Source organism: Eptesicus fuscus, chromosome 17, assembly GCF_027574615.1.
Source record: "Eptesicus fuscus isolate TK198812 chromosome 17, DD_ASM_mEF_20220401, whole genome shotgun sequence".
Lineage (NCBI taxonomy): Eukaryota > Metazoa > Chordata > Mammalia > Chiroptera > Vespertilionidae > Eptesicus > Eptesicus fuscus.
Genome location: NC_072489.1, coordinates 39,498,865 through 39,637,368, shown reverse-complemented (window position 1 = coordinate 39,637,368; position 138,504 = coordinate 39,498,865). Strand labels below are relative to the sequence as shown.

At 43.0% G+C, this 138,504-nt stretch overlaps 3 protein-coding genes and 1 non-coding gene across 4 annotated transcripts; 3 read left to right on the top strand and 1 right to left on the bottom strand.

The window, feature by feature from the left end:
- Window positions 1-22,234: 22,234 nt before the first annotated feature.
- LOC103288429 (sodium-dependent serotonin transporter-like) lies at window positions 22,235-38,241 on the top strand. Its single transcript, XM_054728956.1, has 14 exons — window positions 22,235-22,788; window positions 24,902-25,036; window positions 25,488-25,707; window positions 26,478-26,616; window positions 27,160-27,294; window positions 27,768-27,871; window positions 29,080-29,207; window positions 29,431-29,543; window positions 30,231-30,362; window positions 31,401-31,500; window positions 32,948-33,048; window positions 34,932-35,099; window positions 36,718-36,779; window positions 38,178-38,241. The coding sequence occupies exons 1-14, from the start codon at window positions 22,446-22,448 to the stop codon at window positions 38,239-38,241; spliced, it is 1,944 nt and encodes a 647-aa protein (XP_054584931.1). The 5' UTR covers window positions 22,235-22,445.
- A 7,715-nt stretch (window positions 38,242-45,956) lies between these two features.
- On the top strand, window positions 45,957-115,625 carry BLNK (B cell linker). The gene is made up of 17 exons (XM_028149122.2): window positions 45,957-46,121; window positions 67,106-67,171; window positions 70,681-70,730; window positions 77,172-77,212; window positions 81,613-81,769; window positions 85,900-86,060; window positions 88,451-88,532; window positions 89,715-89,786; window positions 98,853-98,925; window positions 99,780-99,807; window positions 100,624-100,666; window positions 102,815-102,899; window positions 103,384-103,415; window positions 106,387-106,463; window positions 107,624-107,707; window positions 109,843-109,998; window positions 115,208-115,625. The coding sequence occupies exons 1-17, from the start codon at window positions 46,075-46,077 to the stop codon at window positions 115,325-115,327; spliced, it is 1,374 nt and encodes a 457-aa protein (XP_028004923.1). The 5' UTR covers window positions 45,957-46,074; the 3' UTR covers window positions 115,328-115,625.
- Window positions 79,420-79,523, top strand: LOC114232555 (U6 spliceosomal RNA). The gene has a single exon (XR_003618628.2). It is a non-coding gene; the product is annotated as a U6 spliceosomal RNA (small nuclear RNA).
- Window positions 115,626-120,933: 5,308 nt separating the features above from the next.
- On the bottom strand, window positions 120,934-125,629 carry ZNF518A (zinc finger protein 518A). Its single transcript, XM_008144114.3, has one exon. The coding sequence runs from the start codon at window positions 125,627-125,629 to the stop codon at window positions 121,181-121,183; it is 4,449 nt and encodes a 1,482-aa protein (XP_008142336.2). The 3' UTR covers window positions 120,934-121,180.
- Window positions 125,630-138,504: the final 12,875 nt, after the last annotated feature.

Here is a 138,504-nt window from a genome sequence, read left to right as displayed (position 1 = left end):
GCTAACGATGCTTTGTCTTCCTTTATAAAAGCTAAAAGGATATGGAGACACAGGCTCCTTCCTACTCCCTTTGACATTTGGGTTTGCTAAATGAAATCACTGCTTTTAAGCCGGGCATCATGAGAAGGCATCAGTCCCCCTGTAAGTACAAACTCCCCTCCATCGTCACCCCGTGAGACAGGTGAGACAGTGTTCCTCAATGCCACAAGCACAGATGGCCACAGGCTTCTTCCATGTCCCCAGGCGCCATCTGGAGGGGGTTGTAGTGCCTGGAATTATCCAAGAAGATGGACTGAAATTGACAGATGAAACTAAACTTTAACCCCCACCCCCCACATTCCAGCAAGAAGAAAGAAACTCGGCTCTTCTCTAGACACAGTAACAAAGTTCACATTTTCTCTGTACACAAAAGGTAAAGTAAGTGGCCTTGCACCCTGACACATGAGCTTTTAAATAAATTTGCATGTGCTTATGTATATTCAGGGGTGGGAAAAAGTAGGTTAAATTAGGAGCCATCCTTACCCAAAAGATAGATCACCCAAAAGTAAGTTTATGAAACAATAACAATAAGAAGACAAATAATACAAGTAAATAACACAATATTTAAGAACTAAACAATACAAGAATAAACTCTGTTTTGCACATTCACAACTGTAAACCTACTTTTGCCCCCCCTGGCATATATAGCCACACACTGAAGACCAAGGCAGGGTGGGTGGTAACTTCGAAGTGCAGGTCCGCCGTGGGCCGCACCCCTGGCCTCCTCTGGGATTCTGGTGGCAAAGAAGAAATGCTAGCTTCGTGGGGGCGAATCCTGGCACACACATGTAGGAGATGCTGCACAACGGACCAGCCAGCGGTGCTGGTCACAAGTGGTGCGATTTCAGTCCTTGAGTGAGCTGGCCAGACAATGTCGCGCTTCAGTTCCAACGAAGCTGTGGCCCGGTGCAGGCACAGAAGTTCTCATTGTCACCATGTGGTGTCAGTATTTTCTATCTTAAAAGGTCTCTGGGTTGTAAAGCGAAATTCCTGTTGGAGACCAAGTCCGGAGCATTTGGCTGTGAATACATTACTTTATTTAATTAGATCTTTCTCCTGCCTTTCCTGCTGTGTGTTTCTTTCCCCGCATCAGGCAGAAAAAGGGCAGCGTCCTCTTTATCTGCAAAGGCCAGCATTGGATGATATCGTTCATTCCTTCAAACAACAAATTTTGAGGATCAGCATTGTGTCATACAGGTGCCTCCCCCCACGGAGCTTTTGGGGTTCCAGGTGTCAGCATAAACGGGGCAGCAGCTCTGTACGAAAGGTGGTTGTCTCTGCCTTTGCCATTTAGCAGCGGTGTGGGCTTGAGCAGGAAATGTAACCTCTCTGAGCCATTCTGCCAGGCATAATAAGCCCTTTTCTTTCAGTTTATCATGAAAATTAAAGTTGTTGTTTGCACTTGCAGCTACTTATGGAATGTCTGTTGAACGCATAGGTAGGTGCTGCTCTGGCCTCGTGGTCCTGCAGCTCTGGGACTGCAATAAAAAACTAGGTGTACCGGTTAATAATGCGGATTTTCTTCAATAGATGGAGTTACACATATGTTGATATATATATGCAATTTGATATGTATGCTATTTTGTTGTATTGACAACAAGCTTCAAAACTTCATATGTCAAATTTTCTGAAGGTGTTAACATCATAGAAATTTTTACACTTAAAAATGTTGAATTTCATGCCCCCAAAAAAGAGCATTTGTGAGAAGTTTTAATTCATCATTTTATTTTGAAGAAAAGTGCTGCTGAAAGTTATCGTATACTTCAGGAAGCTTATGGTGAACAAACTCCATCTCAAGATACTGTGAACGCTGGTTTAAATGCTTTAAAAGTGATGATTTCGATGTGAAAGACAAAGAACGTCCAGGGCAACGAAAAAAGTTTGAAGACCAACAATTACAAGCATTATTGGATGAAGATGCGTGTCAAACTCAAAAACAACTTGCAGAAAGATTAAACGTTGCTCAGCAAACAATTTCCGATAGTTTACAAGCAATGGGAAAGATTTTAAAAGGAAGGAAAAAGGGTGAAATATGTAGCTAGTGATGGACATTACTTTGAATAAAGCACTTTTGATGTTTCTCTTGAAATTGTCATGTTTTCTTTGATTACAAAATCTGCATTTTTAACCGGTTCATGGTTAATCCGCATTTTTAAAAAATATTTTTATTGATTTCAGAGAGGAAGAGAGAGGGAGAGAGAGATAGAAACATCAATGAGAGAGAATCATTGATTGGCTGCCTCCTGCACGCCCCCTACTGGGGATCAAGCCCACAACCCAGGCATGTGCCCTTGACTGGAATCGAACCTGGGACCCTTCAGTCCGCAGGCCTACGCTCTATCCACTGAGCCAAACCCACCAGGGCTAATCCGCATTTTTAACGGGTTATCAATTAATCCACATTATTAACTGGTTACCAATTAATCTGCATTATTAACTGGTAACCAGTTAATGTGTATTAACCATTAACCCGTTAAAAATGCGGATTTCGTAATCAGAGAAAACACGATAATTTCAAGAGAAACATCAAAAATGCTTTATTCAAAGTAATGTCCATCACTAGCTACACATTTCACCCATTTTCCTTCCTTTAAAATCTTTCCCATTGCTTGTAAACGATCGGAAATTGTTTGCTGAGCAACGTTTAATCTTTCTGCAAGTTGTTTTTGAGTTTGACACGCATCTTCATCCAATAATGCTTGTAATTGTTTTTTTCAAACTTTTTCGGTTGCCCTGGACGTTCTTTGTCTTTCACATCGAAATCATCACTTTTAAAGCGTTTAAACCAGCATTCACAAGTATCTGGAGATGGAGCATGTTCACCATAAGCTTCCTGAAGTATACGATGACTTTCAGCAGCACTTTTCTTCAAAATAAAGTAATGAATTAAAACTTCCCACAAATGCTCTTTTTGGGGGGCATGAAATTTGACATTTTTAAGCGTAAAAATTTCTATGATATTAACATCTTCAGAAAATTTGACATATGAAGTTCTGAAGCTTGTTGTCAATACAACAAAATAGTATACATATCAAATCGCATATACATAAACATTTGTGTAACTCCATCTATTGAAAAAAAATCATTAGTAACCGGTACAACTAGTAGCGTGGAGTTCGGAGCCAAGTCTAGGTCCCATCATTTACACTTGATGACAAGGTAACTGGCTTAAATCCTTGAAATGTGCATTTACAGTTTTATAGATATTTCCCACCTGCAAATTGTTCTCCGTTGAGGGTGTAACAATTTACACTCAGATTATACACCAGGGAGGTGGGAATGGACCCATTTCCTCGTACTCTTAATGCACAGTGTGTTGTTATAAACTGTGGGATCTTTGCCAATCAGATGTTGGAAAAGGTATCTCAGTGGAGTTTTCATTTACATTTCCTTTCATACGACCCAGTTTGTGCATTTTTTAAATCTGTCTAGGGGCTGTCTCTATTTCTATAAACCAGGGGTGGGGAGCCTCTGGCCCTCCAGCCGTATAAGGCCCACAAAATCACTTGGTCTGGCCCTGCCAAGGGATTAGGGGTGAGTTAATTAAATGTTTGGCCAAATACAGCAGGCTAATTTTTACGTTGATAATTTTGTATGGCCCACGAATGATGTCATAAATATCCAAATGGCCCTTGGCAGAAAACAGGTTCCCCACCCCTGCACATCATTTGTATCTTTTGCCTAGTTTCTGTGGAATGTATGTATTTTTCTTGTCAATTTGTGAAATTTGTTTACATGTTACAAAATTAGCCCTTTTCTTGCATATAGGTTGCAAATACCTGGTACAATTTTTCCTCTGACTTTTTATCTTGTAAAGGGTGGTGTTTTCTTGAACACAGACTTTTTTTTTTTAAATGTAGTCTATATATCAATTTTAGCTTTTGTAACTTCTATGTTTTGTGTCATACTTAGAAAGTCATCTCCCACTCTGAGATTCTAAAACAAGGGGGAAAAATTCCCCAAGTTCTCTTTTATGTTTTAAAAATGGTTTTATTTTCAGGTTTAAGTCTTTAATCTTCATGGAATTGATTTTTGTGTACAAAGTGAGGTATTGGACCTATATTTTCTCCACTGATTTGAAACCTACTGGAGTGTTGAAAGAAGGTGAGTGACTTCTAAATTTGGCAGCAGGAGGATGTCAAGCTGCGGAACTTTAGGCCCTTAGCTCTTTCTGAATTGTATCTCTTGTCAATTGGAAAAAGAAGAAATATGTACGCATTGAAATAAAAATAGTTCAACAACTAGCTGCGTGGGAGAGTGGAAAGAACATGAGCTTCCAAGTTAGAAAACATGATTTCCCTTTTCCTATTGAGTAACTGTGGGAAAGTCATTCCATTGCTCTGTGCCTCAGTTTTCTCCTCTGTACAATGGACCTAATAATAGCATCTATGTTAGACTGCATTGTGAAGTTAAACTGCATTGATACAGGTGAAAGAGTTTTATGCACTTAAAGGTCTATAGACACATTAGTTATTTTAACTTTTACAAGTTGGTACAGCATTGCCAGTTAACTTAGGCAACACAATTCTAGATTTTGAAATTTATTAACTTTCTTGAAATCCTTCCAACTTCTTTGGAGATGGCTAGCTTCTTTCTCCCTGCTGGTGAGTATTCTGAGTTCGCTGATTTTTGTTTATTTGTTTTCTGACATCTGAGTGGGAGGAGGTGGTGATAGGAAGAGAAGGGAAGATTAGGAAGTTAAAATCACCCACTAGGCTTTGAGGGAGAGGGAGGGGAATCAGCATTGGGGAGAGAGAGAGTGATTTGGTGGAGAGAGAAAACAGGGAAACCCAGAGGGAGCCTGAATGAACTTATTTGCAATCTTGTAAATATAATCATTTCCCAGAAAATCTTAGACTTTGGCTGTTTTATAATTTAACTGACAGTACGTTTTGTGGGCAGTACAGAATAAAGGCTAAGGGTCAGGTAGTGCAGTGGTTGGATCAGAGTCCCTCCTTTTTTTTTTAGTAGCCCCGGTTTTCTCCTCTCTGAAGCAGAGAGCGATATGTATATGCATTCCTCATGCTCACATGAGACTAGATTGGGGATTGGAGTGGGTAATCAAGAAAATATCTCATGACGGTGGCTTGTGTTTGCCTTTGGAAAACGCAGTAACCAATCCTGCTGGAGACAGGTGCAACTGGAATCCAGGCAATGGCCCCTCCCCATCGCACAGACAAATGCCCCTCCCCACTTGGAAGCTAGCAGAAGTCTAGGCAGAGGGAGATGCTACTGACACCCCGCCAAATTTGCAAGAAATGACACGGGACAATGACTCCGTTATCACAAGGGGAATATAGAGTGTCCAGGAGGTGGGGGATGGCAGTCATGAGACCAGCAGAAGGACTAGGAGACAAGAAAGCCACCATTCAGGTTGCACAGTCGGAAGAAAATTCTGACTGTGATTTACTTTGTTGGAACCAGAGAGACCTGTTCATAATTCTCTTGGCTGTATACCTGGCTTTGTCAGCTCTTCTGCCAACCCATTACCTGATGGCTAAGGTCAATCATGACTCCCAACACACAGGGCTCATCCATATACGTCATTCCAAAGGTTCCCAGCCCCAGGGGAGAAGTGACTTCCAAGTTCCTTCTCTGTTTAGCACATTCTGAGTGATTGAGTTCTAAAAGTTTGACAACAGGTCACCCCAAACACTCTGTTCATCAGTAGGCCCAGGTGCTGTTATGAGTTACAATATTTTCTCCGAGTCAGTTATTGTAAATAAGTGAATTCTCAGGAAGCGTATTGGAAACCACCACAGGATGTGTGCGCTTTTTGTGAGGTTATTAAGTTTTCAGCATGGATTTCTGATGAATTCTATACCCGCCGAGAGCATTGTGCTTCTGTCTATGTGTGTGTGCTCCTGTTAAGAGAAATTCACCAGCAGGGCCAGCTCCGTGGGTGCATGACCCATGAAGCCACATAGGACCCCACACTCAGAAGAGCCTCACACTTGATTTAATGCTCTACTAACACCACCCTGAAATTCTTAATAATATTTGAACAAGGGTCCTCACATTTTCATTTTTGCATTGGATTCCACAAAATATGTAGCCAGTCTTGGTCACGATGAAATACCAGGCTTGGTTCAAAAGGGCAAACAAGTTTTTTTTTTAAAAAAAAATGTTTAATTTGATAGTTACCAGTATTTTATTTTTTTTTAAATGCCTACCATTTAGGTACATAGAAAATACATACCATTGCTTATAGGGAATAATGTATACATCTTATGCTAATGCATATACAAAAGGTCTGAATCTTGAACGAACAGCAGTAAATTAATGGTTTTGGAAGCGGGGGAAACTATACTGTAGTTGAAGTAGTTTCTTTGGTTCAAGAGCATTAATGACCACGTCATCACCTACAGTTAGAGGAAGTGAAAAAGAAATAAGACTAAATAGAGAAGATCAGTCAACAGTGTAGAAAAGAGAGAGGGGGGGGGATCTGGGGTGGGAGAGTGAAATTAATCAAGTATTGAGCCCAATGTCCTCTTTTGAGGCAAAGAAAACCATTTGCATGGCCACCCCTTCTGATGTCTGCGTTATCTGATGGCATTGACTTATTAGGAGACAGACTGTGTGCTCTCTTCACTGTGTGGTTTTTCATTTTTCTAGGTCTGAACTTGTTTTGCAACACACGAGAAACATCTCAACAATCTCTCTTGACGATCTCTTTGGGTGACTGGGCTCAAAATAACACCAACATGTACAGGTGGCTTTGATCCCTCTCTCTCCTTCTACTTGGAATCATTTTACTATTTTGCCTTAACCTGTAATAATACAGTTTAAAAATAAGTTAACCTCTTTTCTTACTCTGTGCAAGTATATATTTTTTCTCCCTACCTATTTAGCACTGCTATTTCCTTTTTTGGTCCCAGCCATTTCTTTCGCCAAGTTTTCTCTTAAACAGATATGTGTTCACCAAAGAAATGATTCTGTTGCTTTAAGAGAGAGAAAAAAAATGTTACACTTGGTCAGTCTGAAAATGGAACACCTGGCATCCATATTTAGAAATTTTAAACACACACACACACTCACACACGCACACACGCACACACACACACACACACACACACCAGCCTTTAGCACTGAAGTGTGCAAAACATTACAGGAAGCTCATTGCTTAAAAGCAGTTGAGTCCAATCATTTATTTGTAACTTGGTTGTTTGGAACTTGAAAGCACTTTTCCCCATAGAAGCAAAGCTATAAATGGTGCTATGGTCCCCAGGCTCAAAAGACTGTTGCAGAAACGTCTGGTGATGAAAATATAAAACAATTCTGTGGCAATCCAGCAACTGAGCCAAAGAGAAAAGCCAACCAAAGCAAGAATGTGTTTGCTTTGAGTGCTATGCTTGAAGAGGAAAGGATTTCATCTGAGAAGGTGGCAGAGGCCGCTGGAGATTTCCGAGGTGCCGTGGGTCATTGCAGAGACCCAGCCTGCCTCTTTGTCCCCTCACGCAAGGCTACCCCACACTGTGCTGGTGTGAGGCCTATGTTTGAGTTCTGTTTTTGGCTCAGAATGCAAAGGAGAGCAAGCAAGGAAGGGACTTTTCCTGAGGCGTCTAGAGTTTGGGGGAAAGGCGAGGAGGGGTCAATTAAGCTGGGTGAACTGTGGTATCACAGCCCACATTGTTCCCTTGGAATAGAAACTCCCCTTTGAGCTCCTCTTGCCGCCTTCCTATGTGCATGTAAAGCTCCAGCGCACAAGTCCTCTTCTCTGGGGAGCTGCCGCGTTTTCCTAACTCCCCACTAGCTACCAGCCCAGTTACATCTCTCTCTGTGGAAGCACACTTACATGGCTTTGTAATTATTTATGTGTCTTCTCCACTTGACTAGAACCACTCACAGGAAAAAATACTAGAAATTATTTTTTTCTTTCTTTCTTGATTAAGGTATTACATATGTGTCCTTATCCCTCCATTGCCCCCCCTCCCCCGCTCATACCCTTACGCCCCTGGTGTCTGTGTCCATTGGTTATGCTTATATGCATGCAAACAAGTCCTTTGGTTGATCTCTCCCCCTTACCCCCACCCTCCCCTATCTTCCCTCTGAGGTTTGACGGTCTGATAATGCTTCTCTGTCTCTGTTTTTGTTCATCAGTTTATGTTGTTCATTATAATCCACAAATGAGTGAGATCATGTGATATGTATCTTTCTCTGACTGACTTATTTCGCTTAGCATAATGCTCTCAGGCCCATCCATGCTGTTGCAAATGGTAAGAGTTCCTTCCTTTTGACAGCAGCGTAGTATTCCACTGTGTAGATGTACCACAGTTTTCTAATCCACTCATCTGCTGATGGGCACTTAGGCTGTTTCCAAATCTTAGCTATTGTAAATTGTGCTGCTATGAACATAGGGGTGCATATATCCTTTCTGACTGGTATTTCTAGTTTCTTGGGATATATTCCTAGAAGTGGGATCACTGGGTCAAATGGGAGCTCCATTTTTAGTTTTTTGAGGAAACTCCATACTGTTATCCATAGTGGCTGCACCAGTTTGCATTTCTACCAGCAGTGCACGAGGGTTCCTTTATAAAATTTTTTTAAAAAAATATCTCAAGAAATTACAAACACAGGAATGCAGGTTTCAATTGTCTACGTTGGAAGCAAGCTATGAGCAGTAAAAAACAGGAGCAGGGGAAGGTAGTGGGGACATCATCTTACCAAAGGGGAACATTGGAGACTGTAGGAAAGAGGTCTCAGACCACAGCCTCCCCGCCTCTCCCTTGGTTGGTCCGGACCCTCTTGCCTCTTATCCAAGATGAATGGAAGAAGGACTCTTGAGGTGGGTTAGGGGAGATTGAAACTAAGTATAAGTTACTGCTTTACAAGCTGTGGTGGTTATAAAGTCAGTGACAGCCGATTTCCATGTGGGGAACACCCCAAATCCATGGGCTTGGGTGGGCCTCTAATCCAACTCCAGGTGCACAGCGGGGCATCACTTTCTTCTTGGCCTTGGTGCTTGGTTTAGCGACGGAGATGTAACAAAAATATCTAATCAGGGTGGATCTCACTGCTCTTGAGGGTGCTGTCACCATCCTGTTATACTTGAACCTGAGGCTGGAGGAGCAAGAGAGGTGGTATGTTGGTGAATATTTAATAATTGGCTCTCAAAAAAAAAAAAAAGCCCCAATTTATAGTGCTTTTCAATTCCTGTGGTGTAAATATATATATTTGCATTTACATCATACACACACACATACATACACACACACACACACACACACACACACACATTATATAGCATTTATCCTGCTTGGTGTTCTCTGAGCTTCCTGGATGTATGACTTGGTGTCTGAAATTAATTTGGGGAACATTTCAGTCAGAATGGTTTCCAATATTTATTCTGTTCCTTTCTTCTCATTCTGGTATTTCCATTGTATGTATACTAGAGGCCTGGTGCACGAGATTCATGCACTCGGGGCAGCAGGGGGAACCCCTCAGCCCGGCCTGCGCCCTCTCACATTCCGGGAGCCCTTGGGAGATGTCTGACTGACGGCTTAGGCCCAGTTGGACATCCTTAGCACTGCCACAGAGGCAGGAGAAGCTCCTGCCACCGCTGCTGTGCTCACCAACCATGAGCCTGGCTTCTGGCTGAGCAGCATCTGCCCCCTGGTGGTCAGTGCGCATCATAGCAACCGGTCGAATAGCATATTAGCCTTTTATTATATAGGATTATATCTTTTTAGTGTTCCCACAGTCCTTGTATACTCTGTTTGGGAAATGTATTTTCCATCTTCGTTCTTTCTGATTTTTGAATATTCTATTAATATATCATCTAGCTTTGAGATTTGTTTCCTAGTCTACTAATAAGCCTATCAAAGGCGCTCTTCATTTCTGTTATAGTGTGTTTTTGTTTTTTTAATCTCTTGCATTTCTTTTTGGTTCTTTCTTAGGATTTCCATCACATTGCTTACCTTGCCTATCTGCTCTTGCATGCTGCCTACTTTATCCATTACAACAACCCTTAGTACATTAATCATAGATGCTTTAAATTCCCAGTCTGGTAATTCCAACATCCCTGTCATGTCTGGTCTGATGCTTGCTCTGTCTCTTCGAATTGTGTTTCATTTTGTTTTTATTTTTGGTATGCCTTGTAATTTTTTCTTGGTAGACTGACATGATATACTGGGTAAAAGGAACTGCTATAAACAGGTCTTTAGTTTATGTGGTGGTGCAGTGTAGGGGGAGGTGAGGCATTCTATGGTCCTATGATTAGGTCTCGGTTTTTCAGTGATCTTATGCCCCTGGACTGTGAACTTCACGAGCGTTTTTCTTTTTTATTCTTTCCCCTTAGGTAGGACAGGATGGCTAGAGTGAGCTGCAGTGGGTCTCTCCCTTTCCCAGGTCACTCGGGCTCTGATAAAACCCCAGCAGGTTAGGATTTGGTTACCTAGTTTCCCTGGAGGGCAGGCGTTGTTAGAAGTGAAGGAGTGCTCTGGTGTCCGAAAAGTAGCTTCTTTTCTCCCTGCTGGAGGCCCAAGGGGGTTTTTTCTGATATTTACTGTGGAACCTGGTTAAGCTTCTAGAGGTAAATCTCACAATATAGTTGGGTTCCCTTGTGGCTGGTTCTCCCTGTAATATATATATTTTTAATCCTCACCTGAGGATATTTCCCATTGATTTTTAGAGAGAGTGGAAGAGAGAGGGAAAGACAGAGAGAAACATCCATGTGAGAGAAACACATCAATTGGTTGCCTCCTGCACATCCCCTGACCAGGGCCTGGGCTGGGGAGGAGCCTGCAACTGAGGTATGTACCCTTGACCAGAATAGATGTGCCCTTGACCAGAATTGAACCCAGGACCCTTCAGTCCACAGGCCAAAGCTCTATCCACTGAGCCAAACAGGCTAGGGCCCCCTGTAATTTTTAATTCTCAAAGTTGTCCCCATTGAGCTTCCAGCAATTTGTCAATTCCAGTTCGGGTTTTTCTACACCCTCTCTCGTTTCCTCCTGAGCCTGCTCCAGTAAGCCGCAATGACCTGTATTCACCTGTCTCTCCAAGCCTGTGGGCAGCGGTTTGCACTGTGTCCTCTCCTCTCCGACAGGTCAAACAAGATGTGTTGATTGTTCACTCTGTTCAGCTTTTTACTTGTTGTTAGAATAGAGTTGCAACTTCCAAGCACCTTATATGTGGGAAACTAGCAACCTCAATGTTTTTTAGCATTAATTCAGTTCCTGAGTTTAAATTGTAGGTACATCTCACAACTACTTTTTACTTTATTTATTTTCAGGTGTCTTTTAATAACTGCCAGATCTAATTCAGAAAGTATTTTGTATGTGTATACACACACGCGCGCGCGCGCGCGCGCGCACACACACACACACACACACACACACACACACACACACACATATATATATATATATATATATATATATATATATCCTACCTAGTAATAGACAAATATGCAAATTGACCATACCTCCGACACACCCACAAGCCATGCCCACAAGCCACGCCCACCATCCAATCAGAGCGAGCATGCAAATTAACCCAAACCAAGATGGCTACAGCCACAGAGAGCAAGGTTTCCTAGGTAACAGAGGAAGCCAAGCTTTCCCCCTGCCCTTGCCAGGCCTAAGCCTCCACTCAAGCTACAAAGTTTCAATTATAGAAAGTAAACAAATTCAAACTAATGAGGGCAGAATGGAGCTTGAGAGAGCAAGCCAGGGTTGCCACCGGCAACAGGGGAAACAAAGCTTCCCGCACACCCTAGGCGGCCAGGACTCAGCTTAAGGCAACAAAGTTTCCATTATAACCCCAACACAAATGTCTGTGGGCCTTGGAGGGAGCCCCAGGCTTGGCTCCGCTCCAGGCTACAAAGTTTCAATTGTAGAAGGAAAATAAATTCCAGATACCAGGGCCTCCGCTTGGGTTGCCACGGGGTGTGGCCGGCCTGCAAACCACCACAGGCCCCTGACTCAGGCCGACCCACGCCCCAAGGGAACCCCCACCTGATCCGGGACACCCTTCAGGGCAAACCAGCTGGCCCCCACCCCTGTACCAGGCCTCTATCTATCTAATAAAAGAGTAATATACAGATTACTGATATATATTAATATATATCACTGCAACACACAATATAGCTGCCCCCATGTGGTCAAAGATCCTGCCCCCATGTGGACACAAGATGGCCACCACAAGATGGCCAGCAGGAGAGGGCAGTTGGGAGGCACCTGGCCTGCAAGGGAGGGCAGTTGAGAAGGACCAGGCCTGCAAGGGAGGGCAGTTGGAGGTGATCAACCCTGCAGGAGAGGGCAGTTAGGGGTGACCAGGCCGGCAGAGGAGGGAAGTTGGGGGCAAACAGGCTGGCAGCAGAGTGGTTAGGGGGTGATCAGGCTGGCAGGCAGAAGCGGTTAGGGGCAATCAGGAAGGCAGGCAGGCAAGCAGTTGGGAGCCAGCAGTCCTGGATTGTGAGAGGGATGTCCAACTGCCCGTTTAGGCCCGATCCCACCGGGCAGTCGGACATCCCTTGAGGGGTCCCATATTGGAGAGGGTACAGGCTGGGCTGAGGGACAACCCCCCCTTCGTGCATGAATTTCGTGCACCGGGCCTCTAGTGTGTGTGTGTGTGTGTGTGTGTGTGTGTGTATGAAAGCCTAATATGCAAATTGTCTCCCTCCGGAGTTCAACTGGGAGACCACGAGTTCGATTGCTCGCTATGACATGCGCTGGCCACTAGGGGGTGGCGTAGAACGAAGGAAGGCCCTGGCTGTCAGCTGGAAGGTCCCAATCAGCCATGATTGCCGGCCAGGCCTAGGGACCCTACCTGTGCACAAATTTCATACACCAGGCCTCTAGTACATAAATAATATTCTAGTTTGTGTTTGCTATAAAGACTAAAGAAGTAGGATATAGTCCTTTTGCTGCAATGTTTATGATATGATATGCACCAGAAAAAAATATTAGATTTGGCATATGGCTAACAGCCAAAACTGTGGTCCATGTACCAAGAGATAGAGGAAGTCAGAGTAGAGGTTGTGAACCAAAAGAGGCCACATGCTAACCTGACTAACTTAGGGAAGGCCTGCATGGCGGCCTTGCAAACTCAGAGACCTCAAGTAACCACAAAGGTTGGTCTGAAATTAAAACTTTTAAAATTACGTTAAAAAGCAGTCTATGGTGGGTAGTCATGTCCTAGGCCAGTATCTTCCCTGACAAAGATCAACTTTGATCTTAACTGAGCTTATTGTCTTTTTGCATCTATGATAACATACCTTTGGAATGTCAGAGTAACTTGTAACTTCCCTTTTTCTGGACCCCTCAGGGCACAACCAATGTGTCAGGGTGCCAGGGCTAAGACCATAAATTCCCTCATTGTTATTGCTATTTGTTATCTGTATATGGTTACTTGTTAGTGTTAATTGTTGACTGTTAACTAGCCTGTACCCACCTATGTAAAAGAAACATGTCTATCATTTTACTTTTTATCCAACCACAGAGGTTTTCACGCTTTGCTTTCTCCCACCTCCCTAATCCATCGCCAATGGATTTTATGTAACCCACTTACATCTCCTCCTTCAATGGTAATTTATAAAAATAGCTGAAAAGCTGCCATTCTCCAGAGCATTATCTCAATGGACCGTACAATCAATGGGTCCAGGCTGCCTGTCACTACCTGAGCCAATTAAGTAGAGACATGAGCGTTTATTCCAATAATGCAGGCAGTATGGGAGAGCAGCAGCTCATCCACAAAATCTGCTCTGCACCCCACCATAAGCCAGCTGCTTATATTGGGTAGGAGGATAAAGATTACATGGGGAAGTAGGCAAAGAGGATATGCCAAATAGCCAGTTTACAGGTATGCAAAGGGCTGGGGGTCTTCAAAGGGCTGGTGATTCTGGTTTCTGCAACGAAGTTGTTAATCTTTTCAAGATAATCTGCATTTCCAGGTGCAACTCCCAGCCAGGTCAGAATGTGCCTTCTTTAATTAAAACAATCACAGTTAACAGAGCATGATTAGTATTTCTACAATTATAGCCGGTCCCCAATATTCTATTTCTGTCCCTGTCATTTCCCCACTGCTATTTTTATCATCTTTTATCTATGAGATTAGTTTTAGATGAAAAATCCATTCTGCTGGACTGCATTTTCTTCTGCCTTGAAAGCAGTTCTTGGGGATGGAATACAGTGAATGCAGGATCTAAAAAGAGGAATACATTAAATACAGCAGCAAGCTATCAGACTACAAAAAATAAACAGGAGAAAATTAAAAAGAATTCCTGCAACCCAATTAGGTTGGATAAGTCAAATCTAAAAAACCCTTCTCATTGTTTTACCTTGGAGATGGATTCCCTAATTTGTTGACTGTTGCTTTCTATGAATTGAGAATTGTCAGAAAGATTAAAACAGCACATTCCTTCAAATCCCTCACAACCATGATTATGCCACAACAACAAATAATCTATTGCTGCCCAATTCTCTAGAACTGCCTCCCTGACCTGGCTTAGCTCTTGACTTATCCCCCGGATAGTCCCTGGAAGTGGCATTCAGGGCTTTTACCATGCCACATGCCAGCCGGGTCACTTCTACATTAAGGGAGCCTACCATTACCAGCATTAAAAACATGGCTAAAGCAATATATTCACAGGGCTCCACAGGGGGAGCTCATCTTTGCAGTCCGATGCCATGGCTGGGAGAAGGTCTCTTTTGGTTTGTACCCTGAGATGTTTTTGGGGGCATAAAGACTGTCAGTCATCCTAAGGAGCAAGGCCCCCTGTTCCTCCTGTTGGCAGGGATATCCTATCTAATAAAGAGGGAATATGCTAATTGACCCTCACGCCATCACAAAGATGATGGTGCCCACAGCCACAAGATGGTGGCGCCCAGTCCCCTCAGCCCTGCCGGAGTGGCAGGCATGTGGAACCTGCCTCCAGAGTCCCCCAGTTCCCTCAGCCTCCCAGCTGCCCAGGGCCGGCCTGAGGTGCAGGCAAGCCTCGGATGGTGGCTGCCCAGCCGCCCAGGGCTGCCCGAGGCTCAGGTAACCAGGGCTGGCCAAGGCTTGCGCTGCCAGCAGTGGCAGCAGCAGAGGTGTGATGGGGCGTCGCCTTCCTCTGATTGCTGGGTTGCCTCCCGCCCCTGAAGGCTCCCATACTGTGAGAGGAGGCAGGCCAGGCTGAGGGACGTCCCCCACTCCAGTGCATGAATTTTCATGTACCGGGCCTCTAGTATATGAATAAACAGTTATCCCACATTTCAGAAACCCATCAGCCTGCAGCTTAGTATGTCCATTACTATAAGGGAAGGAGAAATGATCAGAACAATTCATATTGTAGTTATTAGATACTTAAAGACAATAAATAGAACACCCGGTAAAAAGTCATTCACCACAGAAAGTTACTGCGGCAACCTTTAGAGAAAACCTCCCTGCCCAAAATGAATAGAATAATTCTATAAATTAGCAATCAGTGTCCCGACTCCTGTTAGGCAAAATGTAAAGGTCCATCTGCATAGGTTCCTCCATTGCCAGCTTCAGAGCTGTTGGGGTGGTGAGATGCATGTCTCAGCATCTCATCCATTTTTCCGCTGGTTGGCCCATTGTCCTTGCTCTGCTTATGTCTGTCTAACTGCCTACCACACCCCCCGTCAAGGATCTTGACTCTGAATTCTTTCATGGAAAAGGGGGATAGGCTCCCTTTTGAAACTACTTCATGCTGAGGAGGGACAGAAGTTTTCTTTCAGAGTCAAGAGGTCCTTGCTCTCTGTCAGAGGGACGATGAGGCCTGGACATGGGAGGAGGTGGCAATGGTGTCTAGAGGTGATATTCTCGTGTGAGTAGGGCTTGTAACCTGGTGGAGACAAACTGTGTTATAAAATTTGGTATTATTGGGTAAAAGTTAGGACAGCAAGAATTACGACAAATGGTCTGGTGGAAGGAAAAAACATTTCAGTTCTAATAACTCCCCATTGAAACACCATCCCTCCACCCCCTAAAACTACCCTCATTTTTATTAAAGAGCCAAATTAAGACCAATTTATTTACAATTTAGCTTGATTGTTTGCATGAACACAATAAGAAAAACAGCTGATCATATAGGTGTGTGTTGTTTTTTAATATGCTTTGCTGGAATCTCATGATCAAGCTTTAATTAGCCCCACGGGGCAAAGCAGCGGAACCACGTAGCTGCCATCAGGTTTGCCTGCAGTACCCATAGACTTAGGTGACTTCCTCAAGTTGAGGTCCCCGATGATGTCTTGAGGTTCTTCCTTGCCATCTCTCAGGAAGCAACCTTCGTTCCTTACCTGGAAAGACTGCCATGAACCACATGACCAAGCAAGGGACCAGGCTTTCTCCAAGGCGCTCTTATTGGCTTCATTCCTTAAAATCATGTTTAGGCATTTAATTATGACTGAAAAGCTTTATCATAAACCCTTCAGGTTGATAGGGGCAGAAATAGAATATTGGGGACCAGCTACAATGATAAGAAATAGTAATCATGATGGTTCTGTTCTGATTAGAGAAAGCATATTCTAACTTGGCTGGGAGTTGTACATCCTGGGACATGGGAGCTGACATCGGAATGCAGTCATCCTCCTTTCCCAAGAACAGCTTATCATTATGAAAAGATTTACAATCTTGTGGCTGAAACCACCTAGTCCTGGAGGCACCCGCTCTTTACCACCCCTAGCCCCTATTGCCTGTAATCTGGGCCTGGGGCACCTGGAGGCGCCAGCCTTCTGCGACCAGCCCCCCCTGCCCGCATGATTTGTAACCTGCAATGATAATACCATGCCTACTTTCCCATGCCTGTAATTCCTACTTTCCCACGTAATCTTTGTCCTTCTACCCAATATAAGCAGCTGGCTTATAGGGAGGGGAGAGCAGATTTTTGTGGATGACCTGCTGCTCTCCCAATCTGCCGGCGTTATTGGGATAAACGCTCATATATTATTCAACCCTGACTCTGCTCAATTGGCTGAAGTAGTGACACGCAGCCCGGACCCCTTGGTTGTCCGGTTACATCACCTGGCGACTCGATGGGATGTAAGCGAGGAACCACTCTGGGGTGAGTACCAGGGATCTCACTTGCTGCCTGGACTGGGGTCCTGGGGCTGAGGCCTGGACTCTTTTATTCAAAGCACGGTCCGGAATTTTTTAATTAATGGGACTAATTAAAGCTTGATCATGAAACCCAGCCACAGCCTCGGCAATCCCCATCATCTCACCTAAGATGTAAGTTGAATCAAGCGTTTCTGTATGATAGAAGGAGGAAGCAGGTGAGCCTGATCAGGTCCTGGTGGCAAGAGACCTCCAGCAGTCCTTGCCTGGCCTCCGAGCCCTTAGTCTGATCCACTCTGGGACGAGAGACATTGCTCTGCTTCGGTGGTTTTATGAACACAGGGCATTCTGAGGTTCCTGTGGCTGGACAGACAAGGAGCATGGTGTGAAGCTCTTGTCTGTGGGTTGTGCGCACCTGTAAATGTTGTACATAGGGTGTCTCTGTTGATTGTTGTTTTGTGTCTCTTTGTTGTTTGGTTTAATTTATTTAAAGATGGGGGCACATCCCACTTTGCTGTGGGGCCCCAGCTGCTTGTGGCAGACTGAACCCGTGGCAGGGATTGCAGGAACTTCCCAGCAGCTGCTGAGTTCTAAATCTTGGGGACCCTCCTTGCTCTCCCTCTCAAGGCATCAGCCACCTGAAATCCTTAGCTAGTGAGAGTTTAGTCTGTCTGTAATGTAAATTGGTTAAGGATGTTCCTTGCTTGCTTTCTAATCTTTTGAGGGCTTGGTTTACTCTTCACTGTTTTATGAACACAGGGAATCCTCTGTTTCTGCTGTTTGGGCTTTGGGCCTCTCAGAACGAAAGGTCACTTGCTGTTCTGGGTTAGTGTAAAATAAGATTCTAAGGCTAATGTCCCAGTCCCTCCTTCTGGGAGTACTCACCTCTTTACTTTAGGGGTTGTTTTTGTTCCTATTTTGAAATAGGATAAGATCTCTTCTTATATGCAAGGTTTCATGTCGTTACAGTCTACTCAGAAGGACAATTATGGGAAATAAACCTTCTAAACCTCCAGTTTTTCTCCTAGAAGGGCCTGGTCTGCAGGAGTGCCCTCAGGCAGGGGCCACTCCCACTTTGTAAAGAAAAGTCTTCCTTAACAAAACATTGGAGTTATGCTAGTTTAAATGGTGAAATTATTAAATATCTAGGCATTTTGAAATAAATTGATACTGAAATATTAATTAACCTGAGTTTGCCTAGTTTTGATCTCTTATTACAGAAAGGCCCAGTGTGAGTGGCTGTGAACAAGGTTTTGTGTGTTGGCCTATAAGAGGGTGCCTGTGTCTCTAGTGGACTCTGTCTCTCCCTGCCAGACAGGATCCCTGCTGAATTTCACAGCCAGATGTTAATTGTGCGCTTCTTCCCAGCTCTGGTGCGCCGGGCCTGGGATCCTGGTTTGAAGATGAGACCCCACACTTCTTGGGGGGAAATTTTGCAGCTGAGATATCTCTCCAGAATCCCAGCCACCAGCGTCTCTGCCCTTCCTACGAGTCTTTCTGTAAATCCTTGCTTATAAGACTTCTCTTCAGCTAGTCTTCAGTTGGTTATTCTGGTTGGCTGCTCTATCTTTTAGTTATAAGTCCAGTTTGATCCTGGGAGGAGGTGAGTATAACATCCAACTACTCTGCAACCATCCTGGATAAAAATACCTTTTAAAAAAAAAAATGCTTTCAAGGGAGCATCTCAGAACCAACCTTAACAACCCTTAGTTCTATATTCCTGGGCCAGCTTGCTCTACTCATTGCTATCTGCTGGTCTCAGTAGAAATAGCTCGTCAGTGCTCTGTAAAGTCAAGAACAAGGGAAAGGAGTTGGGATTCACAGGCAGCACCCTGCAGGCAGAAGGGGGCCTAGGCCAAGCCATCTGCTCCTGGCCAACCCAATTAGTAAGCGGGAGGGATTTTCTTCTCATTGGGAGAGGCCTAGCAGTGAGTTAAAGAAAGTATGTGCATCTTTATCAATTTGGGGTTTCAAGTAGTTGTAACATATGTGTTTGTACCCGAGTTCATATGTTCGGGGTGGGAGCACAATAGCAGAACCTCAGAAAGCAGAGCTGGATGGAGAGACCAACCTCTGGGAAGACCAACCTCTGAGTCGGCTAAGGGACGCTCTTAACATGTTTTCTTATGACTTGGGCCATTTCAGCCTGTTGTTCATTTTTTTAAGTGCTGGGGATATTTCAGGAAACAATGTAATGCTCAGGACAAAAATACAGAGTCGTGTGTATTCTTTTAGGAGCTGCTCCTGACAGTTGCCAAGAAATCAAGATCAGATAGCCCAGAGGCGTGATTCAGTGGTTGAGTATCAACTTATGAACCCGGAGGTCACGGTTCGATTCCCGGTCAGGGCACATGCTCAGGTTATGGGCTCAATCCCCAGTGTGTGGTGTGCAAGAGGTAGCCAATCAATGATTCTCTCTCATCATTGCTGTTTCTATCTCTCGCCCTCACCCTTCCTCTCTGAAATCAATAAAAATACATTTAAAAAAAAAGATCAGATAAATGCCTTGGGGGCTGAGGCCCTGAGGACCCTGAAGACACATGGCCCTCAAAAAGTCCACCAACACATACATTTTGCACCAACGGAGAAAGCCAATGAAATCTAGAACAAATCACTCGACTGCTGCAGCAGGAAGGTGATGAGTCTAGCTAATATGGATAAATATTTTTCCCCCACCAATGTATTCTCAGAAAGGGATGAAGTTTCCCTCCCATTGACCAGGGTGGACATGCTGGAGAAAGGTTGGGTGATACTCTTTAAAGTTCTTTTTAAATGAGAGGAATGTTGCAGTTCTAAAGAAGAAGAATATTTTGAGTAAAATTTTGAAGGTGGAGAAAGAAAGATCAGGCTAGGAGGGCCTCAGTCACAGGCAGGTTCCATCACTGGGTACTATCTCATTGCATGTCGTAAAGCTCCTTATTTCTGCCACCTGATCTTCCAGTTCTTCAGTGTTTAATGTGGAAAGCATGTTGTTGATATAGAATGGAGGGGAGTACAGAGGCTTTCTTCAAACAACACAGCTCTGCAGAGACTACCAAGTTCAGGTTGAATTTAGCTGTCTACTTAAATATATTGACATTCCATCCTTTCTCTCTCTCTAAAAGAGAGAGGGAGGAGAAAAGGGGAGAGGGAGAGGGAGAGGGAGAGGGAGAGGGAGAGGGAGAGGGAGAGGGAGAGGGAGAGAGAACTTTTTTGGCCTCATAGTTATTTATGGTGGATGAGAGAATGTGTAGTTATTTCAAAAGTTCATCAAGTTTAGTTGAGGTCCCAGGGAGCAGGGAGAGGCTGGACAGCAGCGTAAACATAATAAGAATGAGGTTTTATTTAGATTACTCTGTCAGAAATTTGTATTCTTCTATGAGTGGTATTTGTGCCCTTGAGCCCAGGATAAGGTCAGGGGTGGGACCAAACAGCTAGATAAGGTAGAAACCAATACACCTACCCCACCCCTTACGTACATACGCCCTCTACCTCCATAGAACTGGTTTCTCTTTTGTTGCTATATTTTTGGCAACAATCAATCTCTTCAAAATTTTTATTTTCTACTGTACAGAAAAAAAGAACCCAACAAACTTAAAACTCCAATTACTTGTGTCTCTTGGTGTTCATGTCTAATTCTTGCCATGATATTTGTGTATATAGTCATCAGTGTGAGTCCACTACATTGGATTCGAGTTTTTCACTCATTATGTTTTGTCTTTACATTCCCATGTGTGATAGTTATATTCACTAAAAGTCCCAGATATGTAGGCCACATACACTGCCACTTTTATTAGCTACCAATGCCTAGCCATCCTCCAGCTGTTGGATTTGCAAAGTTAGGATAAATCTTTGCAGTTTTGAATAGGGGTGGCAGGCATGCCTAGATGTCTTTTCCTAGAAAGGTACGCAATTTGAACTCAACAGAAACATGTTTCAACTCCCACCGTGTTTCCAGTGTTTGAAAAGTTCAGGCCCAGAAGAAATGAAATTAGCTGGAAGGTTTTGGTTGCTTACTATTTTATAACAGGTTATAGGTTTAAAGTCCAAAAGGGCTCGAATTTCTACCCCATGTTTGACGTCTCAGACCTCAATCCAGAGGAGAGTGAGCTGAGCTGACTTTTCCTACACCCGATACACGACAGTGATATGAAGGCTCAGGGGGCCTGGCCCAGCCCTCTCCACCACGGTGTGTAGGGACAGAGGTACCAGCCATACCTGCATCTGTAGCTGCCAACCTACTTTCTCTGGATCTTCTGGCGTGGATCAGAGGTGCCCCCTCCGCCCACTATTGCAGAATAACAAGTGGGTTAGCCACAGGAGTTGCTGGGAGTGGCAAGAAGAATGAATGGTGAGCAGCAGTGCTGTGTAAGGCCCAGCAGGACCTTAGGGAACATAGAAAGGAGAAGCACAGATGGACGGGACACAGCCAGGAGCCAGCTAGAAGCTGCCCAAAGGCTTCTAAGAGCTGGGCGACAGGGAGAGTGGAAAAGTCCAAAGCTCAGGAGCTGCGGATGCCTCATAAAGGGCGGCCTTTTCACCTCTGTCCTTTCCTATTTTCCTCTTCATGTGCACACCTGTAGTTTACATAAAATATGCTTGGAGTGTTCAGCTTAAATGGAAGGACTGTCCTTATCTACTTGCAGGCCAAAACTGCCTCTTTATTTGTTATTCGTTTCCCAGCACAACATCCAGGACCAAGTGAGTACTCCGGGGAGCTTTGTTGAAGCGAGCCCTCTTCTTACATTCTTCTGAGTTACTGGTAAACTCCAGCATGAGATTCCAGTCCCAAGAAAAGTCAATACTTTGTTCTTAAATAGAGCCTGGGAAGGATCTTGGTGATTTGCTGTGTGTTTTGTTTGTTTTTTTTTTTAAAAAACCCTTTTTTTTAAAAAAAAATGTTTTTTCATTGATATTAGAGAGAGAGAAGAAGGGAAAGGGAGAGATAGAGAAACATCGAACGTCTGCCCCCACATGCACACTGACTGGGAATCAAACCCGCAACCTGGGCGTGTGCCCTGACCCGGAATAGAAACGGCGACCCGCTTTGGTACACGGGTCGTCACCCAATCAATTGAACCAAACTGGCCAGGGCTGCTGCATATTTTTGTTTTGTTTTTTCCTTTCAAATTACTTCGTTGTGGTTTGATATCTTGTATAGGTTGGAAAATGTAGTTGACTTTATTGACTCTCACAGCAAATAGAATGTCTCACATATAACAGATGCACTTGTAATCCCATTAACCAGTGTAGTTTAAGATGGATGATGCGTTAATACCAAAGCCAAGTAACATGCTTAATTCTCTTCTCCTTTCTCTGTGTGCCTTTCCAGCAGAGCTCTCAATCCCGGTGACATAGGTCGTGCATCAAGAATTCAGTTCAGGTTCTTGGCAGATGGGCATCAGCATCATCTATTAGCCAACAGGATGGAGATCACATCCTTAAATCCCCAGAAGCAGCCATCACTGCGCAAGGATGGAGAAGACTGTCAAGAAAATGGAATTCTACAGAAGGGTGTCCCCACCCCTGGGGGTAAGGTGGAGTCCGGCCAGATCTCCAATGGGTACTCAGGGGTTCTGAGCCCCGGTGCAGGAGATGACACTCAGTACTCCATCCCAGCTGCCACCACCGCCCTAGTGGCTGAGGTTCACCAAGAGGAACGGGAGACCTGGGGCAAGAAGATGGATTTCCTCCTGTCGGTCATTGGCTACGCCGTGGACCTGGGCAACGTCTGGCGATTTCCCTACATATGTTACCAGAATGGAGGGGGTCAGTATCATGGGCCACGGGCAATCTTTTCTGTCTTGCTTAACCAATATGGGTCTGGGAACATGATTGCTTAGACGTAGAAACTTATCTAAAAGATAAATCTCCAGACGAAGTCTGCATGTCTGAGGCTCTCTGGGCTGTGACGCTAGGTGAAACCTCCCAAACCTGACCTCAGCAGATCTTCAGCATCATCCACTACCATTAGTGCTCCCTTCTCATCCCTGCATTATCCAAGCTCCACTTCCACCCAGCGAGATGCGGGGGATCACCAGCTGTACTGTGCTGAGCTCCTTCACTCCTGCTGGCAGGTTCTGCTCAGAGAAGTCCAGAGAGAGGAGATCTGTGGCAGGAAAAAATAGGTGGTAGCTCGAGGGTCCAGACCCTCCTGGGCCTTTGGACCTGTGTGAGATCAGAGAAGGGTGTCAGCTCAGTCCAGAGTCTTAAGTCACAGCCTAGGCATGATCCAGAGCTGAAACCAGACAAACATGATATTAATACCAACCCCTAGCCATGCATGGATATGTCTCGTGTCTCCAACAAAAGGGTTAGGTTTTTGAGGCCAGCGACTATTTCTTGTTCCTCCTTCTACCCCTAACACCTTCAGAGTAGTGAACTTGTAGATTATGAAAAATAGTAGGCATGATAAAAAAAAAAAATAGTAGGCATGGATATGGGAGCCCCAAAGAGGGGAGTGAGTAGGTATGGGGCTGACATTGGACTTGCTATCAGCATAGGAAAAGGACAGGAGATGGGAGTCAAATCAGTCGATATTTATTTTGACAGGAGCTCTGGCAACAGATTTGGGAGGGCAGCTAAAATGAGGTTGTGGGAGGGGGCGGGGAAGGACGGCAGGGGCGGGGGAGGGGTGTAACTCATTTGTGTCCATCGCTTAACACAGAACTGCCTGTCTTTGCTGCTTTTAAGGGCCATGGTCCATGCAGCTGCAAAAGCAGTTCCTGCTGAGGGGAGGGGAGCCCAGCACTCCCTGCCTGGAGGGAGCAGAACCTTATCTCCAGCTTGGGAGGACTCGCCTTTAGCCTGAGTGTTACTTAAGGTGCTGGGTCACCAGTGAGACACTCATTCCCTACAGTGAAGTCAGGCAAGCAAAAACCCTTTGGACAAATGCCACCGAGAGAACACAACATGGTTCTTATTCTCAATCCAGATGTCCCCAGATTGTAAATTAGGTGGGACCTTTCTGAGCGACACCGACTTCAGGCTTCTTGGTTCAAAGCACTTAATGGGAGGGCAAGTTGTCAGGGAAAATCACAGCTCATCCATCCTTTGGGCTAAAACTCAGGCTGCAGGCGAGCAGCCTTAACTTGGCATTTCCACATCCTGCCTGGACCAGGCGAGACCAGCATCACCACACACGCAGCAGCTCTGCTCTTTCTCCGTCTGTGACAAACCACCCTGTTCAGCCACATCTGCCAAAGTGGCTCGGGGGGAGTGTTCTGGCTCAGTGGAATTAAAGGCAATAGCTCGCTACCGATAATCAATAGTGAACCAAGTTCTAATTCAGTGACTCGTAGATTACCGCACCTGTTTGTCACAGGAGATCTGATCCAAGGTTCCCAAACACTGATCCATGACTGGCTGCATCAGAATCCCCTGCGGAGCTTAAACGTTTTTTTTTGTGAGACCCAGACCTGGAGCTTCTGCTTCAGGAAGTCTGGGTAGCTGTATATGTTTAAGCCCACCAGTGAGTAGGATGGATGGCTGGGTTTGGGAACCTCAGCTCCCCTCAACCCAGTCATTTGATAGGGGAGCCAATACTCAGAGAGGAGACGTGGCCCCGGGACCTCCAGGCAGTTCGAAGTGGAACTGGTCCCAGTGCCTGGTCTGTTGACTCCCAAGCCCAGCTTTCTTTCCGTTTGCTCGCTGCCTCCTCCAAAACCTCACTTTCGCCGTGCAGCTCTGTCTGCTGCTACTCCTGGCAAAGCACCAAGACCAGGGAGCGCAGTGCGGCGTCACTCAGCACAAGGGCCATGGTCCATGATGCTGAGCGGCAGATGGCTCTGTGGTTCCCGGTGTGGACCCTGGTGTGCAGGTCAGTTGGGCCTTCCTGGGACAGATGAGGGCAGGGAGTAAAATTGTCTTTCATCTGCCTCAGGGGCGTTCCTTATCCCGTACACCATCATGGCCATTTTTGGGGGGATCCCACTCTTCTACATGGAGCTTGTGCTGGGCCAGTACCACCGAAATGGGTGCATTTCAGTATGGAGGAAAATCTGCCCGATTTTCAAAGGTAACGGAAAGGCTTGAGTGGGTGGGTTTTCCAAGAAGTGGTGATTTCCACCATTGGGCGGGAGCTGGGGACCTTCTGGAGTTAGGCCTTCGGTAACCCTGGGAGATAACTTGAGTACAATAATTAAGTTTTGACTGCTCAAGTGGTAGGAGACTATTAAAGGGAAACAGAATAAATGACCATCAAAAGTAAACTGAATAGAAAAACTTAAAAGCATTAACAGCACACACACACACACACACAATTTCTGAAACATGTAACCTTGCAAATCCATGTAAGTCATTTTACCACATTGCCATTTTCCAACGGCCTGTCGGAGTCTTCGGGGAATGAAATGAGTGGCAGCCCCCATCCTCCCCCTCCCCCACTGCAGTGCCCTCCAATGCCCTGTTTCCGTCTTTTCACTGTTGGGCTGCCTTTTACACTTGGCCTCCCTCACCCTCTGTCCCAGGGATTGGTTACACCACCTGCATCATTGCCCTTTACACCGCCTTCTACTACAACACCATCATGGCCTGGGCACTCTACTACCTCATCTCCTCCTTCACCGCCCAGCTGCCCTGGACCAACTGCAAGAACTCCTGGAACACTGGCAACTGCACCAACTACTTCTCGGAGGACAACATCACCTGGACGCTCCACTCCACGTCCCCGGCAGAGGAATTTTACACGTAAGTGCCTGTAAGTGAGGGGGTGGTCTGTTGAGGGTAGGCCACACCCCTGGGGTTTGGCCCAGGCTGGATCTGGAGTTAGGGGGACTCTACCTTGAGTGCTCCATAACCTCGCTCTCTGTGCCATCTGGTCCTTTCCTACGTGCCACGCCAGGCATCTCTAACATGCCCAGGACGATCCCTACTATCACATTCCAAAATTCCTCCCCTGCTCCAAACCTCCCTTCTTCCTGGACCCTCCCCTCAGCCGGTATCACGGAAGCCAAGCCTCTGACCACTTCAATAGTTTGAATATAGTCACATAGTGTCTAGTTTCGTGTGTTCAGTTCCTAAGTGGGATCTCCCCTTTGGCAGGAGATACCCGGAGTGGGGAGTATTCTTTAATGCTGCCTTTTGGCAATGGCAGCCCAAAGAGAGTGCTCGTTTGGGGTGGGGAAGGGGCCTTCTACCCACACATACAAATCCTCACGGCCCTGAAGCCAGTCACGTTGGTCACGTCTCCTGGTTGGTCAGGCCCGAGCCAGGCAAGGAGAGACCGGAAGACTGCCTTTGGGCTGAGCGTGTCCCCCAGGGTTGGTCGGCTGAATGTGTTGGTCTCTCCTTCAGGCTGGGCAGAGCCAATCCCAGCTCTTGTTGAGGCTTAGTGACCACTTGCTGCTTGCAGTGCCGTGTCCATTCCTTCTCTTGGCACCTCCTGCAGGTGTCACCAGCTGTGTGCTCAGGTCACCGCTCGTACCATCTCCTGGGCCTTTCTGTCTCTTTCACTCCAGGCGCCACATCCTGCAGATCCACCGGTCTACGGGACTCCAGGACCTGGGCAGCATCAGCTGGCAGCTGGTCCTCTGCATCATGCTGATCTTCGCTGTTATCTACTTCAGCATCTGGAAAGGCGTCAAAACATCTGGCAAGGTGAGGAGACTCTGACTGCTGGCCCAGGCCTGCCAAGCAGCCCCAGAAGCTCTCAAATTCAGAACTCGGTAGCCCGGACAGCCACAGACAGGGGGACATTTCCTTCTACACCAGACACCTCCCATGATGCTCAATCTCTCTCCACCAAATCTATTAGAAAGTTCTAGAAATGGGCCAATCCCAAGAACGATTACATGATTTCTAAAAAATTTCTTTACCCCTCTGTTCGTGTCACAATTAATAATAGTGGCAATAACTTATTGAAACCCCTCGTGGACCATGTCCAGTGCTTTACACACACTGGCTATTGATTGTTTCCTGCTAGATACTTCACCCACTTACAGGTGGGGAGTGCGTTTGGGCGTAGTTAGTACCAGCAAGCGGTGGATCAGGTCTCTGGCTGATTCCAAAAGCTGTGATCTCTCTGCCACACCACCCTGCCTCCTAAAAGTACAGGGGAAAAGGAAAAGAACGGTAGACCTCCTTTCTTCGGGGTTTTTAAGAATAAAAGACACCAGTAGCCATGTGTCTCCTTCCTCACAGGTGGTGTGGGTGACAGCCACCTTCCCTTACATCGTCCTTTTGGTCCTGCTGGTGCGGGGGGCCACCCTCCCCGGAGCCTGGAGGGGTGTTCTCTTCTACTTGGAACCGAACTGGCAGAAACTCCTGGAGACAGAGGTAAGATGATGAGGAAACAGTGTGCACTTATTTGTCATTTTACTAAGTGAAGCTAGTCCTCCAAATAGGATAGTAGCAACAAGTAAAATTTGGGTTCAATGGCAAGTGTGCAACGATGCTTTAAATCAGAAATACAAGCATTAAATGAATTTACATACAACCCAAGAGATAATGGCCTTGCGTTAGGACACCAGCCGGAAGTCGGATGATGCGCTCTTCTATGAAAAGTGTCAGGATATCACTGTGGCAGTCTTATAACCTACAGTTGAGGGCCCTGGATTGGTTTAAGCCTACGTGATAAGAAGAGAAATCGCATTTGTTTGCATCTGAGATGTGGCCATCCCTGGAACGAGCCTTGAGAGCTGCTTCTTTGTGTGGGCACACAGCCGCACGGAGGCCCGAGGGCGCTGGCCCTGCTGGAACCCAGTGGTGGCCCAGGGCTCAGCCCTTACCCCTCCTCTGCTGTGTTCCAGGTGTGGGTAGCTGCTGCCTCTCAAATCTTCTTCTCTCTTGGTCCTGGCTTTGGGGTCCTACTGGCTTTTGCCAGCTACAACAAATTCAGCAACAACTGTTACCAGTGAGTATCAAGGGCCCTCCAAGCAAAGCTGAAAAGTGGGATGAGTGTAAGTCAGCTGGTCGGGAGGAAGGTGATTGAACCAATGGCCTCCAACCTGGCTGGGGCCATGTTGACACTCTGACCCTCCGAGGTGCCACAGGTCCCTGACCAGTTCGCCCAGGCCACTCAGGGGTTGAGAGAGGCCTCAGGCCACTTCCACTTGGTGAGAGTCTCTGTATACTAAAACATGAATTCAGAAATGCTAAAGCAGGTTTACAAAAATTACAACAGACGCTAAATGTTTATATTTGACTTATTGTATTTAACAACACAATGATAATGTGATAATTTGTTTATGTATATAGGATGTCCCCCCCAAATGTATACATACTTTGAATAATTATTAATTCCAATCAGTTAAATCTGAAAAGAAAAAAAACATTAATTGAGCTATCAACAATGTATGTGTATACATTTTGGGGGACATCCTGTATATACACAAAAAATATGATTGAACTATGTTGACCAACGCAAAATGCCATGATTTTTGTGGCAAATCTTATTTCAGAAATGTTGACAAAACAGAGAGCATTGCACCAATTATGATGTAAATATCGCTCATCATCTTTAGAGTGGGCTTTGTTTTAATGTTCTATCACAGATGGCAAGGTGCAGCAATCAAATTATGCTATTCATAAGATAATTACAGGACTTCTTTTTGTGTGTGTATGTGTGTTTTTAAATGAATTTACATACAACCCAGGAGATATGGCCTTGCGTTGGGACACCAGCCGGAAGTCCGATGATGAGCTCTTCTTTTAAAAGTGTCAGGATATCACTGTGGCAGTCTTGTAACCTCATTTGCCCACAGTGTCAAAAGTCTAAATCTGAGGACTTAATAAATGTGAGGCCAAGGTCCCCTTCTGGCTCCCACTCCAGCCCAGGCCCCACTTCAGAGCAGCTGTGTTTGAAACCGAGAGGTGGGTGCTGTGCTGGTTCACAACAGGACTGAAACCCACACTAACCTGCGGTCCTCCCCGCCATGTGAGCCCACAATGGCAGCTTGTGCTTCGAGCCTGATCCAAGCGTTGGGAGGAGGGGAGGGGACACCAGGCCAGGCTTGAAGTCCCTGTGAGCTCAGCCTGCTCACCCTTGCCCCAGCTGGAGGCAGACGCTCCTCAGACTCCTGATTTGGAAATGTCTCAGCCCCCTTGGGTTTTCTGCTCCAGAGACGCCCTGGTGACCAGTGCGGTGAACTGCATGACGAGCTTGCTCTCGGGGTTTGTCATTTTCACGGTGCTTGGATATATGGCTGAGATGAGGAAGGAAGATGTGTCCGAGGTGGCCAAGGATGCGGGTAGGACCTTTGTTCTGTTTAGCTCCCTTACTCCCAATGAATTGCTTTGCTGCTCGCTGGATCTGTTCAGTTTCTTTTAAAATTTTCCAAGATTTTAGAGAAATGTAATGCCTTGGAGAGCTCAGCCCTCTCCAGGCCATGGTAGGAATGGGGCGGCTCCCTTGTACCCAGTACCGGGGCCTGGACTACACTGTGGGCTTCTCCTCTCTCCCCTCTGTTTCAGGCCCCACTCTTCTGTTCATCGCATATGCAGAAGCCATCGCCAACATGCCGGCGTCCACATTCTTTGCCATCATCTTCTTCTTGATGTTAATCACACTGGGCTTAGATAGCACAGTGAGTGAATGGGGAGGGAAATCTGGCTTTGGGGAGGCAGAAGAGGAGGGGGGATAGGAGGGGAAGAGGAAGGGGAGGGGAAGGAGGAAGTTATACCCATTCCCTCCCATCCTGGCCTGCCCCACCCCCTGGCCCCAGGGGCTCCCCAGCCCATTGTTCAATCCTCATCAACTGCGCTTATCATCCTCCAGTATCCTAGAGAGTCATTAATGGGGTGACTGTGTGTATGTACACAAGCACAGGCCAAGGGCTCAGCATATGTAAACTGTTATTACTGTCCACTGTCCCTTGACCAGATGGCAGCAGCTAAAGGCCAGAGCAAGGTCCCTCTGTGTCTCAGTGCCTTGCCACCCAACATTCAGCTCGACGCTTTGCACTTGGTGTGGAATGAGTCTTGGCTTTGAGTTGGCTTTTCTGGTGCAACTAAAGGCTCCCCAAGAGACCTCACATGAAAAGTTCTGTCCACATGCTATATTTTCTTTCCTTCATGTTCCTTGGGATGGGTTCTAAATGACAGTGTAGACAGAAAAAACATATTTCCAGTGCGGGCTGGCGAATAGGGGGAACTGGTCATGATCAGCTTGACTGCTCACGCAGCAGTCTTAATCTCTCCTTCCTGTTCGAAGTCCTAGAAGGTAACAGATTTGTCCCAAAGCCTCCCTGTGACCATTTGTGTGTGTCTCTCAGTTTGCAGGCTTGGAGGCGGTGGTCACAGGTGTGCTGGATGAGTTTCCCCACATCTGGTCCAAGCGCCGGGAGTTGTTTGTGCTTGGTGTGGTCATTACCTGCTTCTTTGGGTCCCTGGTCACCCTGACCTTTGTGAGTACCACGACCCTCAGCCTTTGAGTCAGCCTCCCCGGAGGCAAGAGAACACTACATGAAGCCGTTCCTTTCCTTCCATCCCACATGGTGCCCTGGCTTTGGGGCCCAAAGAAGGGCGTATAAAAGGTTGTGGCTGCTTATAAAAAGCTTGCCATCAAGGATAAAAAGAAAAGTTGGTTCTGGTGGCCCCTGTTTGTAGAATCTGTGCTAGTGATCCGGAGGCTCTTCACATTTTACAGAAGATCCAACTAGATTTCAGGGTTGGCAGGATATCTGGAGAAAAACTAAGAGTTGCTTTTCCAGTTTATTTCCAGTCCTTAGAGCTGCTTTCATGGCAATAGTGCCCTCATGTCTTGATATGCGGAACATCTGGAGGCTGGTAATGTCACCTTGTCTCCTCCAGAGAATTCATAATGGTGAAGAAGTTAGACCCTCTCCAGTATTTGTTTGTTTGTTTGTTTTGTTGCTAGATGAAGCAAATACTGTAAAACGGGCATTAGATAGTACCCACAGGCATCCCGGGCTTGTGTCCTGACTCAAGACAGATTTTGCAGATAAGCATCTTCAAGCCATGACTCCAATGTCTGTGGAGCTTCAGTGGATGGTGACATCCGGAGGAGGACCCAAGGGATTTGTGAGTTAGGACAGAAGGCAGAAGTGTGACCAGTGTGCTCGGTGGGTCTGGTATTGTGGACTCTCTCAGATTCAGTCTTTAGGGACCGGGATTCTCCAAGGTAGAGTACACAGTAGGTGTTTGGTAAATTGAAGAAAGTTGACCAAGGCCCTTTTGAGTTAGTCTCTTAGAACTTAGTGGGGAGAGGAGACAAGAAGAGAGTGCTCCCTAGGGAGGAAGAGGTGTCTGATGGGGTGACATCTGGCCCACCCTGAGAAGGCCAGTCCGAGAGATACTTATAATTAGGTCCAAGGTGGCATTTTCAGAATTATCCTTAGTTAAGAAGCTTCTTTTGGCCCCTATGGTAAAGAGGAAGAAATGCCTCAGAGGGCCCCTAACCAGGGTCCCGCTCTCCTTTCCAGGGCGGGGCCTACGTGGTGAAGCTGCTGGAGGAGTACGCCACGGGTCCCGCGGTGCTCACCGTGGCCCTGTTGGAAGCCATTGCTGTGTATTGGTTCTACGGTAAGATGCTTCCTTCCACCAGCCACTGTCCTTTCTACATCGGCCTGAAGCCCCCAGAATAGAGAAGGGCTGATTTCACTAAAGGGCAGGGCAGTGTGCAAGATGTCACCTCCTGGTGGACCTGTAAGATAAGCTCAGTTGAGCGTCTTCTTCCGAAACAGGTCACCATCTCCTCCACACTCTCTACAGCAGGCTGCTCATACCCTTGGGAGGACATTTTTTCCTTTCTGGGTTTAAATGTCTACCCAGTGGAGACAGGCTAAAGCGGTTCCCTAATAGCTCACCCACAGCGGATGCTTGAGATCCTGGCTGGCTCTAAGAGTTGGACCCAACACAAGGAACTAGCACACAGTGAATGCATTTGCAGAGTGGACTGTTGTACAGAGTGGCCCTCAATTTAAATTTCGCAAGAGCTCCCTCCAAGCCCTGAGGCAGAGTTTAGGAGCTTAGTTTCTAGGGAAGAGGCAAGAATGTTCCTATTTGGATTGTCCGCCTTAAAAAACAAAACAAAACAAAACAAAAAAACCCTCCCCTGGTCCTGAGATGGAATCTGATAAGGATGAAACCGACAGGGGCAGAGATAGTGAGCTGACACAGGTCCAGTGGCAGGAGTCCCAAGAGCCTCTGGGTGGGATGGGGAGGGCACTGGCAATTGAAGTGCAAGTTCAGAGATGCCTGTCTTCATCTTTGAAATCAAGAAGTGATTACTTCATTCTGAAATGCAGTCATTTTCCTAGTTCCTATGATAGTAAATCAGCATTAGCTGTTCATCATTCTGCATAGTATGAGGAAGGGGTCCCCATATTTTGAGTTGCATATGAGTTCAGTTTTTTAAAAGAAGTCCTCCCCACCTCCTCAGTAGTTCAGACAACAAAGTGTGTGCATCCCTATAGACCTGCCCGAGGTATTGCTGGGTGCTCTCAGGGACGTAAACACAGAGCTACCTTCCTTCCCCGTCTCAATTTCTCACCAGTCGGAGTCTCACTTCTACTTCCATGCCAGTTACCTTTATAGAGGAGCCTTGGTTGTGACCTGCCACGGGAATGGACCGTGGTGTGGTTAAAACTTTCTCTTGGAAGTTTCCGCTACATGGTTAACATGGTCAAAGTCAGTCTCTGTTGAGCAGGCTCATCATTCCTAGGCAAAATTTAACTCTCTTTTGTACAGTAACAATAAAATAAAATATATGCTGAGACCTTAGAAAAGCAGTGTGGGCACCAAGAGTTTAGGTTTCTCCCCGCATGTCCACCTCCTCTCTCACTCTGTGTTGCTTGCTGTGAAACGAAGTTCTGTGACAAGTCCCCCCGTCCCACTCTCAGACCAGATTGGTGCCCTGAGCGCCTCCCATGAGAAATTTCAGAGCTGCTGCTTCTCTGAGAATCAAGGGATCAGACAGCCCATGCCCTCTCCCTGTCGATCAATCTCTCTCTCTTTCGGATGACTGTAGGCATCACTCAGTTCTGCAGCGATGTGAAGGAAATGCTGGGCTTCAGCCCTGGGTGGTTTTGGAGGATCTGCTGGGTGGCCATCAGCCCTCTGTTTCTCCTGGTGAGTAGTCATTTTCCTCCTTCTGGCCCTGGAGAAAGGTCCACGTAAACACTTACAAAAAAATAAATTTTATTGAAGTGTAACATCTATAATAATAAAAGCGTAATATGCTAATTAGACCGGACATCCTTCCAGACGACCTTCCAGATGAAGCCAGGGCTGCGAGGGCCAAGGCGGCCCCCCCAGCGGGCAGGGGCCAAGGCAGAGGAGGCGGCCACAGCGGTGGCAGGGGCTGAGCCCCTTGCACGAATTTCGTGCGTTGGGCCTCTAGTATATACAGAAAAGGGTACAAATCCTAAGGGTACATCCCAATGAAATTTTATAAATTGAGCACACTTTTGTAGCCAAGACCATACCCAGAAACAAAAACAGAGCCAACACTTCGGAAGCCCCTCTTGTGTCCCCTCCCAGTCGCCGTGACCCCCATGGTTAACCACTCTTCTGACACCACAGAGTCATCTGGGCCTCAGTCACCTTATTGCTTCACTCCCCTGTTCACTGATAACGATAAATAACATTTATTGAACATTAAGGACCCAGGCCTTAGTGCAAAACTTACACCCATTGTTCTTTTAATCCTCACAATAATTCTATGAAGTAGTGTAGTTCTAATACCCTGTTGTACATGTAAGGAAAATAAGGCATTAAGTAAAGGATCCAAAGTTACATGACAAGTAAGAGCTGCTCAAGACCAGGGAAGGATTTATTGTGCCACTCCTCAGGCCCTGGGAAGGATTCTAGTAATATTGTGACCATTTTAAAATATATATATATCTCAGAGAGGAAGGGAGAGGGAGAGAGAGATAGAAACATCAATGAGAATCATGGATTGGCTGCTTCCTGCACGCCCCCTGCTGGGGATCGAGCCCAAAACCCAGGCATGTGTCCTGACTGGGAATCAAACCATGACCTCCTGGTTCATAGGTTGATGCTCAACCACTGAGCCACACTGGCCGGGCAACCACACAAATAATTTGCACTACTATCTTCTTTATGACTATAAAATGATTAAAATAAATCAAGAGCAATGATGATTTCAGCATAGTGGATACCAGGTAAAAACTGATATTTATGCCATCGGTTTCTCTAAAAACCAAACTGAAATAAGAAAACTCAGAACCTGAGTGTTGGAAGCATGACATGGAGTTTTTCTTGGTCAAAATTTTCACTGAATTTTCAAGTAAAGAGTGTATTAAGCTGCGTTTTCCCCCCATTATTGCTTTCATTAAGAGGGCCTACGGCAGGCAGTCATTCATTGTTGAGACGCCTCAGGGCGCAGCCAGCCTTGTTGAAACCCCAGGCTTAATGCAGAAAGCAGAGAGTCCCAGACACAGACCCAGGAGGCCAAATCCTCTTCAGGTCTTGAGAACCTTATTATCACCCCTGGACATAGGCACCTTCCATCTGACCAAAACCAATCACAGCCGAGGAATGCAGGAGGAAATGAAAGCAAAGCAAAGAGGACTAGGAAGCCCGAAGCCTGGCAGGGGCCGTGGAGGGGCGGCCCAGCTAATTGCTCCACCGTCTGATCAGAGGGGCCCAAACACTTCTGATGGATGCCCGTCTCTTCCCCTTTGCCCCGAATAGGGAGCTGTAATTCCCTTAAATAACATTCTGAGGCCTTGGCATCCCCACGGTGGCGGTTGAGGTGGGGGGTGGGTTGGGGAGGGGGAGAATCAAGATAAGCACCTGGCTGTTTTATTTTCGCAGAAAATTAGGCACAGAAATCAGTGAATTTTGTGTATGAGAGTTCAATCTAAGATATATCATATTTGGGGAATTTCCCAAAAGTATCTTAGCTTTACACTTGGTGTTCGTGGTATCAGAACTATCTCTAGCTGCACAGATGCTATTTTTAATGTTTCTTGGAATTTCTGTTTTAGTTTGTCATTTGCAGTTTTTTGATGAGCCCGCCACAGTTACGACTTTTCCAGTATAATTATCCTCACTGGAGTACCATCCTGGGTTACTGCATAGGAACCTCGTCTTTCATCTGCATCCCCACATATATGATTTACCGGCTGATCATCACTCCAGGGACACTGAAGGAGGTGTGTGCGTGCGTGCGTGTGTGTGCGTGCGTGTGTGCGTGTGTGTGTGTGTGTGTGTGTGTTCAGACTGGTAACTGAGGAGAAAAGGGTTCGCATGTTATGCTCTATTCACAGGAGGTAAGTCCCCCACATACATCATGCAGACCTCTGATGGCTGCCACTGTCAGGCAATCCCCATAAACCTCAGATACAATAGCAAAGGAGCAAGCTGGACACTCGAGAGCACCACAGTGCGCCGTGCGGGGTGTGAGCAGCACCCTAAACTTACCAGATAACTACTTTGCCTCCGGCTTGCCATTGGCCTGGACATCAAATTGGTGGTGTCTGGGTCAATATACACATTTTGATTTAAGTGGAGATTATGGTGGGAAATGTCCATGGCCATTTTTCTAATAGCAATGTAACAAGGGCTACTTTGAAACCCATCACTAAATAAGGATGTTGCAATAACATCATAGTTTTAGCTTAAGTCATTGGAGTTTTAAAAAGTTGCCATTATAGCAAGGTTCATTTCTTTAATTAATAATGGGCTGTAAAATATTTAATAACAGAACCTGACAATTTGTATAAGATTGTGTCTTTTTCCAAGCATCTTCATGTAGATGATCCCATTTTGTCATCAAAATACCTTGTGAGGTGGGTGGGCAAGTATTATTAGGAGGCAAAGATACCGAGGCTAAGAATAATTCTGCTCAAAATCTCCTTACTTCAGTGCCTTGTCCAAGGACACACAGTACAGGGAGGCTCAGAATCCAGGCCTTCTATGCCTGGGCCAACGCCCTTTCACTTTAGGTGCAGTTTCTCTTGTGTCCTCAGTTTGCCATTAAGAGTTTGCTAAATGCAGACATTGGTGCTAGAGGTTAGGGAGAGATGAGTTGCCATTTTTCATCCTGTGTTGCTCAAGTTAGTAGTCTAGGTCACCTACGAGTCTGTGGGTGGATGCTTTCGCAGGAGATAAGCTCAAAGGGGAAGAGTGGTACTTGGGGAAAGCTAGGAGGGATGGTACTCTATAATGACCTGAGAACTGAGATCATTATAGAGTACCATCCCTCCTAGCTTTCCCCAAGTACCACTCTTCGTGGGCTCTTAGAGGCCAATACACTCATCTTCCTAAAACATTTATTATTATTATTATTATTTTAAAAAAATATATTTTATTGATTTTTTTCAGAGAGGAAGAGAGAGGGAAAGAGAGCTAGAAACATCGATGAGAGAGAAACATCGACCAGCTGCCTCTTGCACACCTCCTACTGGGGATGTGCCCGCAACCAATGTAAATGCCCTTGACCGGAATTGAACCTGGGACCTTTCAGTCCGCAGACCGACGCTCTATCCACTGAGCCAAACCAGTTTCGGCTTCCTAAAACATTTTAAAAGAAACAGGAAGCAAGAGAACACGAGCCAATTAAACACCAGCTCTTCTTGAGAACTGAGTTCATTTATTTTTACAGACAGGAAAACTGAATTCTAGGTGAACAGAACTCTGCAAGGAATGACTAAATTCCTGCATTCAAATCCGTCCTGTCACCACCTCATTTCTCCCAAAGGGCCTTGGGCTCTGGTGTTGCTTGAAATACATGCTCAGACCTACCTAGGGTCACTACATTTGTTTCTTCAGGTTGTCCTTTATGGCAGTCATCTTGGTCCACTGGTTCTATGCACTCAAACCAAGAGGCCAAGGTCAGGGGTGGGAACTCAGGTTAATAAATGTCAGTATCCTTTGGTCACAGACTGCACCTCGAATATTTGTCATCTTTCTTGCAAACCTCCCCCCGCTCCCCGCCCCCCGTTGGTCATAAGGAAATGCCACCCAAAGGTATACAATTAACAGAGCTCAGATCCATTAATAATAAAGGTGAGGCTGATTGTAGGGCTATTAGTAATAGATCAAGGCAAATTGCCATAGGTCACCAGAGAGGGAACGGTGGGTTATCAGTAAGTATCATGATACAGCCAATCAAGGAGGACTGGGAGGGACAAGACCTAATCAGCTATAGCAAGTTATGCACCTTCTCTGAGCCTGAGTTTCTTCATCTTTAAAATGTGCTCATTGGACTGGATTAACATTGGCCAAATGTTAGTGTATTTTAAGGAGCAGTAGTTCCATGGGATATCAATAGGCCTGATGCTTGGGGAAAAGATTTAGTTTCAAAAGTTTTGGCAAATGCTGGATTAAGGCAAGTGAAATAGGTTTCTTTATTGCGGGACTTCGCAGAAGCCTTAACATGCTGCATGTTTGGTCTCTGAGAGGGATAAAGCATGCCATGTTTTTTGGTGTGTTTTTTTTGCCAAGAATACCAAGGGACTATAATTCTTCATGAACACCATACTCAATGGTTTGTAACATTTTATCTATGAGGGAGGGAGACTTCATATGAAATATTGGTATGGGTAAAAAAGAAATGACTAAGAAAGGTAAATTGTTTAACTCGTTTGGGCCCTAGCCATACACAAGGTTGGAGTTTGTGGAGTGAGCCACCAACTTGCTCACCTATAATTTGGAGAATATCACATGCACCTGCAGCCTGCAAGTCTCAAGGTTGGAAAATCAGCTTGATTAGGTCATTGACAGAAGCCCTCCCTGGTGACTTACACAATGATGCTGGTCCCTCATAAGTAAGCGTCCAACAGCGACCCATTGCTTAGATTAACACCTTGCAGAAGGCCAGGATCCAGCACTCACTCTTTTCCCCAAGACCTGTGTGGCCACAGGAAACCTCCTCCTTCCAGAAAAAAAAAAAAAAAAGAAGAAGATGCATTTTCCCAGGTTGTCAAAGGCATGTTATAAGCCTGCAGAGGTTCCATTGAAGGCTTATCATTTTCTCCCATTAGTGATATAATCACTTTCATAATTAGTTTACAGATGCTTACAGTTCCTGAATATTCCATTTTAATTCCTACCTGAGAATGAATAAATTGGAAATTCCTTTCTTAAGGAAAGTCAAAGAGACTGTTCCAGTTTACTATTAAATGCCGTTAAATGCTATTCAAAGTCTGTTTTAATATTAATGTTGAAATATTTTTTCAGAACTGTTAAGTGACAAGAATGTTTGTAACATCATATTTTCTTCCCAACAGCGTATTATTAAAAGTATCACTCCAGAAAAACCAACAGAAACTCCCTGTGGGGACATCCGCTTGAACGCTGCATAAAACGCTTCAATGAGAGGAAAGTAGCTTCCCAGCAACCTCTTCCCCCAGTTCTGACAAGTCGCACCTCATCTTCTCCCTCTAAGTGAATGAGTTTCCAGCTAAGCCTGACAATGGAAGGGCCTTCTTCATAGAGACACAGCCCCAAAAGTCTGTGGTGCCCAGACTCTCACGGCCTCCAGCCACTTGTTGCTGTGAAGTCTCCTGGGCAGATTACCATGTTAGACTCCATGATGCAGCTGAACTGGATTATCTTGGATGCATGAGGGTGTGTATGGAGGATGGAAACCACCATATACCGGTTAGGATTAGGTCTAGAATCAAATCTGTGAATGTCTCCTGTATCATTTCTTGTTATGATCATTAGTATTGTGGGGGGATAGTAAGAAGCTAGGGAAATTCCTTGACAAGTGGAATAAGGGAAACTGAGACAATTAAGCAAGGCCAAACAATTTGAGCAATTTACAGCCAGCTAATGAATCACAAGGTTTTACCTTCCCTAACCAAGGACACTTAGGAGCAAACTGTTTACACATTCCAGACTGTCCCAGGACGGCCGGCCTCAGTCCCTCTTCAATGACATTCTTTAAAAATAAAAGTAACCAGAAAATAACCCGGATCCCTCTATATGAACATTTTGATGACTCGACATACTGAAGGACACACCTGGAAAGCAAATGGATATTCTGTTAAGACCCTCCCCTGAGACCTCCACAAGGATTCCCACCTGCCAAAGATAAAAAGCCTCAAGACAAAGGACCTACAGTGCACTCTCGTTAATGCACACCCACGCCTTGTGTCTCTGCTGTCTTTCTCCTAAAACTCTAAGGGTCCCTGCAAGACTTGCAACCAGGGGGGCAATGGGCAACAGCAGCTCATCCCATGCTAATCCCCTGAACATGTCTCCAAGGCCCCCTTCAGTGAGCTAACGGCAGCCCCACGTTGGCTCACCTATTTTACTGTGACTTGTTTCTCAGTGAGCCAAAGCAGTCCTGCCTAGGCTCTCTCCTGTTGCTTCTTCTACCAAAGCCCTTCCTTTGCTTCACTGTCCCAGCTTTAATAAACATATTCTCAAAATCACCTGGACTCATATTGTGGAATCTTTCCTGCACGGAGTCAAGAACCCACATACTACTGGCTGGCCCAAAGCAGACCCACTCCAGGCCTAGACCCTGTCTGGTAACAGTATCAGACATTTGTTTTCTTCTAAAGTTGTCACTGTTCATGGATGCATAGACCATGTAGGAGAAAACAGGAATGCTGTCTTGCGAGCCATATATTTTCTGAATAGCATAGAATTCTATAGCTGGATCCACTAGAGCCCGGTAGTCCAGGTGTTGCTGTGGAGTCAGGAGAGGAAGATACAAGGAACTAAAGTGAAAAATAATTTGTGCATGTGAGCATGTATGTCTGTGTGTACTGTGTTTCAGGCTATCCTTACTTATCTTTATTCCAACATTCTGTGCCCACTACAAACTATATGAATTCCCTCTAATTTTTCTTACATTAACAAGTTCCACCTACTCAGCTGTGGATGTATGTTATTTGAAGAGTATAATTACTACAACATGTTCTGCCACCTTTTCCTTTCCCAGTGACACTACTTGAGCTCACACACCTTTTTTTATGGGCCAGACTTTAGCATTTGCTGAACTTTATTGCCATCTTCCTGTCTCTCTCTGCTAAACATTTAGGATAGCGTGCCACGGTGAATCTGGCCTATTTCATTAGTCACTGTGGCTTGACTGTGAACTACTTTGAAGATGGATATTGACAAATTCATCTTTGGTAATCAGTGGCTATCTGATTTAAGCTGTGTACTTCAAATGGCTTGAGTTTGATCGTTGAGTTACTTGGCTTTGTGAAGAGAGGATAAATCCAGTTCTCACTTATAGGGCACGTAAATATGGCACTTTGACCTAAACCAAGGTCATCCTCAATCCAAAAGTAATTGGAGAGTCTGGGATAGCCTTAAAATAAGTGCACCTCCCCCAACTCCTGGACCCTTCCTGGTTGACTACCAGGATTGTGAGCCCTCCAGATAATTTTCAAGGTTTAGTTTAAGTAAGGCTGATTGGGAAAGGTTAAGTGAATAAACTTTCAAATTCTACACATTGCCCTTAAATATAGATCCAGTAAACTGAGCTTCAGTGGTGTATAACTTTCAGATGCATGGTTAGAAAAGCAAATTATATCTTGTGTAAGATTTTTCTATTGAAATCTTAAAGGGAATAAAGCCTAATTAATGATAAAACAACTCAATTATCTAGCTCCATATCACTTCAGTCCTATATATAAATCAAATTTAATTTTAATAGCCTTATGGAAAGGCTATCCATATAGCAGAGGCTTGGTTTTATCCATTTATAGTCTTCCTTCCTTATCTGAGAACAAGGCCTGGGAATGAGAATGGGGTGGATCTGACTACAGAAAAGTAATAGGAGGTTGAGTAGTGATCCAGGTGAGGGCCAAGGCTGGAGTGAGAGCAGGGCAAAGGTGGCAATATTACAAAGGAGAATCTTGTTGGCAGATTGGCTCAGAGGACAGAAGAGAAGGAAGGAGGTGAAGATGACATATGGGCCATGAATTTTCTATCGTGATTATAGGCTATTGTAATGTTCTTGCCAACCAGGGACTTGGACTGATACAATGAGGAAAGCCTGCTTTCTTCTAAGCTATTCTCCTAATATACAGAAGCTACACTCCAGGCTAATGTGACATATAGAATATTGAGTTTACTGAATAGATAAAATAGGGAACTGATTTGTGTCACAGAAAGTGAAAGCTTAAGATCTAAAGAGCCTTTTCCCATTTGTTCACGTCACAGAATTGTTCTCTTCTTCCTTCTTTCTCTCTTCCTGCCCCCCAGTTCCCACAAAGGAGAGCAGACAGACCTCTACCAGCATCTGCCACACTTCCTTTTCTCTCTCTACCTTCCCATGGCCTCTTCTGTTATTTTTTCCCATTGGCTTACCCAGGCTCCCTTCTCCTTCTGGGCCCCTAACTGGCACTGGCCAGTTAACCAAGCTGAGTCTGACCAACAGCCAGCTCCTGCTACTGTGGCTTGCATGCGTCAGAAAGCTACCAGGGCCAGTGTACCTGCAGGACACACACATGCCCATCCCCACCCCACCCCACCCCAAGTAGGGCCAGCACAAGAGAGGAAAGAGAGTGAATGATGGTTTGGGGGTTAAGGTTCCTGGCTCAGGGTTCAGCAAGATGAGTGGCCTCTGGTAAATTATGTCACCTTTCTGAGGTTCAGGCTTCAGATCATAATATGGGGAATGATAATAACCGCCCCCCCCCCCCACAGTTGTTGTGAGGCTGACTATCATGGGAGTAGGTTATGGTTAGAACCATACTGCATAGTACCAATGCTACACCCTGTCTACTTTCTTTGGCAGTTTGCTAAACCAGACCTGGCAAGGGAAAAGCCATCAGCAGGTGGATGGCAGGACAGAGAGGGTGAGCAATAGCTGATCTCCCAATGCCAGTGAGGACTCAGATTACTTCCACAGCTCTGTAAACTGCCACACACCTAGCCCCGCTTTGGGAAGCAATCTAGTATGGACAATCAGAGCTTTCCCTTCTAGAAACTGAGAGTGTTTCCACTGGTGGAATCCAATTTGTGTGCACATGGACCAGTGTCCAGATGCCAAGAAGGAGCCTCAGCCCTCCTTGACTCCCCTTTCCTATACTTAATGAGAAATTGAGGTCAGGGAGACTAAGTGATTCCTCACGGTCATGGTTAATGCCAGGACAGAGCCCTCTACTGAGTCACAGATCTCTTGTGCAATGATAAAGCCCTCTGGTTGGCAGCTTAGACTATGGAGACAGGCTTGGGTTTGAATCCCAGCTCTTCCACTGATGAGTAGCATAACTTTGGGGTCTATAAATCGGTTTCTTCACCTGTAAAATAAATGTCATCGTAATACACAAACATGAAAGCATTCAATAAGCATGTTGTTGTTTGTTATCATTAATAGATGCAAGGAAAAGAGCCCAAGAGAAATCAGGGCTGGTCTTAATCCCAAGCTCCAGTATTATCTGTCTTCTTCTCAAGACTCATCATCTCACAGAGCTAACTGAGATTTAGTCAGGCTGTCCTGGCTTTGGACCATAATTCTTTCATTTGTTTTTGTTAAATATTTAATACCTACAGTAGGTACCTATATACCCACCATTCAAGAACTAGGACACTGGCATTGCCATTGAAGCCCTGTGTGCCCCTTCACTCCAATCCCACTCCTAGGTAACCATTCTCCTGAACTTTACATTTATCATTCCCTGCCTTGGTTTGACTATATCTGTACATGTCATAAATTATATGAGTTAGTTTTACATGTCTTTAACCTTAATATAACTGTAATCATGCTAGATGATCTTTTTAACTTGTCTTTATTGCTTAAACTAAAGGCCCAGTGCACGAAATTCGTGCACGGGGGGTGTGTGTCCCTCAGCCCAGCCTGCACCCTCTCCAATCTGGGACCCCTCGAGGGATGTCTGACTGCCCGTTTAGGCCCGATCCTGGTAGGATCGGGCCTAAACGGGCAGTCGGACATCCTTCTCACAACCCAGGACTGCTGGCTCCCAACTGCTCGCCTGCCTGCCTTCCTGATTGCCCCTAACCACTTCTGCCTACCAGCCTGATCACCCCCTAACCACTCCCCTGCCAACCTGATTGATGGCTAACTGCTCCCCTGCCAGCCTGATTGCCCCTAACTGACCTCCCTTGCAGGCCCAGTCGCCCCCAACTTCCCTCTTCTGCCGGCCTGGTCACCCTTAACTGCCCTCCCCTGCAGGCTTGATCGCCCCCAACTGCCCTCCCTTTCAGGCCTGGTCCCTCCCAACTGCCCTCCCCTGCTGGCCTGATCACCCACAATTGCCCTCCCTTGCAAGCCTGGTCCCTCCCAACTGTCCTCCCCTGCTGGCTATCTTGTGGTGGCCATCTTGTGTCCACATGGGGGCAGCCATCTTTGACCACATGGGGGCAGCCATCTTACATGTTGGAGTGATGGTCAATTTCCATATTACTCTTTTATTAGATAGGATTATTTTTGTTATTTATCCATACTAATGCAATTGTAGTTCACTCATTTTTCACTGTGTAATAGTACTCCATTGCATGAATATGCCACAACTAATCTATTCATTCTCTTGTTGATAGGAAATTGGGTTATTTTCTATTAGAAATGGTGCTTCAATGACAATTCTTGTGCATGACCTTGATGTACATGGAATACTCTTCATGCTCAGTTTCGTCTATGGCCCATGTTGTGTCATAGGTAAGTATGTCATTACACCTGCTTATATTTTTATCAGCAGTGTATAGGACTTCTCAGTTTCTTTAAGGTTGGGATTATTGATTTTTCATCTGTTAATCTGGTGATTAATCAATCACATGTAGATTGAGACATGGCACAGTGAGCATAGATATTTGTTGGCATGATATGTTGTTGTTCACGTGCTGTGGAAACCATGTTTTGTGATCTCATTCCTTTTATAAGTATTGGTTAAGACTCAGTGTCCTCGATTTCCGTGCTTGCACTGACCTCCGTGGGAAACCAGTTACACCTGCTGAATGGTTGGGGCAGCCTGGAACATTGTGGCTGTCACGCTACACACCGCATGGGGCAACGTGTCCAGTCTGAAAAAGTAGACTCTCATTCTTATCATGTCAGACTAAATACAGTAAAAAGAAGAAAGACAAGTGGCTGTAAAAAGAAAAAGCAGAAGTGTAACTCTTGCCCCCAGTCTTTTTTCTCTGGGGAAAATAAGAAGTTGCCAGCCCAGGTGCTGAGCAGAGTTTTGTTGAGAGAAAAATCAAGTGGCCAATGGGTATACTTTACCATTATTTAGAAGGAACAAGCTGATTATCATCATTCCATTCAGTGAAGCTTGGTTTTCCTGATCCTTGATGACATTCCATGTGTCTTCATCATCCTAGACTACTGGTTTCAGTTAGGAACTCTGGGAAGAGGGTGGGAGGAGGTTTGGAGTTTCTTCGGGACACACTGCAAGAATATTGAGCTGTTTGTTTGGGGAAAATAAATGATTGCAGGAGACAAGTGCTCTCATTTTTCTTATGAAGATTGTCTGCCCTCTTGCTAGACTGGCCAATTCGGTGGCTTGGCCAAGCAGAAGGGCCCTACCCTTCAATAGCTCTGAGGACTCAACTCCTAAACATCTGGTCGAACTAGAAATTCAGATGTAGTACATGAATGTGAATAATGAAGATGTACCTGGAGAAATACAGAACCTCTGTACAAAGGTGAGGCACAGGAGGGAAGAAATCCATCTACTGCTTCCACCTCTGCCATTGCTACTGCTACTGCTCTGGCATCCCCACCTCTGCCTCCCTCCGCCTCCTCTTCCTTTTGTCTTCTCTCCTTTGTCTCTTCCTCCTCTATCTTGGGTCTGGAACAGGAGAATTACTTGGAAGCCCTCTACTTTGTCCTTTCTGTGTATTCTTTAGACTGGGGAGAGGACTGGTCACCTGGATAATTGTGGGAAATGTGTTCCTACTCACAAAGGTGAGCAGGGCATTCCCGCTGGCTACAGGAGAGTGTGTCTAGATATAAAAGGAATGGTCCCCCTAATTTCCTCCTTCCCTAACCCTAAACTGCCTTCTGCTCTCTAAATGACAAACATATCAGAGGTTTTCAGAATAGGTCAAAGGAATAGTCAAGTCTTCCAGAAGGGAAGTGGACCGCTCTGGTGGGTCAGCCCCTGCAGGTGTGCTTCCCTCCTCCCTGGTCCTCGCCCCACCTGCTGTGCTTGGGATGCCCTTGCTGCTCCCACGTCTGCACTCCACTGGGTCTGGTGAGCAGAAGATAGCGAGCAGTGGGTGAGGGCAGAAGGGGACAAAGGCAGTGAGGAGAGTGGCACCCTGTTTCTCAGGGAACTTGCAAATGGCCTGATGTCAGAGTTGCATTGTTGGGAGATTGTTAGATTTGTTCTCAGCTGACATTTGGGTACATCCTGGTTTTGTTTGCAAGCATCTGGCTATCAGCATAACTCCTGGCTCCACCAACCTGATAAGGAGGACACACAGCTTATGATGGAGAGCCTCTCCCCTTTTCCAGATCACCTATTTCCACCTGACCTAGGCAATTATCCATCCCATTTTAGATAGATCTTCAGGAAAAAAAACAACCTCTCATTCTCTGAGGTGACTGTTTCCTGAGTACACTATGCCACTGACAACTCTGATATTTACTTTTAAAATATTTGGAAGGTGGAAGGGACAAGCAGAACAATATAAAAATGCCATTTTCATATAATTTCCATCTTTAAGTGGAAAAGTTTACCCATGACTTTATGCAAATGAGCATAAAGTTCCAAAGAAACCTTCAGATGGAATGGATTATTCTGCTTTTTCTTGAGCCCAGGAAGCTGCTGGGGACAGCATGACACCTGCTGGAAATAGGACTAGATGTGTTCGAGACAACAGGAAGTAGTGACCAGCAGAGCTTGCCCTGACCTGGTTACAAATCTGGTTATAAAAGAAAGCAGCTGGAAAGAAATTTGCATGTCCAATAGGTTTCACTATTAAAGTTTACACAACGTGGAGTAGTCAGCCAAGCTGGCTGGCTCCCCAGATCACATGATTATGTAGAAACATGAAACTTAGCTATGTGTTCGAGCAAGTTTTACTTCTCCCTGGTGCAAGGGTGTTTGCCAGCAGCCTGCACTCTCAGAAATCAGACTCAAGTGACTGGGGCCCTTGAGATCAAAGGTTTATCATGCTACTCCCTAGGAGGGCCAGGGACTGCTGACATTACCACTGGACGGTTATTTGTGGCTCTTATCATCACCAAAAAGAATGGACAAGCTTAATAAAATAACTGTCCCTGCCAGTCAAAAGTTGAGGTAAGATTCTCCCCAATCAATACTTTTTTCTTCTTCTTCTCCTTCTCCTTCTGCTTTTTCCCAATGATCTTTCTGCATCTCAGAAAAACTGAAATGCTAGAATACTTTCTAGCTCTAAGGCAGTGGGTGGCTATAGGGAAGTGGGCAGGATTTTTAAAGAAGTGTGTAGGAATAAGTGGGTTTGTTCTAGCTGGCTGTTGCCAATAATAAAGTGTAAAGCTCTGGAGAGAAAATAAAAAGAAATGTCAAAAGTTTAAATTCTACAAAAGGTCAGCTTTCAGAGTCTGAATACAGCAAGCTTTTGCTAAGGAATAGTCTAATCTGGTCCTCAACAATTTCATTGTAGATTGCTATGTAATGTGAAGGGTTGTTGTAATCATTTTATTAATTTACTTTGTGGGTATATATCGCAAGTGTTTTGTGGAGATTGGGTCTGTTTTTCTCATGTCCTTATGTCAGTGTAACAATTATCTATAAAAATCCACTTAGAACAAATAAACCAGAAATGACCCTGGGACAAGAATCAAGAAACTTCTTTGATCTATGGAAAAGATAACTTCCCAAATTTTGAGTTTGAAAGTCTTCTTTTTGTCTCATTGTCAGGGCACCATGGTTTTTGGAGACTGGGACTTTTAAAATGTTCAATGACTGTTTTATATTCCAACTACCATTTGAACTTCAGTTTTTCACAGGTGTGACTTGTGTAGCAAGTAAGTTATTACAAATATCAAGGAACTAAAACGTTCGAGACCAATTTTAAGAGAAATTAGCCTGGCATTGGCAGAAGGACAGCCCTTCATAGTTAGAATATGGGCCGTATGCCTGGCAAGTGCGTGGTAAATGCAGTTGGAGGTGAACTTGATGTGAAATCAGTAGGCGGTATCGCAAGGTCAGCCATTTTGAGGGCATGTTGTTGGGTGTCTGTGTCTGATCTGCAGGGCCAGGGGACAAGAAGGCACTCTGTCAAGCCCTTGGTCTCAAGTTTCTACTCCCTCATGGTAGGGGGGCCGGGAAAACAATGGCAGTAGTAATATAAGAAAGGAATTAGGGTAGCTGAAGAAAGTTTCAGGGAGAAGGTGCTTGCTTCAAGAGCTAGGCTTTGAAAATATCTTCTATTCGGTTGGTTGCCTTTTTGTTTTGTTGGTGGTTTCTTTTGCTGAGCAGAAGCTTTTTAGTTAGATACACAGATCATGTATCACAGACTTGAACACTTGAAACCTACATACTCTCACCCCAATAAGTTTAATTTTAGAAAAGAGAGCTAGGCTTTGAGAGGTAGGTGAAAGAACAGTAGAAGGAAAGCATTATGTGCTGGGAGGGAGGAAATACAGGACCCTTCTGAAGTCCAGCTGACACGTGGAGCTGGACTTCAGAAGGGTCCATTGTGAGATGATGAGAGTTTTCTGCCCAGCAGAGTAGGGCGTGCGGGACCAGAAGTTCCCGATAAGGCTGGATGGATGGGGTGGGGCCAGATTACAAAGGACAGTGAGGACAAGGTTGGAGAATGGGTTACACTGTTAGAGGTGTCATGCCAGCAAACTTATGGGAATCTGGCAGGATGGACTGGAGGGGGGGTGGAAACTGGAGGCAGGGAGACTCAGTAGGTGGGGCAGTTAAGTAAGCTAAACATATAGTGTTGCAGGCCTGGATTTGGGGCACAGCAGTGAGAAGGGAAAGGGAAGAAGAGGTAGGAAAGACATGCCAAAGAAACTAACAAGGACTGGATCTTAGGGCTTCTCTCAAATGAGAAGGAGGGTTTTCAAAGGTCATTCTCAGAGATATTCCATAACCTGGAGCTATACTAAGTCTTAGAACCTCTTTCAGGAAATACAAATGGGAATTTAAAGAAAGGCAATAAATCACTTGATGATCCCTCCCTCTGGGACAAAGTCCAGCTTGATCATAGAGCGGTCATAGGTAATATACACCCATAGATTATGGGGAAGAAAAACAAAATTATATTGTGGATAATCATACACTACACTCATCGGCTTAGGCAGAAATAACTTTTTTTTTCCACTTGGTTACTCAGTTGTCTTTACAGAATTAGCAAAATGTGCACTGTCAACGTGGAACTTTTGAAAGAAATGAAATTGTAAGCACAATGGACTTAAAGCACCATCTTACATCTTTTTCTGGGAGAGTGAGAAATAGGTAAATGAAATACTTGATCCCTGTGATTTAAATCCTCTGTCCCAACTGGTTAACACCAATTCAAAAGATTGCCTAACTGTGCAATTATTTGGCACCAGATGACAATATAAGTGGAGAGTTGTGTATATACACTCTTAGGATTATCAATGTTTATATGAGACTTTGCTTAAATTCTTAGCCACAAACATAGAAAGATAGTGAGTATCTATCAAGGGTGGCTAAAAGGGATGACCCTGATCTAGGGGATATATTCCCAGGGCTGAAAAAAAAACTGGAGCAGAAGGAGTGACCAGGAAGGAAGGAAAAACAGAATCAGCCACGGAAAGGAGGGAAGGCAGGATTGGAAGGAAACAAGGGATCCTCAAAATGAAGGAGGAAGAGAAGGTTCCTCGATGAACACCATTGGGGATCAGTATCACCCTGAGACTGTGCTGTGGAAGAACTGAGGAAGGTGAGGTGGCTAAGTTATATTGGACCACAAAAACGTGTGAACACAGATTCTCCCCTTTTCTCTCTCATTGGGGCACAACAGGAAGTAGGTTTCTCTGTTAGTAGTAATTCATAAACCCTCAGGACCTTCTACTTGATTTTTAGCCATGATTTTCCCTGGATTTTATGAGACAATGATATCAGAAACCCAGCTAAGAACTGGGTTCTCAATCCTTCCACAGTAAACATTCCCTGGTCATAAAAAGTTTACACTTCTAGGTAAACATTTCAAAATTTACAATCCTGATTACATTGACTATGTTTTTTTCAAGTTAGTGAAACTAGTTTGTGAAGGAAATTTTATATTTTTGTACTTTTAATAACCTCCCAGAGACTCATCATCTGTGCTTTTGTATTTTTCTTTGTAGCACCTGCAAACACGTATTCACTTATTTTCACAAATGCAAAGGGTCTTTGACATGAGTCTGGTTACACCAAGTCTCCCCAGTCCTTATCTTATTGGTTAAAGAGTACAGTAGTTTTCAGTCAAACTGACACATGTGTAACTTTAGGTACCTTTATTTAACCTCCCTGGCCCCAGTTTGTTTTCTGCAGCTGATAAGACAGAGATACTAACAGTACCGATCTCATACGGCTGCTGGAAGGATTAAATAAATTATTTTGTGAAGCAGTGACACACAGTGAATCTGGCACATTGTAATATTGGATTTCAAAATGGTAGTTTTAAAATGATATTTAATTAATATCAATATTATTATTCTTGTTAATTCCATAGGATTCAATTGATTTTCTAAACATACACATGGGACTTTACATTAATCATTGATAAATGGCATGTTAGTTTCAGTTCTCCTTTCTGGCTATTTTGGTGATTTTACCTGTTGATTCTGACATTTGTGGCATTAAGCTTTGCATGGACTGTCCATGTGACAAACACCCCTCCTCCGCCTTAAGCTAAGAGGCTAATGAAACTGTTGGCACGACAGAGCCCTGTCATGGGTGTCTGAGTTTAATGCTAGGACTCTCACTTGGAGATCTGATTTAACAAATTCTGGGATATGACTTCTCTTCTCAGGTCATGGAATTCTCAACTGGAGTTTCTAGTTACTTGACATACCAATTTCTGAAGAAACAAATTCACCTTCTTTTCACCTTTCTGGCAAGTTTCATCATCAACCCAAAGTCATCTTTCTCTCTGCACCTCCACTCACCTACCATACCCGACAGTCTTTCCTTTATGATGCCTCCATGTATGCCCTTATCTTCCTTTTCTACCACAGCATCCTGGATAGAATTTCATCTTCCCTGTGTCCCACATCTACAAAACAAGGAGTTTGGGCCAGACAATTCCCAAAGTCCCTCTCAACTCTGTGTGATCCTTTAAGCATGGAGACCATGCTTAACATTTGTTACATTTTCTAACACTGTTATTTTATCCCATGACTCTCAGGAAATATTTCCTGAATGAATTATCCATGTATTTGAGTCAAGCTGTTTTCAAACTCTTTTCTTATTGTGTTGAAACTGCCCACCTCTAACACGGGGGCCAGAGAAGGATTCTAGAGAGCATCCAGATAAGATTATCTAGAAGGTAACTGATGTATTTAGAAGGACAATGCAATTGGAGCCCAAAAGGGCTGAACTCCAATCGCCAGTTACTAACCATAGGTCCTGAGGAAGTCACTCAGCTTCTCTAAGCCTCAACTGTTTTATTTGACAATTTCCTCAACTGTCAAATAAAACTAGAGATGCCCTCCTCACAGGCTTGTTGTGAAGACCAAATAAAATAACATGGACTGAAATATACTTATAATATTTGTCCAGGGGCTCACGGTGGATAGAGCAAGTCTTGAGTACACAGGTGTCAGGGGGCATCTCTCCTCCCCTTCTTAATAAGCTTAGGTTAGAGGCCAGTGCTGATTTGGGAAGGCAAAAGAGGAGGCACCACTTCTGATGACAGAGATCCGATAGGCTTCCATTCTCCTCACACTGCATTATGTCATCTGAGAATCCTCTTAGCTGGGCCATCTTGTGTCACACAGATGGATGGACTACTCAGACAAAGCCTCTTTGTCCTTATGGAAAAGCTACCCAGGAGCCACATTATTAGATATTTGCTATGTGTGTGTGGATCTCAGAATCATCAGCTAAGAAAACTCATGGCACTCTTTCTCACCCATGGCTGTGCCCAGGAAATCTACACCAGAGTCCACATATCCAAGGCACGCCCTCTCCTGAATCCAATGATCACCTATGTGCCATGTCTGAACAAGTCCTTCCTCTATGCAACCGATCTCCAAATGGGCTATGATGCAATTAATTAGGTTTCCAAGAACTGAACCGCAATTACATTCCACCCCTGCCTCCCACATCACTGGATTAGAGGAGACTAGGCTGGTACCAAATGCTTCAGACACACATTTACAGACAATCTCTTGCGCACCCGCCTCCCTCCCCTCCTGCCCCCCCCACACACACAGATGACTAACCTCTTCTGTAGAATTTACTAGTTTGGTTCATTTTCAAAGAGGATCTAACTATTGCCCTTATGCAATGACATCAAAGAATCTAGGCTTGTTAAAGAATACAGTTTAGAAAAAAAAAAAGAGAAAGTAAATGACAGCTTGTTATAGGGAAATTAAAATACTGGATGGCTTTCTTTGGCTTTTTAATAAACCCTAGACTTAGCTGCATCATTTAGATGAGTGGTTCTCTACCAGGGTCAATTTTGTCCTCTAGGGGACATTTGATTGCCACAATTGGAGAGGGAGGTGCTATAGGCACCTAGTAGTATATGCCAGGGGTGCTTCTAAACATCCTTCATTGTATAGAGCAGTCCTCATCGCAAAGGATTATCTGGCCCCAAATGTCAGTAGTTGCTACTGTTGAAAAACTCTGATTCAGACCAAGAAGCACATATCCATTTGCATATTTTTATAGCAACAGTGTGTACTTAACGTTTAGAATATAATATATGCAACTTTGCAATTGATGCATCCTCTGCTCACTGGACTGATTTTCCTCGGTCAGGGATAGTTTGAGTGAAGGACTGCCAAGGGAAAGGGCTAGAAGTACTTGGGCCTATATTTTAATGATTTGTTGTTGTTGTTGTTTTGTTTTGTTTAAAATATTTTGTGTCTAACAAAACTAGATTCCATGAACTATATGCACCATTGAGGTACATGCTGTTCTCTCCTTGGTAGGGAAATGGGAGCAGGAAAAAACTCCAGATATAAGATCCTCCTAGAATAGTCTCTGTTTCTACCTCTGTAAGTAGACTTGGTTTCCTGGAGTGGAAACCCTCAGAGCTGGGATAGAAAGTGATGACATAGCTATTAAAAAGTCCAAGGGCTCACAGATCTGACCCAATGGCCAAATTCTGGACAGAGGTGGACCTTCTGTTCTTGTCCTGGGGCAGCTTGTATTGCCCTGAAATCCATAGGTGGAACATTGCCTGATAAAAACAAATCAAGGCATGGAGGGGAGATGATAGGTATTAGTTTGTCTAACCTTTAACGTCTTCTCCATCACATATGAAGACTCTGCAGCTGTGTCTGTGAGGAACGAATTTGGAATAACTTTTTCATCAGCTGGGATAGTTTCAACTGCAGTATTCACCCTCTGGGTCTCCCTGGGGCCAATGATCTATATTTTGTGAAAATGATGGATGGGTTTTGAGAGTGCAGCTTAAAACACACACGCTTATTCCACTTCTATTATAAAGCAATCCTCTATCTCCCCCTATGCCTTTCCCCATGACTTCTTAAGTTGGTATCGATCTTATCCAGATGTCAGAAAATAGTTTTCCTGATTCTCTTGTGCTATCAGGAATGTGAGGGATGCAGGCTGGCGTGGGGCTGCTGTCTGATGTAATGTCAGATGCTCCAGGCTCCTGGTTAATCCCAGATTCTGCCTCCAAGCTAAAGGGACTTCAGTACTCTTGGCAACTGTAGGAATGGCCTTGCCCCTTACCCAGACAGCTAAGGGCTGTCGGTTCCCAAAGAACTCCTCCCACAGGCCCCTGCTCTCCTGGTCTGACCCACCTTCTCCTACCTGTCCCACCCCACTTCCCTTCTGAAAGGGCATCTGTGGGCAGCTACACCTACAGGCTTATTTTTAACTCCAATGTTTTTTATAACCCTTTCTGGTCTAGGCCCCCAAACAAGCCATTTTCCTTCAGTCCAGCATGGCTGTTTCAGTGCTAATTTCAAAAATAAGGCAAGGAAGCCAGCTTCAGGGACATGTACCTCCTTGGTGACTCATGCTTCTCCATTAGCCACTTTCCTGAGACAGGAACTCATAACCCCAGGGGCATCCCTGCCTCCCCCAGACTAGCTGGTGCCCCAGACCTACTCCATCCGGACAGCATCCCTTCCCACATGCAGCAGGGGCCATTGAGCTCCCGGATAATGTGGCTGTGCACTCACACAGGGCCCGTGTCCCAAGAGCCCCATTCTGGGGTTAATGCCGTGCTGTCATAGTCTTGAAACTCTGAATAATACTCAACAAGGGGCCCTGCATTTTCATAGTACACTGACCCCAGAAATTATGTAGCCAGGGCTGGCCACAGGTTCCATGAGCCATGAGGCTGAGCCTGCTCCCGCCGCAATGCATACGGACATGGACATCAATGGAGAAGCCCCTGCCCAGATCATAGAGGTTTGCCTGCCAAGGACTGAGAGGCCATCTCTTCTGCCCCTTTATTTCTCAGGTAAGAAAGCCAAGGCCCATGGGTGAAGTTACCTGTGCAAGCTCGCACCACAGAGCCTGTTCTAGAACCACACCTTAATGTTTGCCAGCCAGGAAGATGAGTAGGCCACACCCTTCTTTTTTTTCCCCCCTGTGTCATTTACTGGCCAATTAAACATTCTAACTTAGTCTGGATTCTAAAATTTTACTAGACGTTTTTTTTTTTAAATTAAAAGGCAACTAACTTACTAGTCAGAATCCCCAGTGAAGCCCTACCCAATCATGCTGTCAGTATTTCAGGCTTTTACATGTTTCCAGGTCCCAACTTGAATCCCACGCTTACTCAGAGGTGTTTGATGTACAGTTTTAAAGAATTCTCCCACTGGCCAGGTGCTAAATTTAAGTCTCTTCCGGGCACCTTATTATGCTGAGACTAGCACCTCTACAGTTGCCTTCTCTTTTTACCCCTTCTTTCTCTCTTTTTTAAAAAAATTTTTAAATTAATTTATTAGGGTGACATTGGCTCATAAGACCACATAGGTTGCAAAGTGCACAACTCGGGAAAACATCATCTACACACTGCATTGTGTGCCCATTGCCTCAAGCAACGTCTCTTTCTGTTCCCATTCTCCCCCCTCCCCTTTGCCCACCTCCACCTAGCCCCTCAACTCCCTTTCCCTCTGGCTAACACCACATTGTTGCCTGTGTATATGTGCTATATATACATATATATATATATATATATATATATATATATATATATATATATGTTTTATTTCTTAATCCCTTCACCTTCTTTCATCTAGCCTCCCAAACCCTCTCCCCTCTGACAGCTGTCTGATCAGCAATTCACGGCTTCATTCATTCATCCCTCATTCTTTCCTTTCTTCAGTGAAGAGACATGTATTGAGCATTTACTGTACAGTGAGCACTGATCAGGTCACTGCCTTTGAGGAACGCAAAGTCCACTGGGAAGAAAGATATTTAATCAAGGAATTCCAATAAAGAATTGTTGGGAGAGGCAGTCTCATGTGTGCAGTATTTCAAAGCCCCACTCAACCACATAAGAATGGGCCTTGGGCCTGGAATACTTCCTTACCAGGAGATAAGGAGTTCCTGCAGGCTGTGCCAAGCTTATCACCTTGTTTGAGAATATCCTTCCCTGCTTCAGGCTCCAGGAGTGCTCCTGTTCCTTTGTTCTGCTGAGGCACGTATGGCAATGGCCCTGGGGCCCAGCACTGCCTTTCAGGAGAGAGGGTTACCTGCGGGCCAAATGGCTGCAGGCAGGTGGGGTTAGCCACAAGGGACCATTGCACACCACTGATGTTGATTTTGCTCTATCTCTTCTCCATGTGAGTAAAGCATTGTTCCATCTGAATAAATAAATGAATAAAATAACAAATGCTCCCACAATAATGAACACGAATGTAACCTAAAAATGAGTTATAAGGAGCAGAGTTGGTCTTACCTGTGGACTGAGTGGACAGGATCAATGTGGTATAATTTAAGAAGTGTTCAGAGAGGTGTATTTGCTGTTCTGGAAAGAATATGAGCTTTGGAATCAGGCAGACCTAGGTTTGGGTACTTGCTCTGTACCTACTAGCTCATGGTCTTTGAAAAGATCTTTTTCAGCCTCAGCTTTACCAACTGGAAAATGGGAATGATAATATATACCATAATGGGGGTGTTGTAACAGTAACTATGTTGACTAGAGAGAGAGCTCAGTGAATGCCCCCCTTAAATCCTCCTAGCCTGGGCCCCGAATTGTGTCATTAGCAAGGCATCCAGTTGGATAAGGCAGTGTCTCTGATTCTTGGATCAGACTTAGACAGCACTAAGTGTAACAGGCTCAGGCATTAGTGTTATCTGTCACTAACACCCAGGCAGGAATCAATGATCTGAGCCAGCTCAGATGCAGGTAGCTCAATCAACAGTTGTTAGCTGAAAGAATGGAACATTGTTCAAGAAAGTGGTGATAAGAAAGAGGGAAAGGTCAGAGCTGGGAGGCAACACCTACGTAAGGCTTGGACTAGAGGATTAGAGTTCAAAGTCAGAAGAAATGTCCTCCCATGTGCAATATTTTGTTGTTGCTGTTTACTTGACAACTTTACTTGTTCAAAGTGTAAAACGTTGCAGAAGGAAGAATAATCTTTCAAGCACATAAAGCATGTTAATGTCCATATTTAATACTGAACAGGAAAGAAACTGTCATTTTATTTTAGTGCAAATAAATACTGGAGAATCAAATACAAACATGAGAAATGTACTCCCCCCCCCCCCCCAAAAAAAAAAAAGGAAGATGGAAAATGGGATACTAAGTCGTTGGAAAACTATATGTGACTATGTTGCCCTTTAAAGGGCCTCTTTAGCCTGTTCAGGGGCAAAGTTCTCTTTTACAACAAAAAGACTTTTGATTTCACATCATTTCCACATTCAAAGATCATCACAGTTGCCAAGTCAATCCCAGATGATTGGGCCTAACATACCTGATGAATTCTGAAGACAACCTCTTAACAGAATTAAAACAAAAACTATTCATGTAAATACCTCAACAGTTGATTGAAAAAGAATCTGCTTCAAAATTGCTAAAGACTGCTTTATGTATATGAGTTTCCTTCCGGGGTGATGAGAGTTGTTCTGTGACTAGGCAGTGATTGCACAGCATGGTGAATGACTAAATGCCCCTGAGTTGTACACTTTGAAATGGTTGAAATGGTGCATTTTATATTGTGTGTATTTTACCACAATAAAAAAGTTGATATTGAAATTATTTTCCATATTTACTTAAAATAGTATATTTAAGGGACCCATGACCATATTCTTATTTGACCAATTAGATATTGTTTCAAAATGTATTATCAATAAACATTTCTGAATGGTCTTTAATAATTAAAAGCTTCCTTCCACTTCAATCCCTACACATCATGTTCTCCAATATCCTTTTTGTTGCTATTAATCCTCACCTGAGGATATTTTCCTATTGATTTTTTTAGAGATAGTGGAAATAAGAGGGAAAGACACACAGAGAGAAACCTCGATGTGAGAGAGACACATCAATTGGTTGCTTCCCTCACATGCCCCGACCAGAGCCGGGGATGAAGTCTGCAACTGAGGTACATGCCCTTGACTGGAATTGAACCCAGAACCTTTCAGTCCACAAGCCGATGCTCTATCCACTGAGCCAAACCCACCAAGGCCCCTAATACCCTTTTATGCAGAACCCAGTGAAATGAGCTTAACTGAGTCAATTTTTTCCAGTACATGGGACATACCATCCCATACTATTTATTCCTTGAAAACACTTTAGCTGTGCAAATGGATGCCCAGACGAGTGGGTATCAATATTGTAGTGTACCATGTATCCACACAGCTAATACTCATTTTTCCCCCTTAGGTTAATGCTCAAAGTCTTAAAACACATTCATTTTCTAGAAGTACATAGGATTACATCCTAGAATTTTCTGAAACCTGATTAGAATTATTTGTCATTTGGAATTACAAATCTGAGAATCATCAGTTTCAGAAGATAATGGATCTCCTTTTCCCAAGTCCCTCCCTGCTGTGTGGGTGGGTAAGAGCAACAACCAAAAAGGTTTACTCAGTGTGAAGAGGAAGGAAGCACGCCAGCCCTTCAGGACCCAGTGGCTCCTGCCCATAAAACCAGGGACAGGGGAAGCCGGACAGCTTGTGTCACATCAAATGAAATCTTCTAAGAACTTTTAAAAGCTAACATAGCATGGTTTCCTTGTCATCTTACCAGTTCAGGGTGATGTGTCCCATGCCTAGCTGCCTCTGATAGGGTAAAGCATGCCAGGATTTTTTTTTAAGGATTCGGGGATTTAGTAGAATCATCCCTTCTCATGGTTGTGCCCAGTCAGCCCAGTTTCTGTCTGCTTATAACCCAGATCAGCAGTTCGGAAGTGCCAAAGACTACCACAAAATATTTGCAAATCTCAGATGGGGAAAAAAAGAAATGGTAGAGTGTCTGGAAAAACTTGCAAATTACTTTCCCCATTTAATAGGTGGTTAGTGAGACAACCCAGGCTGTGAGATGCTCACGTGCAACGTGCACGCATTCCCTCCACCCAGCACTCCGAGGTTGTCTTTCTGACCAATGTGTCGAGAAAGGACACACGAGGCTGTGGTAATCAGGCCTCCTTCCAGCTTTCAGCCTCTACTTCTGAGCATGTTCCGATGCCAGAGAGCTCGTGCCACAGTCCCTCCTGCCACCTCATCACCGCCATCTCTCTTTCCCCCTCCTCCTGCCATCGGTCCCTTCCTCTTTCCTCTCTGCCCCTCCCTAAAGACTGCAACAAGCCCTAAGATCCCATGCTTCCCTCGAGCAGCAAGTCTGACCTTGGGGACCAGGCAAGGCAGTAGCATGTGTACATGTGTCCCCAGTAAACGTACTTGGCTGGCAGAGGGACTAGATGCCTTCTGCAGGGACAGAGAGGAAGGTCCCAAAGAAGCACATGGTGCAGCTGGTCACCTGCCCTGGTGAGGGACCAAGTTGAAACAAGTTAGCAGGTGACACCCAGGGGTGGTTGAGAGCACAGGTTCTGGTGTCAGCTCGCCTGATTTTGAGTCCCATCTCTGTCGTTTGCTAGATGAAGGACCTGGGGGGAATTATTTAACTTCCTGGAGCAAATTTTTCTCATCTATAAAACTGGGATAATCACAGCAACATGCACATACAATGGGTATGTGAATACACTACCGAACTGTACACGTAAAAATAGCTAAGGTGGTAAATCTCATGTTATGCGGTTATTTTTTTTATCCCAGTTTTTAAAGTGGGGATAATTATAGGACCTACCTGTAATTGTGAGGGCTAAGTGAGATAATGCCTGCAAAGTACCTGGCCCGTAATCCATGCTCAGTAAGTGCTGGCATTCACTGTGGCTGCTGTTGGTTAACTGAGTCTGACTGGCGTGGCTTCTCGGGCTCTGACTGTGACTGTGGCTCTGGGCTGTGGAAGAAATCCCTGCCATGGAAAAGCTGATCCTCTAGCGGGATACTGTAGCCATGCGCGGAAAGGGAAAAAACAGGGTATGATGGAAAGAGCTGGGGGAATCCTCAGCTAATTCATCTTGGGCGATGGCCACATTTCCCTACGGTCCAGTTTCCTCCCTTACAAGGAAGGAGGTTGACCCAGGACATTTCTTAAGTCTGCCACACTGCCAAATTTCTGTGGCTACCTTAATGACAGGCAAAATTAGGAGCAGGCTCTCAAAGCTGTGTGATCTGAGACAAGCCTGATGACCTCTCTGGGCCTCAGCACCTGCATCTGTGAATGGCATTGGGGGTGGCAACTCAGCCTTGGGAGGCTGCCTCCGATTATCGCCCAGGGAAGGGACCGTCGAAACTTCTGTGCCGGCTCCGCCGTGGCCTCACTGTCCAGATGGAAGCAGACGTGGCTGCTTACTTTGAAAAGCTAAATATAACATCAAGAAAGTCACAGCGAGGCCGGGCTGGGGGAAGTGGGGCGCGAGGAAGTTGGGCCGGAGGCTATGAAAAGGGCAGAGGGGGAGCTGGCGATAGGACAAGCTCTGCTGCATGCAAATAACAGCTTAGTCACTGCAAAGTGCCATTCTGTTTCAAAATGACGGATGGCAGCAGAGACTTCAGGTTTGAGACAGAAATTACCCAAAGGAAGGTATTTTGTGTGAATCACCCTTCTCTCCTTATACCTGTCCCCTGGTTTCACACAAGTCACAAGGTTTTAGTCAGGGACCTCCCTCCTGCATTACAGTCCAAGAGGGCGAGATCTGTGCTGAGCTGAGCTCTGCGCCCTGCATGTGCCTTGCTCAGTGCGCATTCACTGAGTTTGGAATAAATAACAAACACATGTCTTGTGTAAAAGAAATAACAACCTTAAGCTTTAAGGGGAGCCCCCAAAATCAGTAAATCAAGATAAACAATATAGGGTGTCCCAAAAAATGTATATAAACTTTGTATAATTTTTAATTCCAATGAGTTAAACCTGAAAAGGAAGAAACATCAATTGAGTTATCAGAAAAAAGTATATATGTATTTTGGGGACACCCTGTATTTAGTATAATATTTTAAAAATCAAAATTAATACCAAAAAAAAAATCCCTGATGAAGAAGATATTGACATTTTAAATGAAGACAGGACTAGCCCTGGCTGGGTAGCTCAGTTGGTCAGAGTGTCATCCCAGTATGCCAAGGTTACAGGTTCAATCCCTGGACAGGAATCAACCAATGAATGCATAAATAAGTGGAACAACAAATTGATGTCTCTCTCTCTCTCTCTCTCTCTCTCTCTCTCTCTCTCTCTCTCTAAAAATCAATAAAAACATATCCTTGGGTGAGGATTTAAACAAAATTGAAGATGGGACTAGGACTGCTGATTTATTTTGCCTTAGGCCCTGATAGGGCAGGGCACTGCACTGTGTCCAGGCAAATTTCTCTTTGAGAGCTGTTGGCCTTGTGGCCACCAAGTGTTTCTTCTGCCCAGATGAGGCCTGAAAGGACGCTCCTAACATTATCCCAGTGCTTTTGTTATCCCATGGCCCTGGCTTGGGCTGGGGCCCAGGAGAGCTGCCTTCATACTGATCTCCCAGCCAGCAGTGTCCCCATGCCCAGCCCTCCCCGCTAATCCATTCTTCTCCCCAATCGGAACACACCCCTGAGCAAAGGTCTCCGCAAGGGCTTCCCACCGCTTACAAACCCCATCTCCTGGGCCTAACACAGATCTTAACTCCTTGCACTCCAAGCTTAAATTTTTACTATACCCCTTCCTCCAATACCCCAATTTTTGCCACTCACAACTTCTCACTAGACCCCAACACTCCAGACAATTTCACCTCTGAACCTTTGTTCCTGCTGTTCCACTACCAGGCTGCTGTTCCTCACTCTTTTGCCTGGTGAATTTCTATTTTGCATGAGGATCCAGCTCCCAGGTCTCTTCATCTTAAAACCTTAAATCAGTTGTCCCCTTCTTAGGATCCTCCCAGCTCTCTGATCTTCCATGTTCCCAGCAAAGAATTATGAGTAGTTTTCACTTGTTACCTATCTGGATCATCTGACTTTTTAAAAATTAGCTTTCACAAACTAAATAAATAAAACTAGTTTCAGTTTAGGACCCCCCCCCCCCCAAAAAAAAACAAAAAAACACAGTTTAAGATATAAGGTACAAAAGATGTCTCATGAACCAAATAATATTTCACAAATTGCTATTAGACTGGAGATTAAATGACAATAACTAGTGCTACTGATTCAAGGTACATAGAAATAAAACTTAAAAGCTGCAAAAGACCCGAGGTTAAGATTTGGGGATGAAGAAGGAGGAGGGAGTTCCCTGCTCTTTTTGTTTACAAAGAGTTGCTTTAATATGAGACCTTCTTTAATCCTAAATCAAGATTAAACAATGATTTTCTTATTGTAATAAGTACTAACAGCAGGCAGGGGGGAAGATACTCTGTAATAACTACGTACCATCTCCCGATAGTTCCATGTGGGTACGGGAACTATGTGGGAAATGCTTTGTAAAGTATATGATTTTTCTAACCACTATGCTGCTCACCTGAAACTAATGCAAAATAATATTGAATGGAAAAAGAAAAAAGAAAGATCCCTAAAATAATTAGAATATTAAGGCTTTTTCTAAAAAAAAAAAAATCTATAATAATAAAAGCATAATATGCAAATCGACCAACCGGCTGAAGAGAGGAACGACCATCCGGATGACCTTCCGGACGAAGCCAGGGCAGCGAGGGCCAAGGCAGCAGGAGCTGCGAACGCCTACTCCTGCATGAATTTCGTGCATCGAGTCTCTAGTAAAGAAATAAACAGGGATTTTTCTGATTAATATTTCTTTTTGTCCCACCTTTTCTGGAAAGACAGTGAAAAAAATATGCTAAAACCTGCCTTTTTATGGTCATCTGTGAACGCACTGAAGAGCTAAAAGGAAACAAGATGTTTTCTGATCCTTTATTTATTTTTACTAAATTTTAAAAGTTATACTTCTTGCAGATGATACCACATTTTAAATCATCTCCTGCATTTAATAAAAATATTGGGAAGGTATTATAAAATACTGTGAATTTTCTTCAATTATTCTTTGATGATGCCTTCCCAGTGCCCCGTGGCCCTCGTGGAGTTCTGTGTCCTGCCAGCCCGTCCTTCCTGGACTTGTTCTGACCCCGACCCCCATTCCTGGGGCTGTTCTCAGCCTACAAACCACCTTCTGAAGGGTAGTCAGCATCTATGGATTCCTGTCCAACTTGTGTGCTCTTAGCCAGTGACTCTTCCCTGGGGAATCTACAAAGAACGCCCTTTCTGATAACACTGCCAGTGGTTCTCAACCTTGGCCACACACTGGAATCACCTGAAAGCCAAAACTCATTGAAGAAGGCTAGGCTCCTGGGCAGAGTCCCCGCACTGGTGCCAGGCCTAGAAAAAGAAGGTTGGCAGATGAAGATGAGAAGTATCTCTGTGCCAACTGGTAATGATCTGAGCTCAGATGAAGGTAAAATGGGTCAGCACCCACAGATGATTCTTTCTTCTCTTTTTCCCTGTTGAAAACAGACATCATACCATTGCCTAGAACGCCTGTGTGTCCATGTGCGCCTCTCCTGGGGAGAGCGTCTGGGTAAGGCTTTGGCTGCCCAGTGTGGAGTAGAGAATAAGAGTTGCTGCTAAAGATATTTCAGGTGATAGCAGGCAGGTGGGAAGATACTCTGGAGGTTGACAAGCCCTCTCTTCTGCTCTTAGCAATTAAGCCTGGCCTAGAAGGAGATATACCTGCCCTGGTCCTTTAAAAAAAAGGTTCTCAACCTTCCGTGTGCTTAAGAGTCATCAGTCCCAGGAAGTTTGTTAGAATGCAGATTTCTGGGCCCCACCCAGAAATATATATAAATTTCTTTATTGATTAAGGTATTACATATGTGTCCTTATTCCCCCATTACCACCCCCCACTCATGCCCTCACCCCCCTGTTGTCTGTGTCCATTGGTTAGGCTTATATGCATGCATACAAGTCCTTTGATTGATCTCTCCCCTTTACCCCCACCCTCCCCTTCCTTCCCTCTGAGGTTTGATGGTCTGATCGATGTTTCTCTGTCTCTGGATCTGTTTTTGTTCATCAGTTTATGTTGTTCATTGTATTCCATAAATGAGTGAGATCATGTGATGTTTATCTTTCTCTGACTGGCTTATTTCACTTAGCATAATGCTCTCCAGTTCTATCCATGCTGTTGCAAATGGTAATAACTCCTTTTTTACCGCAGTGTAGTATTCCATTGTGTAGATGTACCACAGGTTTTTAATCCACTCATCTGCTGCTGGGCACTTAGGCTGTTTCTAAATCTTAGCTATGGTGAATTGTGCTGCTATGAACATAGGGGTGCATATATCCTTTCTGAATGGTGTTTCTAGTTTCTTGGGATATATTCCTAGAAGTAGGATCACTGGGTCAAATGGGAGTTCCATTTTTAGTTTTTTGAGGTAACTCCGTACTGTTCTCCACAGTGGCTGCACCAGTCTGCATTCCCACCAGCAGTGCACGAGGGTTCCTTTTTCTCCGCATCCTCACAAATTTTATATTTTTTAATTTAATTTAATTTTTTGCAGGCACATTATTTTACTTGTACTAAACTTAGTGTTGATTAAAATGCTCTCTTCTTACACTTGGGTACAGATGACTATGTGGAAGCATTTGTTAGTACTAATTCTTAGTGCACACTTGTTGTACATCTTCAATGAGTATTGGCTTCCAGGTGATTCCAGTGTGTGGTCAAGGTTGAGAACCACTGGCAGTGTTACCAGAATAGGAGTTCTTTGTGGATCCCCAGGGAAGACCCACTAGCTAAGAGCACACAAGTTAAACAGGAAATGCATCTATTTGCAAATGACATTACTGTAGGTCAGAGGTCAAAATGCCACTCCATGTCAGGGCATATAAATACCCATAGTTGTATGCAGAACCGAGGTCAGTAGACCATTCCCACAGATTGGTACCAATCAGCCATGCCAGGTTAGGGAGGGTTCTCAGACAAGTCTCCCTACCACCACCCATCCCAACACTCCTAAAATGCTGTAACAACAACAACAAATCCACAATCAAAGGAGCACCTCTGGTTTGGAGGAAACCTACCCAAGTGTAAATGTTCCCCCTTCACGTTCCAGCAGGCAGCTCTAACTTGAGTTTGCTCCTGGTCAAATCCAGTTCCTGGGTTCTTAGAAGAGTCATTATCCTCGGCTGAAAATGCCAGTGTGGGCAGGCACTTCACATCCACTTTCTGTCATCTTCACACCAAACCTGCAAGGTACACATTCCTATCTTCATTTTACAGATGGCAATGTTAGAGAGCCTTCAGATCATACTCTAGAAAACTGTTTGAGAGGGTGGTCTGGGTTTGAAGGCATAGGAGGGGACCTAAGATAGTCTGCTCTCTCCTGTCCCTCAGGCCTAATCCCCTGATCCAAGGCTCCTAGAAGTAAGGCATTCAGTTCTTATTCTCAACAGGCTTTGCTTTTCCTGGTCTCCTCAAGTCTGATCTGGTCTTCTCTCTCCTCCCTCCAGCACAGGGTCCCGACATTTCACCATCATCATGTTCACTTGGACCAGAGTTTCAGCTAGAACAGACCCTTCAGTGTGCAGGGGGAGGAAAGGTGCAGATAAAGACTAGATGGCTATAATATTGTAATAATCATGTATGGTGCCAGGGGGTACTAGAGAGATCATGTCACATTGTTAATCACTATGCTGTACACCTGAAACTAAAATGATATCATACATTAACTGTAACTGAAAATAAATTTAATAAATTTAATTTTTTTTAATTCTTCCCACAGTTATCCTAAAAATAAAGGCCTTTTGAAGTAGGAAATAAAGACTAGTTGATTAAGCAGACAAAGCCTAAGGGTGGTGCTCACTTATGAAAATGTTCAAGATCTGAGTGGAAAATGCAGATTACACAATGTCAAGTATAAGCTTAATTCTGTGAAATCTATGCATGTTACACATATGTGGTAAAAAATGGGAAGGCTTCAATTAAATGTTAATGATGAGGGAGACTGCTATCTTAAGTATTATTTCCAAATTTTGATACAACGGCCATCTCTTACATGTAGCCACCATTGCAGTATCATACAAAATATCTTCAGTGCCCTAAAAATCCCGTTTCACCTGTTCATCCTTCTCTCCCTCCTCCCGACGTGACAAGCTGTCCTTTCATCCTCTGAACGGCTCCATCCACACCGAAAAGCTTTGTAGCATATGGATTCTAAATCCTTACAGAACCTGAGAACATTCCTCCCAGATACCCCTCAACCTACAGGGTTTTACACACCTGTGCTAAGCCTAATGGTGCACCACTATTTGTATTACGCAACAGAAGGGCCCGCTTCTAGAACCAGAGACATCTGCATTCAGGTATATGGGAAATCACAATTTTCTCTGGGTACAATGATTGTGCATAATCTTTCCATTTTGTTAACTAAAACCCAAACAGTTTTCTCAGAACAAAGGAAAGGCTTGCCTGAAAGGTGAATTCAAATATCCTTCTCTCTCAGGGCAGAACCGTGTTATTAGGAAGAAAATAAAACATGGCCCGATCCTCCAACCCTGTCAACATGCTTCTGTATATATGTATGTAAAACAGATATAAAAGGCATACATAAAGGTCATGCTATCAAGAGTCAAATACTGTAGAAAAGTTTTCATTGTAAAGTAAAAGTCTCCTTTTTATAAAGTAGGAGCCTCCTTCCCCACTCGGAGCCACCCATCCTCACAGTCCAGATATAAGGACTGGTAGGGCCTGAAATCCCCTTGTCTGTTTGCCACGCTGTGTGCCCTGCCACTGGGCAGTGTCCACCCAGAAAAAAGGGGTACCCTTTTCTAATTTGTGTAAAATTGGTCTCTGAAAACAACCTTTTAATGACCTCTTGTGTATCTTTCTAAAAAATTATGTACATACCAGCACATATGCATGTATGTACACCCAGAAAAAAGGGGTACCCTTTTCTAATTTGTGTAAAAATGGCCTCTGAAAACAACCTTTTAATGACCTCTTGTGTATCTTTCTAAAAAATTATGTACATACCAGCACATATGCATGTATATGGCCTTTTCCCCCCATAAAAATGACACATACTGCACACTATTCTGTAGTGCCCTTCCTTCCTTTTTTTTTTCCTCCTCCTTTTCCATTTTTGTTTAACTTGATATTTCTTGGGGATTTTTATATACTAGCAATACAGATGTTTGCTTTTTTTTTTAAAAAAAAGGGGGGGGGTTGTGGTATTCTGTCATATAGCTTTATCAAAGTTTATTTAAGTAGTTCCCTTTTAGTGATTGATGGGTGTGTAGGTTGTTTCCAGGTTTTTTAGGGGGAAGGCAGGAAGGATGAGGGTTATTATAGATAATGCTTATATGTGTATAATGTGAATATCTTTATAATAGTATAGTTTTATGACCATGTTCATAAGGCAGTTCCTAACAATGGAATTTCTGGGTCAAAAGGCATGGACATTTTAAGTTTTGACAGGTATCGACTGTAACAATTTACATTCCCAAGAATATCTGTATTCTCATACCCTCATTAACTATGGGTATTATCACACTAGTTAAGTTTGGCCAGTCTGATAAGCAGAGCATATCTCACTGTTGTTTGATTTAGATTTCTTTAAATACAAATGGTATTTTTTCATTGGGCCCAGCCTGTTGGTTGAGCATCGTCCCATGCACCAGGAGGTCACCAGTTCAACTTCTGGTCAGGGCACTTGCCGGGTCACATTGCAAGCTTTATCCCCCGTGGGGGGGATGAGATGGGGGGCGAGGGGAGGGTGCAGGAGGCAGCAAATTGATGTTTCTATCTCTCTCCTCCTTTCCCTTACTCTCTCTGAAATAAATAAAAACATATTTAAAAATACATATATATATCTTTTCATTGGTCTGATGGCTACTTATGTTTTTCTGTTAGTGATATGTTCACATCCTTTGCTCATTTTTCTATTGAATCGTTAATCATTTCTTACTTTGCAATATTTCTTTGTAAATCAAAAATTATAGTCATTATTGTAATTATTACCATTATTGTAATGTATTACAGATATTTCTTCCGCATGTCTTTCGATTTTTTGTTCTACAGAAGTTTCAAATACCTGTACAACCAGATTCACTAATCATTTTCTTTATGGATTTTCTATATGTGCAACTTTTAAATGACATTTAAAATTACTAGGTAGAATTTTTCCAAATTCTACCTAGTAAAGTTAACGAAAAAAAATTTGAACCTGATTTCAGCCTATCCTGTGTGCTTCAAGGTAGCCCCATTCTTACAATATAGGTGCTGAAAGGACAGTTAGTGATGAACAATGAGGCTTATGATGGGATCAGAGGGCTTGGACCTCACATGTCTCCTCAGAACAGATAACTCTGGGAATCAGAATTCCCCTTCACAGACGCCTGATGGGGCCATGGCACAATGACCACATTCCTTATAGAACCATAAAATCAGTCACCCTTTCCCTCTACTCAAGTAGCAGATGGTCAACTTAATTAAATATGATTAGTTAAACTTAAAGAAATACAATATAATTCATGCTATTTGGGATTTTATGGTAGGGTTCTATCTCTGTCTCTCTTTTCAAGAAGGATAGAAGATTTTTTTAAAAAAATCAACATAGTTATTAATAATTATGTTTAACTTTTGTCTCTTACAGGCAGCTTCAAAAGATGGTCCATGATATGAAGAACAATGATGGTGGAATAATGAACAAAATAAAAAAGTAAGTTAGACTCCAGAGCACTATATGAGCACTTATATGAACAACATGTTATGCCAGCCTGCAATAGGGGAAAAAACAAAGTTCTCTGTTACCGAGTGAGGAGTTGCAACTCTTTAGCATGTAACCCTTTCTTACTCGTGGCTGGAGTCCATGGCGCTCAGAGCCACATTCAGGAACCGTGCTGAGTGAACGGGGTGGTTCTCAGGGCACTTCACTTTCCCTCTCACTGCTCAAAAGGTGAGCGATGCGATCTGAGGTGCTGAGCAAATGTCAAAATGACATTTACCGAAGTAGGAAAATCAACTTCCAAAACCATTTAGCTAAGGGTCTTGAGGACATGGTTGGAAAAATCCTAAAGAGAAGTTATAAGAACACACCCCACGCTCCTTTAGATGCCATACCTGTCTTCCATATTTTGATTTCTGCTTTTTCAGGTATTGCCTAAAATGGTGTTTTCAATTGGCACTTGTAGAGGGAAAGTTAGAATTCTAAATCTTCCTGTACACCCCAAACTCTTAAGCTTTTTTTAAGAAAAGAGAAATTGTACATGATATTGTACATACACGCATTTGACACTCAAAATCTAAATCAAGCAGAAAGGGGAACTGTTATTTGTTAAGTTTTTAAGTTTTGGTTTTTTTAAGAAAGTAATACAGATTCACCAGTGTGGGAAATATCAAAGAGTTCAGAGTTGTATAAAGTAAAAAGCTTCTACTTCTTCATATCCCCACTTTAACCTACTCCCCAGAAATGGACATTGTCATGTGTGAGTTTGGTACATAAATATATATATATATATAAGTTTACACAGACATATACACACAATAACATGGATACAATGCATGCCTATACACATAAAACATTTTTATCATGAATGGCATCATATTTATAAACCATTCTACCAACTTGCTTTGTTTGGTGATTTTACTTAATGGTATATCATGCACATCTTTCTTTGCTGGTATGTGAAAATAAACATATTCCCTTTTAAAAAGCTGATTAATAGTCTACTAGAAATGTATTATTGTTAATTTCACCAAGCATATATTGTTGGACATTGTTTGAAGGGCGGGGGGCGGGGGCGGGGGCGGGGGAGAAGGTTGGGAATTTAAACCAGAATATTTTTAGAGGGCAATTTGATAATATCAATTAAGATCAAAATCTTGTGGGCATTTCTTTCAGTTTAACTGACACAAATAATATTTTAATAAATATCCTTTGCCGACTTTGGGTATACCAGAAAGCTAAATTCCTGAAATGAAATTTCTGGGTTGAAGGATTTGTGCCCTTGAAGTCTTTATTGGTGTTAGCAATTTGCTTTCCCAGTACCACCCATGGTATATGAAAGTACATTGCCTTCAGAGCACAGGATCTTCATTCTTTCTGGGCTTTGCAAAACTTAAAAGAAATGGCTTTTGTGGTGTTTTCACACTATAAAATGTAAATGAGTCTCAATATGTATAAGTGATCATCATAAAATAGTTAAAATGGTCTGCTTGTGGGGCAATAGTCATCATGGAGGAGGAGAATTCGTCTTCCTGTCTGTCCTGTGACTGGGAGAGGAGAGGTGTGTGATTGTTTTCATTTATTTCAGAATGTCATTGAAATGAGAGAGCCCTACTATCATTGTTTTAATCACTAGCAATTCTAGATTATCTCACAGCTGCCAGTTTTAACAAGGCAGCAGTTTTCTCAATAGTATGAAGCCTCTATATAAAATGGCCATTCTATGGTCAATCATACTTACAGGAGCCATAGGGCTTGAATTTTTCCAGGCAGTTTCCATTGCAGTATACGCATTGCACTTTTTGTTTTCCAAAAAATGCACTTTCGCTTGACAAGCCGAGGTTTGTTCTCAGCTTGGAAAATATGGCTGCCATAGTCATTACCCCTGGTGAAGTCAATGGCCCTTTGGTTTGAAGTGACTTGTAGTTCTTAGCTCTCACTCGTTGCCAGGCAACAGGTGCCACCTTGAAAGGAGGAAGCATGGTTGAACACACTGGTTTCCTAACCCAAGACTGTGACAGAGTCGTCACTGGTCACGGCCGACTGAGAAAATAAGGATCTTGAAGTGCTGGGGGTTGGTGTGTAGCTGCTGGCTGCTAAGTGGGGCCCCAGCCACACCTTTTATTCCTGGCCTGTGTTCAGTGACCCAGTCCTTTCTTGATTCTGTACTTTATTCTGAGATGATGACCTTCATATGTTTGGGGGTGGAGGGGGGATTAAAATAACCTTTCTTTTCTTTTAGGAAATGATTACAAAAGTGGGTAATAGTTGGTTTGTGCTTTTTGAAATTTTACTGGTCCATGAATAGACCTGGCCCAGACCCAGTTTTGCTTTGTTTTTCTTCCCTGCAACACCTTTGGTAACCTCTCTCTCTGGACCTCATCACAGGTCTAATGATCGTATCTTCCCCAGCACACCCTGCTAGCAGGTTTGCTGTGAGAATCGAATGAAATAATAGATGTGAGAGTCTTTGGGAAAACAAAGAGCAGGATTTCTACACAAATATAAATTTTGTTATTTTTGCATCATTACAATTCTGGTTTATAAGTCTTGTTATTTGTAATCAAACATGAATTTCTGAACTTCGATTTTTTTCTCCCAGAAAGGAAATATGCTTTGTATGTGATGATTACCTTATACTGTATGCTGCTTCTAAAGGTTGTGTTATTTTAATTAACAAAGTCTACTGGATATAGGTTTCACTTATATATTTAAATTTTTTAACTAAGTAAATCATTCTCAAATAAAATTGGTAACCATTATTAAAAATAATAATTTACCATAAACCTTAACCATTTCAAATACCTGTAATGGAAGGGAAGGTGTTGCCAATACTCATAAAAAGCCTAAAAATTGGGATGCATTTTTAAAATGTCATTTTTACTTTCTTCTTTTAATGAGTGGGGAAGGATTGTGAATATTCAGAACATTTCATATGTGTATAAAAATACTACAGAAGTTCTGAAAGTGCTTGAAGCACTTCAACTTCTAACTAAGTGAAATATCACAATCCCCAACCTAGAGATACTCACTGCTCACTTATATGTCAGTTTTTCAATAGCGCAAAAACAATTTCAGTCCAACCTACAATTAAAGTGCTCATTATAACTAATTTTTCCTATTAAAGTGTTTATTAATTATTTATTAAAGTAGTGCACATCTTCCCTTTCCTTCCTATCAACCAATCGACATTCATCACTTATCTTCCTTGAACCTCTGGCCTTGGTGCTTCTACTCTGACCTCTCAAAGCGCTTTCTCTGCTTGGCTCCACCTTTGCCAAGTCACAGCCACATAGTGCACTGGGGACAAGGGGAGAGCTGGGAAACCTCTGATTAATGGCTTGGCTACATTTTCAATATATTTAGTCTTTCGATGCAATGGGTCCAAAAAAAGCCATTATCTATTCGTTATCTATCTATTATCTCTATATCTGCTTATATTATGGGCCTTGACAACAGATGTCCTACCCACTGACCTTTTGTCTAATGGTTGTTTCCCACAGGCTGAAAGTCAAAGCACCTCCAAGTGTTCCTCGAAGGGACTATGCCTCTGGTAAGAGCATTTCTAAAATACTTGGATTCTTGACTAATTTAAGGTGTATATTTACTTCTTGAAAAGAGAACTATGTTCTACTCACGTGGAAACAAAAGATGCCCATTTAAAAAAAAACATTTTTATTGATTTCAGAGAGGAAGGGAGAAGGAGAGGTTGAAACATCAATGATGAGAGAGAAAGGTGCCCATCTTAATTTTAAGAATGACCAAATCCTATGCATCCATCCGACCAACCATTCATCCATCCAGTCATCTATTTATCAAACTTTTATTAAGCATCCTCCATGTGCCAGGCACATACAAGGTCTCAGGGAGAAACACAGTACTAAACAAGATAGCACCACACTCACAGAATTTATCGTCTAGAAGGGAAGACAGATGGCGTTAAGAGCAATTACATTTCAGTGTGATCGGGAAGCACAAAGCTCTACAGCAGTGTCTGATCTAATCTGATGTGAAGGATGTGGGGGGAGCGGGGAAAGGAAGGCCTCCTGGGTAAAGAACTTAAAGCGGATATTTGAAGGGGGTGGGGATAAATTATTGGGGGCACACGGTTACTTAATCCTTTCCCATTCTAAGTAGGGTCAACTTTGTCAGGGGAGAATAGTTACTCTTGAGGTTGGTAGTTTTTATGGCAGTTGTGAGCAAAGTAAATTATCCAGCATATTTCCCTTTTCTAGAGGAGATGCCTTAGAAGGATAGGTCTAAATTGTATTTCTAATGGCTTAAATGTAAAGATTTCTTAGATATGGAAAGATCTATATAGGCCTCAGTAAAACAATAAGAACAATAACAACAACAAAAAAAACCCTTATTCTTCTCTCCAAGTTCTAAAAATGAAAAGAAAACCAACAGGCTATACCTGTTAAGATCCCAAAGCTTTGATGGGAAAATATGCAATCATGGAGTTTAATAGGCGCTCCAGAGGTCATACAGTCTAACATCCAATCCAGTGCTTAGACCGACCCCACCACCGTGTACCACAAACGAGGCCCACTTTCTGCTGGGACATCTCCTGGGATGACCTCCCAAACCTGTCTGGTCCAGTCAGGGGCAGGCAGCCCTGGCGGGATATAGATGTGACCCATTTCCTTGTGGCTTCCACAGTCTGTCCTGATGGCCACACAGAACCCTCCTTCTCTTGTACTTTTTTACTTGGGCAAAAGCCAGGTAACAGTTATCACTTATTCATCCTTTTGCCTAACCCACACACACTAGGGATCATCTTCCTTCCCCCTCTACAAAAATAAAAAATAAAAATTAATCTCTAAATCCTATTAATTCTAGCTTTTAAGTGTCTCTCAAATATGTTTGTCCCTTTCTATTCACATAGCTACAGCTCAGAGCCCTGTCATCAGCCTGTGTGTCCCATTACAGAAGCCTCTAAGTAGTCTTGTTAATTCCTAATCCCATGTGGTCCTCTCAACCTCCACCAGAGAGTTGTTCTGAAATACCTTTGCATTATATTCTCATGGCTTTACATCAGCAGCAGGAGGAATTGCCAACCACTGAGCCTGCGTACAAGGTCCTTCAGTGCCTAGCCACAGGCTGTGTAACCCTGGACAATGCACTCTCCTCTCCTTTTCGATATCAGACAGGACTGAACTAGAAGCTCTGTCAGGTTCCCACCAACGCTAATACTCCACACGCACAGAAACACAGGTCTCTGGAGCCCCTGGCCCAGGGATGAAGCAAGCTTCTCCTAAACTCCCCTGGCTTTAGGAAGTTGCATCTTCCAGTCTGTACTTAATCTCTCTGGGTCTCAGCTGGGTCTTCTAAGCCTTTGCTGCTTCAAGTGCGATCACTAGCATGCAGCATCAACACTATCTGGGAGCTGGTTAGAAATGTAGACTCTCTGCCCCACCCCAAGAACTAAGGGATCAGAATTTTGTATTTTAACTAGAGCTCCAGGGGATCTGAATGTATGTATATTAAATTTGAGAAACCCTGTTATAATCTACCAACTCTGTCCTTACTGCTGCTCCTGAACTGTCAAATCCCTTGAAGTTCCTGGATCTCAGAAATTCATCCTATTGCTGAGATCCCCTCACCCAGGCCTTGCCTACTCTCCTCTGCTCTGACACCCAGTCCCCAGAAAAGGTTCTTTTGGTAAAACCACCATCACCACCTGCAGTGAGTACCTCCCTTGCCATTTCCCTCTGCCCTCCTCCTTACCCCCGCCCCCCCCCCCCCCCCGCCCCCGCAACTCATGTTCTAGAAGCATTTCCAGCTGCTTCCTCTGAGCCTTGGGGACCCTGAACAGTTGTAAGCCCAGGGCCTTGGGAACCAGCCCTGACAGCTCCTCCTGAACGTAGGGTGTCTGCAAGGTCCCCGAAGGTGCCAGTGCTTGGAGACCTTAGCCCACCAAACCTCCAGAGCCCCAGAGCCCAGTCAGGCACTCTCTGGAGCATTTGGGTCCACCAAAGATTCCTGAAACAGCCCCAACCTCTCTCCCCAAGATGTGGGAATTCTGTCCTTTCTCCAGTCCCAGAAGCAAATGGCTTCCCCACCCTCTACCTAGGAAAATGTGTTGACCTTGGTGATGGTGACCTTCAGGAAGCAGAGGATGGAAAGGGCCAGCACCCACAGCGGTCAGCAGAAGAATCACCACAGCCCCTCCTCTCCTTACAGGGGTGAGGACCTTTTTTCTGCCAAGGGCCATTTGGATATTTATGACATCATTCATGGGCCACACAAAATTATCATTAACAATTAGCCTGCTATATTTGGCCAAACCTGATTTCCCAGGTGAAGAAAATGCACCTCAGGAATGTTAAGTAACATGCCCAAGGTTACTGCAGCCACTACAGGAAACCCACCCAGCTCCCATTCCGCTGTTCCTCCCTTTGACCCAAGCTGAGATGGTTACACTTTTCTGGGGAATTTCTTACTATTTTGAACCCCCAGAGCCTCTGACATCCACATCAGAACCCGCTTTCCAGTTCCTGTGCTTTCATAGTTGAACAACCTCTAGTGTCTTTGTCTGGTTCCGGACCTGGCAGTGGGGAGGGAGGCGGGTGTGGAGAGAACCAGTCGTGGTGACCCCAGAGCCTGCTGAGGCCATTGCAGAAGCTCCCCTGGTCCCTGCACAAGCCCTGAGAGGTCAGGACTGAATAAGGCCTCTCTCCTTGTGTGCTTGGGCTCTTGGGCTCTGCTAGCCAGAGCTGCTGTGCTGTCCCTAGGAGGCCCACCCTCTACTCCCACCACTGAGGTCATGCAGGGAAGAGATCAGAGAAGTGATGGGGGTGGGGCAGAGGAAGTCACCTGCACAGGGATTTCTGGGTTAATGTCCACCACAGAAGGATGGGATACGCATAACAACCCTTTGTCCACAAAGGAAGTGAAATAGAGCGCTGCTTTTGCTTCCATGTCCTCAGTGAAGCCAGCATGCACTTGGTTTTCCGTCTCCTCGTTCACACTCTAACTGGTGCTACCAACAAAGTTCACATGAGGAGAGCTGGTTCCACATCAGTCCTGCCTCATGGAACTAAGAATAAAGGAATGAAACTTGGACTCAAAGGTATTTTATAGCCTAGAAGATCACCCAATCCAAGCTTTTCACGTTAGGAATAACTGGAAACCACAGAGGCAAAGTGACAGCCAAGGTCACACAGCCAAGTGATGGCTAAGCCACGACTATGTCCCCCTCTTATGCACACTCATCACCCTGTTAATAGGGCCCTAGGTAGGAATGAATAAACATACCAAAAAAAAAAAAAGGGAATTTCTAAGATGCATTTAGATTCAAATCACCTCTCCTAGCCAGGTTGGATCTGGGCCTTGGCCTCAGTTCCCACACTAAGTCATATTCCTTTATCTTTTCAGGGTGTACCTAGAGGGACTGTCCACTCACAGCCTCCCCTGCCTCTACAGTTCTGTTTTGTATCCTTCCCTGAATCTGTCCCCACCACCAAAGCTGGTCCACCTGCCTTCCTTCTTCCCTTCCTGCATCCCACTGGGGTCTTCCCATTGGTCCCTGCATCCCACCACCAGCTCTGTAGGAGGAGAAATGGGAGGACCCGTGGTCCAGGGCACAGCCAGAGTGGAATCAGAGCCACAGCTGAGGCTGTGTGTCAGACACCGGCTGTGGAGTGCACCCCTAAAGTCCATGGCCGGGATGCCACCAGCACAGCCCCACAGTCTCTGGTGCTCCTGAGGACCCAGAACCGAAAGGCTGACTTCATCCCCTTGCCTTCACTCCTTCAATCAAGATCACTCCACAGAGCCCTTTGCTGTCCTTCCAGAGGTGGTGACCCCAGAGCCTGCTGAGGTCATTGCAGAAGCTTCCCTTGTCCCTCCCCTCCCCAAGACCCCCAGTCTATTTCAGCCTTCATCTCTTCATGGCTGAGTTACTCAAACACCATACTCATTAGCTTCCCCATCTCCAGCTTGTAACTAGGACCACAGTGTCCACTGTGGCGGGCACAACCCCTTGGCTGGCAGTGAATCCAGCTTTGTTTTCCCTCCTGGCATATTCTCCTGTGACTCTCCAGTGCAGCTCACTCATTCTGTGCATATCTGTCCCTTATGGATGCCCCTTCCATCCCTCAGCTAAGTCCTGCTTCTGGGACTGACACACAAGCCTGTCTTAGGGGATGAGAGGGAGATGCCCTCCATCATCTTCATTCTCTTGCTCAAGCCCCACTGGACCTTCAGGGCCCAGTTCAACTCCATCTTTGACAGAAAGCTTCATGCCCTCACTGACCACACCCTTCTCGATCTTTCCGAGCACCTGGCCATGACTCCAAGTGCTGAAACACCAGGAAATTTCACACCACCTGGACTGTCTGATGCACAATTGTTCTCCTCAGCTCTAGGTCTTTTATACTGTTGTACAGGGTGGCTCAGTGAGAAGACCTGGGACTTTGGGGTCCTTTTGACTTGGGGTGGAATCCTGGCTTTGTCCCTTAAGTACTGCGTGAACCAAGAAAAGTTTTGTAACTTCCCCAGGCCTCGGACCCCTGAGCTAGATATAAGATTACCTGTCCTTCGGGTTATTGTGAGAATTAGGGAGAAAGTCAATCGGTAGTAATAACTATCATTCACTGGGCCCTAACTCTATGTCAGGCACGCCTCTAAGCACTTTCCATGTGTCCTTTCACTTTCATTCTCTCAAAACCTTATGATATAAGTACGACTAATCATGTCCATTTTAGTGATGAGAAAACTGAGGCCTGGGGGTAAGCAATTCACCTAAGGTCACACAGCTAACAAATCACAGAATCAGGCTTTTAAGCAAGACAATGAACCGTACATGTCTTAGCTTGGAGCAGACACTGAGATGGGGGCCACTGTGGCCATTGTAGGGTGTAAGTGCCAGGTGCACGACTCCAACTGGGGATCAAACCCGCAACCCAGGCATATGCCCCTGACTGGAATTGAACCCGGGACCCTTCAGTTCACAAGCTGATGCTCTATCCACTGAACCAAACCAGCTAAGACCATATCCATTTTTTAATAGTATTCTCTTATTGATTTCAGAGAGGAATGGAGATGGAGAGAGAGATAGAAACATCAATGATGAGAGAGTCATTGATCAGCTGCCTCCTGCACACCCCACACTGGGGATCAAGACCGCAACCCCAGGCATGTGCCCTGACCAGGAATCAAACTGTGACCTCCTGGTTCATAGGTCAACGCTCAACCACTGAACCATGCTGGCTGGGCTGTCATATCCGTTTTCATACCCCTGCGGAGTCTAGGATGGTGCCTGCACCCTGGAGCTCAAAGATAGTGAGGCAGCATGGCACGGGGCTTCAGAGCTTGCACTTAGAAGTCAGCCCATAGGGCTCCACTATTCACTATCTGACCTTGAGCAAATGGCTTATTTTCTCGAGGCCTCAGCTTCCTCAATAGGGTTTTGGGAGCGCTGAATGAGTGCAAATCTCTAATAACATTGCCTGGCATGTGGTAAAGCGCTGGATACAAATTTTCTTCAGAGAGGATCTTAGAAGTTATCCTCTCTTTTTATAAATCTGGAAACTGGGGCCTGGGGATGTTAGTTCTTGCCCACTCTCCAAATGGTTAGGACCAGAGCCTGGATGAGAATTTAGGTCTGAATCCAGGTCCAGTGCTCTTCCTACTGCACCATCCACACATTGATTCAAAGAAATCCTTGGAAGCAACACAGTATGGACTGCAGGTTCCTACTGGGTTACTCTAAGGTCCCCAAAATGTCCCTTGACAAAGACAGACATGGGTCAGATGCACCATTTCTCTGCTCACAGCATTCTCTTAATGCTGTGAGAACTGACTTTAAAAAAAAAAAAAAAGGATTTGAAAGTGGTGAATATTAGATGACTGTAATAACCATTCAAGGTCAAGTAAAGGGGACCAGGAAGCCCCAGGGCAGGGAAGGCAGGTGCAGATGCTGTGGACAGGGTGGAGCTGCCAGCTAAGATTTACGTTTCTGCATTCTGCCTCCTCTGTGTCATTTCAGAGAGCCCTGCTGACGAAGAGGAGCAGTGGTCAGATGACTTTGTAAGTATTGCTCCTCGGACGAGGAGGGTGCTGTTTCCACCAGGGCTTTTCTAAGGGTTTATTTCTGAGTCACACACTGGTGGTCAGCTGCACATCACAGAGAGGAGGTGGCCGGGCCACCTGCAGACGAGGCAGCAATAACCTCACACAGGCTGCTTTGAGCTGCACCTGGCCAGGCTAAGAGCTTTACGTGCATTGCCTCACCTAAGCCCCAACACAGCCCTCTGTAGGCACTCTTATCCCCATTTGATGGTAATATTCAGAGTACTCACCAGCATGGCCAAAACAGATGGTAAACTGTTTAAATATTTCCATGTCAGTTAGCAAATGCCTCCGTCCTGAATTCCCCAGTGCCCATCACTTCCTGGCCCCTGCTCAGAAGCTCAAACAAACCAACAACCAAAGAGTAAATGCCTGGCACATCAGGGGCATTGGGACACTCTTTAGGGCCATTGTTCAACATTTTGAATGTTAGCCCCCCCAATTTTACAGCTGAAGAAACGAAGGCATGAGGAATTTAACTTGCAGTTCCAAAATTCTCCCTCAGGCACTCAGATCTCAGACCCAGGCTCCGAGGTGCTTGCTGTGACGGAGCAGGCTAGCAGAGCATCGGAGGCCAGAGTGAGAGAGGGGGCCCTGGCCATGATGACATTGAGGGGGGTGGCATGTCCAAATTAACTGTAAACCTCTTCGAGGTGTCTTTACAACCCACAAAACCCCAGCAGCCACTTTTCCCTTAGGCTGAGTCTTATAGGGACAAGACATCCTAAAAACTTTTCTTCCCATAATTACTTCTCATATATCAAATTCATGCCTATAAATCCAACCTGTGAACTTTAGATCTGGAATGGGTCCAAGAGGGTCACGACAACATATATAAGGAAACGAAGGCCAAATGAATGAAAATGACTTGCCCACTGTCGTGCAGTTACTCAGCGGCCAGAGTGAGAACTGGGGACTCCTGTCCAGTGCCCAGAATTGAGCCTGGGCTCATGTTGTGTAAACCACCCGGAGTTGACTCCAAGTATAAGGAGACAGAAGTTCCTCCCTTTTCGACTGCAAAGATTTTTTTTAAAGGGGGAGACAAATGGCCTTGCTACATACAGGTCACTTGGGCATGGAATTATTTCCTGGAGCCCAGCTGTCACTGATCCCTCAGAAGCACTGCAACTGCGCCCCCTGCTGGCTGTGCGCATTGAGCCACATCTTAGAAAAGTTAAGAAGCTGGTCCTCATGCTGAGGGAAACCAAGGAAATTTAGCTCACTGGCTGAGTAAATAAAAAAGCACACAGTGGGGAATTAGGAAGCACAAAATAAAATCAGCCTGAAGATGAAGAAAAGATGTATCTCAAAGTCGAACAACCAGAATCAAGGCACCAACTGTAATAAGGACTGAGAAACATTCACTCACCATTATTTTGACCTTAATGGACAGAATCCAGACTTGTTGTAACACCGCTAGGCTCTGTGAAATCTGGCCCCTGTGGACCTGCCCTGCCTTCCCCACCCCAAGTGCACCCCCCTCCAAGGCCTCATCACAGCCAAGACGCACAGCCTGCCCTCCGTTCTTACAACATGCCAGGGCCCTGCCTGCCTCAGCGACTTCAGACTCGTGGTCCTTGGGCAGGAAAAAGAAAGCAAAAGAGGAGAAACAAAGAGCAGTCTTCCATTCTTCCTTCTCGTCCTCCAGGCTTGGTTTAAATGTCTCCTCAGGCAGGCCTTTCAGGTACCCCATCCAAGGTAGAATTGCGCCCCCCCCCACGGCGTCTGTCTCAGGCCCCTGACCATTCCCCTAAGACTTAGGGCCTAAGTGCATCTATCGCTAGTGATAGACATTTTATGTGTTTAAAGGTCTACTTGTTATTTATTATTCACTATTTGTGTGTCATCAGGTTTCCTCACTAGAATATAATTTCTGTGAGGGAGTGTGCTCAGAGTCAAGCACAATTCCTGGCACATACTAGGCACTCAATAATTAATAACTGATTAAATGAATAAATGCGCAACTTGAAATATTGTCTTATTACACATTCCCTTCTTCAAGTGTCCATCAGATTATCCAACACATTACACTTGTTGAATATTGAATGAACGATTAAATTTCGTTTGCCAGAATTTATAATAATTTGGGGGAAGAGGATTTCTTTTTAAACTCTCACAAGTTTGAACATATTCCTTCTTTATTCTCTTGATAAAAAGGCATTAAAGTGCTCACTTCGGCGGCACATATACTAAAATTGGAACGATACAGAGATCAGCATGGCCTCTGTGCAAGGATGACACACAAATTCATGAAGCGTTCCATATTTTTGAAAAAGAAATAAAGATGCATTCTGCCGTGTTTGGAGCAGAAGGGGCTCCTGGTGCATCGCCCACAGAATAGATTTTCCAGCCCAGCACTTCTCCCGAGAGCCATTCCTTCCTCCTCAGTCCCTGCAGAGCCCAGGCAGCAGCTCACTCATTCATTCATTCATTCATTCCATAGCTGTGTCGTGGGCACCTGTCCCACTGCAGGTCCTATGCTGGGTCCTGGATATACAGTCTCAGTCCTGTCCTCCTGCCTCCATCTGGTAGGCAGCCCAGTGTCGGAGGAACATCTGACATGGAGTCCCTCTTCCCCTTCCTTTCTGCCTCCTCTGCCAATGTGATCCTCCCATTCAGGCTGCCCAGCCTGAGGGGCTGCAAGGACCCCAGAGTCCTCCCCAGGATACACAGTGCTCCTCAGCCGCCAGGTAATTAAGTCTCATCCTTGGTCCATAAAAACTGAAACAAAGAGCAATGCCCAAACCTTCTTCTCAGGCACGTGGGTCCAGGTCCCTGCTGATTCTTTCACTTTCCAGATGTTCATTAAAGCAGCTGCTTCTCAACAGTTGCACTGATGTCTCCCAGAGAGGCCGCCACAGCAATGACGGGGTCCTTAGCTTGGATAAGCAGGGCTCCAACCACCTCATGCTGGACTAGGCTGGCCTTGGGAAGCCAGGCTCTTGCCTGATAAGCCTCCCTCAGCCACTCTTTCACTTCCAGCTCACCTCCTAGACCCCCCGTCTGAGAATAGTCATTGACTTCTCAGAACACAGATTGCAGACTCCAATTACTCAACTCCTCTGTGCCTCAGTTTCCCCTACTATAAAATAGGAGAGTTTAAAAAACGAACTCATGATTGTGGTGAGGAGTAAATGAGGTATACAGCACATAGAAATGTCAGTTATAAGAATAATAGTATTACTATCATTATTCTATTCCTCCTAAGTTCATGTTCATATTCAGGAAGGATTACTGAGCCTCCTGCCACCCAAATCTGCTATTACTGCGATTGGGGTGTGGGAAAATCCCCCCAACAGGAATTTTCTTATCTCACCCCATCCACCTTCTCTTCCACTCTAGGACAAGAACAAACACACCCTCTTTTCAGCCTCCTTTCTCATTTCTTATCCCACTCTTCACCCTATTCCTCTCCTCTCCCCATCTCCCTACAGACTGAGGAGGAAAGCATAGACCTCACTCATGTATTTATTAATTCATTCATTCCAAACATACTGAGCTCCTATCATGTGTCAGCCCTGTTACAGGCCCTGGGGACACAGCAATGAAGGAAACGCTACACCTGCATCAGTGTTATACAACTGCAAGTAAATGAAACAGGCCAAAGGGCAGACTCATCACCCACTCATTGGAAAATCATGTGTGTGGGTCATGCATTGTCAGGCAGCAGTGGGGAGAGAGCAATGGACACAGAGGTCAGAGGACCTCTTAACTCCTGAACCAAATATTTCTTCCACACAATATACGCATGCGTGCTATGCACATAAGCTAGCTCTGAACAAAATGCACACGAAGCTAGTGGTTCTGTTTGCCTCTGGGGAGAGGAACTGAGTGGCTGGGAAGGAGGCTTTGTTATATTCTTCCAAACTGCTTTAACTTTAGAACAAACATGTCAATGTATTTTTTCAATCTTAACTTAAATATAATTTATATTTAATAAAAGAATAGAGAGTGGAGTCTGTGTGAAGCCCAGCCCCTCTAGCTTACCAGCTCTGTTTTTAATATATATATTTTTTAACTTCATCTTCTCAAAGGTATTTATGTTTTCCTGTGAGTCCCCTTCCCCTATCCTTATTAAACTTATTTTTCCCTCATCTGTCAGCCTTCATGACAATAAAACCTACAGTTCTTCTATTTTTCTGTCTTCTTAAAATATATTTTCTCTCCCACGGTTCAGCCACCCTTCGGGTTCAATGGTCCACCTGGTCTCCCCACCCCCGCTTCCACCCCATCTGAGCCGGCCTGTCCAGGCCTGGCTTCCTCATCCCGACACTGGGGGGAGCAGTTGGCCCTCTAGGTCAGGTCTGTCCTGACAACCAGGCACAGCTGGGCCCTGAGCACCGCGTCTGCACTTGCAGGACAGCGACTATGAAAACCCCGACGAGCACTCCGACTCTGAGATGTACGTGCTGCCCGCTGAGGAGACTGGGGATGACAGTTATGAGCCACCGCCCGTCGAGCAGGAGACCAGGACAGTTCACCCAGCCCTGCCCTTCACCAGGGGCGAGTACGTAGGTGAGGCGGCCCCCCCAGACCCTGGGTGTTCAGCGGGGAGGTGGGGACAGGCCAAGGTTGGCGGGGAACCTCCCATTCCCACCACCTCCGGGTGGGTCATCGGGTCTCTCAGGTAATGGAGCCCCAGCTGGCAAACTTGCCCATTTGATGGGGGAAACTATCCTTCTTAAATCAGGAATATTGGAAACAGACAAAAGATAAATGAAAACACCCTGATGGTTGCTCCCAATTCCCAACTGTCTGAGAAATCAACCCCGAGATTAGTCCCTACTTCTCTTCTGGCTTCCTGTGCACAAGGTTCCAAATTTCTCTTGAGAGGTCTTTACAGAACAGGGGTGGCCACCAAGGATCCCAGTGTCTGCTACTGCCACTCCTTCCTCTCCCGCCCCCACACTGGCTGGCTGTGCACACTGGGTCTAGGCCACAGACTTTTAACTGGGAGTCGGGGTGAGGAGCTTTAAGCCTGGAATTAGCCTCATAGGTTAAATGGACACAGCTCAGGTCTGGCCTCCAGGCCTGAATGTGGCTTTTTTTTAAATATATTTTTTTATTGATTTCAAGAGAGGAAGGGAGAGGGAGAGAGAGATAGAAACATCAATGATGAGAGAGAATCATTGATAGGCTGCCTCCTGCACGCCCCACATTGGGGATCAAACCCGCAACCTGGGCACGTGCCCTGACTGGGAATCGAACCATGACCTCCTGGTTCATGGGTTGACGCTCAAACACTGAGCCACACTGGCTGGGCTCCCACATGGTTTCCTGAGGCAGGAAGAAGAGATGACAGATCAAACAATATCTCTCTGAGGTGGATATGATGATCCTCGTTTTAAAAATGAGGAATGTGAGAGAGAAAGGAAGATGGTGGCATAGATAAACATCTGTACTCGCCGCCTCCCACAACCACATCATAATTACAACTAAAATACAGAAGAATCATCATCTAGAACCACTGGAAAGTTGGCTGAGTGGAAGTCCTTCAACTAGAGAAGTAAAAAAGAAAGTATACTGAGCCTGGTAGGAAGTGCGGAGGCGTGGAACGGGCTGGTCCGGCACCCACGTGTGCTGCTTTTTTAATCGGGAGGGAGATTGTCTCGGAGGAGGCTGCCCAGAGGAGCAGCCACTCACCAGACCCCCAACCCAGGGTCCCAGAGCTGGGAAAAGAAGTCCCTACAGGCTGTAAAAACCAGTGGGGATTGGGGCTCATTGACACAGAGGCTGCTGGATACCCAGCTGTTCCTCTTAAAAGGCAGGAAAATGGAACTTACAAGGTCCTGCTTCCTCTGAGCTCCAGCACCAGGGCGAGGCTTTGGGGGACACAGACACATACAAGGAGAAACTGGATTGTCTGGCATTGGGGCAGAAATTCGGGGGAGCTTTCTTTTAGATGGAGGTGCTTGCAGGGATCATTGTTCCTATGCTGGCAGCCATTTCTGTTTGCTCCGCCCTGGTGATTCCCTAAGACCCCACCTCATCCAATTTAAAACCCCACCCAAGCTGTGTGCAGTGGTTTTTGCATATAAATAGCCTGACCTTGCTCTCAACAAGCTGCAGCTGGGTCAGGGAGCCCCAAACCTATCAATAAAAGGCCTAAGACCTGGCACCAGCACTAGCCTGCCTTGCTTCACAGCTGAGCCTCATTTGGGCACTTACAAACCTGATACAAAGAGAAGGAATCTTCAGATCTCTCTGTAGCTCCTGCTGTGTGGCCCCAGGAAGTGGCTGACTTTGCATCTCCCTGGAGACCCAAGAGCCAGTGTACCCACTGATCAGTGTCAGGCCATACCAGATTACAGCTACACATCCATAAGTGACACACTCAAGGGGCAGACTCAGTGAGCACCAAAGCCCGACTGAAGCAAGTCCTGTTCCATAGGGGTGTCTCCTGCACAGCAGCTCTCCCACTGTAGTCACAGCTTGTTCTCACGGCCACTTGGCCTGGAGGTCAATTCCTCCCCGTGACACCAACAGCAATCAAGTCTCAACTACAACAAGACTGTGCTCACAGCCCACAAAGGGGTGCACCTAGAGTGACTAGGAAGGCTGACTAAGAAGGCCGAGCCACTGGGCTCTATAGAATACCTACTACACAAGGCCTCTCTACCAACTCAAGGAGATCTAGCAGCTCAACCCAATACATAGAAACAAACACAGGGAAGCAGCCAAAATGCAGAAACAAAAAACATGTCACAAATGAAAGAAATGGAAGAAAGCAAATACTGGATATAGAGTTCAAAACCACGGTTATAAGGTTACTCAAGAATTTTCTAGAAACCTCCAAAAAAAATGGAAAAGGACCAGTCAGAAATTAAGCATACACTGATTGAAAAAAAGAATAATATACAGGGATTCAACAGTAGAGCAGAGGATTCTAAGAATCAAATCAATGATTTGAAATATGAGGAAGCAAAAAACACCCAACCTGAAGAGCAAAAAGAAAAAAGAATCCGAAAATATGAAGATAGTGTAAGGAGCCTCTGGGACAACTTCAAGCGTACCAACATTCCATTATGGGGGTGCCAGAAGAAGAGAGAGAGCTAGATATTGAAAACCTATTTGAAGAAATAATGACAGAAAACTTCCCCTACCTGGTGAAAGAAATTGACTTACAAGTCCAGAAAGCACAGAGAGTCCTAAACAAGAGGAACCCAAAGAGGACCACACCAAGACACATCATAATTAAAATGCCAAGGGCTAAAGACAAAAAGAGAATCTTAAAAGCAGCAAAAGAAAAGCAGTTAGTTATCTACAAGGGAATGCCCATAGGACTGTCAGCTGATTTCTCAACAGAAACTATGAGATCCTCACAGGGATCACTCCCCAGAAGGGAGTGGCAAGAAATATTTAAAGTGATGAATAGCAAGGATCTACAACCAAGATTACTCTACACAGCAAAGCTATCATTTAGAATTGAAGGTCAGATAAAGAGCTTCATAAATCAGAAAAAGCTAAAGGAGTTTATCACCACGAAACCAGTATTATATGAAATGTTGAAGGGTATTCTTTAAGAAGAGGAAGAAGAAGAAAAAGAAAAAGATAAAAAATATGAACAACAAAATGGCAACTAATACATACATATCAACAATTGAATCAAAATAAATGAATATGAAATCTAATGAACAGAATAAACTGGTAAAAAAAATCGAATCAGAGGCATGGAAATGGAACAGACTGACGATTCTCAGAGGGTAGGTGTTTGGGGGTGGGAAGAAATGAAACAAATATCTTATATACATATATGCATTACCTATGGACACAGACAATAGGGTGGTGAAGGCCTGGGGCAGGGCAGGAACCAGGTGGAGGGGAATAAAGGGGGGAAAAAGAGGACATCTGTAATAATCTCAACAATAAAGATTTTAATGAGGAATGTGAGTCCCAGACAGTTTGAATAACAACTAGCCCAGAGGAGTGCGGCTAGTCAGCAGCAGAGCAGGGGACCAAACTCAGGGCCATTTGGCTTCGGAGCTTAGACTGTTTCCCTGATACCTGCTTGAAGACAGTCCTGGATGGGGGAACTCATGAGCTCTCCATGATTTGAGAGAAATCATTGAGGGGGAGGAATATGTAGGTTCACCCAGATGAGCAGCTGCAACCCTGAATACACCTTAGAATAACCTGGGGCACCTTTAAAATCTATAATGCTAGATCCTACTCCACAAGTTCAAACCTATAGAGTAGGATCAGTTCTGTCTGAGGTGGGTCCTGGGCCTTGGCATTTTTTAAAGCTCCCATGTGGTTCTTGTGTGTAAGTGGGATTGAGAATTCCTGCCCTTAAGGTTCATGGAGCATGTGAACCCATGGGGGAGCACCCCTCTTAGACCCTCATGCTGCTGAGGCCATCGTGCCCTCTGGTGGGTAGGTCCCGGGCTCTCAGCTCTCTTGAGCCCATGGGTCTCTCTCTCCCCTGGGAGGATGTTTTTGATCAGGACCTTCTACTTTTTATAATGTAAGCCAATGGGCAACTGAAACTTTTTACCTAACAGGTCATTTCACTCTTTTAAGGACTGCCCCGATTCATTTGTGGCTACTTAGGTGCTGGAGGTTCTATACTTTCTAGAGCTCAGTGGTGTCCTCCCAGGGAATGACCCAGAGCCCCTTTCATTTCATGCTTTGTTGTTCCTTTCAAGACAACCGATCAAGCCAGAGGCAGTCTCCACCCTTCAGCAAGACCCTTCCCAGTAAACCCAGCTGGCCTTCAGCTAAGGCGAGGCTGGCCTCCACCATGCCCACCTCGACGTCTCTGCAGAAACCTCAAGTCCCACCCAAACCCAAGGATCTTGAGGATGAGGTAAAGTAAATCCATCCTGATGGCTCCCCAGACCTAGTGGAAGGCAGGATGTGGTGTGGGATGGGAGGGAGGCGTCAGGACAGTCTGGACCGGGCATGTCTTCCTCCTTCCATCCCTGCTCTCTGGACAGCACTAGCCACTTTGTGCCTTCACTGCCACCCTCTAACTCTCCGATGTTATGCTGAAAGGGTGTGGTTTTCTTTCTCTAAAAAAAAAATGGCATATATGACCTACTGCAAGCATTTTCTTTTTAAAAAAAATATATTTTTATTGATTTCAGAGAGAAGGGAGAGGGAGAGAGAGATAGAAACATCAATGATGAGAGAGAATCACTGATTGGCTGCCTCTTGCACGCCCCTTACTGGGGATCGAGCTCACAACCCTGGGCATGTGTCCTTGACCGGAATCGAACCAGGGACCTTTCAGTCTGCAGGCCACTGCTCTATCCACTGAGCCAAACTGGCGAGGGCTGCATTTTCAATCCCTGGAGGCATATGGTACAATATCAATACTAGATCTGTGCCCCTCTTATCATTCTCTTTCTCTTCCCCTGGTTTCCTGAGATCTTCTCTTTCCTCTGTAAGACAGTTTCCTGCCTTTATTCCCCTTTGCCTCTCTGCCCTGCCCCACCTAGCTTTCATTCCTCCACCTGTTCTCTCTGCTCCTCCATAGTCCTCCTCTAAGATGCAGAGGGGTGGGATGTATAAAGGAAACCCCTAGTGGGCAGGGAGAGCTGACAGTAGTATCTGCCTTATTACATTGTTATAACGATTAAGTGACACAACACATGTAAAGTACTCAGATGAACACCTGGCGACAAGTGCTCAGGGAAGGTTTAGTTTATTTTTCTCTCAGTACTCATCTTGGCTACCCACCAAGGCAGGTTGTAAAATCACTTTTGAGATATGATTACCTCATTTGGTTCATATCCATATAAAAACCAGTCCCTCCCTATACAGGGTGCCCCCCAAAAATGTATACACAATTTAACAGCTGATAGCTCAATTTTTAAAATGAAATGTATTTTAATAACCACTGCCTGTATTCAAAGTGTGTGTATACATCTTTTGATATCCTATATTTACGATCAATTGATTATTAACACAGGTACCAAGACAATTCAATGGGGAAAGAATCATTTTTTTAAAAAACATGCTAGAATGACTGCAGACACCTGCAAATGAATAAAAATGGAACTCTCTCTCATACCATATACAAAAATTAACTAAAAATGGACCTTAGACCTAAATGCAAGAGCTAAAACTATAAAACTTTTACAAGAAAACAGGTGTATAAATCTCTATGACCTTGGATTAAGCAATGATTTCTTAGATACAACACCAAAAGCATAAGAAACAAAAGAAAAATAGATTAAATGAGCTTCAAAATTTAAAACTTTTGTGCTACAAATCTTATCACCAAGAAAGCAAAAAGACAACTTACAGGATTGGAGAACATTTTTAAAATTACATATCTGATAAGAGACTTTTATTTAGAACATTTAAAGAACTCTTACAACCCAATAATAAAAAGACAAAAAACCCGATTCAAAATGGTCAAAGGAATTGAGATGCTCAACATCATTAACCATCAGGGAAATGCATATCAAAACCATAGTTAATACCACTTCACATCCATGATGATAATTATAATAAAAAAGACAGACAGACAACAAGTATTAGTAAGCATGTGGAGAAATTGCTGGAGGGAAAGAGTTTGGCAACTCCTCAAACTATTAAACTTAGAGCTACAACATGACCCAGGAATTCTAGGCATATTCCCAAGAGATGTGTACACCTACATAAAAACTTTTACATGGATGTTCATAGCAACATGATGCATAATAGTCAAAAAGTGAAAACAACTCAAGTGTCCATCAACTGATGAATGGATAAACAAACCATGGTATATTCATACAATGGAATGTTATTTGGCCATAAAATGGAATGAAGCAATGATATATCCTAAATATGGTTGAACCTTGAAAATATTATAGTAAGTGAAAGAAGCCACAAAAGACTACATGTTGTATGATTTCATTTACACGCAATGTCCAGAATGGGCAAATATTAAAGACAGAAAGAGGATTATTGGTTGACTAGGTCATGGGAAGGGTGAGTTGGGTAGTGACTAATGGGCATAGCATTCCTTTTTGGGGTGATGAAAATGTTTTAAAATTAGATTACAGTGATGGTTTCACACTCTGAAACTATACTAAAAACCACTAAATTATGCACTTTACGTAGGGAAATTTAATGGTATATAAATTATATCTCAGTAAAGATTTTTTTATTTAATTTCTTTAAGTAAAGATATTTTAATCACTTCTTCCCATACAATAGCCTATGAATGTACAGCATTCTTCTCATTCACTTATACATTTCTTTTAGGCTGATTATGTGGTCCCTGTAGAAGATGAAGATGAGAACTATATTCATCCCACAGAAAGCAGTTCACTCCCATCTGAAAAAGGCAAGTGTTTGTAGTCTTAAGCACCTGAACATTTCTACCAGTGGACGGGGGTATAAGAGACTATTTGGTAGCAAGCACTAAGGGGCTCAGAAGTGATGGTGCTCAGGCCTCTCTCGTCTGTGTCCACAGCATTTGCCTGCTTTGACGGATTGGGTGAGCCATCTCTGTATTTCAGAGTCTTTCCCTTCTTCCTCTGTCCTCTTCCCATCTTAAATTATGAAAGCACCTAGGTGCATATCATTAGCTGTCCTAATACTCACAAAGACACAAGCCACCATACTGGCCTTACCAATATTGCACCAGGCACAATTTCTGCAGAGTCCTGAAAAATATGAAAGAGTAAAATATGCTCTGTATCCTGGTTCTTTAAATTTAATGCTATCTCAGGAACGTTTTGTTTGTAAATGCTTCACGGAATAACAAATGCAATTACAAACAAATTATCTTGAAAAGCCAGTGCCGCATACCCTCCATGGAACAGTACCTGTTTACTCTGGATATAGTCACTATGAAGAATGTACTCCTGTGTGAGTGATCGCTTCAAGGAACATTACTCAGCTAATAAACTCTAGAGTAACAGTGCTCAGTTTTCACGCCGCCATTATGTCGCAACCCTCTCCTGCATTCCCTACACATCACCAGCGGCTTGAAGACTCACCTGAATTCCTGGCCACCCATCACCACGAAAATAAACACGTATTACACATCTCCACCCAAACAAACCCTGAAAATACAAAAGAAATGGTATGTGTGGCTGTGGCAGGGAGGGTGGGGCTGTTAATTTGGCCCCTTTACTATTAGGTTCAATACACTTCTACTAATTTATAAAAAAAAAAGTATTCATCTCCTACACCTCCAGTTTGGCAAAGGGGATTCCAAGCCAATATTCACTTTAACAAAATGCCTATCATAAAATATTTCATTATTCCTTTAATCATTAATATATTCATTCTAACGGTGGTGTGTGTGTGTGTGTGTGTGTGTGTGTGTGTGTGTTTTGTTTGTTTTTTGTTTTTTCCTGAGGAGGGTTTTTAATGGCTTATAGGTTTAATGAGTATGTTTCCCATTCCCTCCAAACTCTCTGGTCTGACCCATCATTTCCACAATGCATTTTCCCATAAGTGTGAATACCCTTCAGTGGACTGTATCTATAATCGTTATGTGCATATTTTTGTGTTTAAGCTCCCATGGTGAATAGATCAACCAAGCCAAATAACTCCTCGAAGCCAGCCCCTCCTCCAGTGACAGCTTCAGGTAAAGTATATGTGTGATGTGCTGTTTTTTTAAATCGTGGAATGATTACATTTGGGGGGCTGGTTTTTAATCTATTGCAAATAAGATAAACAACTGAGATCAAATATTAAGAAATAACCACTTGTATTTTCAAATTTCTTAATAAACGATAGCAGAAGCCCTCATCCTCATGTACTGTCTGGTGGCACCCATGTTGAAGGGACCCACCCCCCGCCTCCCTCTGATGTACCTGGACCTCTACTAGACCAGCCCTAGTTTTCATCCTACCTCAATGGGCACTTTGTTGGTTTCTCCTTCTGTCCCTGTCTGCGGATGTCTGCCTCATTCAGTCCTCAGCCTTGCTCTTCTTTCAGAATACGGTGGTGGTTAAGAGCGTGGTTTTGAGCCAGACAGATCTGGGTTGGAATCCCAGTTACCAGATGTACCACTTTGGGCATCAGGTGGTTTCATCTGTAAATGGGGTTAGTGCGCTGAGATAGGAGAATTCTGAAATTGTGAGTGTGAAACTTTCAATCCACATTAGGTGCTCAGTAAGGGTATTATTTTTTACATTAAACATCTCCACCCAAATAAATCCTGCAAAATACAAAAGAAATGGTATGTGTTTTCTTTAGGGTTCCTTAATTCTTCTGGTTTTATTTCTCTTGTCTGTGGTGATAACTCTGGTGTCCAATGCTAACCTGCTTTCCCTTCTGAACACCTTGACATTCCCACTACCTCCCACTGCATCCATCAGCCTTTGGGCATCCCTACTGCTCTTTGCATGTCGGCCCCCAGCCTGCGTGTCTCAGCATGTCTGTGTTCTTTCCAAAGGCTGCTAGTTACTTTTCCTGAAAATTTTCTACTATTTTAGTTGTCACCACCCAAGTCCAGGCTTCCTTTACTTGATCACCTCACACCTTCTGCCTGTGCGTGTCACTAACCACACCCTTGCTCTAGGCTCTCTTCCTGGTCACTAGACTAAGCTTCTGAATGCCTCCATATGTTGCCAGTTTTATTCCATTACAAAGTTAGTTTTTACCATGTCACCACTACCCAAACCATGAACTCCCAGAGGTTCTTGTAGGGTTTGGCAACCCCCAAACTGAAGCCCATGAAGCTGAGTGGTGCATACACACCCACCCTCTTACAGCACAGAGAGGTTCAGGAGCCTCCTCTCTAGTCCTCCCTCCTCTCCCTCTCCCTTCATCATCTCTCTCAGTCTCTCTCTCTCCCTACCCATCCTCCCCTCCAGAGCTAAAGGCTGAACACAAGAGATTGGCAGATGGAACTCTGCTTCCTGGGCCATGATCCTTGAGAAAATATGAAAGAAGAGTTTTTTGGGGGTTTTTGTTTGTTTGTTTGTTTTGTTTTGTTTTTTTACCTTTTCCTAGATTCATTTCTTGTGCAATTGTCCAACCTCTTCACAAGTTCTTGTCTTACTTATCCTCTCCCTTGGAAGCCACGGGCTCTTTATATTTGGGGAGTAACAGTCAGGGCCATCTTGCCCAGCTCATTGAACTCCTGGGAACAAATGTCAATATCAACCTAATCGGTGATGACTGCTTTGATCCCAGCTGAAATGGAGACTCTTGACTCATAACTGAGGAGAAGGGCTGCTATGCTTGGAACAGAAGATCTTTTATTGAAATAGATAAATGAAGGCCTACACCCTCCTTTAGAAGAACAGTTCAATCATCTCTGGTGTTTGCATCTTAAAATGCTTTTACCAAACAAGGACTTTTTCTTCCTAAAACACACCCAAAACTCCAATCATTCTGTATTTCATGGGTCCTACCTTTTGGTCTTTGTGTTCTCACTTTTATGACATCAAATTCTACCCATCCTTCAAGGCCCAGCCTGAGGTCTCCCCCTACAGGAAGGCTCCTATGGTTTCTGTAGCCCTGAGAGAGCTTTCCTTTGCCCTCTCATCACACTTACACTTGCCCCATACCTGTCCTCTAATCACTATGTGTCTTAGCCTAATCTCCTTAACTACATTGAAAGCTCCTTGAAGACATTGACTTCAATGTCACTTGCTCAGGAGGCCTTTCTTGACCCCATTTTGGGCTAGATCCCCCTTGGTGTGCACTCCTATAGTTCTCCACACCCCTCCCCCACCCCTTTATCTCCTGATCCCTCCTGAGTTCTCTATCTCTCCTATGGGGACATCAGTGACATGTCTTGCTCACAGCTGTGTTTCCAGGGCCTAGACACAACTGGCTCAGAGTCGGTGCTGAAATGTGGATGGGTCCGTTGCTTGTGAGAGTAATTGAGTCCCCAACACTGGCTATAGTATTTAAAGAAGCACGTGGCACCATCATAAGGGCATTAGCCCATTGGACTTATTCGTTTGCTTTCTATTAATCTAATATAGGTGTATTTTAATACTAGAGGCATCAGATGAAGAAACCAAACCTGAACAAGAAAATAACGTCCTGATTATATGATTGTTAGATACAGACAGGAGAAAGTACAGGAGAAGGAGGAAGCGAGATCACTTGAATGATTAGACTACGTGCGTGTGTCTTGGAATAGCCTACCCTCTGTTATCCTTTCAAAGCTTCCGACGGTGCCCTGATAGACATCATGAAAGAGCTAAGGTTTCAGCTTGGTGTTTCTGTCCAAGTACCACACCGTGTTGCTGCCTCTGGTTAATGTTGCTTTTGGCTCTTCGATGGCTGTGAAGGTGCTTGCTGGGGGTTACACAGTGAACTGGGGGCAGTGGCAGGCTCTCCCTCCCCTTTGTGTTCCAGACTGAGAAGCCCTGAGCAGGACTGAGCACAGACTCCAAAGCCAGAGGCTCAGGTCCCGGCTCTGACCCTTGCAAGATACCAGACTTGGAACAAGCTGGGGAACCTCGCTGTTTCTCAGTGTCCTCCTCTGAAAAGTGGAGGAGAGTGCCACTTGCACCTAGGGGTGTTGTGAGGATTAAATGGGAAAAGACATATGAATCACATTCCCAAAACGATAGTTCTTTGTTACTTATCACTGTTATTACTCAGAACCCCTAGTTTAACCTGCCTAAATTCATGAACGGTCTTGGCAGAGCAACCTGTACATATCTCAGGAAACAATTGTGTATCTTCCTTTTCATATAAAGTTCTCCTCTAAATCAGGGTTCCTCAGCCTCAGTATATGGGCATTTGGGGCCGGATAATTCTTTGCTCTGGGGGCTGTCCGTACATTGTGGGATATTTAGCAGCATCCCTGGCCTCTGCCCACTAGATGCCAGTAGCTCCCCTTCCCCAGTCCTGACAAGCAAAGAAGTCTTCAGATGTTGCCAAGTGTCCGTGGGGGTAGCGGGGGGGGGGGGGGGGGCAAAATCACTCCCAGGTAAGAACCACTGCTCTAAACCAACTGAAAGGCCCACACCCGCGGTGACTTATCTCTAAATGAGCATTTAGAAGAAGGTGCTGCAACCTCTAGCTGATTTGTAACTTTTGTCAGAAGAGGGCAAACAGGGCTTGTACTTCTGAACTTCCTCTCTAAGTAAATAGCATTAAAAAGCCGTCTATGCTCTTGTTTCCTAAAACGAAGGAGTTTTGGAATTTACAATTCCCTGATACTATGTAAGCTAAATGCTACCTATCGGCCAAATTGTTCTGGAGTTGTTCAATTAAATCTCTTTATTTTGCAAGAGTCCATGCAGTGCCTGAGAGTAAGGGCGGCTCCAGCTGGTGGCAAGCCCCTAATGATAATGTGGTTTCTATAACAGCTAAAAGGCCGTTCAATCCCGAGGGCTTAGAATGCCAACATTGGAATCATTAAGAATTAGGGAAACTCAGATGATATTATAGAATTGTACCCCTGAAACATGTATAATTTTATTAACCAATGTCACCCTAATACATTCAATTTAAAAAATCTAAAAAATAAAAAAAAAAGAATAATGATGGAAACTTACCAACGTCCTGAAACATGTATAATTTTATTAACCAATGTCACCCTAATACATTCAATTTAAAAAATCTAAAAAATAAAAAAAAGAATAATGATGGAAACTTACCAACATCGTATGTAAAACTAAAAAGAGAATGATGCATAAAACATATGTGGTATAAGGAAAAACTAAGGGTACATTACTTCCTTAGTTGAGAAACTGGTAAGTACCAGCTTGTCCAAAGCCTGCAATGCTATATCATTATTAACATAATATTTTCCTCAATACAATGAAAACAAAACTTATTTTTCACTTTTACCATTATGCTTTTGGACATGCCCCCCTCTATCACATTCCCACATTCTCCCTCGGAGTATTCCAACCGAGAACTTGGTTCTTAACTGAGAGTGATTTTGCCCTCCCCCTACCCGCAAACATTCTGCCCTAACCCCTTGCCCCTCAAACACTTGGCAACATTTGAAGACTTCTTTGCTCATCAGGATCGGGGGGGGGGGGGCGGGAGAGGAGCTACTGGCCATGAGGGGGGTACCAGGTTGTCCTATTCATTCGTGGCCCTGGGTCTGACTTCAGGCCCAGGACAGCAGGAAGGGTCACTGGCCCATTAAATAGAAGAGTCATGCTCCATCCTCCATGAGCACCCACAAAAGCAGACCTCTGTTTCTTTTTTATTGATTATTTTTATGTTTAAACAGACCTCTGTTTCCCTGATCTCTCCCCAATAGAGGGAGAAGCAGCAAGTGAACCCACACACCAGACCATGCCCCCAACAGAGTGGCATCATGAGGCACTGGCCGGGAAGGAAAGTGCTGCCCGGGCTTTAGACTCAGATGGCCTTGGTGTTCCACCCCAGCCCTGCCTCGTGGCCTCTCTGAGACTCGGTTCACTCCAATGGACATTAAGTGAGGCTCGGAGAAGGCACATTTAAAGTACCTGGTATGGTGCTCAGGTACTGTGGTGGTGGATAACAAGATGGTAACACAGAAACAGCAATAATCGTATTTACCGAGTTTCTTTATGACTTGTAATTTTTCACTTAATTTTCATATACAATTCAATGATTTTTGTAAATCATTGCATTTACAGAGTTTTGTAACCATAACTGCAATCCAGTTTTAGAAAGTTGCCATGCCCACCTCAACGCTAAAAGATCCCTTATGCCCATTCATGGCCAATGCTGTTCCCACCCCCAGCCCCGGGCAACCACCAGTCTGCTTTCTGTTGCTATAGATTTGTCTTTTCTGGACATTTCCTGTAGATGGAGCTACAAAATATGTAGTCTTTTTCATCTGGCTCTTTTTACCTAGTGTAATGTTTTTAAACCTCAAATACTTTGAATCCCTTTCCAACAATATTACTTTACTAGAGGCCCGGTGCATGAAATTCATGCACGGGGGGTCCCTCAGCCTGACCTGTACCCTCTCCAATCCGAGAGCCCTCAGGGCATGTCCTGCTGATGGCTTAGGCCTGCTCCCTGTGGTTCTCTGCTCTCTGCAGGGCTTGCCTGCTCCACACCATAGTGACGGGCAAGCAAGCCCTGCTGGGTGCTGCCTGCAGCTGCGCTTGTCTGCTCCCGGGTCGCTGCAGCAACAGCCAAGCAGGCCCTGCTGGGTGCTGCCTGCAGGCCCACTTGCCTGTTGTGGGTCACTGGCAGCTACGGCCAAGCAGGCCCTGCTATCTGCTGTCAAGCTGCGCCGCTGGACCCACCCCCAGGCTCACCCTGAGGTTGCCTGTCCAACCCTGCCTGGCTCCCCAGGCCCCACAGCAGCTGCGGCCGCTGGGGTCTGGCCCTGCCTCCCTCTTTGGCCCTTGAAGCAGCCTCGGTGGCTGCTGACCAGGCCCTCCCCCAGTGCAGGTGCTTGGGGGCGGGTCCAGGTGCCGCCGATGCCGCTGCCCCCGCCCCCAGAGAGACCCCTCAGCGTTCGCAGGTCGGGCGGTGGTGGCGCCCCCAGACCCGCGAACGCTGATGGGGGCGGGTCTGGGTGCCGCCGCCGCCACCACCGCAGCCCCCAGAGAGACCCCTCAGCGTTCGTGGGTCCGGGGGCACCACCACCGCCGCCACCGCTCTGACCCGTGAACCCTGAGGGGAGACCCCTCAGCGGCGACGGATACAACCGTTGAGAGGCGCAGGGGGTGGGACTCATGAGTCCCGCCCCCTGCGCCTCTCAATGGCTGGATAGGCCACCCCAAGTCCCGCCCCCCAGCCTCCCGCTGCCCAATCATGGGCGTAGCGGAGTGATGGTTATTAGCATATTACTCTATTATTAGATAGGATATTTGGCTAATTCTTTACATGTTTAAAGTTGTCCTATTATCCTCCTAGCTGGTTTTTCTCAGTGGGTAGCGCATCAGCCTGTGGACTGAAGGGTCCTGGGTTCGATTCTGGTCAAGGGCATATGCCTGGGATTGTGGGCTTGACCCTAGTAGGGGGCGTGCAGCAAGCAGCCGATCAATGATTCTCATTATTGATGTTTCTCTCTCTCTCCCCCTCTCCCTCCCTCTCTCTCTAAAAATCAATAAAAATATATATTTTTAAAAAGTTGTCCTATTATCTTACCACAGTAACTCTGAGTTAGGTAAGGTAGGTGGTGGTGTCCCCGTTTCACAGAGGGGAAACTGAGACAGTGGATTGTAAGAGGTCACCCAGCCAGTTTTCTGGCAGAGAAATAACTAGAACCTTGTCTTCCTGACGCGAGACCAGAGGTCTCCACCAATCGGTCCTCCCCACCACCAGAGGAGAATGGGCCTGCCTTCCCATCTGATCGCAGAGGTTGTGTATGAGGAGGGAAAGGGAAGGAAGACGTTGGCAGGCTGTTTGGAGATATGAAGAAAGGGGAAGCTGCGTAGAAAAACCAGGCAGCAGATGTGACAATGATAATGAACCCGGGCCACACGAGCCCTTGGTGTTTAAGGAGAACCCCTGGGAGGAAATGCTGACTTAGACCTTCTTTACACTTCCTTATTTTTCAGGCAAGGTTTTTGTTCCTCTTCCCTGAAATCTTCACTAAAATCTATGAGTAGCCAAGTGTATTTTTATTTATTGGTTGATTTTTAGAGAGAGAGAGGTATCTATTTGTTGTTCTACTTATCTGCATTCATTGGTTGATTCTTGTATGTGTCCTGACCAGGGATCGAACCCAAAACCTTGGTGTATTGGGACAATACTGAGTTACTCGGCCAGGGCCTAGCCAAATGTATTTTAAGGGCTATCTCAGCTATGAAGAATTTGAAGAACACGATCAATTTGATACAGTAGCTAAGGAAACATAGTGGGACTCATACTACAGACTCGGATGATATTTCAGTTTATTGTCACGCACAGGGTTACAAATTCCAGATGTAGTCTCTTTTTCAAAATGGTTTTGAAAATCGCATCTAGGTTAGGTGACATGTAAGTAGGAATCTCCTGGGAGGGGGCATTCCTTTATGGGGCGTCGGGGAAGGCAGCTCATGAAATCACCACCACCCACTCTGTGCCGCTAAGTGTTTGTGGAAATGGGCCCTACGTAAGAATCGTGTGTAGAGGGAGGCATTGGGAGGTCCAAGTTGGCTGTTGCAGAGTGGTCACGGAGACGTGGATTGCAGCATGGGGAATATGGTCAATCATATCTTCAAGGCTCTGTATGGGGCCAGGTGGTGCTTGGGAAGTGGAGTGACTACTCTTAGAGTGTGTGACTGTCTGGCCACTGTGCTGTGCATCTGAAACTAACACAGAATAATATGGAATGTAAACTATAATTGAGAAAAAAAAGAATTGTGTGTAGAGAAAGAGCAGGTGGATTCTGAGGGAAAGCCTAAAGGTCTCTCTGGTCAAGTGCATGAGAATACACATAAAGATCTCTATTTTTAATACTTTATGAGGCCTTTTCTTTTCTGTGTTTAGCGTAGGTGGTCCTACCAGATGAGGTGGCATGCGGTACACGTTTTCTCCTGTTGTAAATTCTGAGAGGGCAGCAGCCCAGCATCACTTCTTCCCTTTTTCCCAGCCCCTAACGTAGAGCCTCCGCATGCTTCCTGCACACCAGGTCCTCAGGAGTTCTTGGTAATTGATGATTTCTTCAGTGTTTACTTATGTGCGCTTTATCTCGCAAACCAAAATAGCATAGACTGAGGGCAGGTCCAACCTACATTTACAGGCTATCCTCTTTAAGTCCAATAGGAATTGTGGACTTATAAATGTACGTTCCTAATAAAATATTTTTCCAGTTCAATTTAACTCAATAAGTAGTCTTTGTCTCACTGAGCAATAATGTGCAGGCAGGCGAGCATGGGCCTAAGAGGAGGCCCAGGATATGCTAAGGGGAGCTGGCATAGCTTCTGTCCTCTCCGCCTTCAGGCCTGCTCTCTGCCCCAGTGGTGAAGTGCTGCCTGTCTCATATTCTTCCCTCATAGTGATTGTCTGGCTTCTATCTTCAGGATTGGGCAGGGGAAATTGAGGTGCAGTGGACAAGGCCCTCTGGGTCCCTTCTGTGACCTCAGAAATTAGATCAGGACAGTAGCTTAACTTGTCTCGATTTGTCTGTTTGTGCAATGAGCAAAAGCCCTGAGAAGTCAGATGAACGAACGAGTATCTAAGAATGTGAAGTTAGGTGTAGGTGTCAGCGATTGTGTGATTATGAATGAGCAATATCCACAGGTGTGTATCAGGAGTGGCAGGTCTGTGCCTCGTCTCTAGGCACCTCAGGTGTGCACATATGTGCAAGTGTGAGCTCCTGGCCCTCTCCCATAGGACTTCTTGTGTGGCTCTCACTGAGCCCACAGAACCAGGGACTCTGGGTCTGTCCCATGGGGGAAAAAGGGAAGTTACTTAGAAATGTTAATATTATTCACTATATTCTTTAGGCTGTACTTTATATCCCCATGTCTATTTTGTCACTTCAATTCCTTCACTCTTTTCACCCATTCCCCCAAACCCCTTCCCTTTGGCAACCCTCGGTCTGTTCTCTGTATCTATGATGAAGTCCCTAATTCACATCCTAGTTCTGAGCCAATAAGTGGATATTTATTAATATGTTTCATCACCTTGGCCTAAAAGGTTTTCCCCAATAGCTTCAATGTAATTACTAAACATGCTTTACTGAAAATAATAAATATGTGTACTTCTGAGGCTGCCCTAAGCCCAGCCTCCCTGTGACCATCAGCCCCAGATTCAGGACTTGAGACTGACCTGTGTACATGTTGTGCAGGTCGAAGCAGCGGGGCCTGGGACACTAAGGCGTCTTCGTTACCGGCTGTGCCGTCCCCACTGCCCAGGGCCGGGTGAGTACCTGCCACAGACAAGCAGCTCCGTGAGAAGGGAGAGGATGGTCCCACCACTGCTATGAGCAGGGCCTGCCAGGAGCCACAGAGGGAATCGGGGTGGAGGGTGCTTTCCCACGGTTTCCGTCCTGAAGAGCTCACCTGCAGGACCACAGATCACAATGATGATCAAACTTGTGTTGGTCTTGGATTTGTCTGTCCGGAATGAAACCCTGGGCAGAAGTTTAGTAAAGAACAGTCACCTTCATCGATGTTTCTAACTCTCTATCCCTCTCCCTTCCTCTCTGTAAAAAAATCAATAAAATACTTTAAAAAAAAAAAAAACAGTCACCTAGAAGCAGGCAGAAGCTGGCATGAGGAGGTGCCAGCTGCAACCTCACCTGCATAGCCACCCTCGTATCTCCAGTCTCCATCCCCAAGCAGTAGCCTGGGGTGCTGTTGGCGGAGGGGAGGACTCTGTGTGCACACTGAAAACACTGATTCTGGTCCTCATTTTACAGACGAGGAAACTAATCTCCAACCGGCCTCACAGCCGACAGAGAGGCCTGAGTCACAGAGTAATTAGCAACAGAACTGGAACAGGAGCTCAGTTATGCCGGCTCCCTGGCTACTGGTGCTCCTGTTTATCCCCAATTAACCCCTTTACCATCTGCCAGTGGACCCTATGTGAGGTGGGGGGGCGGGCACAACTGAATCCTGCTTCCTCCCTCTCCGCCTTTCCAGGAGAGCCTTCCTACACACTCGTACCACCTTCATTGCTCTAATTTAAATTTGAGAAGAAAATGATAAGCAGGCAGTTCTACTTTATCTTTTCATGATGCAACAAAGCCAATCCTTCTTTTTTAATCCCCCAGGAAAAAGCCAGCTACACCACTGAAGACGGTAAGTTACTGTCGCAGTTAAACACACTTCCTGTTTCCCAGTATTTATTCTTATCCACTCATTTAAAGTTGACAATGCTCCCAGCAAAGGGGACACAGAAATCTTAGCCCCGAATGTGTTGTCTGGGCAGGCCTAGAAAAACCCGGAATCCTCAGTGAGCCTGGGAAGATGCTGCCTGGGAGTTCATCCTCATTTGACCCCGGCGGCTTGACTGAGGAGCCCTGGCAGATCAGCTGCCAGGGTTGGCCTCCCCTGTCATCTGTCTTCCCCTCGGGGTTCCCCTGTGTCTATTCCCACCCCTCTGGCTGGCACCTGACAATTGCGTAGCAGGCACACGTAGGCCTGACTAAACTCAAATTCTAGCCAGAACAAAGGGAACCTGGAGCAGTCCACTACTCAAGGAAGCCCACCTTGACCTGGTATCTACTCGGTAGCCTGACATTTATAATCAGTCACCAAACCCTGAGACAGTGGGTCCTGAGACAGAAGCCATATGCTGGATTCCCACTGCATGAGCGCTACTGCCCGGCAGCTGCTGGGGGTCCCGCTAGCCATCAACCCCACTGACAGAGCAGGGAAGGCCCAACACCAAGACCACATTGCTCCTCCCATGAGCCACCTCCAGTGAGTTGTCACTTCATGCAAAGGTTAGACTGAAGACTGTGCATGTCTAATTGTTGCTCTTATGACTAAAAGAATGGCTTTGCATCAGAGAAATGCTCTCCTCAAATACTTATTTCAATAATATTATTGCTTTGACTTTTATTTCCACATTCAACTGTATTGAATATCTTTGCTTTTTTTTTTTTTTAATAGGCTCCACTTGCCTCTCAACAGAATGCCTCAAGTGTGTGTGAAGGTAAATCTACCTTATTTTAAAGGAGGAGTGTGGCCCTAAAACTCTTTTTAATTAAGGATTTCTATATAAATGTCTTTCTAAATTCTGACATTATTTATAAGGTAATTGTAAACATGCAACTCAATTTTCTAAACTAAGTAGCCCTCCCATTGCAATGAGTAGTGAGTGGCAGTGGTCAGGACCTGAGCTTGCCTGGGAAGCTTCTGTGGGGTGGCTTACAGCCTACACACCTCAAACCTGGCTGCTTGCTGACAGGTATGCTTGCCAGAAACAGGGCCGTAGCCTTCCATTGGTGTGAAGCCTAATTCAGGGCCACTCGTGTACCTTAGAGTCTAAGACTTAGACTAATTGTTTGGTTAAGGAACGAAACTTTTAAAAACCTGTTGATGTATATCAGTCCTTCTGCTAAGTTTTCAAGATAATGTTTTCAGAGTTCAAATGCCTGTCTTAATACATCTTCAAATGCTTTCCTTTTTTTGTTCCATCATAACCCTAGAACCTTACATTTACTTTTTATTAGAACATTACCACTAAAAAAAAATTGTATTTGAAAAATCCTAGGGGGGAAAAACAGAAAGAAGCAAGAATCATCCATAATCTCAACATTTAAAATACTATATAAGAGTTAAATTTCTGCACCCATCTGATTCCACATTTGAAGATACCTAATGTTAAAAGCTTAGGGGGTGCTCTTCCCACCATCTCCTGAGTTAATATGGGCAGATCTACAAACCAGGGTTCTGGTTTCTCTGATGATGGACAGTGGACATTTTCTGAATGTCCGTTACAACTCCCCTGTCTGTTTAATTGTCCTAATCAATAATTTCTGCAATAGGCTTTTACATTGGCTCACACATCTTTTCTCCCCCAAGAGCTATTTCCGAGTATCACTCTCTTTCTGATGTTTTGCTTTCGTCTGCCTTTCCGTTGATGCTGTTGCCTTGCGGTCCTTCCATTTCTTGCTGTCCTCAGCAAGGGCTCATGGCATGTTCTATGCAGCTCAGATATCCTCATCCCCAAAGCATTCCCAGTGCAGGAGCTTGGCATGCCATCTCCTTAGTGACTTATTTCAAGACCATGGCAATGGCCATCCAAACCCAAAATGGGGAGCAGCCTCCAGGACAGCAGGGCCAAGCAGGTGTGACCAAAGGCTGTGGGGACCTAATGTGTTCATTGTTTCTCCTTCTGAAACTACCAAGTTGTTAGGTTGTGAACAAAACGTCTCCGTGGCAGCTCAGAGTAACTTGCCACAAACCTGAAGCACGACCTTCAGAGGCCCAAGCATTCTGAATTTCAGTGCACCGCACAAAACCCAGAACTGCTTAGCATCTTACTACTTTTATTCCTTGTGGGTTCCTATAACAGGAGAGCAATACTTCTCAACCTTTCTTCCATGCAGGAGACGCACCATGGACATACCCAGATTTTAACACGCCCTAGATCAAACTTGAGGGAGGATAAAGCATTAAATAATTTATAATCACACCTATTAATGGCTCAGCTGCAAGTTCACCATGGGCTTCAACATAAATTTCTTACATTTCTGGTTGTGCCCATTCCCCTGTGTACTAGTTATAACTCCTCCTCTTCCTCTCCCCCTCAGGAAAGCAAGGTGAAATGTAAGAGAGGTGAACATTGCTATAGAGATAACCTTGAATTTGCTGAATTAATTTTTCAAAAAGAGTAGATCATTTTTAAAATGTCATATTTTACCACTTATCGTTAAGAAATTCCTTACAGTTGCATCTTATGACTAATGAAGACACACCCAGGGTGTGGTAACACCTGTGTGTGGGCCACATAGAAAGCAGGAGGTAGGTAGCTAAAACTTGCTCGTCTCTGTCACCTGCCTGAACTCACACCTTTAAAGGTCCAAATCCCATGGGGTCCGCCCCCATGTTCCTTGCTAAGAGATAAAAACAGAGGCAGTAGGGTATGCCTGTAACACTGGGGAGCGGGAGAGTCCTGGTCTAATAGCACAAACACATCACCAGACTGACAGGTGCACAAAGAGATAGCACCCTGGTGAAAATATGTTCATAGGAAGACATCTGACCAAACCCAGTGCTCCTCGGTTGATATTGCTCGGTTTGGGCATGGGGACGGACATTTCCCTCTAATTCTAATATGAGCATTTTCTTGATACAGAAAAACCTATACCTGCCGAACGCCACCGAGGGTCTAGTCACAGACAAGAAGCTATGCAGTCACCAGTGCTTCCTCCTGCCCAGAAGTAAGAATCCTTTCCTGTAAAAATGAGTTTCCTCTTGTTGCTGCGGGCATTAATGCCTACATTGTTACACCACACAGTGGCACACGCTGTGGTGCTTGGTAAAGATCTGACATGTCATTGCTTTGCAATTAAGTTTTAAAGGGTGTTCAGCTTTTAAGTAGGTAACAACGTTAAAAGAACTGCTTAGAATCTCAGAGACCTAATATGCAGGTTAACTACTGGAATTAACTAAAATATAAGGCCTTAGTCAATTAACTAAAATATAGCACCTTAGTCAAGGCGCCTCCTTTATCAAAAGTAAAGGGAACAATTGTTCTTATCGTGAAGGTTTTTTGCCTCTCCTACCTTTAGATCTGTTTCACTGGCAATTCCTGTTGATTCCTTGGTGATGGGAGTGTTCATAGAGAATTCACTGTAAACAGAAAGTCAAATTTATTCATCTTGTGCTTTGCCCTTTAATAAATTTTTAAATTCTTCCTTTCAGACAAGTCCACCAAAAACCCATACCTCTGCCAAGTAAGTACTATGGAGTCATGAAGAGTAATATCAGGTAGTGGCTCAGGCTGGATCTTCCTGTCTGAGTCACCTGGGTTCTAACACAACATTGCCACCTCCAACTGGAGGATCTTAGTATCCTGGTATCCCCTTTAGCCTGTTTCATCTGTAAAATGGGGCCAAGAATATTTTTCATAGAGTTGTTTTAAAAAGTAGATAAATTTGAGATAATTTTTACTTTTTCAGTTTTAGAAGAAAAAGAAGAGTTTGAAAACTTCTTTTGAAGTTTTCAAAAGAAGATTAAGTAAAACAATTTATAGAAAGTACCTGGTATAGTGCTTGGTACATGGAAGGTCCTCAATAAATAATAGCTATTTAAATTAAATCTAAAATACATTTTAATGATCATAAAATCGATCTACAAAAGTTACCCTGAAAAGATTTGGAAAATACCTGGATAATTTTCCCAAGGCAAACATTACATCACCCTAAAAATACATGAATCAGGTAAGTTAGGCCTATAAAACATTACTATCCAAACCTTGATTTGCTTTCTATTTAATGTAGGAAACAAACAAACAAACAAATCCTACCTTACATGGGTAATTTGGAAAATATTCCAAAATAATCAAGATTCAATAAATTTAAATACAGAAAATAATTGTTATATACCAAAAACTTTTGTTCATTTATACTGAATAGAAATCAGATCTTTAGGTTATAATTCAATTTTGTATTCACCTTACATGAAACGTATACTAAATATAATTTTTTTTAAATCCTGAACACAAAGTGAAAATGGTTGGGCTATAGAAATTCTATGTTTCACTGTGTAAAGCTTTATAATACCTTTTATTGTTTCCTACCCAAAGTCATTTTTTCACTTGGTAAATACTAGTATTTATTGGCCATCTGCCATATGCCAAGCGCTGTTCTAGACACAGGGAATAACAGCAGCGAATAAAGCGGAGTCCCTGCCGTTATGAAGCTTCTATTCTACTGGAGGCAGCAGACAGGGAAAAAATAAACAACCAGACAAATCATATAACATCAAGTAAATGCTAACGTGCTATAAAGAAAAACATCGCAGGGGAGCAGAGGGTGGGCGAAGAGAGTAATGGCGGCCGTGAGAACCTCTGTTTTTGAAGGGCAGTCAGGGAAGGCCTCCTCTGCAAAATGGGTCTGAGCGCGCCTCCCACAAAGGGCTGATGTGAGGACAAAATGAGCTAAGATGTGGAAGACAGACAGGACCGGCACATATTTATAGTTCTGAAAATGTCAGCCTGGAAGTCCAAATGCCCAAACTGCAGAAACCACCAAACATCGTGTGTGTGTGTGTGTGTGTGTGTGTGTGTGTGTGTGTGTGTGTGTGTGTGTGTGTCTTGGGAGAGCCCACCGTCCTTGGCTCCTCCCCACACCCCTAGAGCCGGCCCTTCCTTCAGACCCAGCCTTGCTGGGCCTGCCAAGCCCTTCCTGCTCCCTCCCGTTACTCTGAACCTCCTGCTGTCTCCTGTGAACGTTTGGACACTTTTATCTGAAGCACTCAGTGTAGCTAAACCTGCTTCTCCTGCAGACTTTGCCTTTTAATTAAGGACAACTCTGGTTTCTCTGGTCACCCTGACCTCCTCACCTGCTTTCTTCAAACACGTTCCAGCTATTTCTTCAAATTACATCTGGAATCCAACTCTCACTGCTTCCACGGATGCCATTTGTTCCAGGCCACCCTCATCTCCCGCCGGGGCTTGCAGAACACTGACCTGGCTTCCTCTCTCTGCTCTCTCTTGCCCTCTTCTATTTCCAGCCCCGCAGCCAGTGTGATCTTGTTAAAAAGACAAGCAGATCACATTACTGCTCTGTTCAAAAACCTCCAAAAGCTTCCCATACCATGCTTGTGAAAGCTCAAGTCATGTCAAGGGGTCCACCAGGTCCTACAAACCTGGTTCCTTTATCACCTCCTGCCTGACTTTACCCCTTATCGCTCTCTCCTTTCCTCACTGCACTCTGGGTACAGGGCTCCCTCTCTCTTCCTCACACATGCCAGGCCTTGCGTTTGCTGCGCCTTCTGTCTAAAACATTCTTTCCTGGGATGGCACATGCCTCCTCCCTCTCCATTTGCAGATCTTACCCAAGTGTCACCTCAGTGAGGCCTTCCTTCCCTGACCAGCGTATTTAAACGAACTATTTGTCAGAGGCTATCTCCAACCTCCTTCCCTGCTTATTTTTCTCCATAGCATGTATGACTAAGCTCCAGGAGGGCAGGGCATTTTGCTGTTTTGTTGACTTGTATACTAGTAATCCCAGTGCCTTGATCATGCCCATAATCATGAATGAATGAATGAACAAACGAACATCAGCTGAGAATTTTCTCTATTTCATGTGTCTTCACTCCTAGACTGAATTTATGCCTAAGGCAGCAATTCTCAAACATTTTGGCCTTGGCACCATTTAACGCTCTTAAAATCAGACCCCAAAAACTTTGGTTTATATTTTCTATTGATACTGAATGTATTCATTAAAAGACATTTAAAACACACTTAGTAATCCAGTATACTCATTGCATGTTAACATAAATAACATATTTTTATGAAGAATAACTGTATCTTCCAAACAAAAACAATTCATGGAAAGAGTGGCATTGTTTTACATTTTTTAAGATCTCTCTAATGTCTGGAATAATAGAGACAACTGGACTCTCCTATCTGCCTCTACGTTCAATCTGTTGCACTATGTTTTTCTGTGAAGTACATGAAGAAAACTGGGCTTCACAGAGCTTTGTATTTGAAAAAGACATGGAAAACCCCCTGAAAGGACCTTGGGGATTCCCTGCAGCCTCAGACTATGCTTTGAGAACCATTGCTCTTAAGGATTTGGGGTGCGTGTGTGTCTTTTCAGTGTGCGTGTACCCTGCAGCAACTACCATGGTGTTGAAGAATGGGCATAGTAACTGCTCAAGAAATAACAGAGATCTGTTGGTTTTCCAAATCCCTTTTAGGATTTCCAGAAGGGGGTAGCCCAACTGTGGATGGCCCATTACCCAGCTTTTCACCTAATTCCAGTGTGTCAGAACAGGTATGAAATAAACTCTTACTGTTACTGGTAAACTGCAGAAAGGGCATGTCTTCTTAGAAGAGAGGGTTTGGAGTGAAGCTTGAGTATTTTAAATTGTCATTTACTGCTGGGTACAGAATACTTTTTTTCCTCCCAGTTATTAAGACCTTGCTCCATTTGTTCCATTTTATATTCTAGATACCCTAAATAACAATTAGTCGTTCTTCAAAACTAGAAGTGTGTTGCTTTCTATTGTTCTTCCTAGTTTCTATTGAAACTATGTAATTTTCTCAGAAAGATCTGTGGAGGTATATGATATATATATTTTTTTATTGGTGTGGGCCTCTTTGGGTTCATCTTGTTTGGAACTCTGTAATTCCTGGACTTGTATACCTATTTCTTTCACCAGGGAAGGGAATTTTTCAGTCATTACTTTTTCAAATAGGTTTTCAATTTCTTTTTTTTTAAAATATATTTTATTGATTTTTTACAGAGAGGAAGAGAGAGGGATAGAGAGTTAGAAACATCGATGAGAGAGAAACATCGATCGGCTGCCTCCTATACACCACCTACGGGGGATGTGCCCACAACCAAGGTATATGCCCTTGACTGGAATCGAACCTGGGACCCTTGAGTCCGCAGGCTGAGGCTCTATCCACTGAGCCAAACCGGTTTCGGCGAGGTATATGATATTAAAACACTGAAGCAGCACAGTCTATAAAGAGGGAATCTCTATGTCCTTGGGCAAGTCTCTCTAAGCTTTCTCAAATGTAAAATAGGGATGACAGCATTTATCCTCCTTGCCTTCAAAGTAGTTACAAGAATCAAATAAAATAACATTTGTGAAAACACTTTGAAATTGTTAAGCACTCCACAAAGCAAAAATAGTGAGATCACAATGGAAAGGGAGATTATAACTTATTTAGGAGAAAGGAATGAATGGTTCAGGCATCTAGCAGGATTTAGTTCTTATGTTCAATTTCTAAGGTTAGCAGCTAAGGCCAAATGGGGGGGGGGGGAAGTCAATTATATAACTCTGTGATTGACCAAAGGAAGCATAAACTCATGACAAATACTGGTTCACATGTAGTTAGGCAAAATGTGACTCTGTCATGCATGCACAGAAGGTATGGTGTCTTTGAAGGACCATCTCTTGCTTAACAATTCCCTCTATTTCGCAGGAAGCTGACATTCACTGTAAGCCATGGTACGCTGGTGCCTGTGATCGAAAGTCTGCTGAAGAGGCATTATACAGATCAAACAAGGTTTGGCCGCTTAAAATCTCCTATCTTGCCCTCAGCCTGTCATAGGCACAGTTGTCCTCCTAATAATATGCTAATTAAATAACTGCAATAATTATGGATGCAGGGATCTTTTTCCTTTACTTACTCAGAAGGACCTGCCATTCCCTCCTCTCTTTCAAGCATCTCCCTCTTTGTTCCTCCATCTCATCTCTACTTGTCCTTTCATTGCCACGAGGATCCATAGGCTCCTCTGCTCTCCCAACAGTGAGAGAGAAGAAGGCTCCAGGGGAGATCTCCAAAAGGCTTGGTGCTACATGAGATCCATCCAGGAGTGCAAAGTAACAGGCTACTTTGGACCAGGGCATGGGATAAAAGGCTGAGATCAAGATGGCACAAAGTACTGGGAAAGAGATTTTGGGAGCATCCAAGCCCAATCATGTAGGAACACTAGGGACCGTTGGAGCAATCCAAGATTAAAGTGCCAATTTCTCTTTCTTTCTCTTTTCCCCTGCTGTTTTTTTCACTTGCACCCTTTGTCAGGATATGTAATATTTACATACTGTTTTTGCCACCTTTGTTTTAGTCCCAACTCTACAATTAAATGTATTAAATGCTTTCCATCATTCCCTTTGCTGGCTTTCCAAGTTATCTCTTTTTGTTTGATGAAGCTCACCTTGTACTGTAGTCTCAGGAAGGACAGTGTTCACATTATTCCCTTAATTCTTGCACATTCAAAACTGTTTTTCATAGCCTGATCCCTGGAGGAAATCTTGGCTGGATATAAAATCCTTGGCTTAAGTATTGCTCCACTGGATTGTCTTGTTCTACCTGATGCTAATGTTATTTTCTTGTCCATATATGTAATTTAATATTTTAGTATAAAACTCTGTAGATATTTTGTTTTTAAAGTTTAATAGTTTTACCAGAATATGTGTCTGAGTTGCTTTCCAGGTCAATTTTTTTCAGGCAGAGGAAAGCCCTTTCAATAAACAGATTTAAGTTTTCTCTTATTTCCAATATGTTTTCTTAAATTATAGTCTCAAAGAATAGTTCTGGTTCATTGTTTTGTTTTTCTTCTTCAAGGAATCAAATAACTGTATTTTGGACCTTTTTTGTCTCTTTCATTCCAACCACTCTGACCCTGTTGTTGTACTTCCTTTTTCTTAATCTCCCCTCACTCCCACCCCTCTGTCTTGGTGGTTTCCATACCTTCACTCGGAAGCTGTTGTCCCTTGGGCATCTTGTAATTGTTTCTTCATTTCTGAGACAGGTTTGTCTTTCTTTTTCTTTTTTTTTAGTCTTTTTTATTTTTTTTTATTGATTTCAGAGAGAGGAAGGGAGAGGGAGAGATAGAAATATCAATTATGAGAGAGAATTATTGATTGGCTGCCTCCAGCATACCTCCTACTGGTGATTGAGCCCACAACCCGGGCACAATGCCCTAACCCAGAATCAAACTGTGACCTTTTGGTTCATGTGTCGATGCTCAACCACTGAGCCACACCAGCCATCTCTCTTTATTTTCTTTGCAGAATTTGTTCAACTGTTGTTGCATTTTCTTCCTGTTTTTTGTCCTTTTGTTCGTAATTTTTGAATTTATGATTCTAGAATATTTTATAAAATATTTCAATTTGGAATGTTGTGTTACAGTTTTTATCTGCTTCAATCTAAGTTTTGGGGGAGAGCATTTTCATCAGCTGAAATATTTTTACCCCCAATTTCTACTTTCTTCTTACAAGTACTTTTGAGTAAAATTGGTTTGATAACATTTTTTTTATTCACAGGCAACTTGTGGACATGGTTCCTAGTTCAAGAGTGCCCTCTAGGTTTGATCTTAATGTGTCCCTTCACACATTTCTAAATTCTAAAACATAATATCTTTATTTAGGGCATCAAAAAGTGCATTGGTTTCAGGATTTTTATAAGTATATGTAAATATATAAAAGTATAAAATATAAGTTTATATTTTGTATAAGTATGTAGTTTACTGAAGTGTTTTCTTGGAAAATAATAAAACAAACTTATCAACAATAGAAAAACTTATAATTAAATACTTATATTTTGAACATAATATAGCTGTTTTTCATAATCTTATTTCTAACTTGTGGAACTATAAGTAATACTAACCATAATTATGCTTTTCATTTAATAAACAGGATGGATCATTTCTCATTCGGAAAAGCTCTGGTCATGATTCCAAACAGCCATATACACTAGTTGTATTTTTTAATAAGCGGGTATACAATATCCCTGTGCGATTTATTGAAGCAACAAAACAGTATGCTTTGGGCAGAAAAAAAAATGGTGAAGAGGTCAGTAATTTCTCTTTTAATACAACTCTGTAACTATGTATTGAACTCAATGGCATCATACTATATTAGATGCTAGAGATGAGGAGAAAGGATACAAAAGTACTTGACCCAAGGCTTGCACACATGTTGTAAGTAGATAAAGTACTATTTGGGGCAGTATATCCTATTAGAGAACAGAAAGGAGGAAAGACTGATATGATGTAAAGACTACATCTTGGTCCTTTTACCCTGTTATTTAGTGGGGTCAGGCTGATTCAGTATTTTAGTCCAGGAAACTAAAAATCAAGGTTGAAATGTCAACTAGAATTAATGTTATAGAAATCAAGATCAGTGTCCAAAGCTCCTAAGTCAAGAATTAGGATCTCAATTCAAATACAGTACCAAGGTGGATGACCAGAGAAGGATCAGAAGAGATGCAAAAACCTGAGTTGAAGCCTTAGACTATACCCTTGGGCCAGAATGAGCTTTTGGGCCTGCTGTAAGAAAAAGGCATTACAGTAGGTCTTTCTTGAATACCAACCAAACATGAACTTCAACTCCTCTTTAATCTGTACCAAACTCAATGCTTACTATAGCTCTGTTTAGCCAGTTTGTTCCTATAAGGGGTCAGAAAGGGAGTGGTACTTGTTCTGATCTTGAATGATGCACTGATTTGAATAAATAGAATGAAAATTGGAATGGATGAGAAGTGGAAAGAACAATCCAAGCAGAGAAAATGGAATGTTAAAAGTTCAAAAATGTTATTTTCAGTATTCCTTCAGAAATAACTACACCCATTCCAAACCCAGCACTTGTTAGATAGTAATTGTTAGAAAGTATCATAATTTCTGAAGTGTCTCTTCTCCATTAGATGAGGCCAGGGGCTACACTATGTTTTGTTCGTCTCTATATTTCTAGAACCATAGCACAAGGTAAGCTTCAGTGGATGCTTGATAAGTGCTTATTAAATGAATGAACTGATTTGGGGATGGAGTGATTACAGGCAGGAGAATAGCATTTGTAAAATGAACTGATAGGGTCATATGTCAATTAGTGTATTCTTTATTTTGCTTTTTCTTAAATATGGTAAAAACAACAACACATAACACATATAATAAAATGTTTAAGTGTGCAGTCTAGTAGTGTTAATTATATTTACAATGTTGTGAAACAGATCTCCACGATTTTTTATCTTGCATATCAGAAACTCTATACTCATTGAAAACTCCCCTTTCCCACTCTTCTCAGTCCCTGGCAACCACCATTTACTTTTTATTTCTATAAATTTGACTACTTGGATACCTCATATGAGATCATACAATGTTTGTTCTTTTGTGACTACCTTATTTCATGTGGCATAATATCCTTAAGGTTCACCCATGTTGTAGCATGTGACAGGATTTCCTTTCTTTTTGAGGCTACATCGTATTCCACTGTATTATATATCACATTCTGCTTACTCATTCATCTGTTGATGAACATTTGAGCCACTTGTACCTCTTGGCTATTGTAAACGGTGCTGCTATGAACATGGGTGTGCAGATATCTCTTCAAACTCTGCTTTCCATTCTTCTGGACATATATCCAGAAGTTGGATTGCTGGGTCATATGGCAGTTCTATTTTTAATTTGGGGGGGAATCGCCATGTTATTTTCCACAGTGATTGCATCATTTCATTATCCTACTAACAGTACACAAGGGATCCAAATTTTCCACATCCCTGCCAACCCCTGTTATTTGGTGTGTGTTTTTAAATAGTAGCTATCCTAAATGAGTGATATTTCATTGTGGTTTTAATTTGCATTTCTCTGAATGTTAGTGAATCTTAGCATCTTTTCATGTTTGTTTGCTATTTGTATGTCAACTTTGAAGAAATGTCTATTCAAGTGCTTTTCCAATTTTTAAATCAAGTTATTTGGTCCTTATTGTTGAGTTGTAGGAGTTCTTCATTTTTCTGGATATTAACCCCTTTCCAGATACATGATTTGCAATTATTTTCCTCCATTCCAGAGGTTACTTTTCACTCTGTTAATTGTGACCTATGATGAACAGAAGTTTTTAAGTTTAAGTTTGTTTTTGTTGCCTGTGTTTTTGGTATCATGTCCAAGAAATCATTGCCAAATACAATCTCAAGAAGATTTTCTCCCATGTTTTCTTATAGGAGTTTTTAAAGTTTGGGATTTTATTTTGCTTTTAATAAAGTCTCAGATAGTTAGAAAATGCAAAATTCTTGAATCTGAAAACACAAACTAATCAAGATTAAAGTAGGGTTTAAAATACAGATTGCATTATCATTAACCTCAGTTAAATTTTAACAGAACTGTCTGCTTTTCCCTACTCACAAAAAAACCTTCATTCTCACCGCAACTTTATCTGACAAATCTTTTAAACTAAATGCTCCTAATAGTAGTAATCAGTGATAGGAGATGGTGCTGACCCTAGTAAAACAGAGCGACTTTGGACAGGTGGTTTCATTCTAAAGCCTCTCCAGGGGTTCAGTACTTCTATGAGGCTTAAGGGTGGGTGAGGGAGCTGTCTTCTTTAGAGGTCCTGAAATTCTCTCATAAAAACTGAGCTCTAAGAGGGGCTCTGGACTTCATTGTTCTGCTAGGAAACTCTGGTAAACAGGAATTTCTCTTGCCCTAAAGACTCTTCATCCCTCCTGAGAATGGATAGATCAAAGCTTTATCTCTCTCCCCACATATCCAGCCTATGGATTCCAAAATAAGTAGTATCTATATAATAAAAGCCTAAGCAACTGTTACAGCTGAACGACCAGAACGACTGGTCACTATGATGCGCACTGACCACCAGGGGGCAGACACTCAATGAAGTAGCTGCCCCCTGGTGGTCAGTGAGGTCCCACAGGGGGAGCACCGCTCAGCTAGAAGCCAGGCTCACAGCTGGCGAGCACAGTGGCGTTGGTGGGAGCCTCTCCTGCCTTCGCAGTAGCACTAAGCAGCAGCAAGCTGAGCAGTAAGGAGCCTGCTGCTAAGAAGCAGCGAGCCAAATGGTAAAGAGTTGAGCAGGCGGGCGGTAAGGAGCGAGGGATCCTGGATTGCGAGAGGGATGTCCAACTGCCAGCTTAGGTGGACATGCCCCAAGGGGTCCCGGACTGCGAGAGAGTGCAGGCTGGGCTGAGGGACCCCTTCCCTACCCCAATGCACAAATTTTGTACACTGGGCCTCTAGTATTATTATAATGGCATCTGGAAGTATTAACTGAGTCCATTAAAACTCTTACTTAAATGATCTATAATAAAAAGATTATTTCTCCATATACCAAACATCTGAATGGAAAATGAAAACTTTAGTTACATGATGTCTATCATGAGGATACTTTGAAAAGTCTGTTTGTCTATATTTGTGTTTAGATATATATAGGTAGAAAAAGTAACCAATTGATTATCTGTTTAACTTTTTTATGCAACTGTTGTTTTTTGTTTTATGTGTTTTTTAATATATATTTTTATTGATTTCAGAGAGGGAGAGAGAGAGGAGAGAGATAGAAACATCAATGATGAGAATCATTGATTGGCTGCCTCTTGCACACCCCCTACTGGGAATTGAGCCCACAACCCGGGCATGTACCCTTGACCGGAATTGAACCCGGGACCTTTCAGTCCCCAGGCTGACGCTCTATCCACTGAGCCAAACCAGCTAGGGCTATGCAACTGTTTTAATATTGTATAGATACAGTATTGAGTAGTTTTATAGCTCTGACATCTGTTTGCTGCATTTTATTAATCATGAGATTTTTAGTTATCCTACATGTATGAATATCTTGAATATACTGAATTAGTATAGACAGGAAAAAAAAAGAGCACTGAGGGAAAATGCAAGTAAGTTATGTTCAATTCTTCATACAATTTAAATTTTAAAAAATATGCGAAGATCGTTCCCTACTTTAAACATTTCAACTCAACTCCCTTTTTCAACCATTAAATCTCTAAGCAATACTCAAAAATATTCAGGAACTAGAAAAGAATGAGATGTTTGTTTGTGTAAGCATAACAACTCTCTCTTATGTTTCACGGGTTCAGAACACACTTTTTCCTTGGAATCCATTTCAAAAGGTTTTGCTATTTCATTTCCAGCTCTTGAGTTCATAAATTTAACTTCCAACTGCAACCGTTTAACTACATGCTATGCCAAACAAATAGAATGAATGTCTTTATAAATGTCATTGGCAATTGCAATAGAGATGAAATGATTGAAGAGAAAGTAAAAAATAAAGACTGAAGATACTCAAAGGTCCCTATCGCTCCCCTCTCCACCCTGACCTAATATTCAGATGACCAATTATCTAAAAGACAACTGATATTTCATTTGAAAAAGTTGGCCGGTATTGTGAATACTTTACTTTATTCAATATATAGATTTTTGAAAGCTATCTAAAGAATTAATAAGGCTTTTAAAAATGTTTATTTCAGACTATCATCTGAAAAATTAAAAGACAATAAAATCAATTGGTAATAATTGCTAAATTCATGGCACTGCTGCAAAAACAATCACCACCTTTTAAAAAGTGACTCCAAATTCATTTATTTGATGATCGTGAGCTTGTAGCACTTTTGTACTATCAATGCATTGGATTCATGGTCTGAGTTAAATTTAATTTACTTTTCACTTAAAACACTGCTCATTTTTTCAGAAAAATACAACTTTAAGATCTAGAGAATAGGGATTAATATATAGAAAAAATAAGTATGTATGGTAAGAACATAGCATGAATTAGGCAGTAATTTAGCTCTAGACTTACTGGGCACTGAAGCAAAAATGGAAATATGATGGTTTATAAAGCTTTCCTTATTCATTCAAAAAAGAAAACAAAAAGAAAAACATGAATCTTGGAAATAAGTCTTTCCAGACACTAAATCCTAAGGTTAATTTATTACATCAGTCCTTGTATCTAAGACTGTGCAACCTAACAGTGAATAATGTAGAGAAATTTATTGTGAGTTTTACACAAATACAGACAATATTAAAGCATTACATCATAACTCAATAAACTAACTTATCTAAATACTTAGATTAATTGAAGCTGTTGGCTGTGTTTTTAGTATTATTAAATATAAGAAAAGGCCAAGGTCTGCCACCTTGAAGGTTACAGTCTTTGTTAAATTAGACTTTTTTTTGACTAACTTGAGGAAATGGAAGGAGATGGGGGAGTGAAGCTCAAAGTTAACCTAAATGCCAATTTATAATTCATCTATGTTTCCTTGCTCTAGTATTTTGGAAGTGTTGCTGAAATTATCAAGAATCATCAACATAGTCCCCTGGTTCTTATCGACAGTCAAAATAACACAAAGGATTCCACAAGACTGAAATATGCCATTAAAGTTTCATAATTTTTTTAAAAGGAGGTCAACATCATTGCTTCGGATATTTGCTCTACTTCTCCTTTTAAGAAAAAGTCCCCAAGCTTCATATTTTGGATGATGAATCATCCAATAATAAAATAGAAGATGGAGGTAGCTATTGGAGTGGTCATCCATTTCCTTAGAAGAAGCTCACATGGACTTGTTCTATTGCCTGACCTGATGAACTGTTAATATCTAATGAGATTGAGTTATTGTGCTATTAATATTCTCCCAATAAATGTTTTTATTTAAAAGAAACATGTGTAAAGTATTTTCAATCATGTAAGAAAATAACACTCTATTCTCAAAGTAAGAAAAATGTAATCTTGGATAAAACAAAGCAGCTGGAAATTTAGGCCAGTACACTGCTCACTGGTGCACTAATGTAACCAGGACATCTACTGACAATGCTCGACAATTATGTCTTGGTAATAATTTTTATTTGTAGAAAATAAAATACAATGTTTAGTTATAAGTACAGATAAGGGGGGGTGTGATGGTTCTCTTTTGTGAGTACTCCCAACTGTGGGAGATATATAAATGACCTTTCTAGAAGTTTGTCCTTAATTATGTTGTTAACTTTGCTTATTAAAATAATTATACCCTCTTTGATATGCATGTCTATTATATGGACCCTAAACTTGATATTCGGTTCAAAATAAGATGAGGACAAAACAAAACTAGGGAACATCCCACAGAACAAGGGCAGGAAAGCAGACGGATGAACACTAAGGAATAAAAGACATACCATTGTGAGCAGCCCTATCCAAGATCATAGCTCGTCCCAGAAATGAAATATACTTTGACTTTAGATAGCATTGAAATTATCACCTAAGATAAATCTAATAATGAGGGATGTACTTGATCACTGGATAATATAGCAATCTCTGAAAGGATTCTGAAAGCCTAGAAGGTAATGATTTTGGAGTAACTCAGACTCACCTGTAAAGGTAAGTGTATTTTTAAATGTCATATACTGTCATGATGACTATTTATGAGTTGAACTGTGTTCCCCCAAAAGGATATGTTGAAGTCCTAACCCCCAGTGCCTCAGAATGTGACCTATGGGATCTTTACTGATGTAGGTTATTAGGATGGGCCCTAATCCAATATGATTGGTTTCCTTATAAAAAGGGGGAATTTGGACACAGTCACATAAGACGGAGTGAAGAGATACCTAGGGAAGACACCATGTGAAGAAAGAGGATTCAAGTGATGCACTTACAAGCTTAGGCGTGCTGAAGATCGCCAGTAAACACCAGAAGCTAAGAAGAGGCAAGAAAGAGTTTCCCTACAGGATTCGTAAGGAACGTGGCCCTGCTGACATCCTAATTTCAGATTTCTAGTCTCCAAAACTGGAAGACAATAAGTTTGTTTTTTAGTCACCCCACTTGTAGTGCTTCATTATCACACCAGGAAACTAATATAATCCATACACATTTTTGACAATGAAATCAGATACAAATGGGTTTTAGAAATTTTGTTTGGAAAGCTCTTTCTTCCTTCTAGAAAAACAATACAATCACTTAGAATGTACTAAAAGAGATAATTCACCACTTAGGGGAAAACTCGGTTTATCTTTGTAAAACAAAGCATTCATTTGTAGTGTCTAGTATGACCTTTCTAGTTCATCAGTGTACCTCAATGTTACATGGGATTATTTTCTACTTAAGTAAATCCTCACTGGTTCCTTTTGTTACTACAGTGATCCTGGCTCCATAACAACCTCTTCTGCCCCATCACCACTCTACTCTTCCGAGTGGCCTATTCCACCCAGCTAAGTGGAAGAGTGTAGCCATGAGATTATATTAATCCAATTGGTTGCTATTCCGCCCTCTTGGTGGATTTCTTGGAGCAGAAGCTATGAGAATTTCTTGGAGATTAAGCCAATCTCTGCCAAAGGATCCCCTCTTCTACAAAACTGGGAGAAACACCTAACTCAAGACAGCAGTCTCCTCCACTCCCCACCTCATCAAGAAGTCCACTGGAGGGTGGCCCTCTATACTTCTCTAAAACCCTCCTCTGCAGGTGGTATAGGCTTTCCTATCTATACATATAAAGAGGTAATACGCTAATTGTCCATTACGGTGTCCCAGTAATGACCAATTTGCATACTGACAGACCAGCCGGAGGCTGCACACACAGCAGGGGGCTGGCGGCCAGAGCCAAGTTCTCAGGGGTCTGAGGAGAGCGCCTGACAGGAGCCCGGTTGGCAAAGAAGGAAGAGGAAGCGGCCACGGGGAGCTCTTCCAATCCCCCTGCTTGGAACCCTACCCCAGCCCCCACACCCCTGGGGGACAGGAAGGCTGACCGGATGGGGAGAAGACCCAGCCTTAGTATTTCATTAAAAAATTTTTATATTTGACTCTGTACTACTGAATGCTTAGAAGATGGTAAACTTTAAAAATTAAACTTTTTTTGCCCAGCCAGTGTGGCTCAGAGGTTGAGCGTTGACCTATGAACCAGGAGGTCACGGTTCGATTCCCAGTCATGGCATATGCCCAGGTTGCAGGCTTGATCCCCAGTGTGGGGTATGCAGGAGGCAGCCAATCAATGAATCTCTCTCACCATTGATATTTCTCTCTTTCTCTACCTCTCTGAAATCAATAAAAATGTTTTTTAAAATTTAAAACTTTTTTGAAGTTAGTGCCAAATTGTGAGGTCCATATTTCAATGGAGATGGATAAATAGGGGTGGGGAGGTGGGGCGGAGGAGATAAACAAATTCCTGATTCAGAAGTTAGATTGCAAAAATAAAACTTACTCTTCTAGTTGTAATAAGTACTTCAAACTACTGAATATCGTATTTTGTAAAGGCATCTTTAACTCAGTTTCAGAAGAGAGAAAAGAAAGGATAGAGGGTTTTGTTTTTTAATTATCTGCTCTGGCAATAAAGTAGCTCCAAAAAGGTTTGGCTCCTTCAGAATAATCCATGTTAACCAAGTCAGCAAAAGGGACTACCTAGAGTACCTGAGGCATGAAGTGTTTTTAAACGGCTTTTAAAACTTTAAGTAAAAAGTATGTATCTCAACATTAGATTTATTTATTTATTTACTTATTTTTACTGGTCTGGCTGTTCTGAGATGTATTTTTTAAAATTTACTGGGGTGACAGTGATTCACAATACCATACAGGTTTCAAGTGTACAACTCAACAAAACATCATCTGCACACTGAATTATGTGCACATTGCCCAAAGCACTCTCTTCCCATCCTCATTTATCCCCCCTTGCCCACCACCACCTACCTCCCTTTCCAGCTCTGGCTATCGCCACACTGTTGTCTAGGTCTATGTGGTATATATATGTTGCTTTGTGTGTGTGTGTGTGTGTGTGTGTGTGTGTGTGTGTGTGTGTGTGTGTAAGGGGGGAGTGGTTAACCCTTCACCTTCTGTCATCAGTCCCCAAACCACCTTCCCCTCTGACAACTGTCAGTCTGTTCCATGTAACCATGCCTCTCTATTTCTATTTTGTTCCTCAGGTAATGTTGTTCATTAGATTCCACATATAAGTGAGACCATATGGTATTTGAAATGTATTTTTATAGTGCTGCAAACATTGGCAAGATTGTTCTTTCTCTTCTCTAGTCACAGAGGGTGATGCATCGTAATAGATCTATTCATAACAACAGAGCATTTCAATTTTATTCCTGTTACGTTACTGAAGGGCATAAACGACCCTATTGGTTTCCTTATAAGCACAATCATAGTAAAATTATGGTGTTGCCCTTCTCAAACAAAATTTCAAATTTCCCCTGTGATTTGGGGGGGGAGGAGAAGCCCACACTTTATTTTGCATAGTCCACTAGAAAACAAACCTTTAAAATCTAAATTATTTCCTAATAGAATAAAATTCCCATTCAATTTTATCACAGCAGGAAAAATTGTATAAACACAAACTTAAATTTAATTGAAAACATCCATTAACAATGAAATTAACAATGTTTACCATTCTTTAAACACCATACACATTATTAATATACACTGTATATTTCCAATCAACTCCATTCTTAGGCTCAATTTAAGAAACACAATTTTAACAGGTTTTATACAAAAAATACTTCACTAAGAAAGTAGACAAAATGCACAAAAACAGTACATGTATAATGTGCATAGTAAGATTAGCTTGAAGCATCTATGTATGGCTTTCTTTAAAATAAAATTATTTGGGGAATGGGCCCATTTGGGACCTACTGTTACAGTTGATATATGTAAACTGTTTCACATCTTTTAGGCACTTATTAATAATAGTGTTCAATCCCTGAAAAAAAATGAATTTATCCCAAAAAAGAAAATTCTACTTCTGAAATAAAAACCAAGAAAATAACATGGGTAAAGTCTTATATATTCCTTTTAAATTAAACAACCAGTTTTATTAGTGCATGCACAGAACTAAATTGGAAAAAAAATAAACTTTTATATCTAAAACTTTCTGTGCAAAATTTACACAACTGAAAATTACAAAAATATGTACAAGGTTTAAGTTCTTTGTTATGTACAGAAAAGAAGCCCTGAAGTTTTCATTCAACCAATGAAAATGTCATAATACTTGTAGTAACATTGTAACAAAAAATTATATAGTATATAATTTTGCAATAAAAGAACTCCATTATCCAATTACCCAACAAAACTTGATCCAAACTTACAAACTGAAAAGTTTAAACTGATGATTCTGTCCTCGCCATGAATATATCCATTTTAAAACTTTTACCTGTTGGATATGTCCCTTAGGAATCCATCCTGAAGTTTTATGCACCACCACTGAATACATTATTAATGCTTATTTTCAACCACCAACAGTAAGAAAATAATCTGCTTTGGGTTATGACATACTGAAAAGATGCTAACAAAAATGGTTTGTCCCAATGTGGAGACGTTCAGACACTAATTAAATACAGACAAAAATATTTCTCACTTTACTAATTTTGCTTCAAAATACTGTTTCTGTAGTTTTTAGGTTTTGAGAAAAACCATTCCCTTGAAAATGTTTCTACGTTCCACTTTTTTTAAAGGGATGACAGCCAAAAAAAATTGACAATTTGGTTTATGGGGGACAAACAATTTAAGTCAAATAATCATAATTCTAGGTAAGGGAATCACTGGAGAATATAATCAACAGAAGTGTTCAAGTTCTTTAGCTGGACGTCATCCTAGACCTAGAGAGTTTAATTCTTTCAAGGCTACCCGTCTACTGCAATGTTTGAGATTGCCATTTAGAAAATACCTTGCAAGGAAGAGTGTTACAATCTCTGACATGGGCCACAGCTTATGAGAGAAAAATAACTTACTTATCAAAAACTGTCTTCAAATGTTATGAATTGTACTGTACTGAATTAAATGTACTCTCAAAAGAACTATATACTTAGTAGATGTAGAGTAAGTTCTTTACCCAAGCTCTCTTAATATATCCTCACAAATAATGTGAAACTCCTTCAGTTCCATGGTGAAAGAGCTCTACAGAGGAACTATACTTAATCAGAATCATAAGGCTGGTGGAAGAGAAGGAATGATGGGCCTGTCAGCCATTACCAAGTCACTGAAGAACTAAATTGGGAAAACATTTTTATCAAAACTTTCTTTAGCAGTAACTTCCCAAGAACACATTTTTAAAAAATAAAATCAAGATACATCTGTGCTGTGATGAATTTCTTTCAAAACCTATGTGTGCACTAATAACATTTTCAAACATCACACATAAAACCTTTTCTCCTCTATGGAATATATCACTTTTGAAATGTTTAATTTCAGGTACAGTGTTGAAGAAGAAAATGTCCAAATTAAGGTAGTTAAATCCATGGTTTTCCCCTAAGATAGTTTTTTCTTTTCCTTGGTAATTTACAGTAAATTATTCTAACATATTCCAATCACGAGTAGCTTCCATTAAATGTCTCTGCCCATGACCAGCCCAAGCATCCTGATTGTCAAATACTCTCCCACAATACCAGCAGTTAAATGTAGCCTTCAGAACATTTTCAGAGGTAGTTTTCACAATCCGGTAATTGTTTTTGCTTGTCTTTTTGAGTGTTAGTTTTAGTACAAATCTTTCTTTCACTGAACTAATAGGTTTAAATGTTTTGTGCCTCTTGGAAAAATCACAAGTTGTTTTAGAAGGCTTACCACAAACTGGTTTCAGTAAAGCACTGAGAGTTCTTTCTGACAATGTAACCTTAAGTACATGTCCATTAAATTTGGAAATCGTTTTCATTACATTTACTACTTCTGGTGCATCTGCATCCGGATGATTCAACACTACAACTGGTTGATTTCTCCTGGGACATTTCACAAGCTGTTTGGAATTAAAGGGGAAAAGTCGCAATGTTCTGACTGAATCTTTTGAAAGCCTAGCTCTGCTGAATCCAAATGATTCATGGACATCTTCAGGTTTAACCCTTTCTTTACACTTTCTGTGTAATGTTGTTTTTCTTGGAGGTTCTTGGTAACTATCCCTACACTTTCGTTTACAGTTTCTGTTTCTAGATACACTGCCAGTTTCAGAATCTTTACTTCTTACATGAGTTTTTATTCTTGAAAAATTTTGGGGTGAAGTCTTTTGTTTATTAAAGCTTCTTCCAACTGTACAATTTGTTTTACACCTCAATACCCTGGCCTCTGAATGGTCACTGGCATGTACTGGTTCCTCAGAAGATTCAGATGTTGCAGTAGAAGTTACCACAATTTCATTTGCTGGCATCATATCATCTAGTAAGAAGGGTAAGGCATCTCTAGAAGAGTCTGGCTCTTTTTGCTCTCCTCCTGCAGTCTGATTAGATGATACATTGTCTTTCTGCGATGAGAATACAGAGTTGCTTACTGACAGATTATTAGCAGCAGTCACATTTAAAACAGGGTTAAAGATTTTCAGCAATATCTTTTGTGGTGTCCCTTCAGGGTTCTTTGGCTGTATATTTTGATAATAAGTACTATTTTGGACTAATTTAGGCTTAAGCAGCTCAGTTTTATTTGGCAACACACACTTCAAAAAAACAGCTTGTTTGCCATCAGGCAAGAGGGTAAAAAGAGGTGGTTTTGGAAAAATCTCGTTCTGCTGTTTTGCTGGATCCAAGATATTTGACTTAGTGCTCGGATGCTCAGATATTATTATATTAGGAGGAGGCACAGGTTTCCCTGAAGAACTTACTGGCGTTTTAATAATGTAAGGGCCTTTTAATGGCAAAGTATTTTCTGAGCTACTTTTCGTGCTCAAACAACTGCCAATGCTGGAGCAAAGTGTAGGTGTCAGACAATTACTGTTTGGTTCTACCTTTAAAAAAGGTGTTCTGCAAGGCTCTTTTGCTGTAGTTCCACAAGCTTGAGCATTCTCACTTTTTACAGTGTTAACACCTTCAAATTTCCCATTGTTAAATGTTAAAATCATCCCAGGTTTCTTGTTTAAAAGAAGAGTAGCAGGTACACCTTGCATATTAACCTGTGGTTTTCCTGAAACAACATGTAGTCCAGGCTTATTAGCAATGTGCAATGGTACAAAAAAGCCTTTTGTAGTCTGAACAAATACAGCTTTTTTTGGTTCTGAATTTACAAGTGGACTCTGCATATATGAAGAACCTAAGTTTTGTGTAGTGGCACGTAACTTGTCTTTTACGAGCTGCTGCGTTATTATTGCATCTGATTGAGTCTTAAGTAGTGTGCCAATACCTGAAATTTTAGGTGTCTTCTCTGAATCTCTCACATCTTGTGACACTGACAGCATTTGTGTTTCTTTTCCATGACATTTTAAATTCAGATAATTTGGTGGCACATTAATCCCCATACCACAAGATGGAATTGGCAAGATGCCTTGTACTTTGAAGTCCTTTGAAGATTCAATAATTTTGCCTTCTCCATGTTTCTGAAATGACTGGTCACAGTGAAGTGACAGGACTTTATCTGGAGTGTTACTAGAGTCTTGTTTTACATCAGATTTTATCTTTAATTCATCTTGAAGCAACTGGTTTACTTCAGGTGGCAAAAATTCTGATGCCTGTTCACTCTGAAGAGAAAACACAGATGTGATTCTAGGCATCACAGGTGACTCAACAACAGAAATGTCATCATTAGATTTTTCAGTTATGCTCTCTAAATTTTGATTTTCATTAATATACAGGCTCTGTTCATCAATGTCTTGTCCTTTTTCTAAAACACACTGTTCTTCTATTTCAGCTTGAGTTTTTAAAATTTCATCTTTAGTATTTAAAAGGCTAGTTAACATACTATCTGAGTTTGAGCTCTCCTTTTTCACTAGTGATGAGACTGATTCACTTACTGGTTGCTGAACAACTGTCTTGCTTGATGAAGATTCTCTTTGAGGACTTTCACACATTGCTATTCCTAAAGACCTACGACGTTTTTTTAAATTATTCACTTTTGAATAATTATGAAAAGGTAATGATCCTTGGTTGAAAGATTCAACAGGTAATTCAGAGTTGACATAATTAATACAATAGTTATGCATATCTCCACTTTTGTATGCATTTGGTTTGGTAGTAGAGTTGACTTTATCTGGACTTTTAATGTCAGTATCTGAAACCTTAGGGCGACTATGAGTAACATGACTTCCCAATAAGTTAACATTATCTCTTGTTTCAACTTTTGGGGTCAAATTCACCGATGATGTAACTAATTCTGATGATGTTGGCAAAGAAGATACACTTTTTTCATCATCCACTGTTTGGAGTGTATTACTCATTTGAGATAGCACAGCTATTTCTTTTTCTGAAGTTACTTTCCCGGCAGGTATAGGAGATGAACATGAAAATGTAGGTGCTTTCATGTAAACTGTGTCACTTACCTCAGTTTTTACTCTTGTTAAAAATCCAGTGGTGTCCAAAGTCTGCAGCTGCAAATTAGCAGTACTGTCCTTTGCAGCATCTGACTGTGAGCCTGGTGAACATAAGTTCTGTTTAATGGTAGGCAACAATTTTATTACAATATGTTGTTTTCCATCCACCATCTTGAAGCCCATAAACTTAGCACTATAGTTAGCTGGAACTGTTATTCTATTATTTTTCACCGTTACCACTGTAGGTCCTTGTACAGCAGTTTTTGAGGAACCAGAAGTAATATTTGATAGCTCTCCAGCTTTATTATACTGTCCAGTGGACAGAAGAGTTGGCTTTTCTGACTCTGACTCAGCAGTTTTATCATTATTCTCACAGTGTAGTCGTTCATCCTTTTCTTCATTTAAATGTTCTTGAGTAAGATGGCTCTGGTCTTCAGATTTAGCCTGTGTTTTGTTCATGTTTTTAAGCACTTCAGTGTTTTGTTCTATACTTGGATCACTTTCATTGTTCATTTTCTTACGTTTCCAGAATATCTTCCTAGATGTACCTATTTTGTATCTTTTAAGTATTAGCTTAAGTCCTACTGAAGTCTGTGCCATCCTTTTTTCATATTTGTCTTTTTCCAGTTTTTCTTTCGCATATAAATGTTCTTTGTGTAAAGTTAAAACATGTCTCACAAGGTACTCTCTCTTTGAGGTACCAAATCTACAATATTTACAATTGAAGGGAAATGTAACAGAATGAACATGAAGTTGCTTCTGAATCTCTCCTCTGGCAAAATATATATGATGGTATTTATCACTTTTATAATGGACTTCATTGTGTCTATGAATGTGCTGAACAAATGTGCCAACATCCAGGGTGGAGAATGTGCACTTTTCACATTGAAAACTACCATTTACACAATGTGTGGATATAAAATGTTTTGTCAAGTCTAATAAAGTATATATTTTTTCATCATTACAAATGTCACATTTTACTAAAGTGCCTCTATGGATTCGTCTGTGTAGTTTAAATATCTGGAAGTCATTTGCTGAAAAACTACACATTTCACAAGGATAGGAAGGTAATTCACCCTGGTGCCACATTTGAAAGTGTTTTTGCAAATCATTTGGGCTATATCGAGTGCTATCTTGGCATTTTAAACAGTTGAAACTGAGTACTTTTGCAGACATTTTTATACCCGTTTCTTCAACTTTCTCAGACTTATGAAGCAACATACACTCCTCTATACAGCTTCCAGTCTTCATATTGATAGATTTCCTTGCAGTCTGTGGTTTATGCTGAAATAGTTTTCTGTATTTGTCAACTTCATGTTTCAATAGGACTTCATTTGGAATGTTTATCTTCGGCAAATCAATTTTCACATTTTTCAGTTTATAATGAAAACTACTTTCCAAAATTTCTGGCTTAATTACTGATCTGATAGTATCAACTATGTCATTTTTCACATCATAATCTTGTTTTAAAGTAGCTTGATTTTCATCAAAAAATAACTGTTTCTGTTCAGATGGCATGATTTAACCAAAAAAAATAACCCAATTTTTTTTTTTCTGAAAACTCTTGATATTACTTGTAATTTAAACAGGAAACAAGATTATGCCGCAACATCTTCACAATACCAGGATTTTTCCCACATTAACTCACCTAAAACCAAACAAAGAGTTGAAATTTTCATCACAAAAGTTATCAGTAAATTTCTTATTTTTAAGCTGATTTTGACACAACATAGGAATGTTGCTCAAATACATGAATAAAAAATTAATAAAATACCTGTTAATTATTTTAAGAACAGCTTACCAAGAAGCAATAGTTTGAAGTAGAAATAATTCTAACATGGAAGTCAGGGAATACAAGCTTTACTTCCAACTTTGCTGTGTCACACTGGGCAAACTTCAACTTCTCTGTACTTCATCTAAAGAAAACCACAATTGGAAATGCACCCTTAAGCTCTAAGATTTTTATATTAAGTTGATGATATTGTTAATTTTAAACAGGATTTTTAAAATCTTAAAAAGAGAGCCCTTAAAACCTTATATTCCAATTATATACATATACTAGTATCATTAACTTTCTCACTTGATTATTAACTCTATAGATAGTACCAGTTTGTAAAAATTTCAACACACTTCCCTCCATATTTTCTACTTCCTTATGTACCTCAAGGATAATTTATGTTTAAAATAAAAGTTTCGTTAATCCACAAACAACAAAATGACATTATCTGCTCTCATGTTATCATTACTAACGTGTGAAAAAAAACAAAAAAAAGAAAAAAACAGAAGAAATGAAAAAGAATAGCACATTTCCCTGAGGTACTCCTAAAGTGTATCTACTATTTGGTTTTTTGTCCCAGGAACTCAGACAGATGGCAGCAAGGAAAGCCCTTGGCAGATTAGAATGCACCCATTACTTATCTGCCTCCATTAATTCAAACACTTACTGATTTATGTAACTTTAGACAAGTGTCAATCTCTGTGTCTCAGTTTCTTCATCTATAAAATAAAAAATTTAAAAAGTTAGTACTTCCCCTACCTCTTTCATGGAATTGTTGTGAGATTAAATAAGAAAACATATGTAACAGTATCCTCTAAAGTGCTAAATAAATGGCACTATTATTACTGTAATTACCATGTATGAGAAAATAGGATTCAAATTTCAGAGGAGTAAAAAAATAATAAAGTAATATATGTAACAATAATTTATTACTGAGGTTGGAATCTGAGTAACTAAGGTTCAGTAGTAAAATATCAAACTGTGTATTAGAAGAATTACATTATCTTATTTTTCTCTATCTCTCCTCACTCCCCTTTCCTCGCTCTATAATCAATGAAAGAATATACTCAGCTGACAATTTAAAAAATAGTAAAAATAAATTTGAAAAGTAAGTAAAAGAATAAATGGCTAGAAAAAAAGTTTAATGATATCTGGCGATTAATACACACCAATAGAGAAGATACCCTAAGATTATCAGTCTCAACAGTGGCCAAGTATCATAATCACATTTTCACCATACCAGAATCTGAGGGTGGAGTTCAAACATATGAAACTTATTTTGTTGTTAATCCTCACCCAAAGTATTTTAGAGCGAGTGAAAGAGGGAGGGGGAGAGACACAGAGAGAAAAGTAGATATGAGAGAGAGAGACAACGATAAGTTGCTTCCGCACGTGCCGGGACCCGTGACAGTGATTGAGCCTGCAAGCCAGGTACATGCCCTTGACAGGAACTGAACCCAGACCCTTCAGTCCACTGGCCGACATTCTATCCACTGAGCAAAACTGGCTAGGGCAAACATGTAAAATTTTTTAAGCACAACTAGCAATGGTTCTTCTTCATTTGCCGGAATATCATATTGTGCTCATTCTGGATTATCCATACATAAGCTTTTCTATTACTACATATAATTAAGAGGAAACCATATCATGAGTTTCATTACAAAAGGCAAATTGTTTTTACATTAATATTTCATATGTCTAAAAATATGTGTAATGCTAAAAAAGAACAGATTTTGATATATCTAAATACCATTAATTCCATTTCAAAATATCTACACAATTTAAAATTTTTCTTGTAAGAAAACACATAGGCCAAAATCTGACAACCAGTGTAAAAGTATGACCAGTGTTAAATAACTCAATCAACTAACATTTACTAATAAATATTTACTATAAATGTGAGGCATTTTGATGGGTATCATGGAGAGATTAAAAAATGTGGTCCCATGCCCTGGCTGGCTTTGCACAGTGGTTAAAGCATCAGCCTGCGCACCAGAGGGTCTCAGGTTCAATTCCCGGTCAAGGGTAAGAACCTGGGTCATAGGTTCAATCCCACCTCCAATGGGGTCATGTGCAGGAGGCAACTAATTGATGTGTCTCTCTCACATCCATGTTTCTCTCTTCTACTCTTCCTTCTCTTCCACTCTCTCTAAAAAATCAATGGAAAAATATCCTTGGATGAGGATTAAAAACAAAACAACAAAATTGGTCCTTCCCTTATTCCAGCTTACAATCTAAAGGAGGAGGCAGGACATATACATTAACTAGAGGCCCGGTGCATGAAATTCATGCATTGGGAGGGGGGGTGTCCCTCAGCCCAGTCTGCACCCTCTCCAATCTTGGACCCGAGAGGGATGTCCAACTGCCCGTTTAGGCCCGATCCTAAACGGGCAGTCGGACATCCCTCTCATAATCCAGGACTGCTGGCTCCCAACTGCTCGCCTGCCTGCCATCCTGATTGCCCCTAACCGCTTCTGCCTGCCAGCCTGATCACCCCCTAACCACTCCCTTGACAGCCTGACTGATGCCTAACTGCTCCCCTGCCAGCCTGATTGCCCCTAACTGCCCTCCCCTGCAGGCCTGATTGCCCTTAACTGCCCTCCCCTGCAGGCCTGGTCACCCCTAACTGCCCTCCCCTGCAGGCCTGGTCCCCCCCCAACTGCCCTTCCCTGCAGGCCCAGTCGCCCCCAACTTCCCTTCTCTGCCGGCCTGGTCACCCCTAACTGCCATTCCCTCCAGGATTGGTCATCCCCAACTGACCTTCCTTGCAGGCCTGGTCCCTCCCAATTGCCCTCACCTGCTGGCCTGGTCCCTCCCAACTGCCCTTCCCTGCTGGCCATCTTGTGGCAGCCATCTTGTGTCTACATGGGGGCAGCCATCTTGTGTGTTGAAGTGATGGGCAATTTGCATATTACTCTTATTAGATAGGATACACTGTTTATTCAGAGCTGACCATCCAGGAACCTCACTCTTTCATTACACAAAGAATCCTATCTAATAAAAAGGGAATATGCTAATTGACCCTCACACCATCGCAGATGGCGGCATCCACAGCCGATGAGGGAATATGATAATTGACTGCCATGCCCTCAAAGATGGTGGTGCCCAAAGCCACAAGATGGCAGTGCCCAATCCCCTTAGCCCCACCGGGGCGGCAGGCACGTGGCAAGGCTGGGCCCACCCTTAGGCGGGCCCAACTGCTCTGTGCACATGCCTCCAGAGTCCCCCAGTCCCCTCAGCCCCCCAGCCGCCCAGGGCTGGCCCAAGGCACAGGCAAGCCTTGGATGGCAGCTGCCCACCCACCCAGGACCACCCGAGACTCAGGTAACCAGGGCCGGCTGAGGCTTGCACTGCCGACAGTGGCAGCAGCAGAGGTATGATGGGGGCATCGCCTTCACCTGATCGCCGGGTAGCCTCCCATCCCTGAAGGCTCCTGGACTGTGAGAGGTGGCAACTGAGGGACCCCCACTCCAGTGCATGAATTTTCATGCACCAGGCCTCTAGTCTATAATAATAGAAGTGTAATATGCTAATTAGACTGGACGTCCTTCTGGAAGAAGCCAGGGCTATGAGGGAAGTCCAAGTCCCAGGTGCCAGAGGGAAGCTGGTACCGGCAGCCAGGGGAAGGAAGGCCTACTCTTGCATGAATTTCGTGCACTGGGCCTCTAGCAGAAAATAACTAAGTAGGATACATGGCAGCCAAATCACATGCCACAAAGTTTACCCATTAAAGTGTATGCCCTTTCCTCACAGACAAAACAAATCTGATAAAAGGAACCAACTTATTAAGAAATCTACTTAGCTTTTACTTAAGTTTGATAACTGCTAAATAATTAATGTTCAATGTCAATTTTTTTATTGTTAATGTATGGCATATACAATATAGTATTGGGGGCATTTGTATATTTTAGGTAGTTCTGGGTTTATTTGCCCTCCAATTTGAAATCTGGAGAATCTGTTCTATCTTCAACTATGTTCAACCTATAGTGTACATGGAAGCAATCAAAGATGAAGCCCTGGTAGCAAATAATACTAGGGATTGCCACCTATGAGAAAAAATATATAGCATGTTGGGGACATTTCATATAACATAATAAAAGGAAAGAGAAATAAAATTTTAGTCTTCCAATTTATTAGCTAATGCTCTTTTCACTACAATCTAATCTCTACTCCATCAATAAGGATCACTGATTTTAAATTATTTATTTATTTATTTAATCCTCATCCAAGGATATATCTACCTGTTAATTATTTTTTTAATCAAAAACAGAGGATATTTTTCGATTTATTTTTAGGGAGTCAAAGAAAGGGAGGAGGGGGAGAGACAGAGAGAGAGAGAAACACTGATGTGAGAGAGACATATCAACTGGTTGCCTCCCATACCCACACCCACCTCAACCTGAGCTGGGGATGGAGCCTGTAACTGACGTATGCATCCTTGACCCGGAATCAAATTTGTGACCCTTTGGGCCACAGGCTGATGTTCTAACAACTGAGAAAACCCAACTAGAGCTTAAATATTCTCTTTAAACTCCTGCCTTCTATTTATGTACTAGAGGCCCAGTGAGCGGGATTCCTGCACTGGTGGGGGGGGCGTGGCCTGTGGGGATCAGCCCACTGTGAGAGCGCCACTGACCACCAGGGGGTAGCTCCTGCAATGAGCATCTGCCTACTGGTGGTCAGTGCACATCATAGCGACTGGTCAACCAGTTGTTCTGGTTGTTCTGCCGTTCAGCCACTGGGCTTTTATTATATAGGATTATTTCCTCATAAGACTTGACCAACATGTATCTCATCAATTGAAATAACACAATTTGTATAAAGTATTTCTTTAAAAAAGTGCTTCCTGCACCAAGATGGAAGCTTAAACAATTTGATTTCCTTCCTTTCCCAACTGTCCACTGAAACACAAACCAAAAATTAAAGAATACCTAACAAAATCCTACAAAATGGCTAGAAACTAGAAAACATTCCATACATATACAGTCAGGTGTTTGGGTAAAATATGGTCCAGAGAAAGAAGAGTGAAAGCAAATGTTGACAACTGTCAAGCACCACTTTTAAAGAAGAGGCTTACTAGGGAGCATTCATTCAACAAATATTTAATGAGTATCTATTATGTCCTTATTAAAGAAATGAGTAACGTAATTCTGTCCACTCCCTCCCCTAAACATACCTTGGGAGAGAAAGCAAGGGCTTCAGAGGAAGACTGTGTGAAGTCCCCTGGGGCAACAGAAGTCTCTGCTGAGGTATGGGGAGGAGAGGATGAATCCAAAGCTTTGATCTGGGTCCAGAGGCCAAGCAGAAATTGGGGGTTGCTAGCACCAGCTATTAAGAGAGATGTGAAGAGAAAATTATTTCTGAACAAAGATACATCTTCCTATATCTCTGGCTATCTCCTTCTGCTTAAAACTTCTGTTCTTTCTCCACATAAGTAAATAGTTATCTCTAAGCTGTTAGAAAAATCATTACATTAATTTTCCTCCACCCTCCATCTAACCAAAAAGAAAAAGGAGTATCTTGGTTTATCGTCTATGAATTCATCTCAACTATCAATGCCATCAAAAAAGATAAGTAGGCAGAAACATCATTGGATGCAGCTGTTCAACAAAGGGCAAATAACCTGAACACTCATCAAAACCTATCTTCTATTCTCCCATTCCAGCAGTGAAAACAGTAACTACAATGTAAGTTACTGTAGGAAAAAGGAGAGAGCTTTAAAAAGAAAATCAAGTAATAATTGGCAATCTCATTAAGACTTAAAATAATAATAATATGAGGGGGGGAGATACTGCCATGAGAGTACAAAACAGATGGAGGAAAATAATGATTTTGAAAAAAAAAAGAAAAAGAAAGAAAAAATTACACAGGATTTGGTTATTTTTAAGACTTGAATTTTCCAAATTAAAGGCTCCCCAAATGTCTGGCAAGATTACTAGTGGAAGGAGAATATAAAACGTGGTATCTACAACTTAACCTAGTAAATTATTTTTTAATTTAAAAGATAAATGGTTTTCAAATTTTTATCCACAATGCCAACTTTAATCAGACAACAATATTAATCAAACATTTTACTCACAATTCTATATGCTAGAAACAATGAAATAACATTTATAGAGTTCTGAGAGAAAAGAATTAACCCAAAAAAATTAGCCCTATGCCCAGGTAAACTCTCACATGTGCAGGGAAAATACAAATTTAGATATGCAAAAATTCAGAGAATATACTACATATATTTCTTTCTGAAAAAAAAAAAGTATTAAATACTTGAAGAAAACTGAATTCCAATCAGAAAAAAAGAACTAAAAAAAGAAATAATTTGAATATCTGTTGACAATAAAATCTACAAAATAGAAATAAATGTATTTTGTTAATACAGTTAAGAAAGCAGAAAAGACTGGAGGAGACTATTTGCAACATGACAAATATAGTAAGTCCTTAAAGAAAAATTAACAAGGGGAAACAGATGAGTTAACAATAGCAACGAAACTCTAGATACTAAAAAACAGATAAGTAGTAAAGGATTTTGCAGACCCAAGAAAACAATACCAGACAGTGGGTAAAGCTGAGAACTAACCCATTTTACACTTTGAATCTTCAAAAGGATTAGGAACTGGCAGCACCAAGTGACTCTAAAATGGAAAAGGAGTAAAAAGCTAAAATAAAGAGAAATTTGGAGAAAGCTGCTTGAGTTGGTCAGAGACTAAGATTCCCTTCCCTATTCTATGCTAGGTAACTGCTGTTCCCCCACCATAGCAGAAGATCTGGAGATTTATTCTCTACAGAGGGTAAAACAGAATAACTGAAATAGGGAATACCAGACAGCTGAGAGAATGGGTACTTAAAGATAACAATCAGAGACGTTCATTGCAGCATTGTTTATAAAAATCACAAAATTAAAAATAACTAAATGTCCACCAAAAAACAAATTATAGTATTTTCACTCAACAAAATATTATTCAATTTTTACGATAATATATTATAAACACAATTTATTAATAGGAAGGTATCCAAAAGGCATTAAATGAAAAACCAGAAAACAAACGGTAGATATATCAGGCTTTAATATATCAGGATACAACTACTGATGAAAATAAAAAGATAAACAGACATGGACTCATACAAACTCACATAAAAAGTCAATCATACACACATAAAAATGTTTACAGTGATTATTGACTAGCCTTAGGTCAGTATTTAAAATGTCCTTGGTTCACTATGGCCTCCACACTGGCATACTACATATACTTCCTTATCATAGCATAAGCAAATAGTTTATATTTGGATGTAACAAGAATGACAATCTCTTTGCTTCTAGACCACACTATTATAAAACTTCATAAAAAATGGCATGAAGTTTAAAAAAAATGGCATAAAGCCATGAAAATTTTGAAATTCTCAAACAAAGCAAGTCACTTCTGTTGTAACCTGAGTTTTTCCTGAACAAACTTAAAAGAATAAACTTGAGCCAGTACAAAGTTGATGAATGTTGACACTAAAGATGGAGAAGAAACTAAAATAAAATAGATATTACTCCATGTTGTACTCCTCATATCAACACATAGGTACCCAATCACACCACTGCAGAAAAGCTTTTAACAAAGTTAACTCTATAAACATACACTCAGAGAATAAATAATTATGCTATTAGATGTCACTCATAAATTCATTGCTTCGAGAGAAGTGATTTTTTTTGTTTATTTAATAATTAATTTGTGAACCATGATGTTATCTAAAAAACTAGTGAAGGGAACTGGTACCACCAGAATGGCAGCTATGTATGCAGTGTTGTTATACATATAAAAAGTTACACATATTTTAAATTGAAAATAAGTGATATTCAATTAATAATATGTTTCATGATCTTGGTACATTGCTAAAAGAATTAGTGAAAATTATAACATCAGTCTATTTTTTTCTATAAACTACACAAATACCAAGTATAATGTTAAACTTTTTGCATTAAGTAAGCATACCATTCTTTATTCTTTATCCTCACCCAAGGATATGTTCACTGATTTTCCAAAGAGAGGGAGAGAAAAACATCTATGTGAGAGAGAAACTTTGATCATTGCCTCTCATACACACCCCGATCGGGGATCAAACCTGCAACCTAGGTATGTGCCTCGACTGGAATTGAACCTGCAACCTATTTGGTGTACAGGACAATGCTTCAACCAACTGAGCCACCTGGTTGGGGCTAAGGATATCATTCTTTAATAAAGTTCTGGCTGTGTTCTGACAAAATTTTATTTAGAATTCTCTTTTTTGATGCTTTAAGAGTTTTGTTATTTCACCTGCTCTGGAATAGTTCACTAAACATGAGAATTGCCCACTTCTTAAAACTGCATAGACTGTACCAACAAAACCATATGGAGTTTGATACTTCTGTGGAGTTAAGGCCTCACAATTTGACAAATTACTCTACGGTTTCTGGGATCTTCGAGTTTGTTTGAGTCACTTTTTTTGTTTGTTTGTTTTGTTTGAGTCACTTTTGACAATTTATCGTTTCCTTAAAAATAATCAATTTCCTTCACATTTTCTAAGTATACTCCCATAATCACTTTTTATATTCTAACCTCAAATGAAAGCACAACATATGGATATATAGCAGTATCACTTAAATGTCCATGAATGGGAAAATGATTAAATTATAGTACACATGAAAACATTATAAAAAAGTATATTTATTGAAATTATTTCAAAATGTTTATTCTGAATATTTTTGTTTTTTAAAAAAGAAGTTGCCAATTAAGTAATGCATTTTTAAATTAGGAGGCAAGATCTCCATTTTTATATCAAGAGGAAAGGTCCATAAGTGTATTTTTATGTAAACAAAGACAAATCTATTGACAGCTATCCTCCAAACTACTGAAAACAGGTTAATTTTTTTTTTTTTTTAAGAAATGACACCATGGCATAGCAAAAAACAAACCAAAACAATAGGGAGAAAATCATCAGCTCTTTTGGGTACCTTGATTGAAACCAAGAGGGTAATGTCACCACCACAAGTTTTCCATACTGAGGCCTGCCTGTGTATTCCTGCCCCTGAATTCTAGGAAATCCTGTATCCTTAAAATAATCTCCCCTTTTCAGCATATACATGTTAAACTAGCTTAAGCTAGTTCTCTTACTTGTAACCAAAGGCTCTTAAGACATTATGTTGATAGATCAGTGTTAACTGTGTTTACTTCACAGAAAAGAAGATGGCTCTTTAAAGAGTAGTGGGACTTAAGTAAGAAAGGAGCAAAGCTACCTGGACCACAAAAACAGAACAAAGAAATGTCGGAAGAAAAGCATTTTTCTCATCCAACTGGTGTGGCTCAGTGGTTGAGTGTCAACCTAAGAACCAGGAGGTCACAGGTGGATTCCTAGTCGGGGCCACTGCCCAGATTTCAGGCTTAATCCTCAGTAGGGGCATGCAGGAGGCAAGTGATCAATGATTCTTTCCCATTATTGATGTTTCTCTCTCTCTCAGTCCTCTGAAATCAACAAAAATATATATTGAAATTTTTTCAAAAGCATTTTTCTCTTACTGCACTGTAGGATCTAGATCAAAGAGAGAATGTATATTAAGGATTTAAGTGAGAACAAACTACAGAGAATAGAGCTAACCTTGAAATAAAAGGTAACCAGGAACCACTGTTAGTTCTCAAGTAGAGAGAAGTTATAAAAGCATTATTTTAGAAATATTAGAATGGTACTAAAAATCAAGCAAGATACAGTGTAGAAAGAGTGTAAAAATGAAAGTGAAAAAATTGGAGGACTAAGTAACAATCTAAATAAAAAGTGAGGATCCAGAGAACTGGCAGTGTTAGCATAGATTAGAATTCCACAGTAGGTACAGAGAATTTTAAAAGGCAATTCCCAAAGTAAAATGCAAGGACAAGAAAGAAATAATCTGTACAAAGTGAAATAAAGACCACTGAATTCTGTATGGGAAGGAGAAAGATTAACTTTATTTCTCATTCGTTCTTCTGTTTGTCATTTTGCTGTGGCAGTGATGTAGGAGAATAGGCAGATTTTACTTACAATTTTGAACACAAGGTGGGGGGAAAGGGTAAACAGATTTATTGATCCTTGATTGGGGGAACATGTAATGAATTTCCTCTCAACTTTCTGTTGAACTTTTCTCTGGCTCTACAAAAAACCCATCTCTATGGATAAAACAAATTCCACTCTCCAGGCTTCCCCATATACACTGAGTGGCAAGATTATTATGATCTCTGAATGCATAATAATCTGGCCCCTCAGTGTATATCCTTCCTATATAATAAAAGGCTAATATGCAAATTGTCCCCTCGACCAAGAGTTTGACCAGCAGGCAGGCCGGCCAACTGCCCATGTCCCCTCCCCCTGGTCAGGCTGCCTGGACCCCACTCATGCACAGATTCATGCACCAAGCCTCTAATACACATACACACACACACACACACACACACACACACACACACACACACACAGAGTGGCCAGATCATTATGCTTTCAGAGATCATAATAATCTGGCCACTCAGTGTATATGGCACTACAATTCCAATAAAAGAAATAGTAAGTGCTAACACTCTGACCATAGCGTGTCTAACGTGTTTGGAGAGTAGCAAACCCAAAAATCAAGCAATCATTCTTGAGTCTCTTTTTCTTATTTCCCCATTAATCCATAAGCAATCCTATCAATTCTATCTCCAAAATACAGTTTGAATTCTTCTCTCCAACTTTGATTAAAATACTAGTCTTGCTAAGTGGCATTCCATGTTTTCCCCTTTGCCCATCATCATCCCCTGACTCCATTCTCCACACAAGAGCAAAAGTAATCTCTATATATAAAGATCCAGGGTCTGTAATGTCCAAAATGACTAAAGGGACGACCGAACACCAGGCTGCACGTGCAGCAGGCTCGGGTGGGCGGGGACTGACGAGCGGGCTGAACTGCTGACCTCTCAGAGAAAGAGAGGCGCGGGGTTGTTCAGCAGCCACCCCAGGCTGTTGGTGAGGCCCGAAGAGAGAGACAGGCAAGAGCTGATCAGCCCTTGACTCTCTCTCTCTCTCTGAGAGGTCAGCAGTTCAGCCTGCTAGCCAGCAGCCTGGGGCAGCTGCTGATCAGCCCTGCCTCTCTGATTAGGTCCAACGATAGGCCTGGAGATGCTGACTAGCATAGAAACCGACCAATCAGACCCAAATCTGGGTGAACTGCGAGGAGCCAATGACTGCCTAGGAGGCAGAGCTTTTGACAATTACTGGCATAGAAACTGACCAATCAGAACCTAATCTGGGTGAACTGTGAAGGCAGAACCTAAGGTGGGGACTGAGGGGGGTGTTTTAAGGGCAACAGCTGTTTATTGTAAGGTATAAAGCGGTTCTATTTTTTAATGACTGGTTTGGCAGTATAGTGCATATGGCTGGCTATCAGTCCAGATAATGTATTTTTGCTTACCAAGAGCATCTCCTCCTGCTGAAAAAGCCCCCCTCCCCCATTTAAGCAATCCTACACTATGTAATCTACCTATACTAATAAGAGGGTAATATGCTAATTAGACCAGGTCGACCGGCCATCTTCCGGATGTCCAACTTCCATCCGGACAAAGCCATGGTGGTGGGGGCCAAGTCAGGGGCAGTTAGGGGCAATCAGGCCAGCAGGGGAGGGCAGTTGAGGGTGAGATCAGGCCAGCAGGGGAGGGCCGTTGGGGGTGAGATCAGGCCAGCAGAGGAGGGCAGTTGGGGGCAACTAGGCCAGCAGGGGAGGGCAGTTGTGGGTGAGATCAGGCCTTCAGGGGAGGGTATTTAGGGGCGAGATCAGGCCAGCAGGGGAGGGCAGTTGGGGGCAATCAGGCAGGCAGAGGCAGTTAGGGGCGCTCACGCAGCAGGGGAGATCAGTTAGGGGAGAGATCAGACCGGGAGGGGAGGGCAGTTAGGGGTGATCAGGCAGGCAGGCAGAGGCAGTTAGGGGCGATCAGGAAGACAGAGAGGTTAGGGGCGTTCAGTCAGTCAGGCAGAGGGGTTGGGGTGATCAGGCAGGCAGGCAAAGGCAATTAGGGGTGATCAGGCAGGCAGGCAGGTGAGCGGTTAGGAGCCAGTGGTCCCAGATTGTGAGAGGGATGTCCCCAATTGGAGAGGGTGCAGGCTGGGCTGAGGGGAACCCACATCTCCCCCCTCCCCCGTATGAATTTCGTGCACCAGGCCACTAGTCTTAATATAAATAGGTCAGAGTTTCCCCTGCTTAAAACTCCTTAGTGGCTTTCTAAGGTACTTCAAATAAAATTTAATCTCTTGTCAAGGCCTGCAAAAAACAGTGACATCTGGTCTGGGACTTTTCTATTCAATTTCATCTCACACCACTCTCTCCATGTGTAAATATACTCCAGTAAGCTACCAAAGGTAGTCTCAGTTCCTCAACTGCTCTTTTCATATCTCAGGCCTTTGCACCTGCTGTTCCCTGCTTGAAATATTCTTTCTCCCATTCTTTATAAGGCTAGATCCTTCTCATCTTTTAGGTCTCAGCTCAAATGTTACTGCCTCAGAAAGGTCTCCTCCAACCTATAAATCATCCCCTCCTCAAACAGGAAAAAAATTCTCTATTTTAGTCTTTTGTAGTTTTTTTTTTTTTGTAATATTTTTTTCT

Bases quoted from the DNA above. Each gene is read 5' to 3' on its own strand.
- LOC103288429 (XM_054728956.1), top strand. From the start codon at position 22,446: ATGGAGATCACATCCTTAAATCCCCAGAAGCAGCCATCACTGCGCAAG. The intron at 22,789-24,901 runs GTCAGTATCATG...CATCTGCCTCAG, and splicing joins ATGTTACCAGAATGGAGGGG to GGGCGTTCCTTATCCCGTAC. The intron at 29,208-29,430 runs GTAGGACCTTTG...CCTCTGTTTCAG, and splicing joins CGAGGTGGCCAAGGATGCGG to GCCCCACTCTTCTGTTCATC.
- BLNK (XM_028149122.2), top strand. From the start codon at position 46,075: ATGGACAAGCTTAATAAAATAACTGTCCCTGCCAGTCAAAAGTTGAG. The intron at 46,122-67,105 runs GTAAGATTCTCC...TGTCTCTTACAG, and splicing joins CCTGCCAGTCAAAAGTTGAG to GCAGCTTCAAAAGATGGTCC. The intron at 70,731-77,171 runs GTAAGAGCATTT...GTGTCATTTCAG, and splicing joins TCGAAGGGACTATGCCTCTG to AGAGCCCTGCTGACGAAGAG.
- ZNF518A (XM_008144114.3), bottom strand. From the start codon at position 125,629: ATGCCATCTGAACAGAAACAGTTATTTTTTGATGAAAATCAAGCTACT.